We start from the raw sequence: 129,421 nt of genomic DNA on the forward strand, positions 1-129,421 counted from the left end.
CCTTTATAAGCGCTACCGGCAGCAAGGGTGGGGGAGGATCTGATTATGAAAGCCATGTATGGCACGCTGGCCTATGCTGTAACTGTGTATTTCAATTGTGCTCTGCAAACTTTGCCCCTGCAGACTGATGGAAAATGGCTAGATGGAGCATGGATTCATTTTCTGAAGGAAATGAGGATATAAATTCATTTAAGAAATGACATGCCAATTTTTCTTGCTCCGTTTTCCTCTCATAATAAACAGTACAGCTGCCAGGAATTTTTGTGAAAATAACACTTGCTTTCTTCTTTTTTTTTTCCCCATAAATGCTGCTCAAACGTTATAAAAGACCCAGAGCCAGATATATTATATTTAAGATCTCAGCAGAGGTAAACCTCAATAAACAAATGAAGAACTGTCCCTGTCCCTATTGACTGCTGACAATGATAGTGACATAGGCTGCAACATTACTTCCTCAAAACTTGGAGAAAATATATAACCCATTTACTTAATGGGCTGAGATATAATGTCATCAGTTAAGTGAATCCCGTGAATAAAGAACAAGATGAAGTAATTGCTTCCAAAACATTTCTGGAATGAAGAAAAGCTTCACAGTGACTGGTCTCCTGGGGTCCCATTGATAACCTCTTTTGAGCAAAGTTTGTTGTTCTGTGATGCAGAGATCCTTTTCCAGGTGTTATTAAGGACTTAATTCACTAGCCAGCATTAAAGGGGGCCTCTTGATCTCACCCCACTGTGACTGGGTTTGTGGATTGCCATCTTGGTTTGGTTTAAAACATAGCAGCTGGAGTAAGAGCCCCCTCTAACCACACTGATTAAAATTGTTACAGAGGCATAGTGCCAAGTGCTGTTAAGCTTGTAAAGGGGTATAATAAAGTCTTAATGCCTCCAAAATACTCTGGTCTAATGATCTGAGCACAACTCCAGAAGTCAGGCCACTTGACCTGTGTCCCAGGAGCACTGTGCAGAGCTGGGAGGTCGTTACGGGTACGTGTACCCCATGCTGGGTGGTGCAGGCTGAGATGCGTGTACCGTCATGAGGTTGGCACTTGTGGCAGTGTAGATCAGCGCTGGAAAAGCCAGGGACCACCACCGCAGAAAAGTGGCTGTTGTGCCACTAGGATTCAAGTCCACACCTCTGTGTGGACATGGGGGCTGCTGGCTTCAGCCTGTGACCCAGAGCTGTGCTGTGCCTGTGGCCACGGCTTTGAGCACTTGGCTTTGGCTTTTTTCTTAAGAGGCAAATAAACTGGTGAGAAAAGGCTAGTATGGTGTCCCTCAGCAAAAGCAGAGAACGAAAGGCTTACCTGCCACTGAATAGCTTGGTGATCTGGCTGTAGAGACCCCCTCTTTGCTCTAGGATTGCAGGGGGGTTGAGCCCCCGAGATCTAGGTCTAGGACTTTTTCTGATAATGAAAAGAATCAGCTGTTGGAAATGCCGGTTTTGTTGTCTGCAGGACAGAAGAGTTATTTTCCTGAATCTTTTCAGTTTTTACTGGTAACTTGTGACAAAATCAGAAGACTAGGTTGGAAGGGACATCTGGGGGTCATCTAGTCTGGCTGCCTGCTCAGGGCAGGGCTATTTTCAAAATCAGATCAGGTCAGATAAAATAATCAGTTTAGCCCTTGATTATCATTTTTAGAGGTTTCTGCCTCTGTAGGCACACAAAGAGCTAATCTGGCATTTGGCACAATGAATTTGGCAGAAATTTCCAGCTCCAGAGCAAAAGCAAGACAGAGGCAAGAAACTCTTGAGGTAGGTCAGCCGTGGGCAGGACAGCTCATTTCTTTGTCTGTGGCAGATCCACTTGGCAAGGTTCCCACCCCTGCTTCCCATCTTCCCTCCTGGCCCTGCTGCCTGGCTGCCGAAGGTCGTGGGACCCTCACGGTTGTGCAGAGTGTGAGACACAGTGTTTGTGTGGCTGTGCTCGGGGAGTCAGAGCCCTCGGGGAGCAGGGGCAGGAACGGGGGTGACCGTTGTTCACCAGCTGTGCTTACGAAGCAGTTAGCAGCCCTCCCTTCTGCCTAACCCTCCTTCCTCATCCTTTGCACAATGCCCCTATCTGCCCTTCTCATGTAATTGTTGTATTTCCCTCAGCAATATTATTTGCACAATGCCTTTTTTTTCCCCACATGCTTATTTTTCTGGCTACTTCATGTTGGCTGAAATGTTTAGTTCTTTCCATCTGACTTAGAGGTTTCTGGTCTTACAATCGCTCTGGAAAAATGTAAGTGCTTAATTAACATGCAACTACTGGAAAGGAGGAGAAAAAGGAGATATACAATCACATTATTTTGTTTGACAGAGAGGGGAGCCCTGTGGTACAAAATGCACAAAAACGGGTTTCATCAAGAGATCTGGATTCTCTTCCCATCCCAGTGCCTTGTGTGATTTCCAGCCTGTGCCTGATCTCTCTGAGCCTCCTTGCCTACCTCCTGCTATTGTGTCTTGCTTTTCTTTCCCGTTCATTTATTTTCTTATCTGTTGAGGTGTTGAGCAGCGTGGCACCATCCAGCCTCAAAAGTTCCTGTGTCAGTTAGCAAAGCACCTGCCCTGTGATCTCTTTGCACTCGGTGGGGAAGAGAGACACCTCAGAATGATTCAGACCTGAAGTGGGATAAATCACAGCTCCTAAAAAGCCTTTTTCTCTCCATTAGTTGCAGTGGGAACCTAAAACTACTATGTTGCTAACCTGGACAAAGAAAAGCTAGTGGGAACCGACGCAGGCTGGAGCGTATGCAGTGTTTATCACAAGCAGCTCAGCTGAACGCTAACACCTACCTATAACAAATTATAATGCGAGGAAAAGCTGCTTTTCCTGGGTTTCTTTCACACAAAGAATCTCCTTGCTGAATATCCCTATCAAAGCAAGCAGAGCAGAAATGACTTGAGCTTTTTTTTTGTAATAGCAGTGAAGGACTGTAAGCAAAATCAAGCACTGTTCTGGGAATAAACAAAAGAGCAGGGCTCTGTGTTAGAGCAGCCCTTATGGAAGCTTAGAGGAAACTGAAGGCCTGATACTTTGTTTGCAAGGCGAAGAAGAGTGATGAAGATGCAGTGATTGGAGTGGGGAGTTTGCCCTGTGGGGTCGTTCTTTAGTGGAAGCGAATATTCTGCGTAGCTCTGAGTGATGAGCAGACTGCCTCATTAAAGCCAACTTAGATGGAAGAATTACTTTGAAGGGGAAAGGAACCGCATGGTGTTTAGCTACCTAGCTTCTAAAAGAGAAAAACTTGTGGGATTAAGATAGCAAAATGTTGAACGCCAACAAGAAGTCTCACTTAAAAAAAAATAAAGAGCCCCTATCCCAAACTACCCAAACCTCTCAACAGGCCAAATGATGTTTTGAAATGTGGTGTTTTATCTGAGAACTGCAATAACAATGGAGCAGGGAGGTCAGTAAGGGGTTTCTGAAGGCAGTGGCAGCTGCTGGGTATGAGGATGGAAGAACAGGTCACCACTCTTTGTCCACCCTCATCATTTTCCATACATCCCTGCTGCCCTCTCCTCTCTGCCCTATTCTCCCCTTATCTTTGCTCCCACTACATCTCTTCCCAGTTGGATTATTTTTGATAGATACACTTTTTCCTCAAAAAAAGCGCATATTCATGAAGATAATCTGTCATTCGCCATTATGACTTTGTGTGTTTTGTTTCCCTTCCTACTGTGTGTTGGGGTCATCTTTAGCTTTAGCTCTGGAAAGTGGGAGGTTTTTTCCTGCTACCCCGTGCTGGTGCAGTGCCTAGCCCCACAGAGCTCTGGTCTGCTGCTGTAAACTCGGTGATGAACCACTCCTGCGTGTGCTGAGTTGTAGGACTCATCAGCCAGCAAGTAGGTGACAGTCTCTACAATAGCTAACATAGCCACCGGTTAGGTAAAATAGCAATAAAATTCTAATAATTATGTTGCTAAAGCCTTTTCTGGTGGACAGATTTCCTGCTACAAAAATATGACTCAGGCACCACCATTTTCAGTGGTCCATTCTTCAAAGGAGGAATGTTTTTCCCCCAAGAGGGTATTGAATCCATTCCCTAGGATGTGTTAGGTATTTGTGCAAGCACCATGTCGAGGTGTTGTTATGGTAACTCTTCTGTATTAGTCTTGATTCAGCATATAGTGCAATTATGAATGCTGTTGTTTTAAAATAACCCGAGCTGTCTCCAGTCCAGGGAGCCAGCAGTGCTCAGTAAGACCTGCACATCCACACTGAGGCAGAGCTGCTTTACCATATGTTGTTAAAATAAAAAGTTGATGAGGGAAAATAACACTTCAGAAATATTTATGTGGAAAATCAGTGGAGAAGTCCACATTTCCCTTGAACTTCTCTCCACAGCTATAGGACTTTTTTTTTTCCTTTTAAATTAATTCAGCCTTGGTTCTCAGGTAATCACGAGTCCAAATGAGCAAGAGTGTGCCGTACTAATTGAAATGATTATATAAGCTGTGATACTTACACAGAGGTGCTTTAGAAAAGCCCATTTTCACCCAAGTCTGTCAAGGTCCAGAAATCATACACCCATGCCAGACCTGCCTCAGTATGTCCCAAAAAAGCTCAGGGAGGAGCTGGAAAGTGGAGAGGCACGTGCAAAGAGATGGTGTCCCTGTGCGGTTACTCCCAGGGTCCTTGGGCAAGGAGACAGAGCCAGCTGGAGACCCAGGGCAGGGTAAAACCTGCTGACCCTGACCACTAAGCACGGAGGGGAGTGGGGACGTGCTTCTTGCCTTCGCTAGCAATATCTGACTCTGCCCCGAGGCGTGTGGTGAAGATCTCTGCAAGCTCACCTCGGGAACAGCTCCCTCAAACCTGGCCAGGAAACTGTTAACCTTTGTCTCTGTAGTAGAGATCACAGAATCACAGAATCAACCAGGTTGGAAGAGACCTCAGGGATCATGGTCCAAGAGATGGTCCAAGCCAGCATCCTGACCTGCAGAGCCCAGCGCGCTCAAGCTGTGAGCAGTTTCTTCAGATCAAAGTCTGAATTTCACAGCTCTGAACTTCGTCTTAACTTGCAGCCTGCAGCCCAGAGCCTCTTTGTCCTGGCCTGTGGCTACCTCTGCCGCCTTGGCCGTATACAAACTCCTCCTGCGAGGTTCATGGCGACACTGCCGTGGTGGCCCACGGTGGAAGGACCTCCTCTTGCCCTCTCCCTTTCCAGGTTTAATCCGCTTTTCACTTTTTGGGATGTGAAGCAGCTCAGATCTCAGTGCGATATTAAGGACACACAAAACCACTGAGGACTGTGGCTCCAGCGTCCACAGTTTGCCTCAAGGCTCCAAAACATTCCCTGGATGTTGCCCAGGGGACTATAAATCCACTTCTATCTCTCCAGACTTTGAAGGACAGACATTTTCTCTTAAATAGACCTTCTCTGTTTTCATTCCCTTATTTATCTGGAGCTGACACTTTAACACAGTAGAAGCAGCCAGACACTAAAAACAAAGAGAAACTTGAGTCCTTGACTTCTTCTGAGACTTGCAGCCTGTGTTTAAGAAGGAAAAAAAAAATCTAACAAACAGAGAAAGCACTTTTACAGATTTGTCTCTTTGGCTTTTCTAAAACATCAAATAAGCAGAGCAAAGATTAGTGGTTTCTTCTACTTCATGAGATAGTAAAATAAAAAAAAAAAAGATAAAAATATTCACAGAATAAAAAAAGAAAGAAACAAAGAAACAAAAGATTCAGTACACAAGATGTTCCTTCGGTTTCTTGGGAAAACGTGCAGTGAGGCTGGAGATTGTTTGTCTGCATTGCGAACCTTCACATTGAGCTTTTGAAAAATATTTCATTTAACTGGATACTTGACCCTCTGTGTGGATAACGTGTCTCCAAAATGAAGGGACGAAAGGAGGAGGCAAGGAAGAAGAAAGGAACTGTCTTTGCTCCTATTATCTTCAAAGACTGCAACATTTCTGCAGGGTTGCTAGATAAACTGAAGAAGAGCTCTCCCATCCTTCCCCCCAGCACTGGGAGATGTCGTCTTCTGCCCCGTCTGGTTGAGGGCTGATTTCACTTTCTAACCATTCGCTGTGGCGTGTTTTACTGGGCCTCAGCTGCAAATAAACCAGATTACCCAGCTGGGCTGGCCTCAGCAGAGGGTATTACCACTTCCAAAGATTAAAATCAAGGTTTTCCGCTTCATGTTCAAGTACTGAATAGGGCTGAAACCAGTAATGAGGGAGGACAGTAAGGTGGCCAGACATCCAAAAGTGCTCCGAGCCGCATGGGATAAATGGTATCTCTTACTGTGGCCATTTCCCCTTCTTGGGCAGCTCTGGGTGGAAGTGCCCTGTGTGCTTTTGCTGCCAACAAAGCGATGACTGCTGTAGGCAGGAGCACTGTAAGCCATGAGAGGATGCAGAGAGCTATTGTGTTGCTCTCGGGTTGGGCAGTGAGATCAGAAATGAGGAAAGCAGTGACCAGAGAGGGAGGCAGCTGCAAGGACATAATTCGGCCCAAAAGCAGTTTGAAAAAGTCTGGAAAGCAGTGACCAGAGAGGGAGGCAGCTGCAAGGACATAATTCGGCCCAAAAGCAGTTTGAAAAAGTCTGGAAAGCAGTTTGGGAGTTGGTTTAGCAAACAGTGCACTAGTCATCCTAGCAGGCCTTGCCATTCCCTTCCTACATCAGTGAGGGCTTCACAGTCTCTGTAAAACCCAACCATTTATTATCACTCAGATAAGGACTTGGGGGAATTTATATTTCAGGCAGCCAGGTGTGAAGCTGTTGGCCCTGGTCTTGAAGAGGAAAATGAAGCTGGTTCTGAACACGGAGAGTGGTTCTCACGTGGGTTTTTCTGTTGCCATCGTGTGAGACTAGTGCGTGCATGCAACAGGCACTGAGCCATAGCCACCAAACACATCCAGACTGCCAGCTGGACTTCAACCAGACATCCAAAGGTGAAATCTTATCTCCATGCCTGAGAGAAAACAGGAGGAGATGCAGATGGTCCCAATAAACCATTGCAGGAAACAAAGTACACTTGATAAGGAGCAAGGGAAAAGGAGGATGAGAATTCCTAATGTCATTGATTCTGTTAAAGACTTTGACCACGCCTTATGGGAAACTGCAAAGTTAAAATATAAATAAACTGACTTCAAAACCTCAATATTGCAACAGTAGCGGCTGAGTTGAATTTAAATTACCTTCTGTAATCCTTGGAATGTCTAATGCTCTAAGAAAGTGTGATGTTTTTCTTACCTCTTACATAACTATTTTTTGGTCAAATTTCTGCAGCAGTGTATTGATTTTTTTTTTTTTAAGGCAGAGATTATCAAGCCTGTTATCAGCTGCTTACAAACAAGATGCAAGGCCTAGGCATAAAGAAGAGAGCTAAGAATTCAAAGAGTAGGAGATTCTTCTTGAAGTCTTGTCCAAGAATCCTAACCCTTCTCAGAAGTCCCTTAGTATCAAAGAAAGATATGGATGGAAGCATCATATTAGTGACTGTCGTTTTATGTTATTTATGTGCTGAGTGCAGTGCAGAGAGGGAATCATTTCCCAGCTCTACCTTACTGTAGGTCTTGTCCTCAAATAGGACCTTAGTGCTTCAGACTACATTGTGCATTTGCTCTTTGCATTCGGAAAGATGCTCTGGCTTGAGAAAAAGGCAGTTGTCTATCTGCTCATAAATAGTGAAAACCAGACAGCCACACACGTAAGATCTAATTTGAAGGTTTAGTTTTGTCTTCACCATCTGAATAGGAATGAGTATTACATCAGCAAGAGCACAGTCTAGCCTCCTCAATGGCTCAGCATTTTGGGATAAGTCCGTGCAGACCTGCAATATTCTGTCTTAGAATTAATTTAATAGTAATATTCTGCCTCTACTGAACACAAAATGATTCTATAAAACCTGGTGGGGGTTTTTTTCCCCCTTCTAGAAGGGTATATGAGACAAGTAAATCTACGGGACACTCTTAGACTGACTGCTGATTCATTTCTGATTCATAAAAATAAACAGATAGCAAGACATATGTCTGAGCCAAACAGCATTTACTCTGTGGGAACATGTAAATGTAATAACACTCTTTAACAGGGTTAAACAATATTAGCCCTCTGATTTGTCATTATTAGTGTCACTAATTCTAGTTTCATGAACATCACTGAAAATATATGGCACACAAAAAACAGCTACCATAATGTGAGCACATCCATCTGTCCTTCCAGAAGAAAAACAGGCTTGGCAGGGACTGCAGTTCTGCAAGGATTTGAAACAACAACTTTTTATTCATTAAAATGTGGTTATGGTCTGAAAATGGACTTGAGGGAGAGGAGGAGGGAGGGAAAAAATGATCTCTCATTACAGACAGCACTTAGCCCTTCCAGTTTGTCTTCCATTGGCAATCTGCACTGACAGATACAATGGCTTCTTACTGCCCCCGTTGAAGCCAACGGAAAAATTCCCTGTTGAATTCAGTGGGAGCAAGACCAGACCCCAAATCTGGACTGCTGTCAACAGTGGGGAGCCAATGTCAGTCTAAACAGAGCAAATTTGGTTTCTTTGCTGCCCCATGTGTCTTCAGCAAATTGCCAGCTAAGTGTTGAGTCCAGACTCTTTATAGCTCTTGAGGAGAGTGGCTGGTCAGGCTTTGCCAAGCTTGTGGAGTTTGAGGCTTTGCAAACCTCGTGAAATATTTACTAGCTTTGCAGAACGTGATTGACTTTTGCAAGCCAGTTCTCCTCAGGTCAGGGCTCACCTCTTTACCAGGACACTACTGGTTTGTCTGGTGTCTATGCGCATGTGCGCAAGAAAGCACCGGTTGAAACGCGGCACCATGGGGGGGACCTGCACAGGGGTGCACTTCCCCGAAGCCACAACCAACTCTTCCTTACAGGTCATGTTTTCCAAATCTCTTATCATTCCTGTTTGCTCTTCTCTCACCTCTTGCCAATCGATCTGTCTCTTTCTCAAGTTATGGTGCCCAAAGCTGGACATCCTGCTCGTATTTTGCTACTTTGGATACAGGAGGACAGTGAGGCAAACAGAATTAGCATGAGGTGAGGAGCTGATTTTTAATCCCCTCCATTATCCCTGAGCTGGATAGCACTGCTGCAGGGTTTTAGGAGAAAAAAGAGCTAAAGTGGGAGCTCACTGAAGCACTGAACATCAAATTACATCAATTCCTAGTTATGACCAACTCTTAAATTATGCCAAGTGCTAATTAACCCTGAGGTTATTACTTTGCTCAGATAAATATTCACCTGTACATTCACCTCCGATGGGGTTTTGGGGACAGCTTGAGAAGTTTGCCTTGCTTCAGCTGGACTCCTGCCAGCACCTCTGCCCCTCTGCTGCGTTCCTGCAGTCCCACCGCAGAGCAGATCACGACAGATATTGCTGTGCCGACTGTGGGAACAGGGGGAGGACACTGTTGTCATGTCCATGTTCTATCTGTCATCTACTGGTAGCTATTTATACTGCGCTTATCGCTGTGGTGGGGATGAGCACGGGGGAATGGGAATGCATTAGAGAGCCTTTGAAGCAGAGAGCTGAAAAAAGAAAGATACTGTTGGTTTTTTAATGTGCTAGACTGAGCCTGGGAGGGAATAGCTACCTGTCACAGCACGGGGACCGCTCCGCAGGCACGGTGTCTCTGCAGACCCACGGCCTTCCAGCGGCACTCAGAAGCCCCGAAAAATCACAGTCTGCATCGGAAAAATGCAAGTCCCTTCAGGACTGACCTCCAGGGCTTTGATGGCAGCATGTCTTATTCAGTCTGTTTCCCCTGTGCTGTATGTTGTCCTTTATGTGTTTTCAATATTTAAAGCCTGTTTTTCACAACAGTGTTTCTTCTGGCATCTCCACCCAAAATTTCTCTTTTTCTGTGCTGCTTCATTCCAGAAAATGTGTGGTTTTGTGCACTGTCCTCCTACAGTTGTGAAATCTCTGGGTGTCCATTAAGATGAAGAGAGTGACAGAAAATTAAGAGAGCTTTATTATCTGTTGTAGCAGGGCGAGTGAAAAGGTGGGAGCTGTATCTGTTGGAGCTGTGTAGCACAGGTAGAGCCAGAGAGAAGGACATGGCAGCACCTGGTTTATTCATTTTGATTTTTTCTTAATTCTATTTTTCCCCTCAATTGATTTGTAAGGAACCATCATTGCCTTTTATTGTTATAAACTAAGCTGTGCAGGAGGTTTCAAATGAAACCATTTAATTTTTTTAATCCTCCACTTCCTTCATGAAAAAAACATTCCTCAAACACTATGCATTCAGTGCCACTGGTGATGGGAAACCAAGGACCATTTTTAAATAGATTAATTTCTCCAGACAGTCCTGCCATTGACAAATCCAGTTAATAATACTACACAATTTTAGAGAACACAGAGAAATGTTATATCTACTCATTCACCTGCAGAATAACTTAACACTGCATGTCACCATTTAAAGTGGATTGTCTGTAATTAGGCTGCTATAAAACATAAGTATAGTGGTCACAGACAATAAAACCCAAGGAAGTATCTTTGCAGTATGTCTGAGCACAGGCAGTTATACGTGACCGTAACAGTCTTTCACAGGAGACTCCTACAGAGAAAGAATAACCTGTATGTGTGTATATAAATGTGTATACACACAAGCACACACACACTACAGAGAATAGGTCTATCAATCAGTCGTATTAGTTATGTATCACCTCCAGGGAAAATGGAACTTAGGTTTGGGGAAATTTAAAGGAATTATTTTTAGCTGAAGAGATGATTACATCTACATCTGTGATCCTGCAAGACACTGGGGTTTCTCTGTCTTCCTCTGTGTGTTCCCTGGAGACTGTGTAGGAAAATGAACAAAGCAGAAATGCAGAGATCTAGTGGCTGCTCTGGAGACAGAGACAGCCTCTTGGATGGCATGGGAGAGGAGAGCCAATGCTCTTCTTTCCTGCAGCAGTCCAAAGCACCTCCATAAAGACAGATATGCTATTGCTCTGCCAATGCAGAGGACAGACATCCTTTGAGGGCTCTGGAGGCTTTGGAGTCACTTTGGACGCTGTTGCTGGCAGGTTGCAGCCCCAGAGAGTTGTTCTTCCACAAGAACGGGGCTGCTTATTCCCTCTGAAACAGGATATTGAGGGGCGGGGAGTCCCAAATGACCGGGGTGTCAGGACTCCTGGGCTATACGGCCAATGGCACAGCCCCCCCGGGAGTGCTCCAGTCTCTTAGTCCTCTCCTTTGCCATGCAGGGGTGGTGACCGGGGACTCGGGGTCTACAGAAGCAAGGTGCCGTATTGGTTGCTTTGGTATTGCGTGGTATCACCCGGTGCAGAAGGGCTCACAGCCGTGCCCACCGGGCAAGCACGACCAAAGTGCTTAACCTGGCTTCAGACGAGTCTCGCTGCAGCTTATCTGCTGCGCTCGTGTCTGTCAGCTGCATGCTTAATGGCACTGCTCTCTGGGAAGATGAAATATATGGCTGGGCAATAAAAGAAAAGCTGGAAAGAAAGATTTATAATTTTCCCCTTAAGCCTGTCATTCATGTCATTAATATAGATGTGATTTAGGAGGGCAACAACTTTTTCTTCTTTTTTCTTCTTTCTTTTTTTGCTAAAAGCTTTGTGTATGTACCCACAGTCTGACAACCAAATGGGTCTGCCTTTCTTTTTTCCCCTCCAATACGTGGATTGCTTCTAATTCTGTCAGTCAAACGGAGCAGCAGTTTCGGGAGGGGAGTGATTAAGGCTCCTTCAGAATAAAGGGCTCCACGCTGCGCCTCTGCTATTCATCAGAGCTGGAGATGGAAGAGCGATTCCGGGCTCCCGAATGAACAGGATTTTTTCAAACATACAAAACACACCTTAGAAACACTGTACAAACAAAGCTCAAAATCACCAAGTGCTGTGCTTATTTTCTGTTTATTTCTTCGTGCTTTATTTTCACTTTTCATCCCGTGTGCCAGGACCCCACTCAGCCCAGGCGCCCGCTCAGTGCTTGACTGCAGACCCGCTCAGCAAAGCACTTGGCAGTCCCTTAATTTAAGTCTGTGCTTGACTCACTAAAACCAAACGGATTTAAGCTTGTGCTTAAAGTAAAGCCTTTCATTATATAACTTGTTAAAAGAAACTTCCCAATTAGAGCTGAATGCATGGGTTTGGTCATTTTGGGGGGGGCAAAAAATGCAGGGGAGATGATACTGCAGAGTTCCCCAAACCAGTGTCAGTTTACCAAACTATTTGTGTAAGGAAAAAACAAAAATGTAAAAAAGTTGAAATGTTTTTGAAGATGTTTCTAAGCAAAACATTTCCGTGTTTTGCAAACTGTCATTTTGCAGTTTCTTCCAGCATTATTTAGAAATGTTTAAAACTCCCTTACAGTTTAAAAAAAAAGTCTTTTTTATAGTCAAACAATATCTTTTATTTGACTGCAGATAATTTCTCTTTCCTTTTTGACTCCTCAAAGATTTTTGACAAACATTCAAGTTCCTCTGAAACAGAAATACCGAGTTGTTTTTAGACTAATATTTATTCTTATTCATATTTATTCTTGACTACCAGACAAGACTTCGCTTCTTTAGTTAAGCTATTCTCTTAAATACAGCATCAAAGCTCTGGTGGACCCACGGAAGCAGGAGCGGTGTCAGCCCTCGGGGCTGGCCAGCCCAGGTGTGCTTCTTGCCAACTGCTGGCAGCAGTTGGAGGAGCTGCAGTACGAGCTCGTGGTGTGCAGTGTGTGAACCCCGAGCTGCATCTCTCCCCAAAGCCAAGGAGATGTTTCAGTCTTCGTTTCAGGCTGGAAACCCTGCAGCTTCCCAGCTCCACCTCCAGCAAACCTCCAACAGCGTTTTCCAAAGAACAGGGAGAAGAGGGGAGCTAGTTCTGGAAGACACAAAAATAAACACACAAAAAGCCAGAGTTGTCTCTCTACGTTAGAATTAAAGTGGGAACGTGGACCGATTCTTTTGCTTTACTTTGCAATTCAGTTAAAAGATAAGCCCCATCTCCGTGTCATCAGATCCGCTGTTGTCATTCAGGGAAACAAGGAGGTACCTGTCCTGGTAGCAGGGCTGTGATGGGCTCAGGGCAGAGGAGCAGGGGCATTAGTGGCTGGAGATGGGAAACCAATGGCTGTGAGTTATCAGGGGCGTCAGGGAGTCTATCGCAGGGCTGGTATCTGATCTGCAGTCCCCCAAATACCAATCCAGCACCACTGTCATAATACTGTCTTCTCCATGCAGTTAAGATAAAAAATATAGATGACTAGAAATTGTACTCCTGCATACCAAGTGTATCAAATGGATGGTGGAGGTCCTCAGAGACTGAGCATTTGTTGAAATGCAAGATATGACTTCCTGATTCCCCACTATGTTTTATGGTGTGGCAAATTTATTATGGAGATAATATTCAATGCCCACACTTAACTGAATTTAAATCCAGGAGAATGTGTCCAGGTCGGGTTTTTTTCTCATCACTTTTAATGGCTGCAAACATCCTGCACATGTGACTGTAACAGCATGTCCAATGTGTTTGCTAAGGTACAATGGAGTGAACACTTCAGTACAACATGGTAAATGTTTCATGAAAAGAGTATCAAATGGACTGTCTAAAACCCTCAGAGACTGTCTGCTCTGCACTCAAATGCAGGACATTATTTCATGATTCCCTGTGATCCCTTTGGCATTGTAATTCTAAACTGTGCAAAGAGAAGTGGATGAAGGCGGATTACAAATTCTAGGCCATATAAAGAACCTGTAATTATTTGTTAAACTGTTGTGGTTAGTCTCCTGTTCTGCCCTCTCCAGACTGGCCTATGCAGTATTTTCCAGTTTAACTCCCTGACTGTATTACTAGTTGGTAAGAACTACGTGTACCTCCTCCCATTTTCTCACAGGCCTGCAGATAAGATTTCTCCTTCAGATCCCAGGCGATAGCCTGAGCGTGTCTGCAGGCGGAGGATAACTGTCTGTGGGATGCAAGCGCCAGTCCCACGCTGTGCTGCTGGGACACTTTTTGACCTGACTGCAGACGTTTCTCTGTGAGCATTTATACATGTCTCTAGACATCTTCTCATACTCTTTTTCTCTTCTTTCCCCTTAGACATGATAGTGTCTGTTTTGCTTCAAGACAGAATTTCCCCTAAATTGCAAGAAAGCCTCTGCCTCTCTGTCCACCCTTCCTTTCTCAGAAAAAGCGTCCCCTGTGTTATCTGGAGATGTGTGTGCCTATACCTATAAAGTGTATCTGTCTATATGTATATTCTTTCTTACCCTGTTCCACTGTGATTTAAAATAGCAACACTTTGCCAGTCTCTTCTCTCCCACCAGAGACAGGTAGGGTTATTTTGGAAGGTGCGAGGGTTGTTTGTTTTAATTTTTCTTTAAGCCACTAAAATGGTGTTAAATATAATTTTCATGAAATGCTCCAAACCCACTGCATTTGCCTGGGTGTATTGTTTTTCAGGCTCTCTCCCACCTCTCATCAGCTATGATTCGGCACAGTTGGCAGTCTCTGCTCAGTAAGCAGACTGTCTGAATCACAACTCAGCCCTAGAAAGGATGGTCTTTCTAGGTCAGGGCTAAATATACTGAGTATGGGGGTGAGGATGGAAAAGTTCCCATTCCAGCTGCTATCCTGCACTGAGTCTGCAGGGATAAAACTCCCTACCTTGCCGGCACATTGGGAAGCTTCATTCACTGGGATCTGCAAGGGGAAGAGGGAAAGTCCTACCGTGATCCTGCCCCGGCAGTGGAGAGGTCCCCTGGGGACGTGGCATTCAGAAGCGGTTCAGAGCAGCCTCTCTGTGGCTCTGAGCTGGATGGAGAAAAGGGGCATCCAAGTAGCCGCTGGTCACCTCAGCATGAACCAGGCTTACATCTAAACTTAACATCACCCTTCCCTAGGACTCCCACCACTCCCTAGGTGGTAGGATGAAGAGGTCTGTGTTCGCCTCCTCCCTGTGCCTAGCCAGGCAGCGTGCCCCGCGCGTGCACTGGCCTGCAGGATGCTGCTTCTTCTCCGGTAGCTGCCCAGCTGCAGGCAGTGAGGCACAGCTACCAGATCTGTTCCTGATCTTAGGGGTACTTCCAGGATGGCTGGCTGGCAAGGAAAGCAAGCTCGGTCAACCTTGCTGAGGTCTGGCTGTGCTGCGAAGGGCAGGGTATGGGTGACATTCAGCCGTGTTCGGATGTGGGTGCCCCAGCTAGTTCATGAAGCACCAAGGCTGGCAGCGTAGGGAGAGCCAAGTGCTTTCTCCAGAGCTGACGTTTGCGTGATGCCTTCTGAAGCACGTCAGCTATGGAAAGAGAGCACTCACAGTATCTCCCTCCAGCCTGGTCCAGCTATTCCTCCAGTCCATGTCTGAGACTTGGAAATTTGGCTGGAAAAATCAGAGCACAAATCCATGTGCTGTTTGAAGTCAGTAATGAAACGAGCTCCCTTTTCCAGGAGTGGGACTACATTTCCATTGGCCCCTTCCTATTAATTCTGTAATAGCATCTTTCATTTTTATATAACACACTAGCCTCCTGCAAGAGTTTTCTTTCCTTTTAGAAGATGAAGCTTCGAGATTGTTACAGTTGCTAGAGGCAACTATTCTGCAAAATCTTTTTATAAAATGTATTTATCTAATTAAAAATCTTTTAACAGCACCATGCCTGTAGGATGAAATATCTCATTTATACTGTGCAGGGCTGGGGCAAGTGTTCACTGCTTCTGTAGAACCACAGATAAACAGGGACTGGAGGGGCATAAAATGGCTGCTCCAACTCAGCTAATCCTAATGCACCTTTTCCAATAAACAAGTGGGATCAAAGATCTCTCTGGTTTATTATTGGAAGAAAAGTAATGGAGAGGGGGGAGGAGTAAGCTTAGAATGGAGTCAATTCAATGTAGTTGGCAACAAGAGTAGAACAGCCTTACATCAGTGACATTTTCCAGTGAAACAAACCTGTTGTACAGAGAACAATTTTTAATTAACTCTGTATCTCATGTGTCGAGGAACGTGAGCAAACTTCTTTATGACTTTACTTTTGGCTGCAAAGTATATCCCAGTTTTTATTCTCCAAGAATAGATTCATGAGGTGAGTGGCAGGGAAGAGAGGGTTTCTAAATATGCATGTGAAACTCGGTACAAAGCAACTTTGCAAGCACTTTATTGATTTTTTTATCTGCTGCTTTTCCATGATGTAGAGAACAGCGTATTAAACATTAAATGGTCCTCAAAGAATCTTTAAGAAGACAAGGGTTGGTTGAAGTTAGTATGGAGTCTGGAGAAACCAAATACTTGACGCTCAGCCTTGACAAGAAAGAGCCCAGGCTTCTCAAGATGGTGGCCAGTGTGGCCCCCTCAGCGTGGCAGTATCACTGACCTGTGCTGGTGTCTGTCCTCGCTCAAGGGAGAGGCCCAGGGGCTGCTGGTGGCCCAGGGTGGACCTCCTCCTGCTCTCACTGTCCCCACTGTGAGGGCAGGGCAGCAGGCAGCCTGCGGCAGCGCCCGCTCCTAACTCCGATGTAACAAAGGGTGAAAAGCCATTTCCTTCTGGTGGCGTTACCCTGTCCTGTGTGTCCGCCTCTTCTCCAATGGGGCAAGAATGCTGCCTGGCAAAACGCGGGGGACAGAGCTCAGGCAGGGTACCAGAAGGGGCACTTGGTCTCAGGCATTAGGTTGGTGTGAGCGACTTCTCATGTTTGAAAGTTCAGGGGTGAAATCAGGAAGAAACTGGAAGGGTCTGTGCCGTGGCGAGGTTCCTGCTGCAATGCAGGAGCCACACTGAAGCACAGCAGAATGTCTGGAGATGTTTCTCCAGAAACCGAAGCTGCCGAATCACAAAATTAAACACTTGCTCTGTGTTTTTTTTAACCTATCCTAGCAAAATAACTTCTGCTCTTAATTAACTTACCCGATCAACACCAGAAACCAACCATTGCTATTGGCGTGTCTGGTTTGGCTGCATTTCTCCATGTTGCTGAAGATGTGCACAGAGCTTTGCAAGCAAGAAAAGGCAGAATGGCTACAATCTGAAGTAGCGTGCAGACAAAAAAAGCGTGGAGAATGGGTTTAAAAAAGCACATGAGCATCTCTCTTTGGCTTTGCACATCTTTTGACATTCCAGGAACATTGTTCAAAATATAGATCGCACTTATGGCCACAAAAGCAGGTTGATGATTTCCAGTTAAGCTGAAAAAATGAGTATTTTATGGGGAGTTGAAAAGGAATTAAAAAGAACTATCTATAAACCAATTGGTTTCACTTATGGTCCTGAGGCTCACCAGAGCTCAGGTATTTGTCTCTGTGGGGTTCCCTGCTTGGCCTGTACCCCTGCACTCTTACTCCCACTAATGTGTATAGATTAGAGCTGTGTTGCAGACGTAGTAATGGCATGTTGAACAGCATAGATCATAGGGGAGCTGAATTTGTATGCTTTAGCACAAACTAGATTGCATTTCTAAAATCCTAATAAGCATAAAGATGGATCCAGGGGGATTGTTACAAACCAAACCAGAATAATAAGCTCATCCAGAATTTACCTAATGGACAAAAGGAGAGACGGTTCTCAAATAATGGGCACATCAAATGAACCAAAGAGCATCTCAGTAAGAAGAAATACGATCCTGTTCTGGGATGCTGGGCCCTGCAGTGGGACACGGAGGAACTTTGCAAATTGTAGCTGTGTTGGAGAGAGATGCCAATGAGTGAGTAGCAGACTCTCTTAAATACAAGAGTCAAGGAAGTACTTTATGTATGGATGAATAATTGCTTTTATGAGGCCAAGTCCTTCATTGAAGCTAATGGAAAATTTGTCATTGACTTCAATGGGATCGGCACTAGACCTGTAACAAGAAAATAATAATGGTCTTGTCTGCAATATAAAGCCAAAAAAAAATCAACAACAAAAAAAAAAGAGCCAGCATTCACAGCAGCCAGAAGCCTTCTGCATGGATCTAGGAACACTGTACTTGGTGAATCATTTCTCTGTTATATAGAGCATTTGTTCTGTTCCTGATTTATCTCCAAGCAAATTTAGACTACTCAAAATCGATCTGCTCGTTATAATTTTTTCAATGTCTATGGGCAAACTCTTGGCTTCTGCTGTTTCCTATTGTTATTCCTGTTGAGCAGTTGGTTGCCTCGCTCACGGGGGTCTGCTCTTGCTCCCTGCCTGCGTGACGCAACGTTATCAATAGAGGGCTGGTAAAAATCACAGCTATCCATCTTTCACAGAGGTGGGCTGGCGTGGCTCAGAAGTGCTCTGTTACACTACCTGCTACATGGTTAGCCTCAAAATTCAGAGATTCTTTTTTAGACTCATTTCAGAGCACCTGTTCTTAAGATGAACTGGGGGCATATGTTAACGGGCAATAAAGAAAAGCAAAGCACACGAGGCAGTAGCTAGGAAGACCTTAAAAGGGTTTCCCTGGGAGAGCCATTGAATCAGGAACCTGCAAATCTCCATTAATGAAAATGATTTTGCTGATACAGGCTTTTCACAATAGTTTGATTGGGTTAGATTGGTATTTAGGAGGAAGAGACCTAAAGAACATTACTGGAAATGATGCTGGGGAGCCTCCTGAGTCTTAAGGCAACATCAGCGCAGTGTCAGGACGTTTTATGGGCACTGCTATTTTCTGGGTGGGATTCAAGCAGTAGCCTGGAAGGGATTTTACAGACCTCTGGCCTTTTCTGTTGAAGCTGGTGCTTACCCAGGATCCTGTCCAAATTTTATTTAGATATTTCTATTTGGCCTCCCTGTTTACCATTTTAATTACATTTGGCTATTCTGTGTCCTGTCCAACGTAGTTTTGTGCTCTTCAACACTCAGAATTCACTACCCTACAGGGGCACTGAATGATCCTTTAGCCTTTACCACCTTCAGTTCCTCTGAAATTCTGGGCATTTACAGCCCTGTCTATCCCAGAAGACCTTTCAGAGATGTCCCATTGCAGGAGCAGATACACTGTTATTTACCAGCGTGAGAAGCTCTGTTCAACTGCACGGTCTGCAAGAGTAGCCCAGGCTTAGCTTAGCTCTGTTATGTACAGGTAAGATGCCGTTTCTAACTCACACAAGTAACATACAGGTTTGTCTTACGTCCAACTAGGCAGCTCATCTGATGCTGGGTTTTGCAGTGAGCCATTATGCCTTTATCAGGATCCTTTGTTCTTGCAGTACCTTATAGCAAAGACATTTTTTGGAAATGCTAAGAATTTGCATGATATTAAAATGCATGTTCCGTTGGGCTTTCCAGTTAATCCTTCCTTTCTTTTTTTTTTTTTTTTAACACATAGGGCTCAGTTTTACCGTTGTTCAATTTTTTCTTTTATTTAAGCAAAATTTTCAGCCATTCAGCACCTCTGTTGAGATTTTTTCTTTCATTACTTTATGGCAGATGAAAGTTAAGAGGTCCAATTACTAACATTTTATGATAGCACAGAATATTATTAAAGCACTTAAGAGGTTATTAACACCTTTTATGTACCTCATTATTTAAAAGCCTGCCATATTTAATCATTTTAGCACCATTAAATTGGCATTAACAACAACCCTATGACTTACACTCAGAAATGTCACCATTTGACAACACTAATGCAATAAAACATCTCACAGAAACCTGGAGGCACCAGATGAACTATAATACTTCACAAAAATTGGGCTTTTTTGTGGCTTTCAACCACAGAGAGCTGCGAGGAGTGCCACGGGGGTCCCCACCTCACCCTGCAGGCAGCGCCTGCTGCCGGAGCACCAGAGTGGAGCCGGTGCGATGCGTTTGGCCGGAAAGCTGGGTTTGGTGTAGGGCCACCTTCAGCGGTGAGGAACACAAGGCACTGACTGGGATCTCCACGTGCAGAGAAGCAGGAGCTAATCCTAATTCAGTTCTCTCTGGTGTCTGAGCGCAGACGAAGGTCACGGGTCTTGCTGGTTCAGTGTGAGTCCTGAGAAGCCTTTTGTCTCTCAGTGGGTGCTGTGGCACCTTTCTTATCTCCCAGCTCCATGCCAAGGCATGGGCTCAGGCTTTGAGAGCCCTAATTCGGTGACTCTCACTCCTACCTGTGCCTGATGATGGGTGAGTAATTTTGACAAATAAGGGAATACTAGAAAATCCCTTCATTCCCTGTCCTGCCACATCCCCTCGTTTATAGGAGCAGTTACACATGTACTGCTCCCTCTTGTAAAGTTGTAAAATTATTTCTCCTGTGACGTTCCTCTTGGGTCCCTTTCCTTTCTTTGTTTCCTCACTCCCTTTGCTGCAGAGGGCTGAGGCTGACATACAATCTGGTGGTTAGCAATTACACACTCAATATCAGCTTCTACCCGTTGATTATCAAGGACAAAAAAACAACAGCCGTGGAGTGGCTAAGTGGAACATCATGTTAATCAAGTCAGAAATATTATTTTTACAGCCTCTGATTATTTCTAACAACCTGCTAAAAGCCAGCGGGACTGGGTGGGTCGGAAAAGCTCTGGTGACATTGGGAGCGTTCCAGCCCCTGCGTTTCAGCTCGCAAGCTGAAACTCCAAGAGCAAGACTCAATTCATATGGGACTTTTTCCCAGGAAAATATGGGATGAATTGTGTTTTCTCTTTAAGGCTTACAAACAAATCCCTTTCCCATAATCATTATTTTCATAGATGAGCGTTACTAATATACTTTGGCATTTTAAAGCACATCCTTGAATTTACTCTGGCAACTGCTATACAGCTGAACACAGAATCAGGCAAATCCATTCTGTTACTTATCTGCCCAGACTTCAGTAGCATTCCCTTTCCTTGTGATTGTCTAACAGAAAAAAAAAATGGAAAAGGTCCGAAAAGCCTCAAGTTTGGAGCAATAAGAGGTCTCCTGGGTTGTTTTTCAGATGCTGGCACTCAGACAAGTGGCTGTGTCAAAACCCCCAACAGGTCTATGTACAAACCATATCAGTCCCATCCACTGGAAGGATGCCACCGTCACTATCAGGGTATTAGTTCAGCCGTTTGGGGAGAGTAAATGTCAGTATTTGTAGCTCAGAAGGGTCAGGGCATTCTGCTGTTAACGAGGCTGCCTGTCCGCAGCCAATTCCCCCCGTGTACGTGATCCGCAGGCGCTTCCCTATTTCCATCACCCTTGGAGGAATGGATTAATATTCCAGCCCAGACACACTTGGGTTTGTTTTGCTGTTTGCATTACATCTATATCTGTGGCAGTTAAATGCTTCAGGTCTTCAGGTCTGTTAAACAAATTATGGGAGCCTTTAAACATTGTGTGCTGGGCTTTATCCCCCACAGCCAGCACGCAGGGCGCTCAGGTGTGAGCAGAGAGAAGTGAATGAGGCTTTCTGCCAATCCCCCTCTCCAGCACAGCCAACTCCCTCATTATCTGGAAAGGCAGGGGGGTTAACTAGCATGTATTAGTGTGGGGTTTAACAGCAGTGCCCTGGTGCTGAGGATAGAGCTGTGTCTTGTTTTCTCCTCCAGGTCTGGTTCCTATCTCCCCAGGTGCCTCCAATCTCTCTGGAGTTCCCTGCCCCTCCTTCCTGCAGCTCCCCCACCTTTTATAAGGCTTTTTTTTTTTTTGGTTGTTGTAGCACCCTTTACTAGAAGATGCCTGATAATAAATAGGCTGAAGCAAGAGGGGGTGTAAGGCACTTTATTTTTCAAAACAGCTTAGAAGCGAGTGCAAATTTTACTGGGATTTGAGCTCTTAATTTGGCACTTTTGAGAAATGTCCATTTGCTGTCTTTTGCACAGTCAAGGGGTTTCTTGAGCCTCCCACAGTGCTGGCTTTGCCATGACCTTCTTCCCCTCCGCCTGCTCTGCCGTGGTGATGGAGCCGGGATGTGTCCGTGGGACCTGGGCCATGGGGTGCGAACCTGCTGCAGGACCCAGGGGAGAAGGAAGGCTGTGGCTGCCTGCGTGCCTGCTGTCTCCCTGCCATGCCTGCCTTCTCCGTGTGCTTGTGCCAGCCGAGGTGGATGGAGAGAGGAAAGTCTCTGCGGGGACAGCAACAGCTCTTGTTTGGCAGCGTGGCTGTGACACTTGTGCAGTGGCTCTCGTGGCAAAGTGAGTGATAAAGTGTGCAAGGACTGGGCACCAAGGGGAGGGAGACCAGAACTGAAGAGCTGCTAGATATTTTTATATATTATGCTATATAATATTATTCTTAAAATGGCAAAGGCCAGATCCTCTCTATGTGAGCAAGCTTTATCTGTTATATCAATACAGTTGCAGCAGCGTGTAACTGTATTGTATTCAGTGCTGTAGAATAGCTCCCATGTGGACTTTCCTACTAAGTCTTCATTGCCAGAAGAGGTGTGACTTTTATTTTTTTCTTTATGGGCAGATAGCTAATATATGCTAACTATTTTTCTGTAAAATCCAGTGGAGAAGAGACTGAGGACCTAAGCACGGTGTTGCTAGGTGAGACTAGCCATGGGCCACTTAGAGTCGTGCAAGTGAAATGGTTCAGTCCCTGTGGTTATTTCAGACTTGCTATTGCTCTTTACCTGATGAGTTAACTTAAAAACCTGTCTCAGCACTTGTTCTGCTTGTGTAAATGCACTGCACTGGGACATTCATCCCAGCCTGTGTAGCCAAGCCAGCAGAAGTTTCTAGTTTAGCCTGTCCTTCATCGGTCGAGGGGACTGTCTCCTCAGCAAGCAGAGCTGGGCAATTTGGCTGTGTTTTGTGGAGTATCAGCCCAGGCTGGTGCAAACCCAGGGTCATTTATCATCTGGGTGTATGATGGATGAGGTGATATGAATGGGTGGCTTTGGTCCATTACAGTTGGAACCAACTGATCTCCTTATTGGCAGCCTCAGCAGAAAGTCTGGGAAAGACTCTTCGTGCCCTGTGGCACCTTTCCCTCCTTGGAGGACGCCGCTGTCCTTCAGTGAGGAGTGTGAGCAATCAGCACAGTGACCCTTGAGATTTTGGTGCCGCTACTTTCTGGGGCCCTTCCCCACCCTGCCCGGGCTCCGTGGATGCTCCAGATTGCTTGCTTCGAGGCCCAGAAGCCGGCTCCCCTGTGACTTATTGCCCAGGACCCCCAGGCAGGTGATGCAGATCCTGCAGCTACTTCCCAGCCTGAGATTTGCATGTCTCAGTGGCTGGTTTGCAGCACTGAGGTATTTGCATTTGCGAGTGTGTCTTTTATTTTTCCTGCCCCAGATCCCACAGCGAGCTCTGCTCAGAACTGCTGCATCTCGCACGTGGCACAGGCGAGGTTTGCTCGCTTGTGCAGCTCACCTGGTGCTTGCCACAGGTTTGGCATTTCAGGTTAAAGTTAGCCCTGGCTTTTAAGGTCTATTCCAACCCATTTAACTCCTGAGCTTTTTGTGAAAAACAAGATGGGAAATATAAGAGCTTACATCAGCTCCTGTAACTCCCAAAGTAAATGGGAAAGCTACAATAAATTTATAGTCCTAAAAAGAAGAGCTGTGCTCTATATAAACCCTCACTTTGTTCAAAGACAGTTTATTAGCAAAGGATAATTTTAGGTGACCGTTGTTGCTGGGGTATTCCGTGCTGTTTTTTTAATTAGTACTACTTTTTTTTGTTATACAGCATGATTCTTGAGCAGATACTCAAACAAGCAAGATTGGCTCATCATTCCTCTTTAATTCCACATCATGTCACTTTGGAAGGGAAATGGCTTGGTAAAAGCCAGAGAGTTCAGATCTGATGCTGGCAGATCGTTATGAAATATTCACAAGACATTTAGTTCAACTTGGTGCTAATTGAACACTGACAGCGCAAGTTATTCCTGCCTGCAGCAACAGTCTATCACGTTTAGGCAAGCGGCATTCCTCCCCCTTTGATGCTCTCCGAGATAGGAGGCTGCGAGGGAGCACGGCGAACAACCAGTAAACACTCGGGCGAGCAGCATTAGAGACGGATCCTGCACTCCCCGTGCCAGGAGAATCCTCCAAAGCTGGTGAGAGTTTATTTGCACAGGGGCTGTAATTGAGACTTCAGCTCTCTCTGTGAAAATACTCAGTATTATGTGAGGGCTGAATTGAAACTGATACAGGTATTTTTGGGATATCTTCGTTAGTGAAAACACTTGAAGGCAAGACTATTTGCAGATTAGGCGCTGTCACTTTTCTGAAGCCGTGCCCCAAAAGCCCTCCTTGCCCTGAGGTGACAGGGTTTCCAGGGCAGTTACAGCTCTACTGGTGTAACTATGTTTCTTTATGGAGACATGGACTGACTGACTTCTCTTCCATTTTTATTTCTATAGCTTAACGTACTGTTTGCTGATATTTGTGCATTTGTTTCTTATTTGTCAGTTCAGCTTCCCTGTAGACACTTAATAATGGGATTTTTCCTACCATTTTAATTGTCTCTTATTCCAGAGCCAAGCAGAGTTTGAAACAGCAGTAATGCTGTCATTGTAGTCATCAGATGTGATGTGTGGTCTGAACAGCTTGGATCAAAACTCGGTACCTAGGTCTGCCTGAAACCCTCTGCCCATCTGTGGGTTAGATGCAGTCATCTGCCCTGGGTGCCTCAGTTTCCCAGCTATGGAGAAAGGCCCAGCTGCTAATCACGGACTTTCCCATCTTCCCATTCGGAGGTGTTTGCTCCAGGCATGTCCGGTGCAGTTAGCACGGAGGGTGCCCAGAGGGAGCGTGCAGGGACGGCTGCCTTGGTAGGGACCTTGCTTCTCCCTTCATACTGCAGTCTATGCCAGCCATTATGTCACTCCGAGTGTAGCTGAAGGACTAGGAGACTTTTACTTGTAGCAACATGTTAGAAATGTGACCTAGAACATTTTTAATGCACTGGGGAAAATGTCCCCATCTGCCCAATTCACCTGTCCTGGGGAGTTAAGCTGGAGATGCAGTCACATACGAGAAGGCATTGCTGAAAGTATAAACAAATACTGGGGTGACAGTGACTTGCGTTGCATGGGTTCATCTAGCAAATGGGGTGGTGACTGGGACATGAGCACTCACTGGCTGTAGAAAGGCAGACAGTAGTACAACCACCGTGACTGACTAAAGTAGTAGTAGTACAACTAGTAGTAACCATCTAAGAGCTCTAGCAACTCAAAATCGCTGTAGATAGCAATCTGCTGTAAAAAACATACCTTGCTTTCAACAAAAACATGGTCTTAGACATATTTTCAAAAGCCAAGGATGCAATACTGGACTAAAAGAGCTCCCAGACTTTCTTTTAGTGACCCTCCCACTCTTGGATTGCTAAATATCGCTCTGCCAGTAATGCTGTCCTTGGGAGGGTTGAATAAACTTACAGTCTCCCTATGTCTGTAGAAAACATCCTCAGCAGGAGAAGTGGAGGGAGGGAGGGACGTGAAATGTCCCATCCTCCACACAACCCTGCTCCAACTGGCTTCCATAAGCATCGCTCTTCAGGAGGGAAAACAAATGAGGCTTTCAAAATTGTTTTACTTGATTCATTTCATTCTGGGCTAGATCAAGGCAAACAGACAGTGGGAGGACTTCACTGATAAAGTATTTTTTTTCCAAAGCAGAGAATACCAGAAGATAACACAACAGCAAATTACCACATATTTTAAGCCCTTGTAGCTAAACATTCCCTTTTGGGGCTGCGCCAGGTATCGTGCCAGTGAAAATGGGATACAGATGTTCACTTGTTTGGATGGAGACACTGCAATAATTCATGTGTGCTACAGATGATAGGATGCCTCTGCTCACAAAAGAATACCCTGGTCTTTGTCAGTAATAAGAAAATACATTCTCTGTACCTATATTAAGGAAAATAAGGCCTGTAAAACCTGTGAACTGGGTTGTAGTGATGCAGCCTGCGCTGCTAAAAGTGTTACCTCCACAATACCAACCCAAGGGTGTCGTCACTCCCAGGGGAGTGAATTGGTGTCTGGGACTGGTATATGGAGTGTTAAACACCCGCTGCTAAATGGGTCTGAGCAGAGGACCTGAGCTGGCAGAACAGGAGAGGTTTGGGATGTTGTGTCTGAGACTTTCTTTTTTTTTTAAAAAAAAAAACAACTTTGAATACTTGCTTATTTTTGCAAGATGAATTTAGGTGTTTTTAAAATGTTACCTCTGAGTTTGAACTCACTTGTGGTGAAAATAGTCTCATTAAAGTCCATGGTAACAGTGCTCAGGAATGTGCTCTCTTTTAATGGACATTATGGAAATGGGAGCTGTATGCCCCGAAAATATATAGGGATGGGATAGGGAGAAAGAAGAGCTGAGCCCATCACACTGCAGCATAACAGCAGGGCTGACGCTCACCACCTGCTTTTTCATGTGTAGCAGATAACTGCAAAACTGGGATCTGCCAAAAGCATTTGTTAGCATACCTGAATACCTGCACCGCTGGATTCCCCCGGTGTGCTCCTGTCAGGAGAGGTACAAACAGGTTCACACCTGCTGTATAGCTCCAGGTCGAAGGAATGCATGTGCAAATTTGGCAGGTAGAAATTGCACTCTTCAAATTAGATTCCACTTCTTGAAATTGGAGCTCTCTGCTTTCCCTGCCTGCTGTTCTATTTTTCACTTTCTTCTTGCAATGCCCATATTAAAATGAAGATTTTTTTTTTTTTTTTTTTTTAAATCTTCTTAGTTCGTTTTCATGGTGGAGCTGTAACCGAATCCAAAATCACACTTCTGGGAATCCAGCACCAATATTGTATGAAGGTTTCAAAGGTGTGCACAGTTTTTTCTCTTGCTCTCCCAAATTTTACTTTTCTTAGTGATTTTTATGGAGTGGGTTTGGGCTTGACACGACTGGCACAGTTTGGGATGTAATGGCTTATTCTTCTGGTTTATTTGGGAGGTGTTTAACCATTTGCTCACCATTCTCAAGTTGTAGGTTGACTTTTAGCTGAAAAATCTCATTTTGAAACAAAAAACCCTGAAAATCTTTTGATTCAGTAGCACTTAAATGCAGTGCTTTATTTCCCTGATTTTTTTCAACTGTTTTTCTTGGCTTAAACCACTCACCAGATTTTTTTCCAATTTAATGAAAAGTTTTGGCATTCTGAAATGGCATCTTTTGCAGGACTAACTGTTAACTGACTGTTTTTCCCTGATACTGTTTACTACACTGAATTTTTCACATCAGTGCAGACCATGGCCAACCCTAGCTAGCCCTATACATTAGGGCAGTGATTTTTCAGTCCTCAACAATATGTAGACCATTCAAAACTTTCCAGGGAAAATATGGATCCCTGGATAGCAAATTACAGGCTGCTAACAGCTGAATACCTTTTCTCATATCTCCGTGGATTCCTTGAAGTCCCCAGGCCCCCAGAAGTTCACAGAGCACAGATAAAAACTACTTCAGGTTTGCTCCCACTTGCTCACATAATGTAGTAGTTTAGCAAATACGTGCTGCCCCACTGGTTTTTCTTCAGTGGAGCTAGTCTCAGCCAGAAATAAAGGCAGGGTCTATTTTTTTCCTCTGTAAGTATGTTCAAAACATGAATTTCCATGAGTTTCCAACATAAGACCTATATCTGCATGGTAAGTAGAGTCACTTTCACTTGCAAATGAGGTTGGATCTGCTAAAAAATCTGCTAATTTGCAATAAAAATAGCATCCATCTTTGCTCTGCAAATATAGCCTATTTGAAAACTGTCCCATTTTCAGAACTGTAGCAGCTTGTAGGATGGGAGAAAGGGGAAGGAGGAAATACCTTGCATTTGAAGTCACTTCACATTTCTCCAGGACTATTTCATACACCTTTAGTCATTACGTTGCGTTTTGTGTTGTCACATTAATTTTCACAGCAACAGACTGATACGAACAGTGTGACTGCACTGCAGAAGTGAGGGGAGATGGATTGATCGGGAGGGAGAAGGATTTGTTCAGACATAAATATCTCCTGCCATATTGAGGGGAGTTTAAAAAAAAAAAAATGGCCAGCCAAGAAATTGCTTTTTTGTAGGAACGTTCTGTTTCTCTCTTCCCCCCCCCCCCACTTTTTAATGTGTGCTTCAGTGTGAGAGACCAAGAACAAGGGGGAATCAAGTGGCTGTGTAATGAGTCTGGGATGCCAAGTGCAGCTGCTCTTTCAGGTGGGTGAAGCTGCAAGGAATGGAAGACGAGGAAGGTGAAGGTGTATGCAGAAGGTGGTGTTAAATAAGGAGGCCTGGTCATGTAAGGTCTTGTTGGGGAAACTGCTGACTTTCTTGCGGGTTAAACAGGAATTGCAGAGTCAGGCTTCAAGAAAACGAGGGCATACACCAAAAAATCAGTACCTCAGCACACAAACAGGTGAAAATAGCAGGTGCAGAGAGGAAAGCCTGTGCAATGCTATCCCAGTCTTCCTGCACCCAGTGAAGGATGCAGAGCTTGCACAGAGAAGAGCAGGTGGCGTTGTACCTATAGAGCAACGCCTACCTGGCCATCACTTTTATCCCCTACGTATTGCGTTGCTATATGCATGTCTCTAGGGCTCGAAACTTCCAGAAACTTCCCCTGAGGGCAGGATGGGATGGATTTCTTGCTATGTAGTTCCCATCTCACCTGTAGGTGATGTTTTCTATGAGGAACTTGGTGCTCTGGGGACTAGGAGACTTGTGGCATCAATCTAGTATTTCAGAGTAGTGTAGAAAGTGTCAGTAGTATCTTCTAAGGTTACATGTGTAGGACTGAGACCTTCCCTGTTCTAGTACCCACATCTGCCTGTCTCGGCAATGCTGCTTTTGGCCTGCTATGGCCAGTGTGATGACATTCAGTGCAGGCTGGAAACCTTCCCTGTGCTCCCATGGCTTTTCCTTTATGGGAGGAGCTCAGAGATGCCTCAGCTTTGGAGCTGATGATTTGAGTTCTCCGTTGACACTTGTCACTCCTTGAGTATTTTGAGCTAGAGCTTGTGGACTGGTGTAAGAAAATAAATCCAGCTGTAAAGGAGGTATGAGGAAAAGTCCCAGTATCTGATCAGAGGTGTTGCCAATAAGGATGGGATGGGTTGCAGCTCTCTGAATGCCTCATTCCTCACACTTCTCCTGTGCTAAGGCCAGCTGTGATGGGTCACACCATGCTTTGCACAGCATCTGAGCCTTGAACTGAGGTTTCCACTTGGTACGTCCAAGTTTCTGACACCAAAAGCCTTGGGTGGAAACTTGCTTATGTCTGGACGGTTTGCAGCAGGCAAAGCTCTTAAAAGAAGAACAGCTAATTGCATATTCATAATGGCACATACAGCACTTGAGAGAAGCCCTTAATTTCTACTGTGGTGGATCTGGAAATTCACCTCTGGCCATGCTCAGCAACATCTGTCCCCAATCTCTAAAGATCATGGATCAAGGGGAGCTTTTTGGCCCTTTTCCTCTGAGAAAGAACCACTAATTTCTTCAGTTTGAGCGCATTAATCTTTTTTTAATAAAAGAGCATGATACAGCTCTATACACCAGTTGGATGCAACATGATTTGTGTAATGAATACTAATATGTGTTTGACAGTATCCTATAAATTCAACACATTTTGAAGAGCGTTAACAAGTTGTAGGAACCATACTTAAATTCTTCCCCTACTTTTTGTTTCAATTAAAAGAAAGGGAAGCTAGCAAGAGTCTGTATTTGTATCCAAAACAAATATGGCTTGGGTCACGGCAAGACTTCCACGCCGTGCTAGACCCGGGTCTACAGCACATTCATTGATTTTTGTCTCCATGAATCGCCCTACAGCTATAGGCAACAAAAGCTGGAGCTATGTAGATGTGATTTCTAGTTCATTTGTTGTTCATTAGAAAGATTTTCTCTCTCTTATTTGCGGCACCCCTGCTGCTGCGTGTTCATTAGGAGAATGGAATGTATTCCAAATATTTCCTAGCTCTGGCAGGGCAGATGGTGGAAAGTAATTTCCAAACTCTTCTGGAAAAGGGGGGAAAAAACACACCCAAATAACCCCAAGCCACCCCCTGCACACCAGAAGAATTCGGTATTTCTGAGTGCAGACGTGCCGTACGCTTTGTGTCTCTCTGGTTGTACAGTGCTGTGTGTCGGAGTGGTGGGAAGTGTGTATGAATGGGAATGTATCGCGTTACATGTGGGATGGTAGCAAGGCTGTTTTTTTTTTTTTCACAGGAAACCGCATTTGCAAAGAGCACACGGCAACATGCAGTACCCTAAAAGATGTGTGTGAAGGAGTGAGCAATATTCATTTCCCTAAATCTTCTGGGCAACCCAATGCCTAAGGGAATCCCAGGGAGGGAGGACAGAGCCTGGGCCACACTCCAGTTTCTCCGTCCAGCCCTGCACAGAGGCATGAGGCAAACTGGAAGCTCCTCAGCCACCCCATCCCCATCCCCTGCCCTTCACCAGCACTGGCAGAAGGGTGTCCAAGTGCTCAGACAATGGTGAAGGAAGCGGCTCTGGCTGCGTTTCCCTTCTGCTCCCTGGGGAGTCGGGGGAGCACACAAGCCAGGGCCAGATTTAGCTCTTGGATCCACATGAAACATCTCTGTGCCTACTGCTCCCTTCCTTCGTGCTCAGCCTCTTGTCACGGGAGTGGAAGTCGCACACACACAGGCAAGGGGAACAGAAAAGCCGAGTCAATATGCGGCAGGCACAGCCGGGAGCACAATGCAGGCGAAACAAAGAGCGGGGCTGTATTTACTGCCTTCCCGGTGGCATTCACTTCTCGGGCTTGGAGCTGGTTTCCTCTTTTCACGAGCCTCTTGACCTGCAGATCCCTCTCCTCGGCAGACAGACCCCAAAGCCCTGCGGCTGGATCCTTATGGCTCTTCAGATCAAACCAGCAAAACACTTTGAACACAGAGCCTGAACTGTGTGTTTGCATCGAGGCTTTAAGCTCCTTGGTGCTCGCACCCAGGGTGCCTATTTGCTTTCCAGCTCCTGAGGACAGCAATGCTGCTTTCTAAGTCAATACAAACAAACCAAGAGAGGCTTGAGGCAGCGCGGCAGAGCTTACCCGAGCACCGCCATCCCCGGACTGCGCTGTGCTCTGGCCTGTGGAAGGTGCCTCTGGCCCTGACTGGGGCTGTCAGCTCAGGCCAGCGCCCCCAAAATCCCACACACGGAAACCTGGCAGAGCAAGGAAATTGCTCAAAAGAAAGGCATCAGTCGCCCCATCTCTGCCACCGAGACACACAGCTTTGGAGGGAGGCTCTTGGGCAGCTGCTGTAAAACCCCTCACATTTTCAAAGCCCACTGTTAGTGCTGGATTTTCAGGCCCCCCTTTCTCCAGGCACTCTCACCCTGCAGAGTGTGTGGGTGCAGGCGGAGGTGTTGGGGCCTCTCACTCGATTCATTTCCACAGCTGGGCCTTCGGGTGCAGATGTATGAACAAGCGTTTCACAAGCAGATGTTTGAAAAGGCCCCGAGAAAGGGTGCACCCGCCGAGCACGAGGCGGGAGACCCCTCTGCGCTTGCGCCCAGCTTTCAGGCCGCTCCATCCCGGGGCACCCACCTTCCCGTAGGCTCAGTTCAGCGTTAGTGCCGTAGTGCCCTGCACATCGTGTGAGGGCTTTGCAGAAGTGGCGTTGTGAAACGGAAGCCTTCTGTCACCTTAACACCCATTGCTTGGTCAGCCAGCAGAGAAAATCGGGAGAATTCCTCCCGAAGAGCCGAGTGCCGGTGCCCTTCGGGAGCTGGCTTTTCCTCTTTGGCTGGCCAGAGCTTCCGCTGGCTGGGACTGTCTCACTGCACCATGTCAGCTGAGATTCAGGAATTGTCTAAGATACATCTAATACCTAAAACTATATTTTTCACAGCCTGACAGAGTTTTAAACTCCTCTCCATCAGCTATGGCCAGTAGCCTTCAGAGATGAGCAGTGGCTATAATTGATTCATCAAGACTCCTGTTAATTTGTTTTTGCTCAATTCTTGCAATATTTTTGATTCCCAATTATTGTGCTCTGGAGTCAAGCTTCCTTTAGGTAATTTACAGTGTAGCCTACATATGTGTAAAAAATTTATCGCAATCATGTTTTTAATTAAAATGCATAAGATAATACCAAAAGGAGAGAGGGGGAGAAAGGGAGGGAACCCAGATTAAGTTTTTAATTGTTTTAATAGTGAGATTTGGTTCAGTGAGAACAGGGCATATTGGTTTCCTTGGAAACACTGGCGATGTATTAGCTGTATAAAATCTAGCGTAAAAGATTTGCAAAAGTGAAGCCTTTAGGTTTTAACTGATATAACTCTTTTCATTTGGAAAATCAGACTCACACGTGGCCCCTGGAGTCCCAAAAAGGTGTCATTTTTGTGTTTTTTATTCAGCCTTAGAATTAATAATTTCACAGATTATCAGAATTATTAGAAATCTAAAACTTCAATAACAACAAAGAAAGCCCCTTCAACAATTCAATATCCCTGATTCATACGATTTAATTAGATGTGCCTGTAAGTTCTCTTTGTGCCAAGTGGTACCAGGCTCAGGCAAGATCCCACATGATTTGAGAAATAAGTACAAAAATTTGTCTTTTTAAATGTTCCAATAAGACTAGAGATTATTGGTAATGGAGCAGTAGGTGTTGTTTTATATACATCCCATGTTCAGTTATTTTACTGTACACAGCACTGATACCTGGATAGACAATATACAGTGCACTCTAGCCAGCTTCAAGTTCAGAGAATCGCTGGAGCTGCTGGTAACGATCTGGCCTCACGCAAAGTCTTTGATGCCTCTATTTTTCCTGGTGTATGTTTTAGGTAACAGGGTACCCCCAGAGAGCCTCACCCCCCAAGACAGCATGTCAGGTTTGGGGCTACAACACCCCACGACAGCACAAGAGGACAAATGTACATTTTAGAGTTGTTCTCATCTGAAGTTAAAACATTTTGTTTTCATTCTCTTTGAAAAACAGGCTCTCAAATTATCAATTTTGTCTCTTTCATGTTAGAAAATAAAGCCTTGTGAGGGAGGATTCAGCTCTCTGCAGTTGAGTGGGATTGAAACAACCAATTTTAATATCTGTGATTCACCTCTGAGCCCAAACTGTGATGATATAGTGCATCTGGGGATCAAATACTGCAGAAACTCTCTTTTTTAAACAAAAGGGGGGAAGAAAAAGACTGCAGATAAAGTACCAGATGTAGGATTTTGGACTATCAGAGAAGAGAATGGATGGCTTGGTTTTAGCATGTAAGACTAATCACTCAGTTGAAATCATGTCAGCAGCTGAGTAAATAGACTTACGGAAAAGGCATTTATGGGAGCATTTGTGTTCCAGGATCCTCCCTTTTTCCTAGTCCTCCTGTTTGTTTTTCTGTCTCTTTGGTGTTGAAGCTTCCCAGCTAACAGGTTTATTAGGTAGTGATGACGATGTCAAATGTGCAGCTAGGCGATCCACATGGCCCCTCAACTGCACCGCAGCCGCACGGGCTGAGCAAATGGAGTGCAAGTTCCCCAGCCTGTCCACGAACAATGGGCCTCTCTGCGGCAGCGGGGCCATTCAGCTGCGTGCTTGGCTCGCCGCCACCCGCAGCCATGACCCCTCCAGCACAAGCTCAGCCCGTACCACGCACACACACACACACGCATCTTGTCGACTTTTCCTTCTGCTCCAGTGTCACTCCCATGAGCAGCGCCCAGGTCGCTGCCCGCGCGTCTCCCAGCGAGCAGCTCAGGCCCGTCCCAGACAACGTTCCTGATCGGTGTTTTCCAAGGTGTCACAGAGAGGCACTTTGTGGGTATAAAATAACTAAAGCCTAAAGGAAAAGAGTTCAAGGGCACGGTCCGGGCAGCGCAGCAGCCTCCGCAGGCCCCCAGCTGATGTCTGTGCACAGCCCAGGCCCTGGCACCCCACACCCACGAAGGGAACACGTGAGCTCGAGGCCAAGCGGGTGTAGGCCGAGCCCCAGCTGTCGGTCTGTCCTGCGGCCGGGCATGGCGGCTCTGCCCGGCTCCCGGCAGGGCACAGTCGCAGCCCCAGAGTCCCCGAGTGGTGATGCCGTACACCGGTGCCCACGGCTCCAGTCACCCGGGCAGGAGGCGCTGGGGGCGCCGTGGGTGCAGTGACACGCGCCCCACGCGCACACAACGTGTACCCTGCACCCTTCTCCCCACCTCCGCACCCCCTCGAGGTCCTGACAGCCCCGCACCCCGCCGGGCCCGCGGCTCGCTCTGGGGGTGCGGGGCTCTTTAAGGCGGCGGCGCGGGAAGGCGCGAGCAGCGCCTTTGCCCTGGCACCGGGTCACGGCGCGGTCACGGCCCCGCCCCACGTGGAGTTAGAGCCCACATGGCCGGGCGCGCCCCGCCTCCCTCCGCTGACTGGCTGCCTTGCCCCGGCCGCCGGGTCCTCCACTTCTGATTGGCTGAGGGCGCGCGGCATTTACATGCGGGGGGGCGGGGGAACGCGTGTCCGTGACACCGGGCGCCGTCTGGGGCCGCCCCCGCGGCGTCTGGGGGATTTAAAGGGGCAGAGCCCCGCCGCTCGCCCGCCGTGGGGCGCCGCGGGAGGGGTCGGGGGTTGGTGGGCCCAGGCTGGCGGGACGCGGGTCCAGGCCGCCCGGTTCCGCCTGGTTTTCCATGCGAGCCCCGAGGGGGCATTACCGGGGGAGCCGCAGCAGCCGCGTGGGAGCGGGGCCGGTGTGCGGGGCCAGGGCGGGGGTAGCGCCCCCGGGGTAACCCAAAGCAGCGCCTGTGCCCTGAGCCCCGTGTGGGCACCCCGCAGCCCACCCGGGTGAAGCTGGAGCAGGGCCAGGACTCGCCCTGTGCCGAGCACTCCATGGCGTTTCAGGGCAGGGGCATCTCCAGAGCCTCCACGTCGAGCTCCCTCACCGCCCTGCCCTGTAGCAGGCACGTAGGGGCTCCGTGGGGCGATCCCTGAGCTGGTAACGGGGCTGTGGAGCGATTGCAGCGGCTGTGGCTGATGGGAGGCGCAGGGCAGGGGCGGCCCGGGGTACCTGTGGTCCCGTGGCAGGGCAGGGCAGGGCAGGGCTGCCCGAGAGCTGCAACCCATTTGTATGTGTCAAAGTGGGAAAATGGAGCCTGGGTTTCTCTGATCTCACCTTTCATGCAAGAACCAAAAGAAACTAATCACAGAGCAAGTGTTTTGTGGCAAAGAGGAGTATGTTCATGTGTATGTATGTATCTAACCACGTATGTGAGTGCATGGGGGTGTATATGGGCATCATATAAAGACAATTCAATCCATGAACTGTTTGCAGTTGCTCCACTTCTAAACTGCTCTACGGAAGGAGCCTGGCAGCAAAGCCGCTGCGAGTGGTTCAGAGCTGGCTTTCAGAATTACTCAAGTGCTTCCTTGGATGAGCTCGAAGTCTTCACTTCGGTATGTCAGCTCTCAGGCGGGGAATTCAGGGTCACCTTTGTTTGCTTTCCAGAGCGCCATTTCTCTCCCCAAAATGCCTGTTGTTCCATCAGGAAAAGTCGGGTATTATTTTATGTTTATGCATTTTAAACTCTTTCCTTAGTGCTGTTTTATTTTACGTATGCCATTCTGGTTTCCCAGCACAAGAAAATGTAATGTTTTCAGCTGGGGAGCCGTGAATTCAGAGGGTGATTATTTTTTCTTAGTGAAGTGATATGTTTCCTACCAGTGCCTCCAATAAAATGTAAAGGTAGGGTGGAGTCTTTCCAGTGACGTCAGCAGGAGTTATATCAGGCCCCAGATGAGACAGAATGGGTTGGAATAACATTCTGGTGGCTTCAGTAAAAAATTTCATTATGAACAAATAGTTGTTGACTTTTTAGCCCTCCTGGTTGGAAACAAAACCTCCTAAATGGGACCCAACCCAGTGCTGTGCAGAAGTGGAAAAAAGCACTTGGGAGGCAGCTGTGAACTGCCTGGGTTGGTGACAGCAGCTCCTGCCCCAGGGTCATTGTCCGAGGCCACAGGGGGAAGGAAGGAGGGTCCTGGGCTCACCCGGGGAGAAGGGAGGGAGCCGGTGGGCTGAGGAGGGGCTCCCAGTGAGGGGGAGGGAGGGCAGGGGAGAGTATTTTGGAGCCTTTTAGGTGGAATATTGTTTGAGGTAGGTTACTGACACCGAGCAAATGGGATGGAGTCTCAGAACGAAAATGCTTCTGCTGTTCCAAACAAGGGTGAGGGCTTGTCTACCAAAGACTGAATTCACAATATCTCGTACACCTTAAATCGTACCTCAGGTGTAGCTGTACGGACTTCCGAAGGCAAACAAGCCCTTAGCTAAAACTGGCAAGCATCCGCATCCCCGCTCGGCATTGTTCTCCTCTGCTGCAGCAGAGATCTTGTTCTAATTGTCGGGGAGAAAACTTGAGTTTCTGGTACCAAACAGTTAAAAAAAATAAACTTAAATTAAGAGGTTAGTCACCAGAAAGTGGAAACCATGTCTGGAATTGTTAGAAATAAGGCTTGCTTGAAAAATAAATATAGAATTATTCACCATGGTAACTATTGCCCTATTGCGTTAGTGCATATCGATTTAACATTAATCCAAAGGCTAATGCTGTGAAATATTTGGGCTCTTTAATGGACAAATGTTTAGTTAAAGCTTTGGGGAGTTGTGGAGTTTTTTGTTTTGTTTTTCCTTAGATTGCCTCAACCACTTTTGGAAGAAAAAGATGGGACTCTTAGGGTTACTTATTTCTCACATGGATCTCTCCTTCCAATTATGTTTTATGAACTTACCCTTAGTGCTGCGCTATCATGATTACGTGGGATCGCTCAAATCTTTAATTAATGCTGAAGTGTTGCAGTGAGGAATAAAAGGAATGATTTAAATGTGACTGCACAGGTGAATGCCTGACTTCTGGTCTGGCAATGAGTGAAATTATATTACAGTCCAATACTAGCCAGAGCGGACTGATGTGCCCATGTGGTTCAGTTTGTCCAAGGACCTCGGATACTACTGAAGCTCCTGTGTGTCCCCTTCCATGGCCCAAGAGCCTGAGGCCCAGCAAGCAGCCCTGGCTCATCCTGAAGTTTTGTGGCCAAACCAGGAAGCGAAGGGCGATCTCACAGTGCCAGACTCCTCCTGGAGCCATCAGAGGTGTCTCTAGGGAGAATGTAAAAAGCAACTGCAAAAAAGCTGATCAGTGAGAGAATACAGGAGCCAAAATCAACAAAAGTGTGTTCTGGAAGTATCCCACCGGCCGAGCCGTACTCGCTGCTGGTACAGAAAGAAGCAGCTCTGACAAAGGGCAGTGGGCTGGAGGGTGGATAGCGTTATTACAAAGAACAGGGTGAAGCATTTAAGTTAGCTGATGTACTTTTAATTTTTACAAGCCCATCTGGGATGACTTGAATTATTTGTTCTTAAATCATGGTGGAAAAATGCTGATTGTTCTTAAAGCCACATGAGTCGATCAGATGAAATCGGGATGGTGGTAAACAGTGCATTTTTAAACCAGCATCGACTTGCAAACAGTTATTTTTCTTTTTTTTTCTTTTTTTTTCAGGAAGGTTAGGAAGATGTGTGAACTTGCAGCAGCCTGTATCTGAAACTGGAGCCTTTATCCACCAGCTTTGCAAACTTGTAAAAACTCCCCCTAGAACAAGCTGGCAGACGCCTTTCCCCACGCCGGAGCCGCCTCTTCCACAGCTCAGCTGCAACCTGGGCACTGGGTCCTCCCAGCCTGGGCTTGCGCAGCCACCAGGGCTGGTTGGGGTCTGTGAGATGCCTTCACCAAGGCTCCTGCACGTCCTGCCTGCGAACAGGGCTCCAGCTGTGCCCTTCCACGTGCTGCCCGTCTCCCATTCCCTGGGCCCATGGGTGACGCTGTGCCCGGTTGCGAAAGGCAAAGCTGTGCTTGTTGCAGCAGAGCGAGCTGAGGAGGACTCTGTAACCCATCAGGCAAGGAACTGACCTGCCACAGAAGAATAATATATTACTTAAACCTGCATTTACTTGCTTAAGACCATTTAAGGATGTACCGTGTCTGTGTCTTAAAATACAAGAATTCTGAATCAAACACAAACTATGGCCGCATCCACACAGCCGACAGACTCGGAGGGCCCAGCAGCGGTGGCAGGGCTGGTGCTGGCAGGCGGCTGCCGGCTGGTATCTCACGAGGAAGCGTGTAGTGTTCACCTTGACTTATTTATGGTGGTGCTATGTATTTCAAGTGCAAAGGACTGTTAGTTGCAAGCTGGTGAGCTCAGGTTAGCTTACAGCCACCTTTTCTGGACAGTCAAGCAAGGTCCATTGGAAAAGGGTCTCTAACATTCAGCTGCCAAGTTTTTTAAAAAGCAAAACATGCATTTCCAGGTAAATCATAGTAAAAGTGGGTTGACTGATAAAGCTGTCCGAACTGGCACTTGTCTTCAGAGTTTTGACCGTGTGTGTGCCTTGCTTTAACTTTCGAGCTGGCCTTTCTGGGGCCTGTGGGCTCCCTGCCACCCACCCGAGGCCCATGGCCCTATAACAGGGTAAAGTCGCTTCACGTTTTCACGAAGCATTTCGAGAAGTTTACCTGGCACAAAAGCCGAGATTCCAGGACCAACCTGAAGGAATCGGCCAAAAGGCAGGTGAGAATGACCCCTCCTGCATTACCAGTGAGGAAACTGGGAACAAAATGTAAAAATAGGATTGGAAATGCTTTATTGCCAGTTCTGGTGTAGATTTTTTTTTTCAGGTCATTGTCCCTCCTCTCCCAGGCCTGCACGCTAACCCCCACCTCTGCGTTTGGGGAACGGCACTCGTACGATAATTCACGTCTGCTCAGCACTGGGAAGCACAAACTTCTCAAAGCTTGTTTCTATCCGAGCCGCAAGATCCTCTTCCGTGTTGCCTTTGGATTAGTAATTGTTGGGAGTTACCATCTGTCAAGTGGCAAAGAGTAAAAGATTAAACAACCTGGCGATTTCTTGTTCCTTCTCTTCAGGCATTTTCACAGGAGTGGATGGGGCTGCTGGAGTAAAGCACAGGTGTGTATTTAACAGTAGTTTGTAAGCAGTCACGTAGAAATAAATTTCTTCTTTTTTTTTGGGGGGGGGAATACAGGTTGAACCTTCCCAGTGAGTGCCACCTTGCCTGACCTGACTCTACACCACCCGTCTCGTGTGACTCCTACAGCTTGGCATAAGATTGGGGTTCTCGGTGCGATCCTCCCTGCAGCATCTCTCGGGAGCGCAGGCCCAGCTGGGGCTTCTTCAGGTACTTCCAAATCCCAAATCACAGCTATCAAGAATTATGGGAAAATGTGCTTTCTTAGAACTGAAGCTGTCTTTATCTCCCAGTAACAGGATTCACCAAGTATTATAGCAGCTACTTCGCACTATAGTTAAGCCTGTTTCAGCATTTTCATTATAAAAATGGTTTTCACAGGTTTATTTCCCAGAAAAAAAAAATTTAAATGTCTTGACTAAAACTTGGCACACCGAGCACCCAGGGAAGAGATGATGTTTTTTTCCTTTTACCTGTCTAAAAAGTGAATGGGTTCGCTCCATTTTAAAGCAGGTGGTTTGAAACAAAAATGGGAATTTCTCTGTCTGAAAGAGTTTCTGAGCTTTGTAGAAGCGTTGCTGGCATCAGCATCGGAGCTAACGGCAGAATTTGCACCGAGCTCAGCCACGGCCAATTGGCGCTCACCGGTTTTTCCCCCCAAATTTCTTTTCTAAATCGTCCCCGTTTTTTGTTTTGAAATGCTGCATTTGGGACCTGTCTGTGCAAAGGCGGCCACGAGCTCTGCGGCTCCGTGCTGCGGCGCCTGGGGGCCGCGCCGTGGGCCGGAGGGGGCTCAGCAGCGGGGCCGCCGTGCCTCGGGGGGGCTCAGCCTGGCCCGGTGGGGTTTCCCCCAGGACGGCCGCGTCCAGGTGCTTTTGGGGCCGATTTGCAAAATCCCCGCGAGGTCCCGCGGCCCGGTGCGGGGGGCCCACGCACGCGGCAGCACCCGCTTCGCAGCGGCGATAAATGCGGGTGGGTGAGGCCCCGCCACCCGCGGAACGCGGTCGCTCCCCCTCCCCCTCCGCGGGTGCGGGGTCACCACGACCCGAGCACCAACTCGGCGCTGCTCCCCCGGCGGGGGCCGCCGCCGCCCGCCCGCACAGAGGCCGCCCTCATCGTGCGGGTCCCGCGGGGAACCGGCCGCGGCGGGGCCGGCAGCGGCGGCGGCACCACCCCCCTGCGCGAGGCGGCGCGGGGCAGCCCGGGGCGCGCGCCCGCCCCCCCCCGGCGGCGGCGCGGGGGAAAGGGCAGTCCCCGTCTGGCGCTGACGTCACGGAGCCCGCCCGCGGCTGGCGGCGGCGCGCGGCCGCGTCCCCGTGGCCGTGAATGAGCGCGGGGGGGCGGGAGCGGAGCGCGAGCGGGCGGGCCGCGCTCCCACCGCGCTGCCACCGCGCCGCTCCGCCGCGCCCCACAAAAGCGCGGGGCTGCCGCGGCCGGGCCCAGCCCAGCCGCTTCCCGGGCCGGAGGGGGCGCGGAGCAGCCGCCGAGCCGTGCCGTGCCGTGCCGTGCCGTGCCGCTGCGGGGGGCGCTGCGCCGCGCTGGGTTTTTCATTTCCAATTTTTGATCGCAGCTGCATTTCCCTCCCCCCGCCCCCCCGCGCCGAGGAGGAGCCCCGGCTTTATGTGGTGCTGCCCGGAGAGCGCTCGGCGGCCGTGAAGTTCTTTGTGTCGCCGTCGCCGTCTTTTTTTTTTTCTTTTCTTTCTTTTTTTTTTTTTAAATGTATAACTTCATGGGTCTGAACAGCACGGCCGTAGCTATTCAGCCCAATGTGTCCTGCACATGCAACTGCAAAAGGTCTTTGTTCCAGAGCATGGAGATCAGTAAGTACTCGTTCTGCTGCTGCTGCCGCGGGGCCGGCCCCGACTTCCCCGGGTGCGAGGGGGTGCGGGGGTAAACGGCGGCCCCGCCGCGCCCCGCGCCCCCGCCGCGGGCAGGCAAGTTTCCGCGGGGGCTCCCGGCAGCGCCGGGACCCTTCGCTGAGATGCGGTTTCTCTGAGTGATTATTCCCCCCCCCCCCCCCCCCTCCGTGCGAGCTCTGATCTCTCATCTGTTGCTGTTGGGGTGTCCGGGGCGGGTGTGACACGGCGTGACAGTGCGCGGCACCGGGCCGGGGGCGGGCGGGTCCCGGCGGGCCGGGCTGGCGGAGCGGCCCCGGGCGCAGCCTCCCCGGGCAGCCCGCGGAGCGCGGCCGCTCCGCGCTCTCCTCTCCCCCCTCTCCCTCCCAGCATCGGTGTGTGAAATCCCAGCTCTTCCCCGTCTCGGCTCCATCACTACCCGCATCTCGCCCCTTCCCCCCCGGCAGTGCCCCTGCCCCGCGCGGTTCCCTCCTGCCGGGGGGTGATGCTGGGGGGCTCCGGGCCCCGAGCCTCCTCCCGGGGGTCTTCTCTAGCCCCGGTGTAAATCACCTTCCTCTCGTTACTGGGGCGCGGGGGGGGCACCGCGGTGCGGTGACCCGAGTAGGGCTTGTATTTGGGAACCTGTTCCCCCGCCGCCTCCAGCCCCTGGGGCTGTTTGGTACGAAGGGCTCTTTGCCTTTTCTTACTAATATTTTTCAGCCCTCGCAGAGTGGCAGTGAGTTCAGTGCCTGACCTAAATCTACACTACTTTTCTGTTTGCTCTGTCCCTCTTGGAAATGAAGTGCATGGAGGGGAGAGAGAAGGAATATTATTGCTGAGGAAAGAGAAAAGAGTTGGGTTTCTCTGGCATTTTAAAGCAAATGGTATTTACGGTGAAGGGAAGGTTTTCGAGGCACCCCAGGCTGGGTGGGTTGTCAGGATTGTAGCCCGCGTAACACCTTGTTCTCTGCCGTGAAATCTAAACCCTACACAGACTAATGCAAAATGGCCCAAAATGAAAACTTGGGAAAGAGTCTTGATTTTGCATATATTCCTGGCAGTGCGATGGGGCAGGCTGGCGCTCGGTGCGGGAAGGGGAAAGTCAGCTGAGCTGTGCCTGTTTCTGCTAGCACAGGATCTGCCCCGTTACCTCCAGTGGGGTTGCGGAGCAGGATTTTAGAGCCAGCTTCTGTCCCTTGATATTTTGGATGGTTTTTGTCCAGTGTCATCTGCCTCCGCCTTCTCCGGTTTCATCGTTGTTTAATTCAGGTGTCTGAGTCCTGCAGAAGGTCTGTAGGCATTTGGAGACTGGGTACTAAAATGTGTTCGTTCTGAATTTTAGCATAAACCATACCCTTTGTACTGTATGCACATTTAATCTTGATTTAATCTCATTCGTGTTCAGACAAAACTAAGCTGGATTTGCCTGATTTTATTAACACTACCGGTACTGAATAGACCATTATTCTTTCCTGACTTTAACAGGCCGGGGTAGATGTGCATACCAATAGCAGTGTATAAATAATGAAGATACAGTTCTTTTTTGTGTCAGCCAGTTAGCGAACATAAACTGCGTCCCACACAATTGCAAGGATGAGAGACTTTGCTTTGTGTCTGATCAAGGCTCATGGTTATGATAAAAGTTGTGAATTAAAATGTGTAATGTCTTTTGAAGAAAAAGCTTCTCTTCCAGTCCAGCTCTTGGCATGAGGTTTTGTTGGAACAACTCAGGCTTTTAATTTCATTCTTTGACTTTGTAGAAATAGCATGTTTTATAATTTTCCCATTTTTTTTTTCAGTGTATGAAAGGCTTGGTATCAGACAGACGCCAGTTGTGATTGGGGGGGGGGGGGGTGAGAGGCAGGGGATGGTGAAGTACACTGGAGGACACCTTGCCTGAATTCGGACGGGTGTTGCGGGAGCCTCGTGCCAGACGCCATACGGCTCCCGAGGTCCTTCCCCGGCGTGTCCCCTGCCAGCACTGCGCCTGTCCCCGTGTCAGCCACTCGGCTCGGGGGTCCTGACACCCAGGCGCTGAGTTCCCATTAGCTGCCTGGAGCCTTGGATCGAGCTCCTTTAATGCTGCCCACCCTTATTTCATTTTTCAGTTAGGTTTCTTTATCACCAGTGTTATTTATTTATTTCCTGCCGATGGCGGGCAGCGTTAGCTCACCTCTGTGCTACAGGAGGGCTTTGGTTGCACTGCAGGGGCTGTTACCTGATCGCTTCCTCCACCTGGGTTCAGTGGAAAGGACAGAGTTGAGCCTCCCTGAGATAAATTCATTATACAGCTTTTTTTCTCCTCCGATCGCTTGATTTCATTTATCTATCTTTCTAATAGACTTTGAGGGAACCTCAGAGCAGCTACCACCAGATGCCATTTAATTTTCTAGCCAAAAGTAACCATGCCGGAATGCTTCGGGGAAGGGGCATAACTGTAAACTCTTTTAATTTAACCCTCTAATTAGGTTAAGTGTACAATTGATCCCCCAAAACATTTCTTTGCAGGCTTTATTCTGTATGGCAGGCTGCAGCGCTGCGGTGGAGGAAGCAGCTGGTTTCTGTGTGTGGCACTCCCAGATTAGGATTATAAAAGGGCTTTTTGGGGGCGGGAGCGCGGAGTCTCGCCCGCCGGGGCCGTGGTGCCAATATGCCGGACGGCGTTAAGCAGCCAGATGTCTGCGGCAGTGGTCTCTAATCGCTTCGGCTGAATGAAGGAGGTCAGGGGTGATTGTTGTGGCGGAAGAATCTGTAAATAACTAATTACTTGGCGCAGGGAGCGGAGCGAGGTGGCATGCCTGCCTCCCTGCTGCTTCCCTGCTTGCCCGCCCAGGGCAGCTCAGCTCCTGCGGCCGGTGCGAAGCAGCTGGGTCGGTGTGACCCGCCAGCGTCCTGATGGCAGGGGGGCCTCGTGCCTGCGCCAGGGCTGCTTCGTGCCCCATGGGCACTTATCCAGAGGGTGCGGGTGCCAGGGCTGGGGATCCTGCCTCTGCGGGGCACCTGGGCGTCCCTGCGAGAGGATGGCTTCAGCCGCGGGGCGAGGGCAGGTCTCTCTCTGTGCTGGGTGGCTCTTGGCAGAGGCTTTGCTCCTGCAGTAACGTTAGCCGAAGCGTTTGGGAGTTTAAGAGGTGTTGTTACGTCTCCCCGAGGAGATGAGGCCGTTCCCCTGGGCTGGCAGCACGCTCTGACGCCCGTGTCAGAGCAGCGTGCCTGGCCGGTGCCGGGCTGGGGCGAGCGAACCGTGAGAGCGGGTTTCTGTCCCGGCGAGGACTTCTAGGTTTTCACATTCTTTGGTTTAATAACAAACCAAATGCAGATGGCTCAACCAGGGATCACGTCTCCTTTCCACTTCAGGCTGCTTTTTTGGCAAATACATTTCTTTCCTGACACTGTGTCAACGGCAGTTACGGCTTCTGGCAGGGCAGGGCGGAGAATAACCATGTACTTCTTTATCACCCGCCAAGTTTTCCTCCAGGAGGTAGGGACACGGGGGGATGCCAGAGCTGCTACCAGTGTTTCAGCAAGCTAGAGGGTGTTTGCACAGGGTATGTTCAGTTTGTGGTACCTCGACTTGACTTCAGCCAAGCCGGGGAGGTCCCTGTGTCCGGTCTGGCCATGTCTCCCTGACAAGCCCTACTTTTGGTGGAGATTAGCGTCCCAAGGTACGACCCAGGAGGAGCGGAGCACGGATGGCTTTTGCTTACAGTGGCCTAAGGACTGTCTGCGTGTGCCCTTGGCTGTCCCTGGAGACCCTGGCAGTCTGCGGTCCCAGCCCTGCGGGTCCCCCCTCATACCGAGGACAGCAGGGGAAGTCCTAATTCCCTGAGCCTGGAGAGCACAGAGGTCTTAAAATTACAGTTTATTTTGTGCCCTCAGGCAGTGATTTTAATCTTAGTGTGTTATAATCGGTGTTGAATGGGAGAATGAAAAGACATAGAGGAGGAAATGGGGGGAAAATAGTCAAACTTTGTTTTTTTCCTCTGGGTGAACACCTGGATTGTGTTGTGCTACACAGCAGGGCCAGCATACACGGCACCAGAGGTGATCGTATGTAATCAGAGGTGATCATATATAATGCAAAGTGGAGACTTGGCATGGTTAATTCTTCCTTTTCAGTCAGTGTCAGGGTGTATTTGGAGGAGGATGTTTGACACAGTAAGTCGTCTTACCTTGTGCCATGAAGGTATCCCTGCCCCCTGAATAAGCCTTTGGATGCCTTTGGTTTGTTTAGCAGTATGCTTTCAGATCCTGGTTGCGAGAGGACTGACACTGAAGGGTGTGTGGGAAACAGCAACCATATTCCTTTCCTTAAAGCCAGGAATTCCCAAGGTAGGGTCTGGGATCACCTCTAGATTTTTGGGATATTGAATTATCCAGACTACCACTGCTTGCTTTGCAGATAGAGAGAAGAGTACCTACAAATATGTGTTCTTATTTATTTTTATTTGCTGTTGCTCACCAAATATACTAATATTTTTAGATTTCCTGGGCTAAGAGTTGGTAGCTAGATAAATCCAGTTTTAGAATGAATTTGTAAACCTAAATTATAAATGGATAGACATGAGGAGACCTTTCCAAGGGAAGTACCAAAATACATGGTGTCACTAATAGACAGTAATTACAATCCAGCTTCTTTCCTGAGTAACTCATTGTACAGTCATGTCTGTTGGTCTTGTTTCAGGTAATAGCAACTGTCAGAATTTGGTAACCCTAATTAGCTAAAAAGGGTCATTTATTTGCAATGGTGTTTCATGTAAAAACGGGCTACCAGTTTGCTTCCTGGAAGGAGATCCTGTGCGCGGTGTGCAGTTTGTCTTATCAGATCCCTCAGGTTCCCCGATGCACGGTGCATCTGTTGTTGGCGTGTTTCATCAAGGTAATAAAGCCTGTCTGGAAATCCTGCGAGGAGAGCAGTACAAGGGCCACTTTGCTGCAATTAAGTGGGAACTTGGTTCACACCATGAGCACACTCCCAGATGTCCATAAAGCGAAGGAATCATTGTTGACGGGGATGTTTCACGCGGTGTTCTTCCTGTCTGTGTGGCTAAATTGCTGGGTGATTATTTTATAATTATTTTGGGTGGCAGAAGGTAGGTCACTTGGGCAGATCCCAGGTGAGGAAACACATCAGAGACCTGCTCCGGCTGCGAGCAGCGTGGCCGAGTCTGACCCCAGAGGGGAACAGGGAGAGTTTCGGCACAAGGCTCCCCTCTGTGACAGCAGGATCTGACCCTTCTCCGTCTTTCAGAGCTGAAGACGTGGGCTGTGCATCGCTGCTTCCTTGCTGCACTAAACCTGACAGCGGTCGTGGAGCTTCTTGAGGAGCGGTGGGCGAGGGCAGGGTGTTGTGAAGTGGTGTAAGAGCGATACCGGTGTGAAGCACAGTGCTGCCGTGGAAAGAGTAACCTAGCTGAGCTGTCAGCACTTCGGTGCCTGCAGGATGAGGCCATTGACGTAGACACCTCTGAGAGCTGACAAGTTTTCAATACTTGAAAAAGTGTCAGGGTAGTGTCTGTGTGTGTATACAGGCATAGACGCGTTTGTGAGAGTCGATTTAGTAATACAAGAAAGCAGTTCAAAATGAACTGGTTAATGAAATAGTTGGTAACCAGAGAAAGGAGTTGTGGGGTTCGGGTTTTTTGTTTGTTTGGTTGTTTATTTTTTTTTTTAAAGCAGATAAATTTCAGCTGTAGAGGTTTATCATCCAAATCAGAGGATTTGGGGAGCTATTGAGAGTAGAGAGAGCTTTGATGATTTGGCAAGGAATACAGCTTCTAAGGCAGCACTTTGATCTGCATTTTAAATGCTTCTTTGTAATGACAGTTTCACAATTTCTTTTCTCGTTTTAAGTCAGTTTTGCAGAGGTATGTTTTGAGAGAAAATAGTAACCGCACACATTATTCTTGTTGGCTTCGGAGCCAGCTAGAACTTGTAGTTCATTCCAGATCTTTTGGCTACTATGGTAAATTTATGATTACACCAGAAAGGAAATCAGTAGAGATGTTAAATATTATCAAAGCTTTGCAAATCTTTTGAAATATCTCCAGTGTGAAACCTAAACTTGTATTAGCATTTTTGCTGCGGTATGTTGTACAGTGTTTATCTAAGCATCCACCTCATATTGCAGGTTCCTGATTTAGCTTTTTTTTTTCCCTTCTAAAGGACACGTTACTGTTTAGCACGTGCATCCTTTTAATCTCGTGTTGCACCTGAAGACCTTGATTCTAGTGACTCAAGCTTTCTAAAGACAACCCAGTGCTGCTGTAGTGGTGCTATTGGGAACTTTTTTCTTCCTCTTTTATCTACAGCACATCCTCAGATAAACTCTTCTTGGAGGGAGAAGGCTGTTGTCGCCTACGTATTCTTATACAAGAGAGCTCGTTGCATTAATTTATGTAGTATGGGTAGGGTAGGAGAGAGGGTAGGAATATTTATTAAGGTTTTCATTTAAATCTTGCATAGCATCTTTCCTTCCTGTAGCCAGTTTGGGGTAGGGTTTGTACCTCTCTTGGGAAATCAGCAGTCTTAAGGGTGATAGGGGACAAATAAGCAAGTTTTCCCAAATTGATTTAGAGGTGTGTGGTCGCTCTTCTGATGCTGGTTTTGGCTTCTCCTGAGCTGTGACTCTAAGCTGAATCAGGCTGGCAGCTCTTTGTTTGTGGACCAAGTTCAGCTGGTGTGTGCAGAGGGCACACATTTCATCTGGAAGCTAAATTAGCCCGTGAAGTTGGGTCTTCAGTTACATGGAGAGGGTGGCATCACTGGAAGGTCGTGGACAAATAGCATCGTGTATACATTTAACTTATATCCTTTTCCAAACTGTCAGTGACTTGTTCAGTTGGACGTTATCCGTGTTACTCTGCATCTCTCTCTGGTACAGGGTGCTGGTTTGTGAGACTGCACGGCCCTGAGACTTGCACATTGAGCTGTCACGCTCAGAGATGCTACAACCAGTGCGCTGGTGCATATTGCAGGCCCAGGTTGGCACCCAGTCCATCATCACCTTTAGATTTTTTTTAACTTAACACTACTTTTTCACTGCATATAGTAAGGTAGCATTGCGAAGGTCGTAATCGATACAGTATCCCCTTTTTGTCTCCAAATAGTCAGATTTCCAGTTTCCCGTTGATACAAGACAAGGCTTCTGCTCCATCCAGAAGAGGGTGTGGTTTTCTCTCTGTGTGGTGTATGTTAGTGTTGTCACAGGCTGTGGTGATACATAAAGATCCTTACACGTCTTCTGAAACTTGCCTCACAGGTTGTCAGTGTCGGTGGATGTCCACAGTGCTTTCAAATGGTTCACACGTTTGTGTTCGGTGTATTCAGTCTCGCACATATCTTTAATAAAATGCCTCAGACTGGCTAATCTTTCACTTGCAGTATACACTCAGAAATGTGCATTTAGGAAGGCAAGTGCTTTTGCACATGGTGGTTCTCTGATCCGTTCATGAGATCCTGCTCGTGCCTGCAGTGCTGAGGAGTTGTGCCTGTGATGGTTGCCTGGTGTGAGTTTCTGCACTTCCGCAGGTGCAACAGGATTTCCCACATTTGCAAACTTGGCCCAAGCAACCCAGCAAAGCAGAATTTAGCCTTGGAGAATGAAAGCTGATTAACCCCCAGGCTTGGAGCATACCAAGAATGAAAAGAGGTACTTGCACAAAAATCAATACTACTTTTCAAGAATATATGCAGGACGTGGGTTGGGGATTTTTTTCCATCTCTTCATTCTGTCCAATATGTTAAGTAGCTGGTTTGTTACTCTAACCCCCTACAAATGATTGTCAGTATAATTCTGTAAAACTATGAATCAACTCTGCATGACTTTGTGCAAATAGACTGAGTAATTTCTTTGTTCTTTTCTTCTTACTTTGTAATTGGAGTCTGTAAAAGCCCAAAGGTTTGGTCTTGTGGAAAGCATGATTCATTTATTGGTGTCTGTGCCGACTAGTTATCTTTCAGTAATTCCAGAGTGCTGCTACAAGCCAAGAGTGATTCATACATGGCTAAGTGCACAAACAAATGGGGTCATGGCCATCTGCAGAAACTTTTCTAATCTATTTATGGTATCGGAGAAAGAAGTGGGTGTATTAAGGATGATGGAATAGGTGTCAATTACATTAGTGAATATAACCGGTTAAGTAACACTAACCATTACTCAAAACCACATCTGCTCATTGCTAAAGATCACAACAGTAGGTCCTATTTAAATGTTAACATAGGTCTGATATGAGAGATGGATTGAGTGTCTAGCTGCCTGCTAAGGAGTTCACCATCGTAACTGCTATGGTAGTCTCTTCTACCTTCCTTGAGATTTAGATGTTAACTTGCACTATGAGTATTTGTAGTAGCAAAGTCCGGCTCTTTGCTGTTGCAGACCTCAGTCATTATATGCTTTACATGCAGAATTTGGCCTAATACTTAATTAACTTGCCATTGATGGCCAGTGGTAGGGTTTCTCATTTGCACACCAGGCAGAATGGCTGTGCAACATCTTAGTAGAGACGGTGGTGGTCGGGTGAGTTGGTTTTCCTTCCAAATGCATCTTCAGTGCTTTAAAATCTCAGAGGGAAGGCGACCTGCATCTTACGAGGTAGCCTTCCTCTACTTCTGTCCCATTTCACTAATTGTGAGAATTAATTTTCCCCTTTGTAACTCTGATAACAAAACAGCCCTGGCTGCAGCCACATCAGAATTGCTTTGTTCAGATTTTAGTCTTTTGCTTTGGAGGAGACAGTTTGCTCCTGCTGTGCTCGCGTGTGGAGGAGCTGGGCCCCAGGGCTGGCTCTTGGGTGCCTGAGTTGAATGTGAGAAGGAAGGAGTTTGAGACCAGCGATTAAAAAATAGCGGGGGCAAGAAGCACTCCTGGGGCGTATGGATGAGGCAGCTGGTAGGCTCACTCCGGACTGCTTACTGCCAGTGCCTGCCTGCTCTTCAGGCTTGCACACTCGCAGCTGAGTTTGCACCGAGATGCGCGTATCCAACAAGATCTCGCGCGTGCAGGGCACGTGATGGTCTCACAGTGCTTTAGAAATATCCCACGCCCGCAGGATGGATGAGCGTTACTTTGGAGGTGAGCTGGAGGCACAGGGGGACCGGCGCGCCCCATATCCCCAAGCCCTGGGAGACTCGTGCAGTCACTGCTCGGTTTGATTTCTAAAGGACTCGTCTGGAGCACAGCGTTCATGGACTCAAATTTCTGTAAATTGAATTTAAGCATCGGCACTGGCCAAAAATATGGAAGAATTTGGCAACATGTCGTCGTTGTCCTTTCACTGACGTTTTGAACGCTGTGACCGTTTGTGCTGCACCCTTGCTGCACGGGCTTGCACGGAGGGAGACAGGGCCCTGGCCGACGCATGGAGTATGCTGCAGAGGGGAAGTGACCCAGACTGTTGCCCGAAGGACTGATGAGCCTCTCCTGATGTCTGAACAGCTTTCTTCTTCTGCCCTTGCTTTATTTAAGCCAACAGATTGTGTAAGCCACATGCTAGATTTACCTGCAGGGCAAGTGGGAAGGAAGCAGTGCCATTTGGATGAATTCCCAAAAGACGTCTAACCGCTGAGCGTTAAGACTAACATTTCCAAGCCCAAGTCCCTACAACCATCCTCATGAATCTGCTCGCAGCCTCCTCCATCCGTGTGTGATGCACCCATGGCTTCAGCTGCCGAGGACGAGTCCCCGGGGAAGCTGCCTGCTGTGGCCACTTGCTGGCAGGTCTGCTGTGGGCTAGGCTCTGTGCTGGGCAAGCTTGGAAATTCTCCCCCTTAGTGGTTTCTGTTTAATGTTATGATTAATATTGTTATTCCTTATAGTATAGGATAGTATATTCCTTATATATTCCTATATATATTATATATTATATAATATACTATATTCCTTATAGTATAGTATAGGAGTAGGCTTTTTAGCACTGAGCTCTGAAAGTACCTTGGCCTGTCAGGTGCTGCCTTTAGGACACTTAAGGAACAACATGATTTACGGTCACTTGCTTCACACAATTCAGAGTAAAATTATCTTAAATTACAATAATTTCCTGTATAATAAACAGGAATCTCACTTTTATTGTTACACTTATATTACTGTAATGGGACTTTGCTTGAATTGGGAGATTCATTTTCGAGTTCAGTGTCTCCCTCTCCAGCGTGCTCAGACACACACGTGAGGTGTGTAACACTGATACCGATCACTGGTGTGTAATGCAATGAACGTTTTATATTTCTCTAGTGTGACTTATTCATAAGAGTTTGCACAAATTGCTCCTTTTCCAGCTTTTGCTAGGAACGCAGGGGATGGCTGTCCTGGCGACTGATGTGCCAGAGATGGGCTCAAGAATAAGGAGGGGGGCTCTGGCAGGGGTCCTGCATGCTCTGAGTGAGGCGCAGAGCAAACTATGGGGTTACAAACGTATCCTGTCTTGCTGATAGCTTTTAATCCTCAGCATCCTCATGGGTTTTCTTGATAAATACTTCTCAACATCCATTGACTTGCTATCCAGGCCTGAATTGTAAGGAACAATAAACATAATGGACAGCCTTGATTTAATAGATTCACTCTAAGCTTTTTATTAGTGCAGGGTTTTTTTTTTTTTAAGAAAAAAAAAGCAAAGATGACTGCATTTATTTAATTTAAGTTCAGAAAGTAGCTCTTTCAAATCTGAGGGAAGCATGCCTGAGTGGGCTCAGTTCAGCTAATTTGGTTATGCAGCGAGGGAAGGCTCCGTCCTGCCGTGCAGCCTGCAGAGTGCTGCTGCTCTCGAGCGGGTTAACAGCCGTGTGCAGATGTTCAGGAATTTCTCTTTTGACTTGACCATGGGGTTTTGCTGCTCTTCAGACCACAAGTGCACTCCAGTCGCAGCAGGTTCAGGGGTTTGGAGATGCTTTTCATCCCCTCCTGTTCTTTCTGTTTGCTCTGGAAGGGATTACGCTGTATCTTGCAGCCATGTGTCTTCCTTGGTTATGCTTCTAGAGGTTTGCAGACCCACATTAAGCATCTATTAAATTAAGCAAAATGGCCTTTAGAAAGCTACATTTCAAGTGGAAGAAATGCTTTATGTAACGCAGGGGTATGTGAGGGGACCTAAATACAAGCTTAAATTGGCTGTTACGAAAATAGGTATAATTGGTTTTTTGCACAGTGATTTTACGGCTTCTGACTTTAATGTCCTGATGAAATCCTCCATCTAGTCCGTGCGCAGCTGAGGAGATGGAGGTTGAGGAGCCCGAGTAATGGGACCAGTTCTACAAACAGCCTTGCCCTCGTTTGCAGAATCAGACCTACCTGTCGTTTGCAGAGGGTTCTGCTGTGTTTAAGAGGTGTCTGGGGCAGCGGTTTGCCCTGCGCTTGCCCTTCGGTCTCTCCCTGCAGTACTTGGCCACCCAGTGCTGGGGCTGGGCAGGGAAAGGGGCGACTCTTAACTACGGTTGTAACTACTAGCAGGTGAAAAATGCGAAACTCTTGCCGGTGTACCCCTCCAACTGTGCAAATGCCGAGAACTGCAGCTTTGGCTTCCAGCCTGATGAACACAGTTAGTTTAAGTTGTGTGATTTAGTTGCTGGAAGCACTTCTGTGAGCTTGGTGTGAGAGCAACTGCTTTGCTTTCCCCCTTGGGAAGGCTGGGGAGTGTTTCCCCCTGAAACGAGGCTTCCCTGGTTGTGGCCGGGGCCAGGTGATGCTGTGGGGCTGTCACAGCCTTTCTGGGATCGGGAGCCTGAGGAAGTAGAGGATATCGTGTTTTGACCTTGCATCCTCATGTTAATCGAGATAGTTTTTTCCTGTTTCTATATTTAAAGCCTTTCCGGTCTTCTGTCTGGAGAGACAGAGCTTCGGCTCTCTTGGGTAAAGATTGACCCATCCTCTTTTGCAGAGCTGGGCCCCAAGTAGCATTTCTCCGTAGAAAACAAGGCTCCTCCGAATCTTGCTGGTAGGAGTTGGAAGAATAATTTTTTAACTTGGTGTATCTTCAGCTAGTTAGGACTTAGAGCGGATTTTCCTTCTGGCTTACCAAAGGTCTTGCACGGATGAAAACTCTGCTGCTTTTCTAAGAGTGTCGTAGCCAACACATGGGAGGAAAGCCTGGCACTGTGAGACAGGGCGGAAAAAGCTGAGATAGGATTTGCTGCTTCTTTGAAACGATCCGTTTTTAGTTGTCCAAACAGCATTTCAAAGGAAATCTCTGCTCTGTTCTATCTTCTTCCAGCATTATAATTTTATATAATCATTTTTCTTTCTCAAAAAGAATAGGGCGTGATTTTTTTTTTTTTTTTCAGAAGGAGGAAGGGATAAATTCCAGATGTTGCTGGGATACACTTTTTGCCTCTAATGTTTAGTGGCTTTCAGTAAATAGCCTGCGAGAGAAGGGGCTGATGTTTTTATTCCAGGACGAATCATGGACAATAAATCCCATCTGTCGACGGGGGAGCATATCTCGGGTGTGACTTGGTGCAGTTAGGAGCTGATCCTGTCATTCCTGCCTTGCAGAAAGGCAGCAAAGGCTGAGGCTGCCCCAGGGGCTCCTTTGGGGTCTTTACCCTTGGTTCTTCGGGATATTCGCCCTCCTCTTCCCACTTCACCGTCGAGCTCCAGCTCCGTGAGTGAGAAACGCCGTGCCGGGGTCTGGTCCCCTGCCCATGGCACGGTGGGAATGGGCACTTCTGCTCTAAACTGACTCGGTGCTTTTCTGGGAGCAGCTCCGATCTGTGGGCAGCCCTGGGCGGGCAAGGGCTGCCCGTCCTGCATGCCGTCCTGCGTGGGATGCCCAGTTCGGCAGGACTCTTCTGGCCGTGCTGCGGGCAAGCCAGGCTTTTTTGGTGCTGGTGTTGCAGCCCAGCAAAGAGCATCCATGCACCCTGCACCGCAGCATGAGGCTGGATCCAGGCGCTGGGCTCCAGAGACAGGCAGTCCTTTTCCCTCCTCCCACAGCAAAGCCTCATGTTTTCATGCACGCGATGCTTTTGCCTGCTTTTGGAGCCCTCTTGCAGGCTAAACCAAAAAATCATCTTCCAGCATGTGTTGCACACAGGTGTCGTGGAACGAACGCGGCAGGTCCATTCCCTGTTTCATGTTTTCACCTGTTTAGACTAAGTACATCCTTGTTTTGTTGGCAGCCTGTTTAGTTGCACAAACAGTGTAAGACAAAACCACTAGCAGGTGTTGGTCCAGCCAGTATAATTACTGGTTCCTCGCTGCTGCTGCTGGTAGGCAGACAGCGTGAGCCACCCTTCACATGGAGCCGTCTGGCAGGGCTGTGGCTGCGGGAGGGCTCCAGGCACTGATCCACAGGGAATATGTGCCGACTGCTCAGCCACTCCTGTACCTCTTCGCTGCTGCTGATTGCATAAGAAAAAAAGTTACGCCTATATGGAGGAAGGGAGGAGAGCTGAGGTGGCTGTGGTCAAGTTTAAAGCAGTGACTTTAAGTGCAAATCCTCATTTGCATTTAAAAAGTTGGCAAAATGCACTGCTAAACCAAAAAGACAAATGGGAGCATGTGAGAGCCAGGTGAGCCCAGGGAGAGGCGAGAAGCAGTGTCCCAAAATCCTGGCTGACTGCAGAGGGTTTACACTCGCTTCTCCCAGGCCATTGCCAAAACGTCTTGGGTGAGACGCCATGCGACGGGGTGACGTGGCTGTGTGTGCGCAGGGTGTCACGGGTGGGGTGTGCACAGCTGACAGGCCAAGCACTGGTGGGGCATTCCCTGTGCAGCAGAGCAGGGCTGGGGGAGGGCTGTTGCTTTTCTACCCATTTGGAAATTTGATCGGAGAACAACTGACCCTGACCCGGCTGGCTGCAGGCACGGAGGCTCTTGTTCTCACCTCTGACTTTCCTTTGGACTCTCACACCTTTTGGGCCTCCCAAGACTTTTTGGCTTCCACTTTTTCTCAGCCTCTACTTTTCCTTCGGCTTCCCAGCCCTTTTTGGACTCCCACCTCTGTTCTATGGCCACTTTTTCTCAGCCCCTACTTTCCTTTCGGCCTACTGCCCCCTTTGGGCCTCCCACCTGTTTTCAGCCTCTACTTCTCCTTCGGCCTCCCACCCTTTTTCAGCCTCCACTTTTTCTCAGCCTCTACTTTTCCTTTGGCCTCCCACATGTTTTCGGCCTCCACTTTTTCTCAGCCTCTACTTTTCCTTTGGCCTCCCACTGCTTTTCTACCTTCCACCCGTTTCTGGGCTTTGTGCAGTGAGCTGGCTTAGGAGGAGGATGAGGAGGTCACAGCCTGTTGCCACACGTTGGCGTTTGGCTCGGCAGAACTCCTTTCCGTTCCTTCCCACCATGATCTATGTCGGTGCCGTTTCCAGTGAGGCATCTGTGGTGTGTACACGCGTGCGGAGCCTCTCAGCTGCCCGTGCGTACACAGGCGACACTGCCCGTTCGCACAGTCCCTTTGTAATGCCTCCCGCACGCCCAGCATTGATTTGGAGTACATCTGCGCTTGTTCCTCTAAATCAGCCTGACTTAAAATCAGTGCGCTGACTCCAAGCCTGCACATCCCAAGTTATTTAGCTGCTGCAGCAATTTACAGCGACTCTCTGACCCTTTAATCATTTCTGGGGTGAAAAAATTGCTTACCTCTCTCCTCTCAGGTGCACGGAAAGTAACTTTTAAAGCTTTATTTGAGGGGAAGGATGTGTTAATACAACCTCCTGAAGCTCCCAGCCTGCTCTCCTGCACTCAGACCAGCAGCTGTCATGGCAGGAGGAGCGGGTGGTGTGTGAGCGCCCGGGGTGCGGCAGCCGTGGCTTGGGGTGTTGGGCAGCTGGAGCCTCCCTTGCTCTCGGGTTAAAGGCCACTTCTATAGGCCAGTAGGACTCCTTTGGCATCAGGCTGCGGCAGGTACTAATTAATACCAATTAACTATTATCAGTGACAGTTCTTACGGGCTTCATAAAAAAGTCCCGTACGCAGGTTTTCTCTGGTGAGATCCCTGCGGGGCTACAGACGTTCGCCCAGCCTGCCATGGCTTGCAGCTCGTCAGGCGCTGAGGTTGTGCTGGTGGGGTCGGTGGGGGTCTGTGTCCTGTCATCCCATCAGTTTTGCAGACAGTAATGCACAGCTCACTGACGGGCGAGAGAGAAGTCGTGAGTTCTCTTTTATTCCAAACTTTTTGCTGCTTTGATCCTCACTTGAAAAATACATCTGCTGGGCATTGCAGCTGGGGTTTCTGCAAGATTTTGCTGTGGGTCTTCCTCTTCAGCACCCCACAGCCTCTGCCCCCACCTCTGGGGATGGGGTGTCAGGGAACCCTGAGCTTTCACCAAGGTTCAGCAGCGCATGGGGCTCAGCTATGTGTGTTTGCAGAGGAGGCAGCACTGACAAATCACCCACCAGCGCCTTGAAGCGCACAGTGCTGCCCGGGGCCATGGACAGGTGGTCTGGCACTGTTGGACGTGGCAGGAAGGTCTCTGGGGTGGGCTGAGGGTTCCCAAAAACTTCATAAGGTTTCAGCCAGGCAGCTTGGCTGTGAGTTCTGGAGGAAAGTGGTCCTGGGGAAGCCAATGAAGTGGCATGGCTGGAGAGGAACGGGGACTTCATGCTGCAACTTCTAATCTGGGAAAAGCATGTGGGGTTGTTACCAGGAGTGCTGAGACCCAGCTTGTAATGCTTTTGGTACTCCTGGCTGCTGTGAAGGTGGTAGGCATGGGTGCAGATGTCAACCATGGTTGGCTATGGGGTGGGCTCTTCAAGAATGAGTCCCCAGGAGGGGAGCTGGGGTGTGTGTTGCAGCCAGTCGGAGGTGGCTCCCATCACTGACGGATGCTTTCTGTTTTTCTTTCAAATGTCTCCAGGCACTGAATGTTTAGGTCGCACCTTTCCAGGTAAACTGGGTAAGTGAAGTATTTCAAGAGTTGCCAAGATCTAATTATGAAGGCTGATTGCATGATTGCAGCTGCTGTATTATAAACACCCTGGTTACTCGCTTGACGAAACGGGTGGTACGTTGCCTTGCCCTGAGAGCAGCAGGTACCTGCTGTCCGGGGTGCAGAGGTGTCTTCAGAGGATGATTGTGCAAATCTGGTATTTTTTGTCTATCAACAGCTGGCTGCACTTTGGTAATCCTGGGTGGGATTTTTTTTCTTCTGCTGTTCAATGTAGAAACATCTTCAAAAGCTGAATGTCTTTTTAAGCGTGAGTACTCTTCCATTTGCTGTTACTCTAGCAAACTAATGAGCAGCATTACATTAAGGGAAAAAACTTCCACTGTATTTTGCATAAGTAGTTTGACAACCTGAATCTTTTTAAGTCATGGCATGTCAAACTTCTTTTGAGTGTGGCAGGAGCTGCCCATGTCAGGACAGACAAAACCAGGCATCGGGAGCCCTGTTGAACCAGGCTGCTGGATTTGAGCGGAACATGTTTGCAAAAGAGCCTTTGCTGGTTTAAAAAGACATTGTTGTAGTATTTATGGGTCTCTCTCTCAGTTTAGAATTGAGTTTATGAGAGTACCTCAAAAGTGAGGCATCTTTGCTCAGATGTGGTGACCCAAACCTGCTGGGGAAGAACCGACTAAATAAAATGTTAACAAGTGGTGAATAAATGATTTTAATAAATGGCTAATCAATTGTTATAGAGCCTGGGAAGTCAATAGAGCTTATGACCTTGGCTTATAACCACGCTCAGGTCTTTAACATGCTTATAATACCTACAAATAATTTATTAGCCTTTTGTCAAGCATCTATTAGTAAAAGTAGTAATCTAAAATAAGATGGAATTATTTCAGTTGCTTTATTTCGAGCCTGATGGGATGATTTGGTTGCACAGCAAAATAGTCCTGACTTATGCAAAAAAGCTGTAAGACACCACCAGTCCCACCAGCAGCGTTAGTGTGGTGCAGACATCAGGCAGGGGAACAGCAGGAGCCCGAGGCCGGGAGCAGCCGGTGCACACAGGGCGGATACAGCCTCAGTGCTGGTATGCTCACGCCAGTCTGTAGGGAAACTGTCCTGCAGCAGTCAGTGATTTATTTATATTTATTTTATATTAATGCCTTAAACGACAGATTTCAGCAGATAAGCTGGGCGGGCAGAGGGAGCCCCAGTGTCACGCAGCGCTGAGCAGTGTAGCTCGGGGCATTTTCACTCTAGCAAAAGGTGTTTGCTGTTGCTCAACTCTTGTAAAACTTGCACCTGTTTTCTTGTCCTGTGATTTGGAAAAGCCTGTGAGCAGGGATGTGTTCTAGCTGTGCTGCTCTTCCTGCTTTCCCTGGTCTTCCCTGTCTCATTTTGTGTGTATGTTTGTGCCTCAGGGTGGGAGGCAAAAATGCAAGTGAAAATGTGCGGTTTTCTTAGAATATAAATAACAGAAAATGAAATATAATTTTTTGTTGTTCTAGAGTTGTTCACTGCTGTCCCCAGTTGCTTGCTCCTTTGCCACACTCTTGTACTCTTTGGGGATTTTTAATCTTACTAGGTGGATACTATTTGGAGTATGGTGTAGGCCACTTCAGCGATCTGGCTGCTAGCTTAATTGTGTGCCCAGCGAGAAGCTGTGTTTGCAGACATCAGTGCATGCCCAGAAAGTCGCCCTGGGCTTCTGAAAGCCGCGGTCTGCCAGACACAGCTGCCTCTATCGGATGGCTTTTCGCCTCGCCTTTGTTGTCTGAGTCCTTGTCTGCAGCTACAGCCTGGGCCAGTACTGCCGGACATCACCACCTTCCTCCTGGAGCACCCTGGTGCTGCCTGCGGTGCCAGCACCCTTGGGGAGAGATGCCTGTGCCCATCCCCATGCCGTCTGGGCTAAAGCCCTGTGCATGGGGGGTCCAAACACAAACCCTGGGCAGGGAGCAACCACCTGAGACTGGCTCAAGGGAGGTTTAGCTTTCATTGGGGTTTTTTCTTGGGTTTTTAAACTGTTCCACCATCTTCCTGGATGTCTCCAGTGTGGGTGCCAGACCCCTGAATTTCAGTAAATGACTTGTGGATCTCTCTTGCCTGCTGAGAGGGGATCAGATCGGCCAAGCCGCTGCCTCTGCCCAGAGCCGTGCACCAGGGCACAGTCAGGCATTGCCGTCCTCCCTGCGGGGAGCAAAAAGGGGTGCTGCAATTTCTGCTGGGTTTTTTGTTGGCTCTCCTGCTTCTCACAGAGGATGGCTTGGAATGGGTGCAGAGGGTGAAGAGGAGACGCCCTCACCAAGGAGCCACTCATCTGATTTAGGAGGAGATGCGGTCCTTGAATTCTTTAAAATCAAAGGGCGGGGTGGAGGGTTTGCACAAAGCAAAGTTCACAAGGCAAAATATGTAACTAGATGAAAATGCATGGTCTGCTGATTTCGTAGAGGTTTGAATGAATTCTGTCCGAGTGGACACACAGACCTCCTGTTTCCCAGAAGCTGGGTCACGCTCTGTATTTGCTGCAGTGCTCCCCTGTGAAAATGCCCGTATGCATCGTTCTTTATTTTATTGTTGTGGGTTTGGGAGATTTTGTTATATTAGTCTAAATGGGTTTGTTTCCATAGCTGCATACTGCTGATAAAATCCCAGTGTAGGATCTCTCAGTCTCCCTGTGCATGGGTACCAAAAATAAATCACACGTGGTTGTCAGAAGATGAGCTGCTGCCACGGCAGGTGCCAAGCTGCGAGGAAGTTTGGGCTGAACCTCGCTGAGACTGCAGGTGTGTGGCATCTCGCCCCGGTGCCACCACGCAGTGTCCTGCTGCAGCTGCCAGCTCTGCAGGCAGCATTGGTGCCTGGGTGGCCTTGGGGACCTGGAGCACCTGGGGAGGGAGTTGCTGCGGGAGGGATGATGTTTTGGAAATGGGGTAGAAAGTGATGGAGGCAGGGGGAGAAGCAGCTCCCTGTCCCTCACCTTTTTTTCAGTTAGAAAGGTATGGATGTGGTAGGGGGTGTTGGCAAAGGATTGGCATCAAGTGGCTACCAGGATAATAAAACCCCTCTCTTGCTCTGAATTCAGTGTATTCACCATCAGCTGTTAGTATTTCACCTCTCATCAGAAGGGGGTGGCCTTTTAATGTCTATATAAACTACCTCAGCTGCTGGGGCTGGTTTTGCTTGGCTTCAGGCTGTAACTCCAAAGGTCCAGCCTGGGCATGGCAGAAGGATGGAGGCTCCCCTGCAGCTGGCTGAGGTGGCTGCTGGCTGTGCCCTGGGTGGCAGGTCCTATGTGGAGCGGTGCTCCTGGGCTGGTGAGTGCTGCTGGTGCCCAGGGTGGTACCACACCAGTGCCGCCACCTCTGCACACGTGGGTCCCGCTGGTTTCACTGTCTGTACAGCTGGGTCGGAGCACATCTTCTGGCAGAAAACCCAGTTTCTGAGAGGTAGTTGTCTGTCCTTTGGGAAGAGCGAAACTAATTTTTGCCAAAAGTTGTGATCTGCAGGTTGGCACGTTTCGGTGTGGGACCAGCCTGGCTGTCTGCTGGGTGTGCTCGGGGCAGGTGCTGCTCGCCCTGCGGTGGTGTGGTCAGGGCATGGCCAAGGGCACAGCCAGGACGTTGGACACCCTGGGGAAAACCTTGTCCTGGGGGTGGCTGGCCGGGAGTTATTCCCCTTGCTGCTCTGCCAGGGGTGTCCTTAAACCCCCTGCTGCTCTCTCTCCTTTAATGCATCTTTTTAAGTAAGGGGTAATAGTGTTTTCTTTCTGGCAGAGAGAAGGAGGGCTTTTAATAGGTCTTTTGTTTTCTCTTCGTGCAGTTCCCTGGCAGTAACCTGCCATTAGCTCTAGCATTTATTTAGAGTATTTGTGTTTTTATATGTGGGGACCTACAATGCTGAGAAGCCAAGGGGCTTGTCCTGGGTCACACGAGAAATACGTGGTAGAGCTGGGTCTTGACTTCAGCTTTTCTGAATGTTGAGCTGATCCCTGGGCTTGGCGGAGAGGGAACATCTTGGTTTGTCCCCTTTTAACTGAGACGGGGAAAGCAGAAAATGAAGGCTCTGTGGAAGGAAGCATTTTTTTTTTTTTTCCTCTCTCCTGTTGGCGATCTGCAGGGAGCTGGAATTGCAGGATGGGACATGCTTGGGAGCGTGAGGACGGTATGTGTGAAATACGTGGAGGCAAAGGGAAACCCAGGGGCCGGTCAGGCTGGAAATGTGATGAGCTTCATCTCCACCGGGCCCAGCTGTGCCAGGAGCTGCCCCAAAAGCCGCTGCTAAACCCTGCGCCAGCGAGGAAGGGTGGGTGGGCTGCGCGTGGCCTCCCTCCCTCGATACCCCATTGCGTTTTGGAGGCAGTGCCTGCTGATGGGTGCAGCTGGGGTTTGCATCGCTGCTCCTGTCCCGCAGCGCCTGTGTGCCTGCCTTGTCTGGGGCAGCCCCTGCGCGCCGGCAGCACAATGCTCGCCTTCACTCGCCCTCAGACTGGAGGTCTAGACGCTCTCCCTGCCTTTTGTTATCAGGGTCGCAGGTCAGGGAGCGTTCCCAGCTCCCTTTCCCTCCGCTGGTCAGGAATCCTTCCCAGAACGGGGTGTTCCACTCAGGACTGCAACGGGGACCCCTCCAGAGGGAGTCACCCCCCTACCCAAGCACACTTAGATTTAAAATTATTGTGACAACTCCCAAAAAGAAATGTGCTTTAGAAATGCAGTCAGGATCACCCCCACTCCGGTTCTTGCAGGCACAGATGCTCAGCTGACACCAGCTAAATAGAAACCTTTTAGCCCGTGCCAGTAAGTCTGGAGCGCACTGCCAAAAAGCATCGAGGACCGAGGTACAAAACGAAGTCAGGCCTGAGCAAAGTACTTACAAATGAAGGACGGAACTGATGTGCTCCGTCTCTTGATTTTTAGCACGAGATGCTTCAGTCTCGGGGTTTTGTTAAAATACCATGGTGGAATTTTAAAGGTTTTCAGCAGACACAAAGCAAGTAAGTCCCCTAGCAACAAAGGAAAGGTTTTTTCCCTTAATGCAGACTTTTTTGACATGAACCATTTGTGAGATCTGCCCCTCCCCTCCCCGCTTCAAATCAAAGATGAGTTTTGCTGAAGGACACATGTTTAATGGCTTTAGACATATTCAGAAGTGGGACATGAACCCTTGATGTGCATCTGCTTGTTCCCCCCAGCCCACCATGGCTGGCTGAGTGCTCCCGCAGCTTCAGCCTTCCTCTGGCCTGGAAGGGTGGGAGGTAAGGGGAGGGAATTGTTCGATAACTAAGTTGGTAGCAAGTTTCTTGCATGGTTTCTTCTTTTTTTTTTTTTTTTTTTCTTCCTGGCAAGAAGACATAACAAAAAATTGGCAGGTTCGTACTTTCTATTATTGAATTAAAATCTATTAAATATTATGAGCGAGCCAAAACCTGAAATCCCTATTAGGCAGCGCTCTTGGTGAGGTGAAATGCTTCTGGATCTGGCTCACTTCTGCATTTTGTGTGTAAGTGCATGTGTATTATGTGTAAAGAATGAGTGTATGAAGCTCAAATAGAGGTTTTAAATAGAAATAACGCTGGCAGCTCTTTCTCTGTGAATCCAAGGCTATTATGTGTCTGGCTCTCACCAACAAGAGTTGCAGAGGAAGTTCATGTAAACTCTATGGCTGATTTGACAGCTGCACAGCCGTGGCGGGTTCGAAGCCTGGACGCTGTTGGGCAGAAGCGATGACATTTTCCTCTGTCTGGTGATTTACCTCTTTGCAGAGGGTAAGGGGGACCGAGGGAGCCTGTTTCCCACCCCAGTCCTGGCACCCACAGTGCTGGTACGGGGATGGGCATGAGCTGTTGGGCAGTGGTGGCATTACCTCCTGCCCAGAAGGGGTTTGGTGCTTCCATGTCTTACTGAGGGGTCGTGATTCTGGAGTCACTGAAAGCCCTGACAACACGGGCGTGCAGGGTGACTGCAGCCGAGCGTTCATGGGGGACCTTATTTTATCCTTATGGCAAAAGCCACGAGTTACAGTCAGGTCAAGGTAGTGCAGCAGCTTGAACTTCTTCCCTAAAGCTTTATCAGTGGTCTTGCTTACTTCCACTTGGGGTGAATGTCACTGACTTGTGCTGCCCGAGGGACACGCGGCGGGGAAAATGGGCCATCCCACTGCCACCCGCTCCTCTCCCGGGACAGCGGGGCTGCTGCGGAGCTCTGCTCCATGCACGCGTGGAGGGGCTGCGCAGCAGAGCCCGGTGGGTCGGGCAGTGTCGGACCCCTCCAGCCACGACATCTGCAGCCCCTGAGACACACCTGGGCTTTTTGCCCAAATCCTAGTGCAGCGCGGGGAGCAAAGTGCACCTGTATGCATCATGGCAGTGGGGAAAATTGGGGGTTAATTCCTTTGCGAACCCTTAATGCACCGAATGATGCTGCTTGTATGGAGTGTGGGGGGAAATAATGTGAAGTTAAACTCTCCGTAAGGGAAGAGAAGCATCCAGCCCCATTCTTTACTGCTCATTTTAGTAATTTCTTCCAGATAACCTACACATCTGTGTCAGTGCAATTAAAGCAGAAATTCTGTCTAATGAACAGTTGTAGCCCTTGGGCTATTGCGGAATGAGCAGTGAAGTTTGAAACAGTCTTATTAAAATAATAATTAAGAAACAAGGGTGGGGAGACAGAGGGAGGTGCAAACAAGGTGGTGGTGGGATGCTGTAGGGTGAGGAGCAGAGAGGATCTGCAGTCAACCTGCCTTTGAACTCCAGGGGTGACTCCCCACCGTGCCCCCCTCCCATAGAAGCACCCTATGATGAGGCTGGACCCTCCCTTGCCTGGGGCATCTGGTCGTGCCATGTCACAGCAAAATAAAGTCTTTAAAAGCCAGTGTTGCATTTTGTTAAAAGTGGCTGCAGGCCTGTGGGGTCTTGTTCCATCGTGGCCAGCACTGGCTGTCCTGTTAAGCCAGAACAGCTATTTTGCCTTTTTTTTTTTTCTTTTTTCTTTTTGAGATTTTGGTTCTCCAATAGCTGATAAAGCTCAGGAAGGGAGGAGAATGTTTCTTTTGTTAGGATTATATCTGCCTTTGCTTTTTTGAGAAAACTGGCCTTTCTCAGTAAAAAAAAATAAGCTGTGCACACCCACATAGTTTGCTTTAACTTTTCTTTCTCTCTTGCTCTCCTGAGGACAGCGACTGCCCAGGCTGAACTGCATCAGTGATGGAGACGGGCCAGTTTCTATCGTGTGAAAGTTTATTCTTTTGCTTTTGAGTAAATTTAAAAAAAAAAAGTCTTTTCAATGTTAACCCTTGGAGTTATAATAGTGTCTCTCTGCAAGTCATCATTTTGTATCAATAAGTCAATATTTGGAGCTGGCTTTTTCAAACTTAATACACTCCTATTTAGAAAGGTACTGCTGCAGAAAGCAAGTGACATCTCAGATTAACAAAATAAAAAAAATAGGCAAATACCATTAAAAGAAAAGGCCAAACAAATCCCACTGGAATGATACATTGGAATGATTTTAGTGGGATTTATATCTATGAGCTGTGAGGTTTTTGTGGTTTTTTTCTTCTGAAATGGTTGTGAACCAGAGTGATTACTTATCATTTTCATTTTAACTCCATCTGACAAATCGTTTTAGATGGAGAAAGCAATACTGCATCTTTAAATGGCTACTCTGTCAGCGCATCTTGCAGGGCTTTAAATGCCCTTTGTTATCGCAGTCTAGACAGGACGCAGGCGGAATATTTGATATGTTATAAGGCAAAGACTTGACAAGGTTGAATTAATTTACTGGCTTATTTAAAACTGAATTTCAAAACATTTTTCCTTACAAACTTGTCTTTCTCTCTCTATCGTATATTTTTTTTTCAAAGTTAGTACAGTATGTTTCAACTGTTTAGACTGGGAGAGGAGACATTAGCTTACTGCAGCCTGCAGTACTTTAATTGCCCTTTTTATGACTGTCTAGACATCATGCAGATGCATGTTTGTGGTGAGAAGACATTTCCCCCTCTGGTTATACGATAGTCTGAAACCTTTACATTGCCTATCTCCTTACCCCCTCTGTCTTGGAATGTGCTTTATTCCATCCATCTCTGAAAAATCACTTTTTCCCCCCTGATTTATTTTTTGAAGGACACTTCAGTCCCTGTTTTTCTGTTCTTTTCCACATGCTTATTTGCAAATGCTAATGCTTTTGGGGGGAATAAAGGTATGTGGAGCAAATGGCTCTTGGAGCCTCACGGGCAGGTCACGACGCTGCAGAAGCCACAGCTGAGGGGTGGCTTTGTGCAGTGTTCGTTTCTGTGCGATGTCCTGTGTGTACCTGCATCCCCCTGCGAGTACAGCAGTACGTATGGTATGTATGGCTGTGTGTGTTTGGGTTCCCCGTGCCATAAGAGCACAGCCTTGCAGGCCAGGTTTAAGAATGAAAATATCAGCAAGGTTTGAATGGGTTCAGAGTTTTAGTTATGCAAATTGGATGCATTAATTAACCCCATTGCTATAGTTACTGCTTTATTGTTAAATGCAGTGAAAAGGGGACAAGCTGTGTCCATGGATAATCCTCCCCTCTGTGCTCTTCCCCCATTCCCCCATCCCCGGTGCGAGGGCAGCTGCCGCTCTCCTCCCGGGTGCAGGGGTGCCCACCCGCTGCCGAGCATCCTCGTCCCCATGGGCAGGTGACGGGTGGCCCGTGGAGGCAGCTTGAAAAGCCAGGCTAGAAATCACCTCTGCAGAGGGGATGGGCGAGCCGGGGGGCTCCTTGCCCCTGTGGCCTCTTCCCTCCAACCGCCCCCAAAACCTATTGTTGGGGCTGACCTCGCGGGTCAGCTCTCCACCGCCGTCCCGTGTCATCAATCTGCTGTCTGGGGGCTGCGTGGGGACAGGACGGGGGTGCTGGGGACAATGGGGCAGGCAGGAGGGACGCAGATGTGCCAGGCGATGGGGATGGGGAAGCTCGAGCTGTCCCGCTACAGCCGGGCGAGGGGAGGGCATGGGAACCCAGCCCCGTTCTCTGCTCCGAAAACCATCTCTGCTGAGCGAACGCGGCTGGGTGTTACATGGGAGAACGGCTTCTCTTTCTGTGCGTGCTTAAAAACTCACACATGCAAAACACTACAACAAAACTTAGACCTTCCAGCATATCTGCTGTAGGAGTGAAATCCTTTCTCAGGCTGTTGCTACAGCTGAGGTAGAAGTAAATTTATTACCTTTAATTCTGTCAGATTTGGGGCGTTTTTACTCACCTCCCCCACTCACTCTGGTGTGTATATATATATAAATATAATTTTTTTTTTCACATCTCTGTGTGAGAGTATGCACATGCATTCGCTCCCATCTGGTGGTGTTCAGACCAGTTCAAGGACTGAACTTTGAATATTGCAGTGACCAGACGCAGCGTGCATGTCTGGGCATTTGCATGCATTTTGCATATTTTTTTCTGCAATGCATAATTATGTCTAATTTAAGATTTGTCTTTGTTCCATGGGAGTGACTTACCTTGTGGAAGGTCACTCCTTTTGTAAGAAAAAGCTGCAAAAAGATACAGACAATAACGGCGCTTAAGAAGAGGCAGAGAAGGGAGAGGTGTCCTGCTGAACGGCTGTGGACGGGGCTGAGGAAATCCAGTCGCAGTTACAGCCCTGTCGTGACCTGTGTGGCTTTGGCCAACTTGCTCAATCTGTGTTTCGACACCCGTCTGCGAGCCCCGTTGCGGCAGCCTGTGCAGTACCACTGCCCAGGGGCACGTGTTCCGGAGCCCCCTGGGGAGCTGCTGCGTGGCAGCCTAGGGACGGGGGCACGGTGGGGTCCCCAGCACCGCTCCCGAATGCCGATGGGCTCCTTGGGGCTGCGACGGGTTGATAAGTGAGGCGGCGTGGGGGGAGCCGTGCTGATTCACACAGGAAAAATGCCGGAGGAGCAGAGGTTCCCCGGTCACGGCTCGCAGTGTTTGGCTTCTCTGCATCTCTGCCGCATCCCTGAGCCGGGCGCTGGGCCCGAGTTGATGGGGGTCGTGCTGGTGGCAGGGAGGCACGGGTGTTGCTGCTTGTCCCCGTGTCCCTCTCGGGGTGCCCGTGCTCCAGTGCTGGTCCCACAGGACCAGAGCCTGTTGAGTATTGGCTGATGAATGGTTTTCCCAGGAATAAGTGGAAATGGAAACTTTCTAGAGGACAGCCAGGGTGAAGGAAAGCAGAAAAGGAGGACACCGGGGAGGGAGACATCGTAACACCCAGTATATACAGCGTTCAGCTGAGAGAGGCTGCGGTCTGTGCTCATGACAGCCGTGAACCTCCATCTCCGCACCCGTGCACCGTCACCGCTGGCTGGTGGGCAGCAGGGTGTCCCACACGGAGCAGGAAAGCCTGTGCCACCTCACTGCTTTGCAGGCGAGGAGAACGCTTTGCTGCTGCCTTCCTTTCCATGCGTACAACAAACGCAGCACGCTGGATCCTCGTGACCTGCAGAATTAAAGTTGCCGTGTTTCGATGGGCCTGGTGACTAATGAAATGCACATTCCTCAGTGTGTCCGCAGCAGCGGGAGGAGGGAGCGGGCTGCGGCAGTGCCGGTGATGTGGTGCAGGCGGCCATGGTGACTGGGAAGCTGCAGGTGCCCCGTTGGTGCGAGGCAGCTCCCCTGCAGTGGGAGACGGGGCTCAGACAAAGCTGGGATCGGAAACGCAATCCCTGTAATTGCTGTTAGCTTTCTGGAGAGGCGGCAAAGCCCTCCCTGGATGGAGCACTTGCTCTCCTCGGAGCGTCTGTGACTGGCAATTTGTCTGTCGAAACAGATGTGGGCAGCAACAAACATCTATTTCTATAACTAGAAACAAATTTGGTAATTGCCTCTTTCAACAGGACTTGCTCAAGCAGGAAATGAAATTCCTAAATGGCAGTTAGCAAAAGTATTTATAGCCCAGTTCATAAATGAGATGTGCTTTCCTTTGTCATGAGTTTCTGCTGGGTGGAAGGAAAAAAAACCTCTATGGTAGCAAGCCACATATTGATCAGGAGTGTTTCCAGGGTATACGAAAATACTTATTTATTAATGTGTTTATTTTTACTAGCTGTAGAGATACCCCTGACAAACAAAACCTCTTTGGTCTCTCAGGGTCGGCTGGCAGGGTTTGATCTGGATATCGTGTACTGTGTTTTTTCACTCATTCCTTGGTAGATTTTTTTCTGGTTCGTGCTATTTACGATTGCAAACTGTAAGCTCTTGTTCCTGTGTCCCTTTCTGGATGCTCGTGTTCAAGGAGGCGGGTGATGTGCTGCCCTCATCCCTGCCATGACATTGTCAAGGCCTGATGCCGCTGTGCTGCCTCTTGGGGAGCAGAAGATGCTCTGGTTGTTCTCAGCTTGGTGGGGACCATGAGCCTTGCTCAGCGTTTTCCAGTGAGCAAGCAAATTTACCTATCTTTTAAGTGCAAAACCAAAATTGCTTTATTCTTTTAATCCAGTTTAGCTGTCCTTACCCTTGGGAGTAACTTCAAAAGCGATGTACTCCTTCCAGTCATCTCAGGAGGCTGGGATCAGGCTTACTGTGCAGAAAATACGTTGTCTTAAAATCCTGGAAAAGGCGAGGGTGAGAGAAATAGGCACAAGAAGGGAGGGAAGGGCTTGGTGTGTGCAAGATTTTAGAGAGTCTGAGTGTCCCAAAGCACCTCGTTAGTTCTTGTTAACCTGAGGGAGCTGGTTAATGTCTTTAGGAGTTTCTCTAAACAAGTCTCCAGTTGGCAGATCCCTGCCCAGAGCCCCGAGGTGTCCCAGCTGGAAGAGCTGCTGACCCCAGCTCTCACGTTTGCAGTTGCCATGTGAAAGCCGAGTGCTGCCATCCCGATCCTGCCTTTCTGGTCCCTGAATGCAGCTCCCACTCCCTGCAGCTGCCACCATGGCCATGCTCGCTCCGGGAGGTCACCTTTAAAAACCAGGCACAGTGGTGGGATTGGGACAGTTACTGTGTTTTCAGGACTAAAAAATTTTCTGAAGTGCAACCAGTCTGATACTTCCATGGCTATGAGCACGAAATGGGGCCATTTCCATTAGAATAAACAAAAAAAAAAGGGGGTGGGGTGCAGGATGAGGCCATCGTTTGCCAGTGACTCAGAGGATGTGATGCTTGATTACCCAGGGTGACAAATGAAGAAAACTAACTATATTAAACACACGGTTATGGCCCAGGGATTGGCACAATGAATGTGATTTCTTGGGGCCCCATCACCCATTTTCCAGCAATGTTTGTTCTCAAACTGGCTCCTTTTCTGAGTCCCGCTTGCTCTGTGCCCTCCTGCCCCGTTCTCAGCCTGCCATCACTAGCTCACACGGCGTTATTTCTGCTTGCTACATCGGAATCTGGAACCATGTTGAATCTGGAAATGCAATCTAGCTGTTAACTGTACTGCTGGTGCATGAGGCAGGACCAAATCCAACAGGTCCTGTCTGTTGTCACGGGCCTGATCCTGCCGCCTTTGATGCCTCGGTTTTGCTGCTGCAGCTCCAGCTTCAAGATGCTGCTGATTGGTGTCATCAGGGGCAATATCAGTATCAAGATCATATTCTCTGTCTATCTCCAGTACTTCCCGTGGTGCCTTGTAAACAAATACAATTGTTGACAATCTGATGGGCCCTTCGTATGTGCTTTTATGGAGGTATTATTTAGAAGATAAATGTAGCAGATAAATGCTAATACACAAATATTGCAGTAATGACTTTGCCTAGTCTGATTGTTTCTAACATGACCTAACAGACGAGCAGTGGAGGGTGAGTAATCTGCCATCTGAAGTTCTTTGTTCTTTCATCTCTTCTTCCCCTTCCACGGTCTCTGAGAGGGAGAACATTGGTCTCTTTAACGAATGGAGCTCAGTATCTGGTGGGTGAAATGGCCTCTGTAAACCAGAAGCAGTGTTCGGTGCTGCAGCTTCTCTGGCAGCCTTTGGATTCCAGCTGTTGCCCGGAGCTGTTTTGGTTCTTGCTTAAGTTAGAGCAGTTCAGATGTAATGTTCAACATAATGGGCATGTCCCACTTCCAGGCGGGGCTGGGAAGGATGGGCCAGGGCAGAGCTGCTTGCACTGGTCTGTGTATTTTCCTCCATGCCATAAGTATGAAGGGGAGGGTGAGGGGCCATGGTCAGACAGCCCCAGGGCTGGCCCTGATGCCTCTCCTGTGGGCTGCTGCAGAGTCCAAGCCCCTGCAGCTGCTCGCTGAGGAGTTCTGAGTTTATTCCCTGCTAAAATCACAGCTCTGAAGGGTGACTAGATTCAGATGGCTCTTCTCAAATTCACATTCTTTAGCCTTGAGTAGAAAAATTAGGTCCATTCTTTGGCTACATTGCTTAACCCACATCCTTTTACAGAGGCTTTGATGAGCATCTGGCATAACCACCACACTTTGGCTGGACTCGGTTCTGCTGGGTTTGACCCTCAGGTCCTTCCAGGGAGCCACATGCTGCTACAAAATGTGCCCAAATTTTGCTGTAACATCTATCCCCTGCTCTCTGAAAGTATGCTCACAGCCAGCAGGCACAAATGCAAGCTCGTGGGACAGGCAGGGCTCTAAACTGAGCACGAGGACTGGGCAGACCTCACCAGCTCTGCGGACCCTGCTTTGGTCCAGGCCTGCTGCAGACCAGCTCAGTAATGTCAGCTCTGGCCTTTCTGGTTCTCTGCTTGCAAAAGACGGCGTGTCAGTATGTGTAAGGCAAGGCAGTACAGGGTGTCCTCAGCTTTCATTTTCCAGAAGTGATTAGGACTTGTTTTGTGCCCTAATTATTGGGGCATGCAAGGTAGCGGTAGGCTCTCAGCTGTTCGTGGCAAGGACTGTCCTTGTGTGTCTCCTTGTTCCTGATGGTGCCTCTGGGCACCGATGAAGCTGTGGTGCTCTGAAATGTCAGCGAAGACTGGGGAGAGGAGCGGATCGGGCTGTCAAGGAGCTGACAGAATGGATAAGGGTGTCTCTCCTCCTCCTCCTCTGCAGCCTGCTGGTGTCCGAGACCCTGCCCTTGCTGCTGCCTTCGGCTGGAGATGTGGGTGCTGAGAAGGGCTGAAAATCAGACCCATCACTTCCAGTTTAGGGCAGTGTCTCTGTCTACCCATTGGCAATAACTTTCGTGCGAAGATGGCAGCCCAGGTCTGTTGGAGAAAATGCTGGGTCATATCCTTCTTCTGCCTGTCAAAGCCCCTGGGTGGGTATGGGAGCAGGCAGGGACCTCTGGACCAGTGGCTGAGAAGGATGCTTGCTATGGGATGCTAATGAAGCAGCCCAGGTTTTGGAGTGCTGACAGACACTTACTGATGCTGGAAGAGGGGGACCTTGGTCCACCCCTATTCCAAGACTTGTTTTCCATTTGCTTTTTGAGGAGCTGCACAAGCTTGTTGAGAAGCCTTTAAGGTTACTGGCCTGACACCATTCTTGGCTGAAATCCTTGAGCATCCCTGCTTGGTGTCCCACAAAGCTTGTAAGTGCAGAATTTGGAGAATCCCAGACAGGGAGGAAGGATGCATGGACGCTCTTCAGCTCCCAGCTTCAAATTATTGCCAGTACCAGTCTGATTTGGACTTCCATTTCTCCCCACCACCTTCCTGATTACTTTTAACCTGCACATGCTCAATAGAAAAGTAGCTGTAACCTTATTTGTCTTTTACATGCTTTTTTATGTAACTAGAGCGCTGCCATCAAGGGCTACAAGGAACCTCTTCAAACAGAAGATGCCCAAGGGCAGGGGTGGATGAAAAGATGAGAAAATTGGGAAAAGAGGGAACTGCTGTCAGGGCTGTGCACATCTCTGCTGCGTCTTGCTGCGAGTCATGCAGCCAGGGCAGCTCTGTGGGTATCGGAGGTGTTAATGGAAAACCAGGGATGAAAGTGCACGCTGCAGATTTCTGAACAGTTTTCATTAATTCATCTGGTTAATTTTGCCATGTCTGGAAAGACTCTGTACGTGTGTGTGCAGAGACCTTCCTTTCCGGGGTCTGAGGAGGGGGTGCATGGAGGATGGAGTGTTGCAGTCAGTTGAACTTGCCGTAAATCCCCAAGGATTACAGAAGAAGCTGGGACATGTGGTGTGACATTACAGTGCCACCATATTTAGCTGACGGTAGGCAGCAGTTCATTTATGGGTTTCATAAGCTTCAGGACCGGACACGGCCTGACTGTCCCCAGTCCCTGGGGGCTGTGCGAGAGGTTGGTGCTGCTCACCAGGCACTGCTGTGGGTTGGTCCCCACTGAGGTGCCCCACTCCACGTCATTGCGGGCTCTCGGCCGCAATCTGTTGAATCACGGTGCTGAGTCACCCGTGTGAACCAGGCTCCGTAAATAACCACAGGTGCTCCATGAAGCGGCTGTGCGCAGTGAGGAGTGGAAAGTGCTGCTTCCTTGTTGGAGCAAGGGCTCTGGGGGCAGAAAGGAAGATGCTTTTCTTGGCTCAACTTTCTCTAAGCATCACCTAGCTCTTTGCACGGTGTCGGCAGGTATCCTGCTGCCACCCCACAGGAGACATGTGTTCACCCAAGGGCTGGTTGCTGGCAGAGGGCTTGGGTGCCCTGTGCTGTGGGTTCTCCGTTCATGCTGATAAGTTGGTGCCCAGTAATTGCATCCTGTTGCTGGTGAGCCCTTTGGCTCCATGCCTGCACCAAGGGCTGTGCTCCTCCTGGAGTCCCAGGAGGGACCGTGTACCTCGGCGAGGCTGAGTCTCGTTCCTGGGCTGAGTGACCCAGGAAAAGACTTTGTCCCTCTGCGGTGGTCAGGGTGGGAGCCTGGGCTCACCACTTGACAGCTGATCTGGGTGCCCGGGATCGGGGTAAGCACTCCTCCACCTCGCTGTGGAGCATCTCCCATGCCAAGCTTTGCTCCAGCTGTTTGTCCTCTTTGGCTTCCTGGGGACCTTAACCCTTCCCCACTGCCACCCCCCTGTATCTGTGCGTTTACCTCATCCATAGGCTATGGCTCTGCCGCCTGAGTGGGGAGGGAGGTTGCGGCATGCCCACCGCTGTGGGCAAAGCCTTGCTCTGAAACCCTGCGTGGGCACCTGCAGGCCCTGCTGAGGTGGTCAGGGGTGCTGCAGGGACAGGATGGGGCCAGGGAGCTCGAGCTACCTGCCATCAGAAGCCGTCCTTAGCCTGTGTCTTCTGGAGGCTAGAGAGGTGCCGCCCGGGTTTGTACAAGACCTCTTGTACTTCAACAGGAAAGTTAGAAGTCTCAATCTGTTTCTGCCTGGTTTATTGAGGCTTGTTAGGCAGCAGGAGGAACAAAACTCTCTCATTCAGTCTTGGTGTAAAAGTTGTGTGTGTGTCGGAGAAAGTGAAGACCAGAGGTGAAGGCACAGTATGTGGTGGGGTTCCTTGGCTCTTGCGTTAGGCACTTACAGGGTGTTTCACTTGGAAAATTAGTGACATTTAATTAAAAATAGTCCCTGTGTAGGGTGGAAAATGGCCAGTCTGGGAATTTCCATACAACTGGGTTGCAGAGTAACGTCCCAGCGTAGACAAGTACTCTGTTATCTCTGATTGCAGGTGTTTGTGGAGGGTCTTCAACAAGACAGTCCTTGTGCTGTGGTGGGCTAAAACCCGAGGCCAGGTCAAACACCCTGACTGCCGGGAGCGAGCTCCCGTGTGGGCAGCGATGGCACAGCGGTGATTCAGGGGGAAATGCTGTTTCCACAGTTCTCTGAAACTTCTGAAACAGCAAAATCTGCATCATTCTCAGCAATGCAATGTTCTCTCTCCCTTTTTAGCCTCCCTGACTCTTACTCACTTCCTTTTGGATTTTTCTACTACTCAAATTCATATCAGTTTCTAGATTAGGGGAAACTGCTGGAGTTAAGCTTTCATTTCAAACCCACTTTTTTGCCTTTTCTGTGACCTGTGTTATTGCAGATGTTGGGGCAATGTTGGAAGTTTCCCCATAGTGGTGGGGCTGTGCCCAACACTCCCAAAGCCTGATGAAGGCTTTGCCTGCCTCTGTTACCAGCTCTCCTCTCTGTCAGGCACATGGAGCAACCTCACAGCACGGCTTTAGATGTATTTTCCCGAAGAATGCTAATAAAACGAGTGATAATGGGGCTCTGAAGCTGAGGGACCATCACAGGAGCATCCAGAAGCTGAGGTGTATGTCCCATCCATCCTGGGTAAAAATTAACTGACGGCTTATTAACTTTCAACAGCAGGGCTTACTCAGGAGGTATCTCATACTGTCTGGCGTGAATCAGGGCGTTGGGTTGCCTCACACCAGGCTGATGTCCACCAGAAGATGAAATCATCAGCAAGAGTTTTTTCTTTACACCCTTAAGAGCATATTTTTGATAGTCTGTGTGAGCTTGCGATTGGGCTCATCATGCTTGAACTGTCCCAGCAATCTGTTTCAGGTCAGAACTAAGGGGTTTTTAATGATAAAAATACCCAGAGGAAGTGAAAATGAACATGGGAGAAGCGAAGTATTCTGCAGGGGATTCTCTGCTTGCTTTAATTTTGTCTCAGCAAAACAGACTTGGGTTTTAGCACGGTGCACCACAGCGTTTACGATGACTGGCATATTTTTTAAAAACTTTTTTTCTTAGGAATTGTGGCTAGCGCAGCTACGTTTGTTCAGCTTAGCTATTATCTCCTGAGTAATTTCACTTCTCATCTCTTCTCACACTATATGCAATTCCAATATATAGAGAGATTGTAATTGAAGCTTACAGATAACTGTTTTGACCTGCAGATGTGTATTATACCCGACTGAAAGCAAAGGTCATCTTGGCCGAGACCCTGTCTGAAAGCTGTTCTGTCCGTTTGTAAATGATAGCTGGAGTACCCGTAATTATTGCAGCAAAATGCAGGTGTATTTTTTTTTTTCCTCCTTTTTATACTTGCCAGTGCTTTGGACTGTTTGTCTTCAGCAGTGGTACTCTATGTGAAAGGAAGAGCATTAATAGTTTATAGTGAGCATTTTATGAACTCTAGTGTAGCTGTAAAAAGTAAGGAAACGCATTTAAAGTGTATCACAGGCTGCACGTTGCGGAGTCTGTGGGCTTTGGGGAGCGGCGGAGTCTCCTGTCATTTATTAACGTAACGCTATAATCTGCTGTGAAACCCTTATTCGAGGCCACATGTGTTTGAAAGTGGCAAGAGAGTAATGAACTTGAAGAATAGGACGTGACAAGTGATTTTACTTGATCACGAATATCCAGTTTCAGGATTGTGAGAATCTGGGGGAAAAATGCTTAGTTGCAAAACAGTTGCATGTGTGCTGACGGACTCCCAAAGCTGCGGTGTCTAGACAGAAAATACAGAAAAGCAGGTTGTGTCACTTAAATGTGATGTCTGAACCTGTTAGTTTGAAACATATTCTGGAGTAAAAATTATGCAAAATTAAATTAGTGTGACCTTACTTTGCATGTGGAGGCTGAATATGCCCATCTTGTAAAGCCTCGTGCATTTATAACACTTCCCTTGGGGAAAATTACAGAGAGAAATGGAATGAGGTCTCTTCTAATTGAGAAGTGACAATGATTAGGAAGCCAAATACAAAATGTGTTGAGTATTTTTTTTCTTGTTTTGTTGTGTGTGTGTTTTTAAGAATACCAGTAGAATTATAAATTAGGTGCTTTGCAGTTTGGCTTGTTTTTCGTTCCCCAAAGGCTTTTTATTAGCATAGCAGCTGAATTGCACTTGTATAATAACGTATTAACTCAAAGTTTAGGTTTTTAATGATCTTTCTTCATTAGTTTGACTGAGCTGCTGGGATAAAATCTTACCAAGTACATCCAGCTTTCCAGTGTGTTGGGTGTTTTACCCCTTCTGCAAACGAAGCCCGTGAAGTCAAGTTAAAACAGAGGGAGAGCTGGAAGAAACTTTGGTGCCTCGAGTGTGTACGAGTCTTTTGAAAAACAAATTGAGTGTGTGGGACTTCTTTTTTTGATTCAGTTTGATTTTTATTTTATGTTTTCCAAAGGCCAGATTGGACAGCACGAGCATTCTTGGGATTAAAGCTCATCTCAGCGTACCTGATGTGTTTGCTCCTAGGCTCTGTGAGGCTGCGCTGCTCGTTGCAGGCTGGGCTTGGGGTCGAGCGAAACTTGGGGCACTGTGTGCCCTCTGCTCCTCCCTGAGCTCCGGCTGGTGCGGAGAGCGGAGGTTCCTCGTGGGTTTGGCCTCCTCGTGTATATGTACAGCATTGGGAAGAAATTTTTATTTCAGCAGCACCACCAAAGAAGACATGGGGACAGATGCATTTCTTGTATACAATACTTAAACGTTGAAGCCCTCGCCTGTGTTGCAGGACAAGGGTAGGTGTGTTCCGCTGCAGGGATTGAGCATTGTCCAGATCCTGACGGAATTCCCACCCTTTCTTCTGCTTCAGGCTCTGCCCGTTTTATGTCTGTACGTGTGTGCAGGACGCTCGGCTTAGGTTGTCTGTAAATGGCACATGTCTTGCGTGTGTCCCTTCCTAGGGAGGAATTAGGGCAGCACTTCCTGATGGCCAAAACTTCGCCCATGTCACCAAAGTGCCATGACTGATTTAGCAAGGCTTGGTTCATTTAAGGGATCTCTCCTTAAGGGACTTTCCTTTACAACTACCTTCATCTTGTTTTTCTTCAGAAATATAACCTCTTTTAACAGAAAAGGAAATTTTCCATCACTGGTCTCACTTACATTTTTTTCTCGTGTTTTCTTACTGTGGCCAAAGCACATGCTGCATTTTGAGGCTAAATTGACTCATCTTCCTAGAAACCTTGGGGTTTTGGTTTTTGTTTTGTTTTTTCTTTTCTGTAATGAATTCTGCAAAAAGCAGGCTCTCCACCCAAGCTGGGTGGCTGCTCTCCAGCCTGTGGGCTCTGATGCCCACGTGTAGGTGAGGCAGCGGGGCTCCGGGTCAGTGACCCCCTGGCGTCTGGCTCTTTGTGGGTGACCTGGGGAGCTGTGGGGCATCCTGTGCCTGGCTGAGGTGCCAGGGCTTCACCCTGCTGGTCGGGCACTGGAGGTCAGCAGGGATGCTCTCGGTGCCTCGGGGTGCAGCTGGCACTAGGACATGCCTCTGGGTTACACAGGGACACTCTCCTGCATAGCGAGGACCACATGGGAAGAGATGTTGTGCCTTATTTTAATGGTTTTGCATCATCCTCTTTTCCCAGCCATTTAAGTTTCGGTGTGTTTGTGCGTCTAGTTGATCTGATTCGTGTTTAGAAGAAACAAGCTCCTGTTTCAGCCTGTTCCTCCAGCACAGGGCACCCGCGGCAGCTCTCGGGTCCAGTCACCTGTCGTTCCCATGGGTGAGCTGTGCTGCTGCTTTGGGGCAGGATCGTAAATTATTGGGAACATGTTTTTTTTTTTTCCAGGCTCTTCTGTCGCAGTGGTATTTGGGCACCCTGCTGGGGTTGCTGTGGAAGACCCAGAGCTCCTCTTTTAAGAAGATGCCTTTAGCTAAAATGCATTTTTAAGGCCAAACTCCTTTGCAATGTTCAGCTTTTATTCCCTCTCTTCCCACTCCATGTGCAATCTTCCGGTGTAGAGGCAGCTGTGTTATAGGGGTGCTGTAAATACATGGGCTCCAAATCACTCATAGATCTAACTTTAAGTGACAGATAAGGCTCCTGCTTTCAAGGCATAATTCTGCTTTTTGAAGGTGGTGGGCAGAGCTGGTTGAGCATTTTGGGCCATGGCAGAAATAGCTGCTGTTTAGCAGAGTGAGCTCCGAGGTAACTGGCAGCACTCACCACCTGGACTGTTTTCTTGACATTTATTTGCTTTTACTGGCACTTAAATGCCACCCGCCAGGAGGAAACTTTCCATTAAAAAAAATAAAATTTGCCTGACTCAGCAGCATCCACCCCAGCTGGTACGAGCAGTGTGATGCTGCTCTTCAAGGCATGATGGGTCTTCCTGTGTATGCACGGGTATATACGTGTGTGTGTCTGTACAGATAAAATACAGATGGCAGCATCCGTGACAGCCTAGGGCACAGCTTTCCGAAACTGGATTTTATAGCTGTCCCTACTGAGAAGCAAACAAAGTTTAAATCCCCAGAACTATTGAATTTTGCTGGTCCGGGCCCTGCTTTCCGATGAGCACTGGAGTTGCTGCTGCTCAGTCCTGGGCACGGCGAGCACCGGGTGCTGCAGGCACAAGGGGGCTCACAGGGAGCAACCGAGAGGGTCGGGGGTGGTATCTGCTCTCTGGGTGCCAAATGCATGGAAATAATGACCCCAGTGCTATGTTTGCCTCCGGTACTCAATTTTCCTTAGCCTCAGAGAGGTGTGAGGAATTATTTCCTTAGGAAATTTTAGGAGTGGCTTCTTACTGCCTCCTGCCAAGTGTCTCTGGAGTTAAGCGGATAGTCTGTTGTTTGCTTGTTCTTGTTTGTTTGGAGGATTTTTGGCAGTTTTCCTCTATGCCAGTTCAAGCCACTCAAGCTGCCGCTGTCAGCTGGCCGAGCCCTGAGCTGAGGGATGTCTGGAGCTCCCGGATGCAGTCCCCGAGGGCAGCCGCATCGTGCCCGTCTGGCGTCTCACCAACAGCGCCCTGGGGCAGATAGGATGGCAAGAGGGGGGCTGCCAGCGCCGGTGCCTGCTGTGCTCTGCTGTGTCGTAGGCTCCTCGTGCCACTGTCTGACCCCCGTGACAGAGGAGACACGTGCCTGGTGCGCGGGCATGCCGAGGAGGGCTTCAGCCTGGTCCTCCCTGGGGGAAGGAGTGGGGGCAGTGGGAAGAGAATTGCAGAAATCTAGCTTGTATTTAGCTAAATTGTTTCGTTGGGAGCAGTTACACTGGCTCGTGGCTCCGCAGCTTGGAGCGAGGTGCCTTTGGCACTGAGATGCCCCCGGTTTTCTGTGACACTGAAAAAGTGAATTAATTAGGTTTTTTTATGAAGTCAGTAGCTGGGCTCAAAGCATGCAGAGCCCACGTGAGAGCTTTATGGGGGGAGGTGCAGTGGTGTCATTGGCATCTCGGCCACATTAGTTCTTCTTGCACTCAAGTACATGCTGCTTTTTCTGGTGGCTTAAAGTCTGTCTGTCTCTCTTGCAGCGGAGTTGGAGTTTGTACAGATAATCATAATCGTGGTGGTGATGATGGTGATGGTGGTGGTGATTACGTGTCTGCTGAACCACTACAAACTCTCTGCGCGATCCTTCATCAGCCGGCACAGCCAGGGGAGGCGGAGAGACGAGAACCTCTCATCAGTAAGTCACGCCCTGCTCTTCCAACCCACATCGTCCTGTGCCGTTTGCCCAATAATGTGATTTTGGGGAAATGTTAGAGCCAAAGGCATTTGTCTGGGTCATGTTTGCCCGTGTGCCACTCGGCACTGCATGAAGAGACACCCTCCAGGCTGGGTCTTGGCATCATCTTCTGTCTCTGTTATAGGTGGGGGGCCTTTTAGGGGTGCCTCTGGCTCTTCAGGGTGCTGCGTGTTGTGATATATGGACCGCCGTAGCCTCCATCTTTGCCCTGAGCTTTGCAATTTGGACTTTACGTCCGTAAAGTAACTGCGTGAGGCTGTGTGTCCTGTTCCTGAAACCGCCATGTACCCCCAGCTAGTTGGGGTGCATATGCCTTGCCTTTTTAACAGCTCCAAACTGTGTCCTTTGGCAGCTCCAGTTGGAGTCTCAAATGACTGTATAAAATCTTACTGCTTGCCTTGAAGGAAATAGGAAATCCTGAAAGACTTTGTCTGGTTTTCAGTTGTACCTCTGACAGGGACTCAAGGGGGATGTTGGTTTATGCAGAGCTGGAGGGTTTCCTCAAACACAGCAGCTCAGAGAGACTTACAGGAGCATATAAAGACATCACATTTTCTTGGAGGGTGAGCATGTGCTAGTGCTATTCACTGCTGCCTACATGGTTCTGTCTTCAGTGAAGGATATCTTGTACTGATGCTTTTTTTTTTTAGTGTTTGCCCTGAAGAATCTTAAAGCCCTTTAAAAGATAGGGCTTGCTCAAGGTCGCTGCTTCGCACGCTCCCAGGGCAGGCTGAGCACACTGGTGCTGCCTTGTGGTGGTCTGTGTGGGACCGCAGGAAAAAGATCAAATACTGGGATTACTTTCTTTTTTTCTCTTTCTATATTTTCTTTTCCTTTTCTCTCTTTTTTTTTTTTTTTTTTATTTTTGAGAGAGATATCTAACATCTTTTATTAAATAAGTCTCCAGTACAGCGCCGTTGAAGGCTGCCCAGCCAGCAGACGCCCAGGGCGCAGGCTGTCCCTCTGCTCCGTAGCCGCTCTTTGTCACAGCGTTAAACCCACCGGCGTGAGGGTGGTGAGTGCCCAGGCACCTGCCTACTTCGGGCATCAGAGCTGAACCCCCTGCACGTATCCCGGCTCCTCCCGGAGTTACAGAAATCTTATGTCTCTTATCGTCCCATGCACCCGCTTTCAGCCGTAGCAAAATGTGGGCGCCTGAGCATGTGAGTTTTTAAAAACAGCAGAAAGATTGCTTTCCCGTTTTTAGATTTTTCACTGGTTTTATTATGTTCAGAATGTTTTACTTGAACAATACCAAAATGTTTCATTTTACGTTTTCAAAGCCAATATCAGATCAAGCCTTTTTTATTTTAGTATACTAATTTCTGTTTTCTTAAGTGGCCTGTTTTTTATTTTCTTTGGAAAGAGGAAAGAAGGCTAACATGGAAAGAGAAGAGAAAATCACATGGAGATTGAACAAAAATTTCAGGTTGAATCAAAAATTGTTGACTGTTCAAAAATGCCTGTGTTCCCTTTTCTCTTTTTTTTTTCTTTTTATTTTTTTTTTCTTTTTAAAATTTCACCAGGCCAAAATTTCCAGCCATTTTTTTTTGGCCCAGTCCCCACACCAAAACAGCTCCGTTATTTATTCAGCCTTCAGACACATCAGTGATTAAATGGCGTTTCAGCAAAGATTTACCTCTGTGCCTCTGCTAGACCTCAGTGAAGATGTGGAGTCTTCGAAACCTTTCTCAGAGCCAAGGAGAGAAATGTGAATGTACCATTTGGGGTTTTTTTCCCCCCCTCTTTATAATTCTTCCCTTGTCCCTGCCCCAGTCTGTGCTGTGAGTGCAGCGTGATGGAGTGGAGCCAAGCTTCCCTGTGGCCCGAGCACCGACCTGGCAGGACGTGGGATGAAGAAGCCCCCCGTGTGCTAAGCAGGAAGCTTGTTACAGTGGGATCCATCGTAATAAAGATCTTAAAAGTGGCTCCTTTCAGATTCAGCACAGCATGTCTCTGTAGAAAACAGCTCCAGCCTAAACAAGCGTTCAGGGACGGCAGACAGGCTATGCTGAACTGAATACCAGTTTGTGTAATCCGTTAAACTTGTGCTGAACTGGTGTTGGGCTTTTTAAATCCCAAACTTCATTCTGCTGTCGTGACCGCAGATGGGCACCGGAGCTGCATACATGCTTTTCATCTTCTGAAATATTAAAGTAGTTCATCCCATGGCAGGATGCTGCTAGGTCTGCCGGAGTTGTCCTTTTTTGTTGTTGTAGCTCAAAAATTACCACTGAAGGAGAAATTAATTTCCCTAAAGGTTTTTTTTTAATGCAGTTCTCGCTAGCAAGGAATTCTTGTATTACGTCATGTGTTTCTCCATCACCGTTCTCGCTGTACTTAAACTCTGTCTCCTTACAAGTACCTTTATTTTTTCAGTGCTAAGAATATTTAAGAAATGCTGCTAAAACTTTTTTGCACTATGAATGGCACTGTCCCTGCACCTTTGGAACAGTGATATCCCACTCCCCCAAGAAAAAGTAGTTTAAATGCAATTTCCAAGCATACCTTCATCCCCCCAAATGGAAAATATAAGTCTTCCTGAAGGCTCAGAAACATAATCTGCACCATGCAGCTTTACAGAGAAAATTCTCTGACATTGCTAAAACAAGCAGTTCTATAAAAGTTGAAGACTGATCTCTAAAAAAGAAATTAAAAAGTCATTTTAGGTTCTGCAGCAAGTCCTGGAATACTTGCAGAGGCTTTTACAGCTGTATTGCTCATCAGAATCTCAGCTTTTGTTTCAGAAAACCATAGCTTTCTAGACTCAGCTATTGTTGAGAGGAATTCAAGTCCTAAATATTCTGAAAATCAGAGGTGAGTGTCGAGAGCCCCGAGGACAAGGATCTACAGTGGTGACTCTTCCTCACGGGGCAGCGCAGTTTTGCGTGGCTCGGTGGGACGGTGTAGCTGTCCTGTGGCCAAAACACAAAGGCTAAAAAGTATGTGTGTTTTCTGTCTCTGAGGCTTTGCCCTCCTCTGACTACCGCTTTCTGGCAATTTTAATCCCACTGTTGAGTTTTTAGGAGAGATGAGCCATTACCCAGGTGGACTCCCCAGCAGTGCGTGTTGCGGAGGGTCGGTATCAGTGAACGGTGAGCGTGCTTGTGGTCCGTCAGCTTCAGGTTGAGCCTTGGAGTCCCAGGAGGGGTGGTTAATAACAGCTGCAGAGATCCAGCTCCTACAGCGAACAGGTCTCCTGTCCGCTCCTTATCTCTCTGTGGATGCCCTTTTAATGGTGTTTCTACTGGTTTGCTATTCTTGCATCCGCGTGTCGCCTGGAGCATCTGTAAAACCAGAGGAGTTAATCTGTGAGCGAGAGCTTTTCTTCTAAACACCTGGATGGGATGTTGAGTGCAGACATTGGGTGAGTGGGTACTTAGGGGTAGGGGGGATTTTGGGATGGAGCAGCTCATGGAGGGGTGTGTACGTGCCCTCCCCATGCCCTGCCGCAGCAGGAAGCCCCAGCTGAGTGCGGCAATGCTCCGTGTGCCGGGAAGCGCCGGGCTGCAGCCGGCTGACATCACTCCCAGGAAAGGGGGAAGCAGATGGGATATTGCCATGGCACTGCCCACCGCCAAGTTAAATATAAAACATCTAGCAGAAGGCAGTGAGGTACTCGCTGCTCAGGAAGTCTGCCATGGGGACATGGCAAAGTAAACACAATTTTCGGAGCACTTCCCGCTCCTGCCCGCTGCTTCAGCATCCTTCGGGCTGAACTGAAGGGCTGGCAGCATGTGTGACAGCCAGCTGCCACACCTCTCCGTGCCCTTTGGTGTCAGCGCCGTGGCTGAGCAGGGGGGTTAGAGGCGAGGACTGGATCTGTGGCGGATGCAGTTCCCCTTGGGTCTTTTGGCTGCTGGGGGAATTTGACTGTAGACTGTCCCTGCAGGCAAGAAATACATGGAAAATGGACCAGACTAAACAGTTGATGCCTGTGTAAACAGTTGCATATTGAAGTCTCAAGGTCTGTATAAAACCTGGTGTTGCATTGCTCGGGAAGGGCTGTGGGGCACACAGCTCAACCAGCGTGCTCATTAGGGGAAGAGGCCGGTGTGGCGGCACCTGACCTCAGCTCCAAGGAGATTCTCCCTAAAAACCCCTGAGAAGTGACAAGAGTCTGGGCTGTCTCATTTCCATACAAATCCCTGTTTTCCTTGCACTGCCTTGAGGTTTATGTGCAGAGCTTCAAAACCAGGAACCTGATGGGATTCTCCCCATATCTGATACCACGTGCCATGCCACAAGAGAAAATATATTCCAAAGTTGGGGAAAATAAAGAAGAAAAAGGCAGGGGGGCAGAGGAGGAGGGGTGGGGGTATAACTGGCTGCTTCTCTGGAGATTTTAACATGGTGCTAGTGCTGCGTTTAGGGCAGTCGGATGCGTGTTGTGGGATACCTGGTTGCTGAGGCTCCTGCCACGGGGCTTGGGGCTGGCTCTGCCCATGGGTGCACCGCCGGTCTCTCTGCTGTCCAAGGCACTTCTGGGGGAGCAGAGATGTTGCTCAGCTGCTTACTGGGGTAGCTGCAAAGGTGGGCAGCAAGGTTTTGCCTTACATGCTGCAGCCTGGTATTAGGCCAGATGTGCTTCACAGCTGGGCGAGGTCCAGGGAGCATCAGGCAGGCAAAATCCCTTCAGACTTTATCAGCGAAGGTGTCCAGTACCATTGCAGCTCTTCACAGGCTTTCACCGGGCTGTGCAGACCACCACCACAGTTATTACAGAAATAGGTATTTTCATAGTAGGAAAGCTTGTGGTTTGCTCATCTGGAGAGCCTGGCTGCGTAGGCTGGGTCTGAGAATGGCCTGGGGATGGGACACCTTAAAGGGGAGAAGGGGAAAAAGAAACACCCTCGGCATTTTCTTTCCACTGGTGGTAAATAACTTCTGCCTGCGCCTGACTTGCTAGTGACAGAACTGGAGATTCACCTGAAAGGACCTGAGCAGTGCCAGCTCTTGCAGGTTATAATTACGAGCCTTCTGGCTTGTGTTCCTCCAGCCCTGCCTGCCGGAGCGATGTTGCTCTATGTGAATATTAGCAATATTTAAATGCTTTAGTTCTTAAGGCAAAAGCATCCAGGGTGAACTGTGTACGCTCAGAGTATCACCAGCAAATGGGAAGAGCCTTTGTTTGTTTGTTTTGATCATGAATTGTAAACTAATCTCATGGTTTGGGAGAAATTGGCTTGTGGCTTTATCATGCCTGGGGTTGTTGGCGCCTGGGTTGGGATTGCAGGATCAGGGTGATGCTTGCAGTGTAAGGAAGCCTCTAGATCACAGTTCCTCAGTCTGTTTAAGCCAAGGACCACTTACCCTTTTGGGGAAAAAAATACTCTAGAACCATCCTGTTGCTACAGATGTCTATTTTTTTTAGCCAAATCAGAATTAGACTTAACATTTGGTTATTCACTTATTATTTTCCCATGGTTTCCTTGATTGTGTGCATCAGAATGTGGGTGTGAAGTTTTTCTTTTTTAAAAAAAAAAATCTTGTCATTATTTCATGGAGCATTTTCTAATGACTTGTGAATCACCCACGGCTCATGGATCACAAATTGAAAAATACTCCTCTGGCATGTTTGAACCAGGGAGAGAAACGTGCTGGGTGGGTGTGGGCGGGAGGGGGGAAGTCTGCAAATGGGAGAGCGTTGTTTGCCTGTGTCATTCTCATCATTCATTCTGTGAGTGATCTGTTAAATGTAAATGGAGGTGTAAATGGAGGGAAAGCTGGATCAGAAGTGTTGTTTTCAGTGGCGATATGCTCATACCCTTAGCATGTACCCGTATGATACCCAGCATCTATGGTAATAGCCAATACCCTTGCTAGGGCAGGTTGTCCTGGGAGAGGGTCCGTGCTGTGCCTCGCTGCAGCCACGGCAGGAGCACGTTGGAGGCAGCAGCAGTGTCTTAGCCGGCTGCGGCGCAGATGGACCCTGGCAGGAGCCGTTTGCAGAAGGAGCTCACCCACCTCTGGCAGTCACACTCACTGCACTCTCTTCTCCTTTCCAATGCAGGAGGGGAGCCTGTGGCCTTCGGAGAGCACCGTGTCGGGGAACGGGATCACAGAGGTGAGGGCGATGCGGGTGCTGCTGCCTCTCCTGCTGTCCTGGGCTGCAGCGTCTCACGCTTCTCACCCTCTTTCTCTCTTTCGCTCCCCTTCAGCAGCAAATCTACACGCCGAGACCCAGCGACCGCCTGGCAGTGCCATCCTTTCTGCAGAGGGACCGCTTTAACAGATTCCAGCCAACCTACCCCTACATGCAGCACGAGATCGACCTGCCACCCACCATCTCGCTGTCGGACGGCGAGGAGCCCCCCCCGTACCAGGGACCCTGCACGCTGCAGCTGCGAGACCCTGAGCAGCAAATGGAGCTCAACAGAGAGTCCGTCCGGGCCCCCCCCAACAGAACCATCTTTGACAGTGACTTGATAGATAACTCCGTGTACGGGGGGCCGTGCCCCCCCAGCAGTAACTCTGGCATCAGTGCGACCTGCTATGGGAGCAATGGTAGGATGGAGGGACCGCCACCGACGTACAGCGAGGTGATCGGGCACTACCCCGGGTCGACGTTTTACCAGCACCAGCAGAACAACAATGGGATGCCTTCCATCTTGGAGGGCAGCAGACTCCATCATTCACAAATCAATGGCCTTGAGAGCACAACTGCGTGGAACAAAGAGAAAGAGAAACAAAAAGGGCACCCCTTTTAAAAAAAAAAAAAAGGAAAAAAAAAAAAGAGAAAAAAGGCAAGAAAGTAAATGAAACACTCTGCACTTCTCATTAAAAGAAAAAGGAGAGAGAGAGAGAGTTGAGGAACGCGAGCAAAGAAAAAAAAAAAGCCCTTCCCCATCTCTCCATGTATAAATATTTACTTGTTATGTCTGGTCTGAATGCACAAGCCTACCAAGCTTGCAAAAACATTTCTTTATTGAGCTGTGTCTAGACGTTTAAAAAGGAAAAAAAAAAATCAACTGTAGTCTTTTTTTTTTTGTTTGTTTCTAGTTGAGCTGTGTGTGAATGCTTTTTTTTTGTTTATTTCACTTATCTTTAAAGACAAAATATTTGCACAAAAACCATTTTGTTTAAAGATCTGCAATATAAATATATAAATATATATTAAAAATAAGAGAAAGTGTATGTGTAAGGAGCAGGAGTATTTTTGTATTAGAAGAGGCCTATTCGAAAAAAAAAGTTGTTTTCTGAACTAGAAGAAAAATGGCAATTTTTTTGAGTGCCAACTCAAAAAGCGTGTATTACATTGTAAAAAACAACAAAAAACAAAAAAAAAAAATCAAAAGCAGGGGTTTAGAGTTATTTATATAAATGTTGAAATTTTGCACTATTTTTTAATATAAATATGTCAGTGCTTGTGTTCGTCAAAGCCTCTATCATGTCTACCATGAACCTGTTAAGGGATATATGTCGAAGTGAAGAACAAAATAGCTGGAAGGGGGTGGCAAAGCGCTGAAGTGGAGCTGCCAGCCCTGGGAGGAGCGGTGAGCCAGACTGCATCTTATGCAAATCCTTAATTTCCAGAGTACCTGCACGTGGCTACCAACAGCCACGGCTTTATACATTCCCTACAAAGCAAGAGGAGCTGGTGTGTGTCTGTGTGTCATCCGGTAGGATTATTGGAGTAAAAAGGTAAAATAAAAACTCCCTGCTTCCGAGGTCAGTAATGACTGAAGCAGACAAAAATTACTTGATTGGTTTTTTTTTTTTTTTTTGGACAACCTCTAACTTTTTGGAGGGGGGGTGGTGGGGATGAGAATAAACTTCTGTGTCTGAAGGAACAAAGTGTTTTTTGGTTTATTTCTTTCAATGTTCAACTGAAGGGCCCTATTTGAAGCTAAAGGGATGATTATGGCAGTTAATATGAGTAAATGTAACGTACCCACCAGCTGCCTTTCAGCAGGGGTTTAAATGTCTCATTGAAAGTACAAGCTGAGAAGTGTGGTGGTGGTGAAAGTCATTTTCATTTTGTATTAACCTCCCAAACATCTATTTGGGATAAACGGGTGCAGCCGTGTCTCACAGCTCCGCCATCTCCTGGGCTGCCTCTGGTCATTGCTATTTTTTACTTTATTATCCTGGCTAAAGAGGCGTCAGATACAGTAGATGGAAATGAATCTGCTCCTGCGATATATTAATTAAAGGCTAAAGAAATACGCTTAATGCTTTAGAAGCAAACCCCCTTTACCTCTTGCGAAGACGTCCTCATCCACAGCAGCACGGTCCCACCTGCCCGCCCGGTGTTGTGCGTCTTTAATTTATCTTGGTTTCGGAAGCATTTTGTCTCACTATGCTATTGTTTACATTTTTGTATTGTGTAGGTGTCTGGTAGGTGTTTTACCCTCGCGGTGAATTTGTATCTGATGGAGTGAGCGAGTGAGAAGCGTGAGAGGGAAAAGGGACAAAGCCTGTTCTTGGTCCCGTCTCTCTGAGCGCGAGGAAGGTTGGTCGGGGAACCACAGAGAGCGAAGATTTTACAAGGAGGTGTGATTTCGTTTTCCGCAGGATGCTATCTAGTAGAGTGACATAAATGAAAGATATAAAGGCAATAACTATTGTTTTTAAGCAACTTTTCTATTACTTGAAAAAAAAAAAATAACCATGAGAACGGTTTTGAAGTTCTGACCATTTGAACAATATTTATATATATTTTAAAGGTGATGATGAATAGCCGAACTTGAAGTTTGATCATTATTTTTTGCTTTTTTAATTTTTTTGCCTAGAAATAGTCCTGTACCTTCTCAACATTTCAAACTACTTTTCCACAGCTCTTGAAATCTTCATAGCTTTACAGTCGTGTAACCTAAATTTTGATGACCTGGAAAAGAAAAAAAGCCACAAAAAAAAAAAACATGCAAAGGAATATATCTAGTTTGTCATGAAAGGTACAAAAGTCATGAATTTTTAAGAGTTTTTAAAGTGTATCTTTCCTTTATGTAACATGTCTATTTAGTGCCTTATTAAAGAAACAGTAACCCTCCCTTTTTAAAGAGGGGAAAACAAAAATCATCGCTAGCGTCACAAGTAACCAGCGTCTGGTCTCTTGCTCCTTTGGACCTTGCATTCAATTTTCCAGCCCCTTCTTCCCCGGCAGCGCTGCCTGCTCCCTCCGCCGCTGCTCTTCTCCAACTGTTTGTAAGGGAACTTGAACACGTTTATGCACATTATCCTACCCGGGGAGGTAGGAAACTCTGGTGGATATTGTAAACGAGATACCAACCAAAAGAGAACCCGAAATATAATATCTACTGCCCTCTTGAGCCAAAATGTGTGAATAGTGGTGTAGGGGTTGGGGTTTTTTTTTGGGGAGGGGGGTATTCTGTGATCTGAACTAGTTTGTTTGCTACAAAAAAACCCTGGTTACCTCAGCAGGTTTTGGGTGGAATATGCATCTCGCGTTTAAAGCTGAGCAGTGAATAAGGAGGTGTCGTGGGGACTGGAGGTTGTTAAGTGATGGGATTGTCTTGTCAGGTGGCGTCACCTGGCCCCCAAAGCCCACAGAGAGGTGGGTAAGGTCTGGACAGGCGCAGAGGGGTAGTGGGAGAGGGTCTGAAAATGCAGTGCAATGAAACCCAGCTCTCATGCTTTGAAGTCCTCAAAATTTCAACCGATTCTCTGTTTTTTTCCCCTATTTTTTTTCCTCTCTTCCCCAATCTGCTCCCAGTGTGAGCGTCTATTTCTCAAGCATCACCCCAAGCATCTGCAGTTGAGTGATCAGTTTGTTGAGTTCCTGGGTCCAGTTTCATTTACCTCTTTCTCTAGTTTGGGGAATTTAATGAGTGTGAAGCAGGGTGGCTCATCAAGGCCAAATTTCTGTTGCAAATGCTGCCTTGCAGTCCACGCCATGCGCAGAACCCAGGCTGGCACCTTCCGCATGGCCGCTGCAGGTCCCTGGGGGGCAGCTGCTTCCCTGGGGGGGGAGCCCCGGGTCCCAGGCAGCGGGTGTGACTCAAGTCCACTTTGGCGGAGCCAAGTTGTCACCTTTTGTCTTTCTTCTGTCTGTCCCTCTGCTTTGCAGTCCCGAGAACTGTGTATTTCAAGTGCAGATACCAGATCTGGGGCCCAGATCAACTCCAAGTTTTGAATGGGTGTTTAGAAATAATGGTCTGTTCTTTTTTTTTATTATTATTGTTGTTGTTATTGTTATTATTATTATTATTACTATTTAATGTTACTTTTTGCCTCGGGGTCCATTTCTTCCCAGTCCCCACATCCCGTATTGCCACCAAGGCAGAGAATTTGCTTTGCACACCCTTGCTGATGTCTCATCTCGTTTTTTCCTTCTGGCCTTTGTGCAGCTCAGGAGAGACCTGTACTAGGAGCCGGACTGCGGTCCTGCTCCATAGGAGCCTCCAGCATCTTGCAGCTGCCAACAGAGAGATTCAGGCCCCTTAAGTTAAACAAATCCAGAAGAAACAAGGCATTGCTAATGCTTAGCAACCTCTTGTCCTAGCCTGCCTTTTTGCTCTAAGAGTCACGTTAGCTTTAAAAGGGGTTGTTAATCTTACGGAGTTTCTTAGCTTACAGTACGGCAAACGGCATCCTTAAAGTGCCCCCCAAATCGTAATGGCCTGGGATGGGAACGTGGCTTTGTCAGTCAGGATGGTGAGGAAGGATGGGTTTCATGTGGGGCTGACACGGGTAAAACTTGTGTTCCCTTCACAACCCTCATTTCACCCGTTTGAAGATTCAGCTTTACTAATCTAGCACGTTGTTTCCATAAGTGTTACGAAATTCACTCTATCTTAAGTGGGGGTATGAGGAAATCCAGTTGCTTTCTGGAGAATCACCCTTTTGTATGTGTATTGAACTACAAAATTGCACTAACTGCTATATTAAAAAATAAAGAAATAAAAGCCCAACATTTTTACTAAGGATTGGGAAAAGTGACTTGAGTCCAGATGTGTAGCATTAACAGTGCTAGGCGAGCACAGGATGAATTTTTAATCTCCTCTGTCTCTGTATCGCTCAGAGATTTTCTATGTACAACGCAAAGCTACAAAAAAAACAAAAAGAAGTTTTCCAGAAACTGCGCTTCAAATTTTTGCTGTACTATAGAAGCTCATGAAGGACAACATTAGAGTCCTAATTTGCCTGCCTTATAGACACATTTCATTGTATTAATATTTTCTTAAACTTCCAGTCGCATTGCTTTGGCTTTGGAGTTTGTTATAGGCAGTCCTGTATCCCGAGTTCTGTTCAAGTTTAAACTTATGTAAACTATTGACAGCACATGCAATGCAGTACTTATCTATATTTTGCTGTTTTAGTATGAATATGTACTCTGATGCCAATTTACAAAAATCTGTTGTAAACGCTTATTGTGTAACAGTAACCGATAGTGGCAATTATATGTCATTCTTAAAGCTGCAATACTTATACAATAAATTTTACAATACTTTGGAAAATTTGCCTTCACCTTTTGCTTTGTTACCCAAAAAAAAAGTCAGAGTTTGCCAACACAATGTAATTTCAAAAGCTCTTCCGATTTTCTTTTTGAATATTGAAAAATGAATATTCTCAGTTTTTGATATTTGTGTGATTTTCCCTCTCCCTTGTTAAGTAGCCTTCTGAATAATGGGCCAACCTCTGTATTGCCATGACGTGTTTTTTTCCCCGTGAAGCTGTAGCTGGTTCCCGGTGTATTTGCATGCTCGGTCCGTGTGTGCGTGTACAACTCTGTTTTCTTTTGAGTAGATCAGGTGTCGCAGCTTTAACCCCAGAAGAAGCATTCCTGGTTTGCACCAATATGTCCAACACTTGCGATCCTGCCTTTCAGCCAAGAACATCACTGATGGTCAGAAGGTCTTAACTTGAATAACCGTCAATCAACAAGAACTGTATAGATTGACTCAAATCCTAAGCACAGATAATTTGTGTGACTTTTTCCTTTCTGAGACTGTGGTCAAATTGCAGTGATCACATTAAAATGATATTGAAAACTTAACTGTTTGCAGGGGGTTTTCTTTTTGTGTTTCCGAAGGATGTCCTGTAGATTCAGCCAGGCCTTGGGTTCCTTCTTGGGACTAAGGAGTGTGTGGTAATTAATCCCTGGGCTTCGCCTGAAGGCTGTCAGCTCTGCCTAAGCCCTTGGCCTCCCCAGCCCTTCTCTCTGCCTGATCACAAACCTCCGTTTAAGGTGGCAGCATTTTTGAAAGTGGCCCCTGGCTTTTACAAGCAGCTCCCCCAGCTGATGGATGGGCAAGTGGTGGGACACTTGGCTTTAATTTGGGGGAGCCATGAGCATGAGGAGCTCCTGTGGACTTCAGCGGGACGCCTGGATGCTCTACATGGCCGCTTACTTGCAACACAGCCCTGAGCTGATGGCTGGTTGGGATAATATCATTAGTAATGACTGAAAGCAGCTTAATTGCAGTCAAGGAAGGAGAACCTCAAATCCAACCCTCCAGCTCTGATCCTGGAACTGTGCCACTCGCCTCCTGGTTGCGGTTTATTTCATGGGATTCCTGGTCCTCTGTGCATTGCTGCTGGAGAGACAACCCGGGGCGATACAGTCCTGGAAAGCAGCTGCCCTGGGTTGGAACACTTTAATTTTTCCCCGTGATAAGCAACTGGCTGCTTTTAGCACCGTGCCGTTGCCCAGCCTGTCAGCAGGGCTCTCCGGCTCTCCTGGCTTTGGGGAACACTCGCCAGTAACTGACCACAGGCTCTGATGGGCCAAATACCCCACCGAGACTGCTTTGGAGCCCTTCTACCTTCAGACCCCAATTACTCAACACGCCCCGGTGTCAGCAGCCGTAACGTGGCTGGGGGAGTGTTTGGCAGGGGACTGTCCCCGCCTACTCTCAGGGCCCCAGCGAGCAGTGGGGCTTCAAGCCTGGTGCCGACCCCATGCCCCGAGGGAGCCAGAGGTTCCCAAAGAGCTGGGGTAGTGCTTGGAGGAAGAGCGTGTTGCCGTGCAGGCGAGATTCATGAGCAGCACTATGGGTTAAATTGCTCTCATCGCCACTTCAGACCACAGGACACTGGCCCCAGCAGTCTGGGCTCCGGGATGAATCAGTGAGTGATGATTTGGGGGTGCAAGTGGGCTTCTCGAGGCATCACGGAGCTCTTGAGATGCTGTATCGGAGGTACTGGAGCCTGTGCTGTATGCAGTACTGCTCTGTGCTGCCAGCGTTCGGTGCCTTCCAGTCCATTTACAAGCCACCAGCTGTTAGCCTGGTGGAAGCCTTTTTTTCCCCTAAATCATGTTTCAAATGAGCAGAACCCTGCTCGCTCCATTTTAGCAGCCGACCAACTTTCACATGAATGTTTGGAGCTAAAACTTTTAACCCATTTGCAATCAAGACGGATGCTTTGTCCCGAAGCCAGGCTCTCCAGGGCTGCATTTCTTGTGTCCTTGGGCCAGCGGCAGCTCCCGGGGGGGCTGTGCTATGGGATCGCTTTTAGGAAGCCAGATCTGCATTTCAGCCTGGGTGCACGGACCAAAACAAGTGACTCCTGTTGCGTGTGTTCAAGCAGGTAATGAGGGCGTGAGTTTTGTCTTCGTTGCAACCTTCATTAGCCCTGCTCCTGCCTCAGCGTTTGGTTTGAATCAGTTTCGAAATGCCATTTTTCATTTTCAGATTCATGGCTGAAACCAACATCTTCCCACAGAAAATGAGAACTCAGCTGAAACCACTTTTTCCAAAGGCGAATTTTTTTAAATGAAGGAAAAAAACCCAAAACCCCAAGTTCAACCAGCACAGTGCATGGGAATGGGCAGAGAAATATTGTTACTAAGCTACCTTTCCATGGCTAACGAGGTGATCTGGGGACACTGCAGCATGGCTTATATTGGCAAGAAAAATATTTTTTAACCCTTTTTTTTTTTTTTTTTGCAACTCAGTGGAAGAAACAATTTTGTGACTTTTGAAAACCACAAGTGGCAAAGCCTTTGATTTTAAACAGATTTCTCTGCTGCAAATTGAATAGGAATTAAGAAATCAGATTTAGCTTTCCCCTGTGCTTCCAGCATTGAAACCCTTTTTGCAGCACTCCTGGCCCTCCCTGGCTGCGCTCGCTGGAAGGTGGAAATTCCAACTTCAAAGTATCTGAACTTCACAGCAGCTTTTTTTTTTTTCCACTTTTTTCCTCCATATTTTATCTACTTGTCCTGACCCAAACTCTCCCCCTCTGTCCACCGGTGCCTCCCCTGTGCCATCACCCTCCTTGGGAGCCGCGTTAATCCCCGCTCCTGCTCTCTCCAGCAGATGATTCATTTCTTGTGGGGTCTCAGCGGCAGCTCCTGCCACGTTGCTGCCTGCACCTGCGTTTAATCCAGTTTGTGCCTGGAGGGCACGAAGCAACCCCCCCCCCCCCCCCCCGCCCAGGGCTTGTTCAGCTCCAGTCCCAGTGCTCGGGGATGGTCCCCGCAGGTGATGCCCTCCCAGTAAAGACGGAGGAGATGGCTTGGGGTGCTTTGAGGTGAGGACGGTGTGAAACCTGGAGTCAGCCTCTTGCTTTTTAACCTGCTCAGGCTGCTTTTCCCTTGGGTTGATTTATTGGAGGTGTTTTGGGTTTTTTTTTTCCCCATGCTGCTGGCCCTGAAGCCCCTGCACAGGCTGAGACCGTTGAGGAAGGGGAAGCCTTGACCAGGAACAGAAACCCCTGAGTAAGGTGGCTGGAAACACAAATTCTCCCTCATGGCAAGTGTCGCAGTGATGGGTTACATCATGACGAGATTTATTAAGAAAGCAACGTGCTCTCACAGGAATCCTTGCTGTTGACTATCCTGACTGCAACACAAATTTACTCCAAACACTTGCTGCTATCTTTTTTTTTTTTTCTTTAGAAAGTCTAGAAATTCCCACTGCTTTGACATAAAACAGGACTGTGTAACTGTTAGTAGCGAAAGCAAAAGACTGGACAGGAGAAAAGAGGAAATAATTCCTGCCAGGGCAGGCAGGGGCAGGCAGGGCAGCTGACCCAGCTGGGGGCTTTGACCCAGGTGGGCACAATCCTGCCATGGCCCAGGAGGCAGCTCCAGGGAGGGTGGTGGCTGGCTGGTTTCTTTGCTCTTCTGCTGAGTAGGAGCTGAAGGAGGTTTTGAAGAGGGTGTTTCCTGACTGCCCTTTGCAGCTGCATGAGGTGGGACTGGGTTTTGGTTCAGGTTTCTGAAGGTGCCTGGGTGATGTGAAGGAAAGACAAATCCTCTGAAACAGCAGCCACTTTAGTGCTTACTCTTTTTGAGGTGTGATTGAGATTTATGGCATTTTTTTAGGGTACCCAAAACTGGGTGTCGGGGTGTCCTGGAGCCACGTGCTGTAGGAGCTGTAGGGGTGCTTTTTTGTCCTCTGTGGCTGAAAGTGCATCGATCACCTCAGCGCCAGAGTCCCCTCCCTGGCTGCCTTCTCTCCCCAGGGAAAACATGCCCTGCTGCTCCCTGTGTGAGCAGGACTGGCTGCAGAGCATCCCTCATCTGCTGGGTGGGTTGCCCAGCAGGTCGGGTTGGTGGCTGCACTGCTCCCCAGCTCCCTCCCTGGCTCTGCACATGGAGAGCGTGTTGTCAGGTAAGATTAAAGGGTGCATAAATGAAATTTAGAGTTCTGGCTGACCAGCTTGATGGCTCTGGACCAGGCAGAGGAGAGGTGACATGAAGCACTTCGTGCAGTGTACTTGGAGTGGGTTTTGCAATGCAGAAATGTGGGAGAGTGTTGACTGCTGGTCAGGATTCATTAGTTGTCAGCTCTTGGTGGGTGTTCACCACCCCTCCCTTGCGCAGTCCTGACTCTCAGTTCAAATGTACGTGGCTGCCTTGAGATTGATTGTTAGCAGCAGCAATAAATCACAATCACAGCAGCCAGCAGTGAGTTTTGGATGCCAGTCAAAATGCAGCTCCTCTGGGTATTTATCTCTCGTGAAGGCAGGGAACCTGGACATTGACCAGTTAGATCAGCGTGGCTCTGTGAAGCTGCATTTGATTGAGAGAGTAACTCTGAAGTACAAAGCTAGTGCTTTGGTGTTGATGTGCATTGCTAATGAGCAGCCTGGTTTTAAAAAAAGAGGCTGGAGACTTAAATATAAAGCACCTGGGCCGCATTGCACCAAGCTCCCACCTTCTTTCTGCTCTGGCCTTGCTATTGTCAAGGCATAAATGGAGAGCACACGGTGGCTTTTGCTGCACTGGAAGCTTGGCACAGATGATGTATCTTGTTTCCCAACACCACAGAAGCCACTGGGCTACTTCAAAAGACCCTTAAGATGGATATACCTGACCCAGGGAGGGGAATGGCTGTGCTGTCCTGGGGACCACAGCCACTCTGCTGAGTCGCTCATCAGCAGGACGTGGCAGTGGCCGTACGTCCCAGGCAGCCACTGTGGTGTCATGGGTGGGTATTTGCAGTTTGCCACCCTGTGTCCCCTTTGTCTTACCAACTGAGGATGGGCTGTGGCCAGAGCTCCTGCTCCGATACTGTAGCGTTAATATCTTCAGTACCAAGTGCAGCCAGCTACCTTTTTGCAAGAGGTATTTACAGTGTTTTAGCACTTGGGCCCATTAAGATGGGTAAGAGGCATCCAAAACACTTTAGGAGCTCTAAAATAGCCATGCAAGCATGCAGTCATGCAAGATCAACCCCTTTGGGGTGCTTTGTGGTGGTTTGAGAAGAGCCTATGTAGGTCTGGGGTAGTCAGCAGAGCTGGTATGGGTGTGAGAAGGGAGCTGGGTTGGGTTTCAACTTGAGGTGAGTGCACACCAACAGCTTTCTCAGGGAAGATGATGAGCTGTAAGCACGTGTTCACTCCAGACAACTTATTAATGTACTTGTCCATCACAGTGCACACAGACAGATTTTTTTTTTTTTTTCCCCTTGAATCTCAAACCAAGGCTCTGCAAGGTTCAGATGAGCAGAACCAGGTTAAAAGCCAAACAGCACTTGACCCTGATGGGCCCCACTGCTTTCTTTTCCTCAGCTCTGCTTTTCTCTTGTGAAAGCTGCTGTTTCCCTCTGCTCTGCTGAGCAGGTCTGTTGATTTTCTGTTCCAAGGAGGAAAGCTTGAGGTTCCCCAAGAGCCTGGCCCTGGTGCCCTGCCTCCCTGCTCCCAGGGCAGCCCTCGCATGGGCATGGAGGAGCCAGAGCTAAATATAAGCTGGGGAGGGAAAAAAAGGGGAGTGGAGGATGGTGAGCGAGAGGATCTGTTTATTTTCCCTCTGATCTCTGAGCCCTGTTATGTTTTACTGCTTTGCAAACAGGAGGTCTGGAAAGCTTCCTTCCCTCCTGCGCCAGTGCAAGGTCAGCTAGGTGCATAATTCCTGCACTTGAAGGAAAAAACACTAAATACGACTAGATTTACAGTAATGTAAGAGCAGCATGAAACTGGAACTCTATTTACCGTCTCCAGACCAGATTTTACTGTAAATGCCCAAATAAACTATTTATATAAACAATTTCTGCAAATTTGCACAGTGCCTGGGTGCACTTGCACCCTGCTGTGGAGAATTGAGATCTGATGAGTAACCTGTGGCAGAAGAGCAGCTTTTATCGCAGAAAACCCCTACGGAAGGGGATGCAGGCAGGTGCTTTACGTGCAATGGGTGTCGAGGAAGGTGAAGCGCCTTCAGCACACTCACTTGTTGTGCACATGAGGATGTGGTCGCCGTCGCCTATAGCCTGGTGATGCTTCAAAGGAAACTCTTCCGTTTTGGGGTGCGTGGTGTTTGAGTAGCTGCGTCGGAGAACAAAGGGACAGTATCAAGGAATATAATTGAGACTCCTTGTGGTGTAGAAAAGCACAGTTTGAAGAAAAGCTTTAAGGAAGTAGACTAGCTTCAAAAAATTTGTTTGAGTTTACTCAGCTCTTCCGATTCATCAGAAGATGCCCAAATCCTCAGTGAGGTTTCTGCCCTGAGTCGAGGTCTTCTCAGTCTGAGTCAGGAGCAAATGTAACTAGCTGTGAGTAATTGCTGGAACCACATGTGAGTTTGGAAAAATGGGCTTTGTCTTTTCTCTTAAAGTTTTAGTTTATGGGAAAAGGCGTAGGTTTTGCTTTCCTGCTCTGGCTTTCAGCACCATGTGTGGGTAAAAGTGCAACCCCGAGTCGCAGCTTCTGCATGTGCTGCCCATGCATGGGGGTTTCTGACACCCCCCGAGACTATGCCCATCACTCGCTTTCTGTCTTGGTCTTCAGCTTCTAGACTGACTTTAGGACTTGGGCAAACAGCACAAATGTCATCCAGCACAGGTACATGTTAGTTTTAAAGAAGTCCTGCACTGTCAGTCCTGCACACTAAAAAAACCCAGACCCTCAGCGACTGCATAATGTTGTCCTCCATCCCCATGTGCTATCTGTGTGTGCTGTCCTCCTCTCTGCTTCTGGGGTCCTGTTAAGCCAGAACTTGTTCATAGCTTGGGGAACAAGGTTCTGCTGCGGAAATAGCCCAGTCCCCCAGCCCTGTCCTTCGATACATCTCAGTGTCCTCACAGCAAACCGACGGGTGGCACTTCCCACCGCTGCGACCCCTCATCTGCCTTTCCTGGAGACTCATTTCTTCTCCAGATCTGGCTGAGATACAGGGTGGCAGTGTAGGACTTGAGTGGAATCAAAATTGCATTTTAATTGTAAACATTTGTCCAGAAATTAATGTTTCTGAACTAATGTTTCTCTCCAACCAATGTGTTTGGAAACAAATGACTCTTGCTAATTGATTTTCCCCGTATAATGGGAGATGTACATGTAGAAAACCAACCACGCATAATTGAAAATCCCCCTCTTTCAGCCAGTATCCACATAATCACTCAACTGATGCGTTTGCTTGTCCTCTGGCAGGTATCACCTGGGAGTCGCATGGCTGTCTGGAGGGGGTTAATTTTTCTAATTCTTTTTCTTGAGATGAATTAAGTGTTGAAAATCACTACAACCAGGCTTCCATGTCTGAGAAGTTTGCTTATAGTCCCAGATAAGTGTACCCATAGGGAGGATGTTATTGATGGCTTCCTCCCTTGGTTGGAAAATTATATTTGATGTCTTCACACCTCTGAGATGGGTAATTCCACCATTTGTCTCAATATGTAAAACAGTTTTGAGCAACATCCAAGGGCCTTTTAACAGGCTGATTGATGGCTCCTCTGCAGTGAAGGTACTCTGCTCCACAGCCCTTGTCCCTGCTGTGCAAAACCAACTGCCTCAAAACCCCAGAAACCTGCCACAGAGAACCAACAGTCTGAGTGAGTGGGAGCAGAGTATAAAAATAAGTGTAAAATAAGTTGTAAAACTGAAAAGCTGTGATTCATTGCCTCTCATATAAGGCAGGTGAGATCTTGCCCTGCTGCAAACCAGATCTCGGAGGTGACAACAGATTTCAGTTGCTTTAGGAGGGTAAAAGCAAGTCCTGCACATAGCTGGGGTGTAAATCAATGTGTTAAAGGAGAGCTGCAGGGTCAGTGTCCCACCCAGGAGCATCCCTCGCCTCCCTTCACTGTTTTGGATGCCCAAGCCCAGCAGTGCATGATGCTCTCCTGCCAGTGGAGAGGGGTTTCCTCTAGGAAGTGTAGGAAATGGTCAAAATACAACAGCTATACTTCATTTTGCAGTCTGTAGATGCCGGAGGGAAGGCAGGAAAGCCTGACTGGAGAGGGAGCTGAGTCAGAAGGAACAAATTGTCTTTGACATGTCCCTGCAGGAGGGAGAGCAGCAGCTCCCGGGGACCTGAGCAGATGGCTTAGCCCTTCCAAGGGGATTTGTGGCAAAAAAGACCCCACCAGAATGGCACCTGGCTAGTGCAATTTGGAAAGCAGGGTTTGCATGTGGGCGAGTCAGCTGTTTACATGAGCTGGGTTTAACTTCTCGTGTGATGGAAAAGGTCACAGGGTGTTTGAGGCTCTTTGTGAAAAGTGCTGTGAAATCCAGGCATTAAGAGGTTGCTGAAAGCATGCTTAGATGGGATAGAGCTGTGGAAGACATGGTTATATTTAGTGGGCTGCACCTTGTGCTGACAGCTGTCCAGTATCCCGGGCTATATGTGGGATGGATATACCTCTTGCAAGTGTATGGCAACAGCCTACCGTGTCCATGAGGGTACTAGTCAGATTTGCTTCATACAACTTTCTCACTGCACACCTTCAGTAGCAGCCCATGATGGGTCCTACCAGTCGTTTAGTATTTTACAGTAGTTTCCCTGTGTTGCTTTGACCTCTCTTACTATCAGCCTGAACAGACAAAAGTAATCAAGGTTTGTTCAAAGGTAATTCTGCATTAGAGCTTCTTTCGAGGAGCAGATAATCTGTTGGGGTTTTTTTTGGTTAATAAAGCTGCATAACAAAGGATTTCATCATTCCAGTGATACTGAATGTAATGTGCTTGCAATAATTAATGCCACTACTAATGGCAGATTGGAATTTTGCCTTAATTATATCATTAAGATACATTTCATGCATTTAATTGTTTTTGTAAAATGACAGCTAAGCTCTCCTGCCTCACATTTCCCATTTCCTGATTCAATTACTTCACATGCAAGGGCAACCTGCTAGTAATGGCCTTTCACAGCTTTTTGCTTTCCAGGGGAAATCAAGTGGGTTTTGGTTAGATATGCCAATACATTTCAGGTTAGCAAAGCTTTTCTGTGCTGTTTGTCAATGTTAGTGGTGAACAGATGCACTGAACCCTCCTCCTCCTTGTTGGCCTGGATTTCATGAAAAATAGCAGGGGAAAAAAAAAAGTGTCAAGACAGGCCTGGGAAGAACAAGAAGGTTAAAAATCAATCTGCAGGCCTTATCGTGTGCCCTGCTGCACCAGTAGGAGGTTAACGTTGGGTAAAACACACCATGTCTGGCCCAAAGGCAGGAGTTTTGGGATCAGGGACTCCAGCCTCAGAGGGGATGATGTGTGAACCAGGGATTCACTAGCAAAAGTTCCTGGGTGTTGAGCAGTGAAATCCAGCTGCTGGAGAAGAGCTGGCAGCTCCAAGTAGGTCCATCCCCTGCCACAGGGAACAGACAGAGCTCAGCTATGAGAAACAGGATAGGATCTTCTGCGTGTCCCCAGCTTCGAAGCTGATACAGCTTGCACGAGATAGTGTGACCACACAGGATATCATGTTCTGGACGAGATGTTTTTGCAGGAAGACCTGGAAGATCTGCTCCTTTCATTGTTTGTTTTCACATGGTAGTGCCGGTTCATTAGCCGTGACAGTGCTGACATGTGGGAGCAGGTCACTGATGGGAGATGGAGCTACAACTCTGGGCCTTCTTGTGGGGCAGCACCAGCCAGGAGGCTCAGGGCTTCCCTCCTGGACACGTGCAAAGTTTCCTGCTTGCTCTTTGAAATTGTCAGCTTGTGTTTTGCAAGGTCAGAGCCAGTCACCCACAGCAAGCCCAGTCTTCAGGCAAGGCATCTAGGAGGCATATGAATCAGTGTGGTCCGTTGTGGTCCGAAATAGGACCTAGAGCCCTTGGCAATGGTGACGTACGTGGATTTGTTTTGGATGAGTAAACACAGTTTTCACTGGACAGGAATTTGCAGTTATGTTTGCCATTCCCAGCTGCTCAGAGGGATGGGAGTGGTGCATACTCCCTACTTTGTGCCTTTTTGGACTGCAGCTCCCTCCCAAATCTGTAATCGTTGTTATATGACTACACAAAGGCAAAATTCAGGATGAGGGTGGTTAGGAAACAGGGGAATCTCTGGCTGCAATTATCACTACAGAAAATATTGTTAAATTGCCTTGAGGGGTAGATAGCTTTTTGCTTGTCTTTAGTATCACTGCTGGATTTTGAACCATCTGAGAACAGTCAAAACTGCCCCAAAGGCCATCCAGATTGCCACTGCTCTTTGCATTGCAAAGCCAGACGCCCACCGTGTTATACATGCTATGATGTAGTGAAAAGCAGGTAAAGCAAGCGGATTTGTGCAGACAACAGAGTGGGAACTTCCATGCTGGGCAACAGACACAGCAACTGGTGAATACTTTGAAAACCTTTCCAAGTTTACTGCAACATTGACCATGGGAGCATTTAGGAGCAGGCTTTTGTTCTCAGGACTATAACCATGCTGCTGACTCAACGAGTCCTTGACCTCAATTAGTTGCATTCGTTATTTGGATTCCAGTGGGGATGAAGTCAATTGCCTCTTTCTTTCTCTTCTTTCTTCCCATCCTTTCTTGCTTGGTGTATGACAGAGCTGAAACTTGGCTAAGGCACAAATCCCACTCAGCACTTGATGGGTTCTGCCCTAACAGTGTCCTGGGGGATCTGCAGAAGAGGCAGAGGAACCCTTTGGGCTCTGTAGAGCCACAGCCAACAGAGGGGAGGTCCTACCTTAGAAATGTCCTGCTGGACAGGCTGCACATCTGCTTTGCTACTGGCCTGCTAGAAGCCTTGAGCAAGAAGCTTTATGGGCCTCTTTCTCATATATTTTGAAATTGATGGAAGACATTCATGCACTGCATCCTAGTCACATGAAGCTCATTAGGGATAATAACTCAGTTACCATCTATAAAAAGTGTTGTCAACCCTGAATCGTTTCAAGCCACTAGAACACTAGTGCACCATGACCTGTATCTGCTGGAACAGGGTCTTTGCTGTATTGTCAAGCTCTGGAAGTCAATAAACTTCATGTTGTTTCTCAGGTAAAATAATTGCCTGTGTTTCTACATCAAAACAGACCTCAGAGGGCTTTAGGGCTGCTTGATGGAAAGAAAATGCAGAAGGATGTCAATCCATGTCATACAAACTGCAGAGAAAGAGTCCTGAGTTCTGATCAAACACAAAGCAGTCAGTTAATGACTGTGCAGCAGGTATTGTTCTGAGATTTATTTTTCTGTCACATCAGGTATTGGGTAACACTTAAAGGAACTTTGTCTTTTTGATTATTGATACTTTCAATTAGCCAAAAAAAAAGTTCCCTCCCAGTTCTCTTTGGGTTAGAGACCACTGACTACTCTTAAATTTTCTGGTGCATTTCTTGAGTTACTGATGCTAATTGTTGTCACTGGATTTATCTTTAACCTTTATGGTCAGGAGTGGGGAGGCTGGGTCTGAGCTGCCTGTGCTGTGACAGGGAAGAGGGCAGCGGGTGAAAGGAGATGGAAAACCCACTGAGCTCCTCCTCCTTTACACCCTTTGTAAAGCAGGGCTAAGTCTGAGGCACCGTGCATTTTTGGCTCTATATAGGGATGAGACAATATGAAAATACAGATTTATGTCAAAAAAAAAAAAAGAATCCAAAATTAACTAGGACTTCCTTCTGTCATCAGATAAGTTGCACTTGCTTTCAGCTCCTTCCTACTGACGCTTGGGCAAATGGCAGTTTGAGACATTAGAGAAACGCTAGATACCAAAAAGAGATAAATAGGAGGTGATCTCCACTATACAAAGTAGTGCAATACCATCTGACATCTAGGAAGCTGAGTTTCCAGTTCAATTTTGCTTATAGATTCTGTGTCTGGAGTGTTTTGTCAATAAATACCTTCCCCTAACCCCCTCCTTGCTGTGATTGTTAGCAACAAATTTATGTTGTGTTTTATTTCAGGTTGTCCAATAAATTTTGAAACAAAAAGGAGCACCATTAATTGTTCTCTGAATAAACCAACAGCATAATTTATCAACGTGGCAATAACAGTAATGTTTGTATTTCCCAGTCTTGAAATACTTGGATTGGAAATTACAACATTATAATTGAAAATAATGGTAACTATCTTTCTGCAAAGGTGTTTTGTTGCTACACTCAGTATCTTCTTTGAAACCAGCCATGAACAGAAGTCACCATAAGCAACAATAAACTAAAAATTCATTTTCCTAGAGATTGTTGCACTGCATCTGCTGTGTGGGAAATAACAACTCTGATTTTTGTTTTGTTTGGGATTTCAAAATGGTTTGTGGATGGGAAATTTCAAACCAGTACCACCAGGAAAAATCAACTGCTTCTATTTAGCTAAATGTGAAATGTTATATGATGAGTGGTTTTAATGCAGTGTGTGTATATATATATATATGTATGCACACCTTGAGATCGACATTAATATGGAAACAAGACATTTACTGTATCAAAATGAGAAGGAAACATCAACATAATTCTTATAATAATGCCAAATGTTGTATGCTGTCAAACTGTGGGCAACATGCTGAGCTGGGAGTGTTTGAGTTGAGCACTGCCTGAGCCCAAGGGAACGGTGTTTCCTCCTGGAACCAGGACCCTCAGCACCGCTCGTACCTGCCTTGTGCTCAGGGACCACGAGCAGGGGTCTCACCTGCCCCCAGCAGATTTTGGTTGGTTGGTCAACAGCAGGTTTAAACTTCAACTACTAAACTGCACTCACAGTCCTTCCCTGGAAAATAATGTGCCATTGCAGGACAGGGAAAGGGTGTTTTAGATTGTATTTTGTACTTATTGCTCCCTTTATTGCTCATTTCAAGTAACACCACCCTTTACATTGCTGCAGTGCCAGTGGGTGGGACACCTGCCCCAGCTTCTCCTTTTCAGCAGAGACAGGGACCTCTTGGGAAGCAGCCACTGAGCAGTAGCTCTGGAGAGCATCGCCAGTGGAAGCAAGAACCAAGTGAGCATTTTGGACCTTTCCAACCTGGATTTGGGGCCGGAGGAGGCAGGCAAGGGCTTTGAAGGTGAGGTGGCACCCCACAGCTCGACTCAGGGAGGGACACCTGGTCTCGGGAGGCAGTCTAGCACCAGCTCCCTGCAGACATTTAACACCTTCTCCTTAGATCCTTATTTCACCTTCATCTATTGAAATGATTCCCTTATGAACTAGCTCCTGATGTCCTTATTAACCAAGGATTAATTAATTATTAATTAAGTAGCCCAGGCTACTTATTAATTCAACTTGTTAATTAAGTATAGGATGCTAATGAGGCAGCTTGTTAATTGAGTTGTCGGGGGGAGATGAGGAGGATCTCTGCCTGGTTCCTGTGGCAGAGCCAGGAACGTGGCTCCTCGTGGGGCCATCAGTTGTGGGAGCGTCTTGAGCTGGGTCGCGCAGTCGCAGTTTGGGAGAAGCTTTATTTGTGTTTATTCCTGTTGTCAGACCAAAGCAACATGTCAAGAAGAGACTCCAGGACTCGCAGGCCAATATTTCAGTGCTTTACCCAGGGCTAAGCTGTGTCAGCATTGGGACAGGACCAGCATGACCATGGGATGAAGGTAAGGAGGATGACTTGGAGGTGTGGGAAGTGACGGGCAGCAGTGGCCTCCTGCTTTTGTCAGCCTTAATGAGATTCACAAATGGGAATTGTGCTCCTTGAAATGACTTTTGCCCGAGACAAGAAAGATCTGCAATTTACAGACAGGAACTAGAGCAAACGACAAGCAGGAGTCGTCTGCTTTGCTGGGGACTTTGCAGCGAGCAAGAGCCACATATCTCTTTCTGGTAAGTTGGAGCTACCTGTGGTCTGCCCCAGCTCTGCTCCTTCTTCTGGTTGCAGGGTTGGGCCAGGATCCATTAGAGGATGGAGCTGCTGAGCTGTGCTCCTGTGTCTCCCTGGAGCTATGAGGACAAGGTCCTTCAGTGTTAAAGCTTTGTGAGATAACTCCATGCAAGCATCTGACTGCACATTAGCATCAGGTAGTCAGGACTGATACGGTAATTTCAGGATGTTTTCTCTGAAAAGTCTGCTGATGGGCCATTTCGTGTTGCCAGCAAGACTCTAACGTCATTGGTTTATTCCACTGCTAATGCCATTCCCCAGGCAAGCTGAAAATAAAACCATTTCTAATCACTTCTGAAAGTTTCTGAAAAGAACTGGGGGAGGGAGAGAGCTAATGAGGAAAACACACAGCTTTAGAAACAGAAGTGCATTCCCTGAAGTCAACAGCCTAAAATATTTTTTTGAATATTCATTTCTACTGAGATTTTCTATCGCTATAATTAATTTGTCACAAATACACTGACAAAGCATTTCTGGTGGAGTGATGAAGGCTACAGGCAGAGGCTTACTTAGCCTCTTTTGATGGAAATTACTAGCTATCAAATAACTTTAAACTCTTAAAGCTTTACTGGCCTGATCCTGCTTTCGTTGAAGAATGCTACTTGGCTTTGAAGACAGCTAAAGCTATTGAAAAATTGTTATATGGATTTATTTTTGGTTAATTCAGTCCCCTTCTGGTGTATGGGTATATTATCCTTTGACAGGCACTTGATTTTTTGTTTTCTCTTAATGCAGAGGGAAGAGAACAAAACCTTTAAAGCACCCACAGAGTCGTTCAGGGCTCAGTTCTGCTGTTTTTCCCCTTCCTTTTTTGCAGGAACGTCGGGGTCCTTGGGACACTTACCTGAAGTAAAAGATTTCTGACAGCAGCCAAATAGCAAATTGATGCTGAATGTCTCAAATGACTGACACGTAACGACATCTGCCTCGTTAGATCAGATCCCTGCTCCCTGCCAGGCGGGCTTGCACCGCCAGCGGCGGCCAGGTCGGGGAATTAAAGTCTTCAAGGTTTCCTCCTTCGCCTTTCCACCTCCAAAGTAATTGCTGCATGAGTCACGGACAGGACATCCCTGCAGGACCCAGCAGATGACTCAAATCAGCAGGAATATTTTTTTTTGATGGGAGAAGGATCAGACCTGATTCCGTACCCATTACTCACCCAAAGTAGCACTGCTTCAATAAGTCTATTCATGTAAGTTAAGCCTTCACTGACGTGAGTAACGGCGGCAGATTCTGGCCCTGAGTTATTACACGAAACCATCTTGAGCTCAGGAGAGAGCTGCATGACTCAGATCTAGCTTTAACAAGAAAAGTTTTAAATCCCAAGTTATGATGTGCCATTTGGCTCCTGCTGAAGTTGGTCTAAAAAGGCTGCGATGAATAATAAAAAAGATCAAGCTTTTGATGTTATGTTGCATGTTCAAGCATAAAATTCAGCCTTGATGATGAAGCTTAGCCTGGCTTATTTCACTCAGGCAAAGACACTAAACAAGAACCTTACACTGTTTCTCACTTAAAGGAAATGTCTGTGCATTAAAAAAAAAAAAAAAAGGTTTTGACAGATAAGTAATTAGGAAACATCTGGCCAAACCGAAGGCAACAGAAGTGATTCCAAGCAAAGGTGGTTCATTGAAAGCTTTTCATCTCCACTCCAACAGAAACGGCAAACTTAGCACTTAAAAAAAAAAAAATCCAGCTTTCTGATGAAGTGTTAAGAAGTCAGACAGCGAAAAGTGCATATACATCCACCCAGCACAAGAGGCTAAATGGAGGAGGAGAGAAAATACTGCGCTGTGCCTGTGTGGAGGTGTGTGCCAAGGGGCCCAAGGCAGGCCAGCGTTTCGACACTGTCATGGTGTTTTTGATTGAATTCCCAGCAGCCGCGTAGCTCCAGGACTGACCCGTTCCTGCAGAGGCCCATGACCGAATGGTGCTGCGGTCGCCTCGCGATGCCCTGGTACGAGCTTCCAGCAGTGCCTCCTGCGCTGGCTGCTCCGCGTGCCCCTACCCATGGGCACCACAGGACAGGCGAGGCTTGTGCGGGCGGCTTGTGGCTGGTCTGCATGAGCGGCTGGGAGGTCGCTGCAGCCCTGACAGCCCCTGTCTCATTCCTCCTTTTCAGAAGCTTCATTGGAGCTATGCACAGAGTCATGGAATATCCTTATCGGGGATTTGGGGTGAGTGGTGCTCCCTTTCAGTAGGCTCTGTTTCACTTGGCATGGTGTTTTGAAAATCTTTCCCCACATTTAGTGAGTGCTGGTGGTTTGATGGCTCCATTAAAAGAAATACCAGGATTATGTGGATGCTTCCCTCAGCTGATTGCGTTGGAGGGACTTTGATGCTCTCCGTAAGAGGTGGTGTTTTCTCATGGTGTGCTGGCTGGTGCAGCGCCTGCTAGAAATGGTTCTCCAGGATTTTTAAAATTCCGAACGAGTTTCATTTTGAGTTTTTTGGGCAAAGTTTTAGATGTATTTTTCTCTTCAGACTGGCAGGTTTACACATGTCCAGCCTCTTCAGCCTCCGTGGCCCTTCCTTCATGGCACGTGGTGTCTCAGCAGGGATGGACAGGACAGCCACCTCTGCTCTTTGCAGTCACTCGGAATCGAACCCCGGTGTTGGTGGGGGCTGTTGCTTCTTTGAACTGCCCATTTTTATATTTTTAACACGCCAGACTAAAAGCCCAGAGCAAAACTCACTGCATCTCGATGCTCGGCATCCAGCCGCAGACCTGAGCTCTGCCAAGCAGGGCAGGAGGGGCTGTAGCGCCCTGAGAAGGGATCGGAGCGGGCGAGCGCTGGCTGTGCATTCCCTCGCCTCCCTGCCCAGAGGAGGAGGAGGAGGAAGAGGAAGGAGAGGGCTGGTGCTCCAGCACAGCAGCCATTTTAAGCTGCTTCTTGGACAGCTGGAAATCATTGCGATAGCATCAGCTGCCAAGGAGAGTTATGAGATTTGGCAGGATTCGGAGGGAACGAGGTAGCAGCTAAATCATTTGTGAATAGTGAGTCCTTCAAAGACAGAGTGAGGGGCCCCGGCTCGCCGGGGGGTGCCAGTGTGGGTCCCGCTGCCCCGTGCCCCTCACAGCCAGGGCCACCCAGCCCCACGGCAGGACAGAGCAGGACCCAGCGCCAGCTCCGTGATGGCACCGGGAGGGCAAGAGGCTCCGTGCGGGGTGAAGGGCACCTGCGCTATGTGCTCTGCAACCCCACCACAAAAAAACAACTTCATAAAGCAAGAACAGGAAGTGTATGATATATTCCTTTCCAAATTAATTGCTATTATTTTGATTAAAACACATTATCATATAAATATTTGATTAAGAATGCGATTAAATCTTTCTTGCTCATGAACTGTGACAACTTTAAAGTCTAACCTTTTATAGCTTGGCACCACATCATTATTTTGCTCATTAGCTACGTTTAATAATTCCATCTCATAATATGCTTTGCCATTTGGAACCTGCCTTTGTATGCCAAGTTCAAATCGATGCTGTTAGTTATTTGTGCCACTGCAGATAATTAAACAAAAATTAAAAGCAATTTAACCTTGCAGTCTGGCTTCGGGTAGACGAGTGTTTGAGGAAAGGGAGCAGTTCACAGAGCACAAGCCAAGGGGGGTTCTTCTGCCGTGGGCCGCGTTGGTGCAAAGCGGGCCAGGAGCAGTGTAGGGAAGTGGAGGTGTCTCCTGGGGCGGTCAGGGAGGCTCCAGGAATTCAGAAAGTCCCTTTCCACCACGTAAAGCTGCTGGGCATTGCAAACAGAGCGGGCAAACTTGCTGTGGGCTCTTATAAATGGCATGATAGGGTAAAATGGTGAGCAGCTGTGGAGGGGGAGCAGAGCAGCTCCAGCCGGGGCTGCCAAGGTGTCCCCTCCGAGGGGAGTGGTCTCCCACTCCCCTGGGGCACATCTCCCGGGGGTCAGGGTGCTACTTTCCTGCCCTGGCTCCTCTGCTGACTTCAGGCTGTTACTTGTGGATGGCACGGTGCACTGCAGGCTCCTCCCGTCCCTCGGCAGGACCAGGCCCTCACAGGCTGTCTGGAGGCAGGAGGATGCCGCTGCCTCTCCCAGCTCACTCCGAGCAGCCAGAGCCCACTTTCCTAATTTAAACCGCACACAAAAGCTTGCCTTACATGGTCACGGGTGCTATTTTTAGGTTTGCCAATTAATCCAGCTCCGTTTGAGCTGGATTAGAAATCACATGCCCCCTTAATTATAGGTGTATAAACTCCAGACTGGCAGCTGTTTTGACATTCTCAGCTGGGAAATTTGCCCTAAACAGCCGCCCCGCTCCCCACGCTGCGGCAGGATCGCGGGCTCGGGGCTGCCTGCCTTCGTGCCCATCTGCCGCGATGGCACCGCGCCTGCTCTCGGCGCGCTTGGACGCCTGCCCCAGGACACAGGTGCCAGCAGCGATGAGCTGAGATGGGCAGCCTCCCTCTTTCGTCTTTCTCCTTTATTATTTTTTTTTTTCCCCTGCAGGAAAATCTCCCCTGTGTCCCCCAGGCCTTTTTTTCTGCTGAAGACATCTGCCAGGAAGGAGAAGGGGCACATGCTGACCCCTTCATGGCGGGGTCTCTGTTGGGGGCTGCGGGAAGCGCCTGCCCTAAGCGATGGGCCATGGGGCCGGCTCCTGGCACCGCAGGGCACTGAGCCCCCGTGCAGGGCTGCTGCCTGGTACGGCTTGGGCTCCCCACACCTGGCAGTGGCAGCCCATGCGGGGCTGCCTGTGGCACCTCTCTGCGTGCCCATAGCTAAAGTGTGAGGCTGCGCCGTGGGGCTGCTGTGTCCCCCCACCCACGCAGAGGCACGTGGGCAGCGCTGGGACCATGGTGACCCCACAGCTGCTGAGCTGGGTGCTCGAAGGGCGGGATGCTGCTCCTCTCCCGGCGAGGGTTCCTCTCTGGGGAAAGGGAAACCTGAGTGAGGAGCCGCTTTTTTTATTTGAATGTGGGTGGGGGAGATTTTAAAGATGAATGTCCATAGTGCTGCCCATTTCTAACACTGCCAGCGCTGCCGAATGGTGGGTCTCTGGTGAGAGCCCGCTGTGACCCAAAGCAAATTTCAGAGAGAGTTCAGTGGGGACATTCCCTGGGATGGGGCCGTATCCAGCCCAGACAGAGGCGGGGGCTGTTGCCAGTCACCAAGGACCACCCTGGGGCACCCCCAAAGGCCCTGCGTGCTGGGGCAGAGCAGGGCTGGGCAGTCAGACCCTGCGTTACCGAGTCCCTCGTCCCACCCCGATGCAGCTGCTGGAGCATCGCTGCTAATTGTGGCTCCCGGCCCACGGCAGCCGGGGAGGGTTTGTGGCTGAGCCATACCTGAGCACTGAGCTAACCCCCAGCAGCGCTGGGTCAGTGTCATTCCCTGCATGGCTCTGGCGTCCCCCCGGGAGGGTCCCCCTGTCCTGCTCCTACTCTCCAGGGGTTTAATTCCTGGTGGTTGTCTTGTTTCTTTTCTTCTTTCCTGGTAGCTGGAGGTTTGACAATAGATGGCATGAATGCTGTTTGATCTTAACAAATGCTTTTATTTTTTGTTTCAGTGTAATATTAAATGCTTTTGAGTCTAGTGAACACAGTGCCCTGCTCGCTTGAGCTCCGTGACGCTTCCCTCCTGTTTTATGGCAGTGTCAGTAGCGTTAGCACATGACAGTGCTCTGTCCTTTTCCTGACAACCTCTCTGCACCTCTTGGATCCCTTTCGATTTCATGGTCCCTGAATCAGTTCTCCAGGCCACCCCTGACTGGAACCCCTCCCTGCTGAAAACTGCACCCCAGGACGGTCTCCAGCAGGGGCTCGGCATCCCGGCAGAGGTGGTGATTCCCACGCCGCAGGCAGCGGCTGTGCAGGTGCTGGTATCACCCCCCTGCCACCCATATCTGCCCACGCACCTGTGGCCACGCACTCTGGCTGGCAGGCAGCTAAAACATCCCCTTGCAAGGGAAAAAACCACCCCTTTTTACAACCTGTTTGAGTCACTCCACATCCTCCTTGTTTATGTTAAAGTCTGGCACGCTCCACCTCATGGGACAGCTCACCGACCAGGCGCAGGCACCCAAAGTAATTTTCCATTGGAACTGCAGCCATATACATTTACTCATCATATTTTCCGCTGCCCATCGGAAAAAAAGAGGTTAGTGTTACGACTGCCAGGGCTGCTCTCAGAAAGGGAGAGGTTTAATGCTGCGTCAGTGCATCCAGCCGTTGCCTTCAAGCAAAGACCTTCCCGGGTGCAGGTGAGGCGGAGGGCGCTGCATGGAGATCCTCCTGCCCCAGGGCTGCCCCAAGGGATGGCTTATGAAGCCATGGGCCATGGTGAGTGATGAGGAAGGGAATGAGCTCATTTCTCATCAGCTCTTCAGCCGCACAAGACAGAGAGGCCAGCTCTCCTAGTTGATGGTGACATCCTGGGGGTGCTGGAGGAGCCCTGGGCCATGCTGGGGCCCTGGCAGGAGGCAGAGTGCCAGGCGCATGTCGCTGCCACAGCTCCTTCTTCTCAACCAAGAGCTGGAAGGGAAATGTGAGGATTTCCCAGGCTTTGCTGCTGCTGGTCAGACCAGCAACACCCTGGCAGAGCATCAATCCCACCTGTGAATTTACAGAGCTGTTTGGAAAGAAACACGTGTGTCTGGCAGGGGTCGAGAAGGGGAAAGTGGAGGCACTTGCTTTTATGGGCTTTGGAAACTCGTAAAAGCTTTGGTGGAGTTCTGGGGGAAGGCTTTGAGTCCGTCCTGGTCCGACCCCCTGGCTCTGGGGCGTAGGGGCTGCCTCCTCCCCCTGCCTTGCTGCAGCTCTTTTTGGTGGGTGCGACACTTTATTGCCCTCGATGGCCCCCAGAGCACATGGGAGGTGGTTACCAGAGCCCGTGACACCGGTGCAGTACCCCCGAGCCCCAGCTCCCCGCCGTGAGTCACGCCGCCGACACCAGCCCTCGTTCCGCTGGGCAAGCGAAAGCAGGAGCGTTTTGTGCCTGATTGGTGGCTGTCGCAGGGTGACTCACAGGGACAATCCTGCTCATCCTCACCTGCTGCCGCTGAGTGAAGACATTCCCGCGGTGGATTCCTGAGGCTTTGTGTGCCACCCTCCCCGTCAACCCCTCCAGCATGACGCTGAAACCATCACCCAGAGACAGTTGTCAGATATCGCTGTGAATCAGCCCAGGGCATGAGGGGTTGTGACCGTGTCCCGTGTCCCCATGCCCAGGGCTGGACCACCTGCAGTGGAACAGCTCTGCCAGCCGCTGCATGCAGAGAGCCGAGCAAAGGGGTGACAAACCAGAGGCTCAAATCTTCCTGCCCCCGCGGTCCCTGGGCCTCCTGGTAGCTGCCCTCCAACGTGCCACTGGTGCCAGCTGCGGTGTGGTCGCGGCACTGAGATCCTGCCTGGTTTGAGCACTCATAGTGGTGCCCGAAGATCACAGCCCAAGACAAGGCAGGTCTGGCCCTCGGTGAGCACCGACAGGCAGGGCCAGTCCTGCAAAGGGATTTATATGGGCACAAAGGCAATTGCTCACTGAAGCAGCCAATGTTCCTGGTCCTTATTGGAGCCCCTGGTATGTTATGAGCATTTCTGGGCATATTTTTTCCATACAACCTATAGCAATGCCTGGAAATGAGTAGCTTTACGTGCAACTAGAGTTCCCTGGACTGCAGAAGGGGGTTAGAAAAGACAAACACAGTGGTGAGCCTTGATATTTAGGCCCAAAGAGGGCCATAATTTGAATGAATTGAGAACTAATTAGCATAATGAAGATGTTTTGTCCTGCCAGTAGATCCCCTGATACCTGTGCACCTTACAGCTGCATTTTTGAGCAAGAGACCCACCTCCCCACCATGAGCTGTTGCCGCCGCGAGCCCACCGCTGCAGTGGGAGCAGGGGGTCTGCAGCGCCGGGGAGCCCCTTCCCGCAGCGCTGCCAGCCCTGGGGCAGTTCGTGCCGCGGCAGCTCTAGCTCACGGCCTTGACATCTCTAAATGCACGATGGAGAGATGGAGAATAAACTTTTTAAAGTCCTTTTTGCCTTCCCTCCAGGCTCTGAGCTGATTAGCTGCTGCGGGGCCATATCCAGACACAAAGCTGTGAGCCCCAGCCCTGCTCCTCCGTGGTGCCTCCCTGCTGCATGCTGCCTGGCCGGGATGGGAAGGGGGGACAGAGGAGGGGACATGGGGACCTTCTTCCCACACACAGTCCTTGGCCACTCTCTACTAAGACTAATGAGAAAACCAAGCAGAGGAAGCAAATCTATAAATCTCTGCAACGGGAACTGAACGGGGACGTGCTGACTTCGTCTCTGCGTGCTGACCAGCACCCGATTGGGACTGGCCACTGGGAGAGTGGGGCTTCGATGCTGCTCACAGCATCCAGACCCCTCTTGTCCATGGCCAGCACAGTGAAGAAACCCCCCATGAGATGAGAGAGCCCCTGCCAGCCCGCCCCGATGCCGTTGAGTTCTCGCAATAGCCAGCGGGGACTGCAATTAACGTCTGCTGCAATTTCTTCATTATCATAATGACAGTGCTCAGCAAAATATACGGGAGACATTGACGGTGACACCCAGATGCTGGAACCATATGATGCCACATGGAAAATCATGGCATGGTATGAAAACTAGGCTTTTATATGGTACAGCTGCCTCTGCATAATGCCCTTGTAATTTATCAGTGTGCAGCATCTGGTTCTTTGCTGTCATTCTTCGACTTTCAGACAACCATAATCTCAAGTGTCTTAATAATAACACAGACCTGCCAGACAGGGGAGGAGGGAGAATGAGAAGGGGGTGGGCAGCAAAATTGCTCCTTTTGTGCCGTTCATCCCAAATTAGAGGGGAAAAACAGAAAAAGGGCAAGTCTGGTGGGGACTGGGAGTGCTGCAGGGACGGGAAGGGTGAGGGATGCTGGAGGAGGGGCTGGGGCTGCACAGCAGGTCCTGGAGGAGCCGGCTCGAGGGGGCACATCGTAGAAGCCATGGCTTTGGTATCCAGGCTTGGAAGAGCTTCCAGGCACCAGCTCTTTCTGGGGTGAATTTCCCTCTGTAGGTTTAATGAAAACCATTCGGCCAAGCCTGCAGTTTGAGTGTGCGCAGAGTGGTGGTGCAGGGCCTGGCCCTGCAGCCCTGCAGCCCCGGCACGGCGTGGGTGGCACCAAGAAGAGCTTGCTGGGGCTGAGCCCCGGGGCCTGCACTGGCTGCCCGGAAAAAAAGATGCTGGAAGGGTTTGAGGCAGGAACTTTGCCTTTGGGGCTCTGCAGCCATGCTGCCAGGGGGTTGCAAAGCCACGTCAGTGCAAAGCTACCCCGGCTGTCCCCCGTCATGGAGGGGCTCTCATGGCATGTCCCCTCCCATTGCGGGCACTTGTGAGGGTGCCCGACCCGTGACACCCACAGCGGTTTTGGGCTCCCCCAGACCTGGTGTGCTGGGGCATGGAGAGCCAAACTTTTAAAATCTGCTACAAGACTGGGAGCATGAAATCTCTGCATGGCCGACACACCGTCACCCCCAGCGTGTTAATTTCCTGTCGATGTCAGGGGAAATTTCTGGGGTATGACTGAGCCCTGAGCATGAGGGGCTCCGCAGAGAGGGTCTGCAGGCACGGGGCCAAATCCGTGCCCTGGTTACACAGGTGTAAATGCACTGACACCGCCGGGGTTGTGTCACGCTTTGGGATGAGTAAGGGGGGACCTGATCCGTGTCTGGTGCAGGCGGGTGCTGCGGGTGCCCAGCCCCCCGTGGCACAGCGGGACCCCAGCCCCTGCCCCGTCCCCAGCGTGCTCTGGGCCGCTGGCAAGGGGACAGGGAACAAGGGATGCGGGGAGCTGGGCCATGGCCGGCTGCTGCTGCCACCACGAGATGGCGAGCGAAGGAGCCTCTCTGCGGGTTGTCCTGGGGAAAGGTGCTCGGCTCCCGGCTGCGTGGGGTATCTCAGCGTGATTTTTCCGCAGCAAGGGATGAGAGGAGGGTGGGGAGCAAGTATGGGGACACCATGACCAGGCTGGGTAAGAATAAGGGTGTTTAAAATGATCTGAGCAGAATTTGGGAGTGCCCGGCGGTGTGTCCCGTGGCCGTCCATACCCCCTGAGTACCCCTTTTCTGCAGCAGCCAGATCTCCAAGGGAAGGGCTGCCTCCCTGCTTGCCCTCGCCATCCCTGTCACCGCCGGGATAACCCAGTGCTTCCCCACCTCCCCAGCAGCTGGGATGGGAGGGGGCAGAGCCAGGGCCGGAGGGGGTTAAGGGCAGCCCCGTTAGTGCTGATGAGGAGCACCTGGAGGGCTGGGAGGCCCTACAAGAAGGAGTAGAGGAAGAACAGAAGCCCTGCTTGGAGGTGCTGCCTGGTGAGCAGCAGAAAGGCCCTTTCCTGGGTGCGGTGGAAGAGGGGAACGTGTGGCTGCGTGAGGGTGAGTAGTGGGGGCTGGCGCTGCTGGGGGTGGGGAGGCTCTGGGGGAGCCCTGCAGTAGGGTGGTGGGGGCCATGAGCTGGGGGGTTGAAGTCTTGCTCAGCTGATGCTTACCCCTGAAGTTACCACATCTCTATGGCTGCTTCCTGTCCTGCCTGCTGGGTGCTGTGCTCAGGAGCACAGTGCTGGTCTGTGTGTCTTCTCCTGGTACTTGCCTGGGGGCTTTGACCTGGCAGGAGGGCTTGGGCCATCCCCAAGGCAGCCTGTCCCCTGTGATGCAGGGTGGGAGTGGTCCCTCTCTGCCCCAGTTTGCAAAAGGGGCAGCCAAGCTCCTTCCCCCTGGGTATTTCTGCTGGAAAAGCTTCTTGTGGAAACCAGCTTACACCTCCCCTGGAAAAGGTGTCTGCAGGAACAGAAAGGGCTTTGTGTTAAATATGTGCGCACACGGGATTTGTACGTGAGCTGTCTAATAGCTTCCCCAGTGCTGCTGATTGGGGTGGGCGTTTACACGGCTGCCATTTAGAAGTAAGACTTGGTCTGGTGCTGTGAAAGGAGCAGGAGCACGTTCAGCACTGTAACCTCCAGAGCCCAATCCTGGCAGTGCAGCGCTGAAGGGGCATTGGAGCCCCCTTATCTTTCAATATCACAGCAATTACTTTACTACCTGATTAATGGTTCAAAGCTGTGCCAGGGGAGGTTCAGACTGGACATTACGAAGCATTTCTTTACCGAGAGGGTGGCCAAACACTGGAACAGGCTTCCTAGGGAGACGGTGGGTGCCCCAAAGCCCGTCAGTGTTTAAGTGTCATTTGGACAAAGCCCTTAATAACATGCTTTAACTTGGTCAGCCCTAAATTGGTCAGGCAGTTGGACTAGATGATCGTTGTAGGTCCTTTCCAACTGAAAGAGTCTGTTCTGTTCTGTTGAGACAAATGAGGGTGGTTATGACAGCTGTTTTGTAATGGGAATCAACAATCTAATATACACACACTCCTCCAGTAGTGCTTTGACCTGCAGACCTGTTTGAGTAGGTACAATTTGTGGCAGTTCAGAGTATTTTGATTTTTTTTTGTTGTTTTTTTAGTGCACAGAAACTTCTGGCTACTTTGTCCTTTTAAGATAGGAGGTGAGTAGAGAGATGGGGGTTATTTTGCCTTGCTCTCTCTGTTTGTATATTAAGAGATAAGCACCATCTTATGTTAACAATCAGACAGTAAGTGATAAACTGGAGCTATTGGTCCTAGTTGGGACAGAAGCTTTATCTTGGGAGGGTGCCTGGGTGGGGGGAGATCCCTGGCTGGAATGAGGGCAGGTGCTGGCAGCTTCACCGTGCCATCAGAGGTGAAGTTTGTTGAGGCTTGCTCTAAACCCTTTGGCAGTATCCAGATGTGAGGCACCTCTCTGCTGGGTCACTTTAGGTTACTGGGGTTAAAACATTGATTGTGGTGAAGGGTTTCAACGCACGGGCAAGGCACAGTAGCTTAGTGGTAATGTTAGCTGAGCCACAGAAACTGGCCTGCTGGTCCTCAGCATGTGGGCTGGGGTAGTTTAGCCCCCTGTGAGAGAGGTTTAGGCTAATGCAGTCTGTGCTAAAAGCACGTTTGTGGTCTGGGACTGCAGTTCAGCTGGGAGGGGGCAACCTAAGTCCCAGCAGCATGCTCCCTCCTAAATCGGTGCACACTTGTGTATTCATCGGGGGACTTCTTGCACCATTAATGTTGAACTCCCCTTTAGTGGTTACCTGAGACACTCTCTGAAACAAGATGTACTTTTAAAACAAATAAAACATCCAGTTACAGAAACCCTAAATCCTGCGTTCTTTCATGGAGCACTGAGGTTAATTGACCCAAGACAGCTTGCCCTCTGGCCATGCAACAGCCTATCCCGGCTGGGTGGGCACCCAGCCTCCTGTGAAGGGACTTTGTGCTGCTTTGTGCAGGATGGGGTCTGTGTCGGGCCCACCCAATGGCTGGTGTTAATGGGGGTCCTGGGTAGGAGGGAGCAGCCTGGCTCTCAAGGGCTGGTTTCCTTAGCACTGGGGAGCTGATTTGGGCAGAGAGGATGTCTTAGGGGCAATGCAGCGTGGGGCAACTGGGGCAACCAGCCAGCAAGGCAGCCAGTGCGTTACCCTCGCTGTCCTGATCCCAGCCCTGAACCACTGGCCTGGAGCGTGGGGTGGTTTTGGTCTCTTCTGGAGGCATAGAGCTCCTCACAGCCTTCCTGAAATCCTGCATGCTCTTGTGCACCACCAAACACACCCACAGCAGTGGTGTGCAAGTATTTGGGTCAGGTCTCTTTTGGGGCTGCCCTCCTCAAGGTCTGTACTACCCTCTGTCCATAGGCAGCAACCCTGGGAAGGATGTGGTAGGGTAGGAATTATTTCCCAATGTGTCTTAAGTGTATGGACTAATTCACACCTGCAGGCTCTGGTTAGACTCCTTTCTTCCCAAGAACCGAACCACGCTCGCAGCCTGGGCTGTCTGCCCCTGCTAACCACGGCCTGAGCCCCCCTGCAGCCCTGCCTCTTGCCTTCTCCCCTGACCCCTCCAAACCCAGACCACCACAAAAATCAACTGGTTTTGCTTCTGTGGGACTGGGAACCCATGAGCCTGGTGGCCTGGGCCACTGTGATGCTTTAGGGCTCCAGCCTCCCCATAACTGCTCTGCCAGCCCCCTCCTCGGGAAACGAAGCCCCCCCAGGCCAGCACAATCCCTGTGATTTCTACAAAACTGGCACAGTCTGCCATGGTATTTTGCCAAAAAGGCTGAATATAAATAAAGTCAGTATGTCCATCGGTTTACTTAGAGTGGTGTGTGTGTTGCCCTCTGAAAATACCATGTTTACCATAGTGTCTGTAGCAGTAGGTTCACACATTCAGGTGAAATGTTCCTGGACCAAAGTACAGCCAATACAGCCGGCTGCAAGTGGGAGTCCAACACGCCGGAGAACAAACACGTTACGCCAGCAGCTGAGCTGGAGCTGCATTCCTGAGTGTTTTTGCCCAGTGTAGCTGTCCCTGGGATAGAGGAGCTGATGGGGGAGCTGCCAAGTGGCCCCTTCTCTTAATTAAAGCAAATGTGTAGTTAGGCTTTATCAGGTTCAGTGTTAATTAACACAAAGGTATAAATCCACTTATTTTGGAGCTGCCTCTTTCCTGTACGTGCTGGTCATATTTTTCTGGTCAATCTTGTATTCATCTCCTTTTGCATTGACTCCCTTTGTGTTCATGGAAGTGTTGGGTGTGAGGGACCTCAGGAGGGCTTGAGTTTGGTCCCTGAGATGTTGCTAGTTTGGGTCAGCTGTGTCTTGGCTTGGAAACTTCCAAGGACAGAGACTCCTTGGCCTCTCAGGCAGCCTCACTGCATTGCACCAATCCTCCTCCAGAAACTTTCCTGATGTTCAACCTGAACCTCCCCAGGTGCAGCCCACAGCTCCTCAGCGCATTCCCAGTGTTGCAGGACCTGAGGCTCAGCTCTTCCAGCCTTGCCAGCTCCTTCTGCTTGGTTTCCACCTTTGGAGTAGTTGGAGTGAGGCAGCCTGGTAGGTCTGGGGTTTGCCAGTGAAGATTATCATCCAAAGAAATACAGGTTTTTCAATAAAAACAAACACTGCATGCTCTTGTTCCTGCTGCTGGCCTGGGTCAGTCCTGAGGTCTGCTCAGTCCCTTCCTCATGGGCAGGAGACTGCAGATATCCTACGGCTTGGAAATGAAACCTGCCTTGAGAGGAAATGCCTTCCTGGTGCCCAGCTGGGAAGCCTGAATTTTTCTGTCCTTTTTAAAACATTTATTTAAAATGTGAATTATCCGCTATTTCAGCTGAGGCCACAGTGGTGAATACTGCTGGGAAATGGGGTTTGGATCTGAACGCTTCCTTTGTAAGCTCTGGAGGGGCAGGGAAGTCTTATCTCTCTTCAGTCTCCCTTGGCAACATCTATTTACATGGCTGCACAAGCTGCTGAAATAGTTACTTCATCTTAGCCCTTTTGTTTTGTTTCATTGGAAACCAATATTTTGGCCATATCAAGGCTTAAATTCTTTTGTGGCATGTTTAATCCAGGTTCAATGGCTTGCTTGGGTCCCAGAGGTAGAAAACCAAGTAGAAATAAATACAGGGAAGGGATTTCTGGGATGTAAAAGAAACTGGGGGGGAAACCCTGAAGTCTCAGCAATTTGGCAGAAAGCCTCTATCATTTTTTTGTAATATGGCTCATGAGACTTTATGAATCTGTTTAAAAAGGAGGGAGATGATTTCAAAGCCTCGGGTGGCATAGCCAAGTCATTAAGCAAGTTCTCAGTGACTGAAGGATTTTGGGTTTCTGAGCACGGCTGACAGAGGTTCGCCCATCCTGAGGGCTGGGGATGCTCCTTCTTCTGTACTTTTCCTCCTGGCTGGTGGCAGCAGCATGGGACAGTTTTGATGGGGTGTTGTCTCCTTCCAACTTGTGGTGATGGGGACCTCACTGGTGGTGCTGCTCTGTGAGCTGGCTCCTGGTGCCCCCATCTCTCTTGCCTCTATACTTTGTAAATACCACCCTCACCCTTGGAGCTAGCCTGGGGGGAGGCTGCTTTCCCGGGGAGGTAGCCTTGGATTGTGTCTAAAGACCCATCTCCTGCTGGGTCTCCCACCCATCCCTGTGCCTCTAAGGAGGATTCTGGGTGCATCTCTCTCCTCCCAGCTGCTCTCTCACCTCTTTTGACCATAAGTTCTCTGGACAAAGAACTTTTGAGGGAGACGAGAGGTTATTGTCCTGTTTGTGCCTGGGAGTGCTGTTATTTCAACCAACCACAGCAGTATTTCTGCTGTAGCTGAGCAGACTTTGCCCAAGTATGTAGTTGCATGGGAGCCTGGAGGAGAATTTCACTTACTGCCTTATCAGCCTTATCTGCTTCTCCCCTGAAGCCAGAGCCACGAGGAGTGTTTTCTTCTCGCTTATCTGTGTACCTTCCCTAGCGACTGGCCAGAAGAGATGGGGAATACTGTAGATATCTAAACAAACCACTTTCTTCTGATGTGCATAAGTTATCGCAGGAATCAATTTCCCCACATTGCTTATCAGCCCAGATAGGGCACTACTTCTCCCCTTGCAAAGCTCAGACCCAAATCTAAGCAGAATCTCTTGGAAAGCTTTTATCTAGGTTTGATTTCTAGCAAAGACAGGCATTATCTGCTCAAAATAAACTTTTCTGCCCTGTAACCCCTAGTGATGTTACAGATGGGAGAGCATGACATGACTGCCAAAACACGGCCAGACAAAGGGCCAGTTTGCATTTGCTTCTTGGGGTTGGGCACTGCTAGCAGCAGTGTCTGGCTCTGCTAGCCAGACCTCAGCCTGGTCCCGCTGGGCTGCTCAAACCTGCCTTCAAAGGTGCCTCAAGCCTTGTCGCTGCTCTGCTGTCTCCCTTGAGCTCCTTGCGTGTTCCCAGCCCTCATCCCACCACACAAGTGGTTATCTTCTCCTTCCTTCCCCCAAGCCCATATGGATGCAGCCCCAGGAGGCACCATAGTGCAGGACAGTTCCTCCTCCTCCTCTTCCTCCTCCCTTCCCACTGGCGTTAAGGGGCTGGGGGACTCTAACCCTCACCCCATGGGGACCCGCATCACACCTTCGCAATCACTGTCTTGTGTTTGGCAGCACATCATTGTGGTGACCCATGATAACTTGGCCTAAATAATACATTACAAGAGCTGATCTCACTGTGCAGATCATTTTGCTGGCTTTGTAAAGTTAATCAGTTTACATGTTGCCATTAGGTCAGGAAAGCTCCATTTACCTTAAATAATTAATCAAGATCAATTAAACACAGGGTAATTCTGAAGAACAGCAAAAGGCAGAATGACCCTCATTTCTTCCAGTTCTTTATCCTCTAGACAACCCAGTGCAGCCCATCTTACAGAGCTCAGGCAGTGAAGAGTAACTTACATTTATGTTTAGCGATGACAGCTCTATCCTGAAGGTTTGACCTAATTACTGTGTCTTGTCTCGACTTCTGTCTGGGAGTTATTGTTGCTGTCATAGTGGCAAATGCAGATAATGAAAATATCCAGTGGTTCCATTAAAATATTAGTGTGGTGAGTCAGCTCTGTTGTGCAAGTGCAAATGAATGTTTCTGTATTTCTGAATTTTTTTAGTGACTGTCTTATCAACTGTATCATCAAAACAAATACTTGTTAGAACTCCTGGAGGATGCTTTCCAAAGAAGAAACTTCTTGAAAATAATTCTATGATGTATTTGATAATCATTAAAATGCTGACAGAAACTACAGAGGACTGAGTTTCTGGCAAAGTCGGATGAGGGAGCAACACTGCAGACCAGAAAGCAGCATAAAGCATCTCCCATAACAGGGAACTGAAATGCCTCTTACAGAAGAGAACTTTAGGAGGCTGAGAGCTTTGGCCATTTTAGCTGATCTTGGAGCTGCTTGGTGGTAACTTGCTGTAGTTCACACAGACTATTTCTTGGGCTCTTTATTGCATAAATAAGTTGGTTCAACACAGTAGCAGCCAATACAGAAACCAGCAGAAAGGAGCATGGTGTCTCCCAGTGACACAGCTTTAGACAAGCCCTTTGGAGGTGGGGGCTGGAGAGGTGATGCAGGGTGTTCCTGGAAGGAGCCCGTTTCCTTTGCTCCCACTGAGTTACAAAACTTGTTTTCCCATTCTGAGAACCATCAGTGCAAAAGGACCATAAAGAGTTTTAAGAGGACTTTCTTTGGCTCGCTTGTTAGGAAGCTCTTTGCAGCGAGCTGGCAAATGCCTGCTGCTTGCTGGCTGGCCTCCTCCCAGAGCCAGGGAAGGATTAGGTAAGGTGGCTGTGTTTGCAGTCCTCTTAACTGGTGCAAGAATTACTTTAGTGTGATAATCTCTCTGGCTCTAACTTCCAGAAAGAACAGCAACTCCCTGAGCCATGGCAGACTTTGAGGGTACAGTATCTGCAAGTCTGTGTTAACACGGGCTCTTTTCAAAATGGGAGACTCTTATCCCAAAGAAGCGCTCGCTCAAAAGGGTGTGCTCAGAGAGGTGAACAGACTAGATGTTAATTACTACTCTGAAACGATCTATTCTGCTACCCTACGCTCTTGTGGAGTCTGTCTGCTTGTGGTCTGTTGTGACAGCTTTGCTTATTCTTTGTCCTCAGACATGGTATTTTTATATGGATACATCTATAGATAATACCTTATAAAAAAAAACAAAACATTGTGCACCATGATAACTCACTGATCTTTTTGCTTCTCATAGGGAAATTGAAGAGGTTTTGTTTGGCTGTAATTCCTAGAGATCAGCATGTTAATGAAGTAGTCGATGAACTTTGGGTTGGATGTTGCAATGTCCCATGAGCTGTAGTACTTATCTGGATTACTTTTCAGAGGACCCATGTCCTGTCTGCTCCTCGGGGAGGTTCATAGAGCAGTCCATAAATCCTCAGTAATGCACACAATGGATTTTGTTTTAATTTATAATCTACCCCAAGTCACAGTACACTGCTAACGAGTTGTTGATCTGGCTGGGGTGCCCGCTGTACTGACATAACCTGTGTGCAATGTACACTGAACATCTCTGCAGGCAAGTGTGGTTCCCCTTCAGTCTAAACCTCCCTACCTGACACCAAAGCATGACTACTGTCTAATATGCCCAAGGCCTGGAAATATTTATGCTACAAGAGCTTCTGGGCTAACGTGTGGCTGGTATTGTGGGTTCCTGTGCTGCGTACACCTTGCAACAGCAACTGTCAGGCACCTAATTTCAGCGGTGTTAATACTGAGGTATCTGGTTCTGCACACAGGCAGGCTGCAAACCTTCTGTTAACAACATAACCTCCAGCCACCGACATCATTGACCTACTTTGTTCAGAGGGGTTGCGTTACTTCTCTTAGATGTTTTTGAGGTTTAGCGATAAGGGAGTACTTAGCACTATAACCAGAAGTTTGGGGGAGGAAAGCTGGCAGCTGTGGGAGCCTTGGGTGCCTGCAAAGAGTTAACTTGCACCACTGGTTGCATGACAGCCCCCAGCTGTCTGTGCCTTCCCCTCCAGCATTTCTCTCCATTATTTCATCAAAGCAACAGGCATGGTTTTAATTTTCCATGACTTGCTTATGAAATATGATCCTTGCTGTAATAAAGAAATTATTTGGTTTGTAATGGATACATAAGAAATCAATTTCCTATTTTTAAATTAGGTGGGATTAAAAATAAAGCAAACAATAAGCAGAGTGATGGGGAGAGAAGAAGGATGGGAGAAAGCCCCAGCAGCCCCCAGACAGGGCTGACTGCACTTGGATGTGTTACACTGCATTTGTTAATGGCTTCACTGAGGCAGTCACAGCTGTAGTGTTTCTTCCAATGTATATTCATTTTCTGCTTGAAAATCATGATGTTGGGAAGATTGCTGAAGATTCATGACTTTCCTTCTGCCTAGCAGTGACATTTAAGGTGCAACATGGTTTCTGTTCAAATTCATGGTTCAAAAAGCCCAGCACCATCATAAATGTCCTGGGAACAGATGCCCTCCCTGGCCCTCCCACTGCATCTGCAGCAGGGACAGCACCCAGTAACACAGTCACCTGGACCAGGAGGTTGGGAGCTGCTCTCCAGCAACTGGAACAGAAGCAGCTTCCAGCTTCTACTTTCTAAGGGTACAGCTATATGGGAGAGAGCTGCTCGTTTGGAGATACTGCAGCAGTGTGACATAGCCTGTGGAGAGTTTTCTAGCTGTTATTGCTAGAAACCATCTGGTCCCCAAGTATCTGGTCCCCCTCCTTTACCTTCCCCCTACAGCACTGAACAGTGCTGCTTGGGGACCCCCAGGCCAGGCAGTTGTCAGCGGTCCCACAGTCCTGCACAAGACTAACCAGTACAGTCACCTTCCTGGCAGCTCTATGCACTGTACCCCTGCAAAAAAAAAAAAGGGCATTCTCCAGTCCTTGCTGTAGGAAATATTCCCAGCACCTGGTAATCCTGTGCTGGTGTCCCATGTACTCTGCCTGTGCTGGCAGAGCAGCCCCTGTGGTGATGTCCATTGGAGGGGTCCAACAGGCACAGGGATTAGCCTTTAGCCTCTTGAGATGCTCTGTGTGGGGTTTTTTTGCTAGCTCTCCTGGGAAATTCACCTCTTGTGCAGCACGAAATGGGTCCAGTGCTCGCTCGGCATGTGTCGGGGGCCTGGTGCAGGCTGTGTGCTGCAGAGGCACCGATTTCACTCCAGGACACAGTTCCTTGAAGTTGCAGGCATCTCTGAAGGCAGATTGCCCTTTAGACCTTGGACTGCAGACAGTTGATATAGGTTCCCCTGCCAAGCCGCGCCGAGCATTGCCAGCGTGTTTCTGTGTCGTTAGCAGATGTGCTGTTGCTCGGTTTTCCTACGCACGCACACAGCGCGGGCTCTGCTGTACAGGGGGCTCAGGGATCGCAGTGTCCCTGGAGCTACCTCGCTTGGAGGGTTTCGGAGGTGGGGAGCTGTGCATTCATGGTACTGGGGGTAACAAGCCTGTCCGAGTCTGTCCCCCTCAGCAAATCACCACATTGCAGTCTGGACTTGCTAGAGCTGCTCTTCTGGTGCCAGCGTCTCCTTCTGGCCCAGCTCCATGCTTGTGCTAAGTGGCTTTGGAGCTGCCCCAGGGGTCTGTCACGGGGTTGGAATTAGAGTTGCATTTGGCTGGCTGGTCTGTCTTTTCTTCCTGGATGCTATTGCTTTTTTTAGCTTATCTCAGTTCTGCATGGGTTTGCGAGTTCCTGCTGAAGTCTCTAACAAGATTTGTATGGTGGCTTCTTTTTCCTCCAAGCAATCATAATTTGGCCAGAAATAAATGTCTGCAAAAATCTTTTTAAAGTCTCTCCTTCAAGTAGGTTTCAGCAGCCTTCTTGAGAGACAAGCCATAACAACTGATGGGACTTTTGGAAATGGTTGGTGGGACTTCTAGGACTGGGCAGAAGTCCAAACAATTTCTTGTAATCTTCTCCACATAGATCTGTTGTTGCTGGGGCAGGTACCAGATGCATTATCACTACTAATCTCCTTTAAGGGTGGAGGGGTGCCTGAGTGTAGATAACTATGATGAAATAGAGCCAGATTTCTGTCTTCATAGAATAAAGACCAAGAAAACTCCACAGAATCAGAGGCCTGCTTCTACTTACTAGTGTCAGAAGGATATTGTTTTTATACTCTAAGACCACCAGTCAGCCCACAGTTCTCAAACAGTCTCCCCCTCCCTTTCCCAACTGCTGTCCTAGTTAAATTTATAGCATTTTTTTTTTGTACTGGCTACCTCTGGAGCTTCAAGTAAATGTTGGTAGAAACCCAAACTGAAAGGGAAAACCAGACCAAAAGTAAGAAAACAAACCTCAGCAAAAAGAACCCACAGATTCTTCATGTTACCGCCGAAGCTCTGCTGTCCAGCTCCGCAGTCACTGCCATGTGGCTCTTTGTGAACATGCCATTTAGCATTAAGGCAATCCAGTGACTGAGGTGGAACAAAAGTTCAGGCACACTTACCTTAGCCTGGTCGTACTTGAACGAGCTATAGGAAAAGGAACATAGGAGTGAAATTGCTCAGTGATAGTCAGTGCAATGCACTGTCACCTCCAGAAGGTTCACTTGGGTCTCACTACCCTTCTGGCTTCTGCCAGCAGGAATCACTCCTGGGAGAGCTGTACTGCTCTAGGCTCAGTAGTGTGTAAGTCATGCAAAGTCATGCCACTTCTGCAGTGTTACTGGATACTGATGGCGATGTTGTTCACCCTGTGGGCTGGAACTTATCTCCATGCCACTTGCAAGGAAGGCTCTGTTGGCTTCTGAGCCAGCTGAACTGGCATCATCTTGTAGCATTTAGGTTTCACTCTCTTTCCAACCTTGGTTAAATTTAAAGCTGCTATTCATAGCTGCTCTCAGGATCTGGAGCTCCAGAACACCATGGGAAGTTTCTCATCTGTTCATGAAGACACAGAAAAATATAGTGATGGTTTCCGGTGGGTAAAATGAGGTTTTGTTGTACTCTTTACGTTCATAGCTGAGATGACATCTGTACGCACATGCTGTTGCTGTGCCAGCCTCCACCATGGTGACAAGGCCTTCCTAGGATTTCACAGATGAGATGAGGAGGGGGAAGAGTTCAGATTATTAGTTTAGTTTAAAGCCCTCCAAAACTATACAAAGCAGAGATAAGATCTACTAACTGTGAGCCTAGAAGCTATTTTCCCTGGAGGATGAGCTTAGTTTGTTCTGGCCATTTTTTTTAGTTTGTTCAGCCATTTATCAGGAGCAAATTTCTGGAAAGGACCGTTCCTTGGCTATCTCAACCTGGGAAATGGCATTGTGATGCTTTGCAAGCTAAAGAACAAAACCTAGTAACTTGGTTTAAAAAAAGAGCAACAACAAAAAAACCCAACACAGCAGTTTTATAAAGGGATTTTTTAACTGAATAAAAGGCCTTGAGGCTGCATAAAAACAGCAGAAAAACTTTGATATGTTCCTTTGGGATGATTATAACAGATGTTTTCTCTTTTCCAATGGCCAGTATCTGACATTTCCAAAGAGGACACAAAACATTTCTGGGATGTGCGTTAGAAAAAGTTCTGCTAGCAGTTTATTGGCTTGAAGGAAAGTTGAAAGTCAGATAATCTCAGAACCTACAGCTGGTCACGCTTATGCCAGAGAAAAGCCACGGCAAGTCCAATGGCACCAGTGTAAGGAGGAGCAAAATGAATTCCAACGTGAGCAATGTCACTGATGGTAACAAAGGCAGCATAAAGCCCTTCATGCTGGGTAGGGACAGCTCAGAGGTTTTCTGCATGGCCTCTTACAACAAAGGCACCATAGTGATGTTTGTTTGCAAGGATCAGACACAGCCCAAATTTTGCATATGTGGATTTCCGCAATTTGCTCACAAAATCCTTCTCTGTTAAAGTTTTGAAGCCAAAAGTTATATCCGTGATGGCTGCAGAAGGCAGTAAAGCCATACAACAGCATTTTGGTTCGTTCTGCCTCTCTTCTTCCACCTAGCTGTGTTGCACACAGATTCACAGATGTGGCAGGACGTGTTTTGGAATCTCGGTGACTGAGGTTTGCCAGCACCCACTTGACGAATGTGCCCTTTTGTATTGCTGAGGTTAAACCACTGCCAGAAATGTCCTCCACAATCAACAATAATGATGACTAATTTGGAATTTAGAGTGCTCTGCTTTGCCATTTGTAAGCAGTGTTTCAGTAGTCTTCCAGCCAGGTACAGCTCTAGTTATGATAATTGTCTTTCAGTTAGGGAGCTAATTGACTATACTGCAGCAAGTATGGAATAAATCACGTTACTATGGTAGCCAAGGTTTTTGGAAAACTGTTTCCCAGAGCACAAATGCCATTTCTCTGAATTTTACTTCTTTTCCTGAAAATAGCCCTATCATCACAGAACTGTGAGAGATTTGAAGTTGGGTTTCACTTTTTTTCCAGTCAGAGTTCTGCAGCAAGCTGGATGTTGCTTTTCAGTTTTATTTATTTATTTGGTTTAACCTTCATCATGTTGACAGAATACAGGTGTGTGGATATCTTATATGCTCAAGCTAATTACTACCGAGACTGACATCTGAGAAAGGGATTTGAAGGAACAAGACAAAACACAGCCAAAATTTGACCTTGAAACATTAGAAATGAGTCCGAAGGATGGCATCAAGCTTGGAGAATTGTCAGCCTGTGCAAAGATGGGGCCAAGGTCTGGATCTGAGCTCTGCAGGTTTATCTGTGCTAAGAGGAGTGCTTGGCACTGAAGTCAGACTTTTTGCTCCAGTAGATAAAGGTTGTTTAGAGGGACTGCACCAACCTTAAGGGAGTCGAGCACAGCCTCCCCTGGATGTGGTGCATCCATCACTGTTCTCTTGTTCAGTGAATCACAGCATAAACAAGGAACCAGAGACCATATCCTCAATAGCATTAATGGTTAAACTGTGATTTGGATTTTGTCTGTCTTCGTTTCAGCCACTGGTACATCCACAAGTGTTTTAACAAAGTATTTTGTTTCTCGCTTCCCAGAATACCAAGTGCATTTCATAACACAGCTGTTGCAAATGTTATGGCTCCGTACACCTCATGTGTTAGTCTTTCCTGTGCTTCCCTTCTCTGAATCACATTTAATAGGCCAAGTTTTATATTTCTCTACTAATTTGTTGAAATTTATTGCATTTGTTGCCTTCCCTTCTTTCTTTTGAAAATCACAAAGACTTCCAAATTTCAATTTAAAAGCATTTTGTTCTAATTCATTTTGTTTTTATGGAGCGTAGTATTTGTTGGAGGGAGAGAAGTTGAGATCATAATCTGGCACGGCTGACTAAGTTTCTAAATTTTAAACCGCCGCCTTCTCTCTTTTTAAACATTTTCTCTGCCAATACTAAACATTTTGATCATTCAAAATGTAAATTGTACTCCCCATAGATGCTGATGGGTTGTGGATATATTTACATACAAAGGAGCTGTTGAATGACTCACGCAAAAAGTTATTTTCTTGTTCTTAGCCTTTACAGTACAGCATTTCCCCCCCCATTTTATGTAGTTTCTGGAATGATTTGCATGCCCATCAGTCTCTGAGCAGTGTTTGAAAAGGTGCACGTGGTTAAAATGTGTGGAGTGGGTGAACCGCAAATGGTTTAAATATTTTTGCCAGCAGGGCTCGTGATAGCCACTTTCCATGAGTTGCGTTATGTTACATGGAAAGAACAGCCAGAGGAGAGCCCCGAGGACAGCGGCGGTCAAGGGAAGGAAAGTCTGCCAGCCTCCTTGGGTGAGGAGGAGAAAGAGGGGTTAGTCAGAGTATGAAATCCAGTGGTTTGGGCAAGAGTATGATGTTCTCAAGGCAGCACCTTATAACACCAATCTTGCTAGCTGGGCGTGTGCTACAAGATCACAGTTGTGTTGGCCCACAGTAATGGTACCTATCTCCTCATTAAGCAGCATTTCATGGGACAAGTGTCACTCGGTTCTCCCATGTCCATATGCCTGCTGGGCTTGGGTCTTTGGCACAGATTCCTCTGGCATGAAGTACGAGCTGTTTCTTTTATAATATTCAGAATATCGAGCCTGGTTGTGTTTGAGAAGGCAGAACAGCACGCTGGAGCTGCTCGGAGCACTCTGGAAAGTCCTGAGCTTCTGTACATCTCCTGGGCAGCATTTCAAAGTGTGCTTGGAACATGTTTGCACTGCTCGGGACTGGGATCCTCTCATGAGGCCCAGAAGAAGCTCTGAGACTGTAACTGGCCATAACTCTGATACTAGCATGACAAATTTTCTTAGATCTCCTTGTTTTTCCTTAGATTTATCCAAATACTAGGTCCAATACTGTCATATCAGTTTGGGAATGGCCCAAGCCTTTCATCAACTATTTATAGGATTACTTTATAAACAACTTTATTTTATACACGTGATAGTCATCCTTAAATCTGAGGAGTGCATATACTAGCCTCTCTTTGCTCACTTCCTCTGACTTATTCACTGAATTCCACCTTGGTTTTTCTTTTAATTTGGAGCCCACTCAAGAGTACACAGACTAAAGATGACCCTATAGGAGACCTGCATCCATGCAGATGTGGTTTTTGACCGGCAAGCAGGTCAACCAATGGTCATCTCTACAGAGGCTGCACTGCTCTCCTCCGCTTTCATCACAGCTTTCTATTGTCTGTTTTTTCCATGATCTGTCTATTGACTTATGCTGTATTATTTGCTTCAGAATTGATAATGTTTGTGTTACGTCCTAAACACGAAGTCAGGAGGTAGTTAGAGGCTTGTCAGGCTATGTGACCTCTCCTAGCAAACTTCGAAGGGCATCTGTTGACCAGCCCTGGTACTGTTTGTTTTGCAAGGAAGCGGGGTCTATAAAAAGGCTTATTACACAATGTAAGTGATTTCCTTTTTGCTAAGCAAATATTTGCAATATATTTTGGGAGATCAAGCATTCAAAGTGAAAAAGCAGGATACCTCCCAGGGACATGGGAAGCATGTAAAGAACACCTTTAATTGGGAGAACATGGGATGGTTTTAGTATCTTGGATCTACAAGGAAGCCAACACAGGCACCTACCCCTATTTTCATTGAGCTCTAAGGCTTTAGGCTTCTCAACAAA

At 48.2% G+C, this 129,421-nt stretch overlaps 1 protein-coding gene and 1 long non-coding RNA gene across 7 annotated transcripts; both read left to right on the top strand.

Moving 5' to 3' along the window:
* Positions 1-34,248: 34,248 nt before the first annotated feature.
* LOC137672236 (uncharacterized) lies at positions 34,249-38,827 on the top strand. Of its 4 annotated transcripts, none has more exons than XR_011049552.1 (4): positions 34,249-34,907; positions 34,992-35,113; positions 37,219-38,287; positions 38,763-38,827. It is a non-coding gene; the product is annotated as an uncharacterized lncRNA (long non-coding RNA). The 4 variants fall into 4 exon arrangements; XR_011049551.1 differs by lacking the exon at positions 38,763-38,827 and adding an exon at positions 38,395-38,619; XR_011049549.1 differs by lacking the exon at positions 38,763-38,827 and having other exon boundaries at positions 37,219-38,619.
* Positions 38,828-40,196: 1,369 nt separating this feature from the next.
* Positions 40,197-90,411, top strand: PMEPA1 (prostate transmembrane protein, androgen induced 1). Of its 3 annotated transcripts, none has more exons than XM_068416362.1 (5): positions 40,197-40,525; positions 56,324-56,362; positions 78,347-78,501; positions 84,575-84,628; positions 84,723-90,411. In XM_068416362.1, exons 1-5 carry the CDS (start codon positions 40,423-40,425, stop codon positions 85,269-85,271), a joined length of 900 nt encoding a protein of 299 aa, XP_068272463.1. In that variant the 5' UTR covers positions 40,197-40,422; the 3' UTR covers positions 85,272-90,411. The 3 variants fall into 3 exon arrangements, with proteins under 3 accessions (XP_068272463.1, XP_068272464.1, XP_068272466.1); XM_068416363.1 differs by having other exon boundaries at positions 84,726-90,411; XM_068416365.1 differs by lacking the exon at positions 56,324-56,362.
* Positions 90,412-129,421: the final 39,010 nt, after the last annotated feature.

This window comes from Nyctibius grandis, chromosome 19, assembly GCF_013368605.1.
Source record: "Nyctibius grandis isolate bNycGra1 chromosome 19, bNycGra1.pri, whole genome shotgun sequence".
In the NCBI taxonomy this organism is placed as follows: Eukaryota; Metazoa; Chordata; class Aves; order Nyctibiiformes; family Nyctibiidae; genus Nyctibius; species Nyctibius grandis.

Coding starts and splice junctions, on each gene's coding strand:
- PMEPA1 (XM_068416362.1), top strand. CDS start 40,423: ATGTATAACTTCATGGGTCTGAACAGCACGGCCGTAGCTATTCAGCCC. Junction 40,526..56,323: donor GTTCCAGAGCATGGAGATCA/GTAAGTACTCGT, acceptor AAATGTCTCCAG/GCACTGAATGTTTAGGTCGC. Junction 56,363..78,346: donor CACCTTTCCAGGTAAACTGG/GTAAGTGAAGTA, acceptor TCTCTCTTGCAG/CGGAGTTGGAGTTTGTACAG.